Raw genomic sequence first — 136,849 nt, 5'->3', positions numbered from 1 at the left:
AGCCTGTCCCGAGAGCTGCACCAGTGCAAGGAATGACTTTCCCAAAGGTCATCCATGTCCTTCTGGCCAAACGCCTGGAAGGAGCTCCAGTCCCCCTGGATTTCAGCCAAGCGTTTGGCGCTCGGTCCCCTCCCCTCCCCCCGAATCTCCCACGGCTTCTTTCTGTTTCCTCTCCCTCCCGTGGCCTGTCTGCCACTCGCCTCACACTCAACTCCGGCCATTTCTCACTCTCTTTTCTGGAGACTTTATCCATTGTCTTGGCTTCAAGTCAGATTCCAACTCTAATTCCGTGTTCTGTCTATTCATACAACTTCTCCACAGATCAGGGTGACCTGAAGCAGACTTATCTCGTCTGCAAACTGCTACCCTCGGTCACCTCCCTGTTCCTGCCGACTCCTCTGCTTCCCGAAGCCTGAAACTCGGGGCGCCCTCCTCCTTCCGTCCTCCTTGCCCATCAGCCAGGAAGTTCTGCTGAGAATAGACCCCTTTCCTTCCACCTCCTCCGCACTAGTACCCGCAACGGCTCAGGACGAACTAACAGACCTGAGCTCCCCTCTGAGCCTCTCGAAACGTCCTGCACCTCAGCCCCAGCCTTGTCTCCCGAGCATCGGTCTCACCTATCGATCTCCTGGACCACGTCCTGCCTTTCTCCCCCGTCAGGTGGGGCTCAGGTGTCTCTGTCTGTGTCCGCTTAGCTCCACGTCAAGCACTGAGCTGCCCTCTCCCTGAATCGCCACCTCGCTGTGAATGGTGGACGCGTTCACTTCACGATCCCAGCCTCCTGGCCCATCCTTCATCTGTTATCGGCACCATTACGCTGGAGGAAGGTCCCTCCCCACTGTGTGTGATTCTGGTGGGGTGTCTGCCAGGGGCGGCAGTGGCCACGTCAATTACATGTGATACAGGACACTTCGTCTTCTAGTTTTCCTAGCAGAGTCCCTGGGTGTGCCTGTTGTCCCAGCGGAATCACCAACAGCGCCCCATTTTCACTCTTAAAAGCGTCTCAGCATCACGTGTTGCCACCTCACACGTGACCCACGAAAGCACGTCAGCGTGCACCCTAGGACTCTGGCACGGATGCTGGGAGACAGTGGCTCACCCTGCTGGCAGCTCCGTCCCCACCACACAGAGTGGAGGGGCTTTCGGAGGCGAGGGCGTCCAGGGCCCCATCTGAGTTCCTGGATCCGAGCACATCTCGAGGCCAGGAGCCTGTAGACTCCCCTTTGGGGAAAGTCTTTTGAGGGGGTTCCCGTCACCCGCAGTCAGGAGTCCTGCTGACACGGCTCTGGCTTGGGCAGCCCTCCCCTCCCCAGCCCACCACCCCACCTCCGAGGGCCGGCAGGAGCCCTTCCTAGACACCTGGCCTCACTCTTCCAGGCTCGCCCTGCGGCTGGTCACCCTGAGTCCCAGTGATGACTGCCTGTGGCCTGCAAGCTCGCAAACACGGTGTTTAGACTTAACGCCCCATTGTTTCAGGAGGGGCGTCTTCTTTTCCTCCAAGATTGAGACTGTAAGCTCATGGGAAGAGACAGGGACCCAGCTGAATCGTTCTTATATTTTCCTGAGGCCAAACAGGGTGCTGTGCACAGAGCAGGCACCCAATAAATATTTGTTGAGGATATGAATTATAAACGTAAGGGTAATATTGACTGTGTCCAGGCCGAGGAGAGAGAGTCCTGGGGGAAACGGGCAGCGGAGAGTCGCCTGTTTAAGCAGCTGGACACGCAGGCAGGCAGGGAACAGGTTTCATCCTTTCTTCAGTCACAATGGCTTCTCCTGCCTGTACCCCGCTTCCTTACCACAGACACCATTCTGTCCCCTCTGCTCCTCACCCCGCTTCACCCTGCCTCGTGCCCCTACCTCTGGGGCCGCTCTAAAGGCAACAGTGACCAACATGTGACCGACCTGTCACAAAACACAGACACGCAGGCTTCCCTCTGTCCCCCAGCAGCAGGAGGCATGCTCCCTCCCAGCCTCTCTCTCCTCCCTCGGCTTCCCCGAGGCCTTCCTCTCGTTCCCGGTCAGCTAGGCCTGCGCGTCTCTCTCCGATCTCTAAACGCTGCATTTTGCTAAGGCGGACCCTCTCCTCCTCCACGGGTGTCCTTTCCCAGGGCGATCTCGGCACTTATGGATTTAATTGCCATCTTTATGCTGTCGATTTCCAACGTTGTTTCTCCAGGCCAGACCTCTTCTCCGACTTCCACTCGTGTATCCATGTGCTTATTTGCCAACTCTCCCCTTTTGTCCCATAGCAGATACCGATATATCTTAAATTGAAACATTTTTTCCCAAGTGTCAGTAAGAATGCTTTGGCTACAAAAAAAAATTGTCTCAGGTTACAAGAAGCCCAGAGGCGGGGAAATTGATGGTCAGCGCAACGATGTAATCAACCGCCCAGGTTCTCTCCACTTTCTGCGCCGCTGTCTCTGTTTGACTAGATCCTTAAGCTTTGCCCTTCGTGTTAACGAGAGGCCACTATTTTCAAGCAACACAAAAGATTCTTCTAGAAGAGGCCTATGTCCTAATGGACGTCTCTCTTTTATTAGGAAGGAAATCTTTTCCCAGAAGCCCCTCTCCCTGGACCACACGCTGATCCCCTGCCTACAAGGGGAGCAGTGAAGGTGGGTAAGGCTTCTGTGTTTCCATGGTTTCCATGGTGACTGTCCTCTCTGTCCCCTGGACTGCAGCCACAGCCTCTTACCTGCTTGCCCAGCTTCTGCTCCGGCCTCTCCCCCATCTGCCTGTCTGCCACAAACTGTGGATGAACACGTTTTAAAGTATAGTGTGTGCAGCCAGTATAACGTCAATGTGTTTTCTCTTCTCCATCAAGACTAGGCCCTGGGACTTCCCTGGTGGCTCAGTGGTTAAGACTACATGCTCCCAATGCGGGGGGCTTGGGTTCAATCCCTGGTCAGGGAACTAGATACCACATGCATGCTGCAACTAAGAGTTCGCACGCCACAACTAAGGAGCCCACGAGCCGCAACTAAAGACCCAGTGCAACCAAATAAATAAATAAATTTAAAAAGCACAAAAAAGGCTAGGCCCTGCAGTGACACTCATGGCTGCACGGAAGGGTCCATCTAGACCCAAGAAGTCGTTGCTCAGACTTGAGTTTTAAACCTAAACTTTTAAGAGCTCATAGCAAGCCTTAGTCTTAGAAGCAAGGCTTTCAAGAGAGAGGAAAGGGAACCATGAACCAAAGTTTGTGAGATTCACCCTTAGAGCAAGAAACCCAAGGCGATGATGTGAGAGAAACGCCGCGCAGCATAAGGAGAACATTACTTGCAGGGCTGGGGAGAGATCTGACGGGCTTTGAAAGGGAGACGCCAAGCTTGTCGTGCTGCCTGGGTCCCTGGAAACGGACCCCGGCTCATCCTGCAGCCCTCAGATGTGGGACTTGCAATGATAAACAACCTGGGCTTGGACAGGGTGCTCTGAAGGCGTGGGGCTCCCACCTGTACCTCTGGGAGAGGCACACACCTTCTCTGTGCCAGCACAGGGAGGGTGCAGTGGGTGATGCCTGGGGTGCAGCCAGGCAGGGAGAGCACCTCAGCTGGTGCCCCAGAGCCACAGTCCCCACACGCAAGCTAGAGGAGTCCCCAGCCCCGCGTGCCCTGGCGTGGAGGGTGGACAGGGTCACTGGACCTGAGACCGGGGGTCAGGACCGTGCACGTGATGAGCTTGGGGTCAGAGGTCACGATGGAAGTCCTGACACCGGCAGCAGGTGCCAGCCCCTGACCAAAGGCTGTGGACAGGGCATCACCTGCAGAGGCCAGAGCCTCCACCCTTCACTGCCACGGGGTTATATGCGCACGTCCGAGCCCAGGCGCCACAGAAGGAGACGGGAACGAGGGATTGTAGGAGGAAGGCTTGAAATGACTGCGGTTTGAGCTGGACAGTGACCAAGGTCACCAAAGGAACCGGATCTGAACAGACTGGTGACGGGACAGGGCCCGTGTCTGCCGGCGGCAGGCGTCTGGGGCTCCAAAGGAAAGTGGAGCTCAATTTTAGAAAACTGAGAAAGTTGCAATTATTTTTCGTTCAGCTGTGTAGAGTATGTGTACTTCATACATATTGTCGCCTGCCCACCCCTCAAGGCCATGCTTCAAGCTTTTCGGCAATACCCCTTTGCACTCAAAGCCCCGAATCTTTTCATGACGCTCTGGGTCCTATGACCTGGCACCTGGCTGCGTCTCCGTCTCCACCCCTGGCTGGTGAAGGTAGCAGAGAGGAATGTGGACTTGGGGTGGGGTCTGAATCCTGGCTCCTCTTGGGCGTGTCCCTTGTCACCTCTGTGCCTCAGTCTCCTTGCAGGTAGAACAGGGACCACAACAGTGAGCTGTCGGCGAAGGGCATTGTGGTCTCCTGACAGAGGATCACGTGTCTGGACGCGCACTCTGGCCTCTTCTCTCAAGTAGAGCGTCCTGCGGTTTGCTAACTAAGGCTCCGAGGTCCGCCTCCCCTCCCACCCCCGGGTCACAGTGGTACAAGGTCCTTGCTCCCCTTCATCGTGATGTGGTAAATTACTTAGGCGGATGGTGGTCACCTAACTTAACGCTTTGGGCATCTCTCTTTGTATGAAGGCAGATGTTCAGTTAATGACAAAAACACTGCATTTAAAAATTCTGACTGATGGTCTTTTGCTCTCACGACAGTCTGGTGTCACCTTGGCTGCATCAGGAGCAGCAGAGGTGGGCCAAGTGCTCGCCTGTGACACCCCCGGGGTGTCCGCTCTCACACCTTCTGACCTTCCCTGATGCTGGGTGTGAATTCTGGTTCTTCGGGTTATAAAGTCAGGGTTAAAAAATAAATGGAGAAGGCAAATCATTCCCTTATAGCGGAACGCCAACTAATAAATGTAGAGGAAATGATGGGAATTTTCAAAAGCACTGTTTGGCAATGGTCATAGGGATCCAGGCAGAAGTGACTGACGGAGTCAAGGTTGTCAGAGGTTCACGAAGAATAACAATGGTGGAATCTCGGAATCGCTCCCTACGAGATACTAATTAATTCACAAATGAAAAAGTGGAGAAACGTAGCAAACAACGGGATGACGATGTCGTCAAGATTAACGTCACCCACGCTAGGAGCGGTTGCAATCCTGTGCCGGCGATGCGCGCAGGACCATTTCTGTGATGTAACCACCGAGAAAGTATGACCCGAGTCTGCTCCTGAGGAAACGTGGATGTACACTGCCTGAGGGTCACGTTATATGAATGAAAGTCTGTGATCTTTAATAAAAAACTGTCGGGGACAGGAAGACACTGAACGGGTAACTGGTGACGGGCTCCTGGAGCACAGAGGAAAGAGACATCGACGACACGGTTGGCAGAAACCTAAATGGGGTCTGCGGGTCGGACCTTAACATAGTGTCACCACCGATTTCCGTGCTGGGTGGCTGGAGTGGTCACGCAGGGAGTATTGGGGGCGGGGGGGGAGGTGATGGGGCATCATGTCCACACCACGCTCTCACGTGGTCCAGAACAAGGGTAAGGAAAATGCGCACATACACGTACACACACACGGTCGATCCTTCATGGCTGTGGTTTCCACATCTGTGAACTTGCCCACCCGCTAGAGTTCATCTGTAACTGCAAAATCAGTGCCTGTGTGCGTGAGCCGGCTGGACGCACTTCCAGCGGAGCCTCGCGCCGGGTACCGGCCGCCCGCGCCCCCAGCCTCCGTGGCGCCCAGCGCGGGGTATCCTCCCCCCGCACCCCGGCCCAGCCCGCCCTGACTCAGCGCCCCGCTCCGGGTGCCGGCGCAGTGCGCCTGCGCAGAGCTGCCTCACCCTGACTCCTCAGCCCGAGAAGCCGCCGGACTGTTCGAGAAGAGGCGAGGAGTGGGCGGGCCGACGGGGCCGCGGAGGGCGCGATTGGTCGGCCTAGCGGTGACGTCTGGGGCGCGCCGGGAACGCCTGGCCGCGGAGGGCGCGATTGGTCGGCCTAGCGGTGACGTCTAGGGGCGCGCCGGGAACGCCTGGCCGCGGAGGGCGCGGTTGGTCGGCTCGGCGGAGACGTCGTCGGGGGCGCGCCGGGGACGCCCGGAGGGCGGTGGCTCTCTGACCCGGCGGCTACGAATAAATGGCCGGGAGGTGCTGGCGGCGCGATGCTGGGCTCTCCCGCGGACTCGGACCGGCCTCGGCCGTCGCTCGGATCCTGTTTTCCTCGTCCCTTTGGCCTTGTCCCCCGCGGCTGACCGCGGACAGGGAGACAGCTCTTGGTCTCTGCCACCTTCCGCTCCCCTCTGCGGCTGCCCAGGCCTCAGGCGAGGGCCAGGTACGGGGTCGGCCTGGGGGTGCCGGGCGGGGGTCGGACGGGGCCGCGAACCTCGGACTGGCAGGGCGTCAGTGTCCTAGCAGAACGGGGCTCTCACACCGCGGCTGCGGCGCCGAGAGCGCGACCACGTCGGGGCTGAGTTCGGCTTCCCGTCGGTCCTCGATCGATTGATTCCCGAACGTCCGCTGGGTGTTGCTGATCCAGGATGGGCAGATCCGACCTGGGCCCTGCGCTTCGCGGAGCCGAGAGTAGGGAAGGAAGCTGCAGTGGGAAGCCGAGCGAGCGGGTCCTGGGAAAGGAATTACAGAGTAGAGGAAGCGCGATTTGGGTGGGGCCAGGTGAGGGTGTTAGGAAAGACCGCGAGTGACGCTTTAAACCGGGCCCTGAGGGCATGAGCGGGTGTCAGCTGTGGCCGGAGTATCCCAGGCCTCCCGGCAGCGGGAGAGCTGATGGGCAGGTCCGGAAGAGGCCCCGGGGACGTGAATTCTGGGAGGGACAAGAGTTTTGAGAGGTTTGGCGGGTGCCAGATCACGGAGGGGCCCCTGTGAGGCGTGCCGTGGACTTCAGTTTTCTCTCAGGTGCAGTGGCATCACCGTTTGTCCACCTGTGTTCCACTGGTGAGTTGACGACTTCCCCTTCCCCTGGTCAACTCCAGGTTGATTGTCATTAAGGAATAAATTCTGAGTAAAACTCAGTGCATAAGGGAGTTAAAGACAGCAACAGGGGACTGAGTCGAGTGTAGTTAAGTAACGTGACTTAGCACCTGGTAACGGAGTCGTGTTTGTCGAGTATATTCAGTAGATGGAGCTGCGATTTAAAGTTCACCGAGGCTGTAACTTTCCCTAGTAGCTGTGTAGTTGAATATGGGACGTCCCTGTCAATATGGGCCAAAATATGGATTAATGAAAACTTAAATTCGGGTCGAGCTTGATAAACTAGGAATTAAAAGAACTGAAAACAATCTGTCTGCGAAGGGGGTTGATTCTGAAGGAGCTTTTGTACTTACGCTAAAAGTCCCATTTTCTGTTAGCTGAAAGACAAGAATTTGTGACACTTAGGCCCCTGCAGGAACCCAGATGACTTTCGATGCTCCCTGCGTGTTTACTTATATCAGCTGTGCAATATTAACCCTGGTGACTGAAATTCGGACCATCCTTGCCTTCCTCCTAATTATTTCTAATTCTTGCAGGTTACATTTCACTCTGTCATCTGTGTTTTGGACATTTTCTCATAATGGAGTTCCCTGATTTGGGGAAGCATTGTTCAGAAGAAACCTGCAATCAGCTAGGTAAGCACTTCTAGGAGAACGTTAACAGGAAATGGGTGTCTTGTCATCTATGTGGGAGAAGAACTGGCCACTGTCTTCATTAGCTGTTGTTCTCTGGGCCTTGGCCTTTCCGGCTTTTCAGTAATGAGATGCTGGCCTGAGTTTTTGGTTCTGTACAGCTAGGTACAAGGCTGGCTGCCAGCACGGAGTGGATTTAAATGCTCTGCTTAAGTACGTGGTACCCCGTGAGGTGGGGTCTCTTTGGAAAGGATAGCTATGCCGGTTCTGCAGTGTTGCTGGCATTGTCAAATTCATGGCCCCCAATTTTTTTCTCATGTGGTACCTCGAGGATGTATTTGATAGGCATAATATGAACTCAGCAAAGGTAAATACCTGTTTAATACGATCTATGATTCTTCTGTTCTAGTCTTTCAAACACTTTACTGTTTTTTGTGTGTTTTTGTTCTTTTTTTTTTTAGATTTTCTTCCGTTAGAATGTGATGCATGTAAACAAGATTTCTGTAAAGATCACTTTACCTGTGCTGCACATAAATGTCCCTTTGCATTCAAGAAGGTAATTGGTCATACTCCATTCTGAAGATTCTCATCCTCACTCTCCAAAACTGCGCTGCCCGAGATAGTGGGCACTAGCCACGTGTAGAGAAAACTTAATTAAAATTAAATAAATCCTAAAAGTCCTGTTTCTCAGCGACGCCAGCCACGTTTCAGGTTTCCGGGAGCCGTGTGTGGACAGAGCAGCTGTGGAGCTTCTCCATCGTTGCAGAAAGCTCTGGACGGCACAGCTCTAAAGCAACAGATTATTTTCCTGGAATGAAATTGTTGTACCTAAACCTACAGAGCTTACTTTACATGTTAAAACGCTTAGTTCCTTTTATTCAACACACAAGGAGAAACAGCTCTGTCTTCATGGGGCACAAGAAGCGCAGCGCAGCGCTTGATGGGAGCTCTGGTCTGGGCAGAATTGTAAACGCTTGCTTGTCTGGGCAACTTTGCAGCCTTGGCATCCTCCCTGGGTGATTCAGACAGTTCATGGTGGAAGCTGGAGGGTGGCTGCAAGGAAACAGACTTGCCTAAGTCCAGAGGTTTAAGACATTGGTTACTGACTTTTCAGGTGGTCCCAGCCTGAACTCACTTTGTTTTGGGTGCTTCAGGGAGCATTTTCGTGAGCTCTTCAGTCAGCACTCTGCTGCTTCCCCAGGGTGGCAGTTAGAAGTGCGGGTGACAGTGCGACACCCTTTGACCAGTGTCGGCTGGGGTCTGGCCCTTTGCTGATTCATGGGGACGGGGGAGGGTGACTCATGTTCACCCGGCACCGATGACCAGGTCAAACTACCTGGTCTGTTGCCTTGACCTTCCTGTGTCCCTGGATAGGGAGAGTCTGCCTAGAGGTGACTGAATGATGCTTTATTTCTTAACTTGGCCAACTTGCCAGCTGCAGGAGCACCCCTGGGTGGCTTTCCAGCTCAGTTCCCAGACAGCTGGCATCGCGATTCTGTGATTACCTGTTACTCGTCCACATGTCACTTCAGTGTTCTTGAGCTAAATTAGCTCAGCTCCTGCCCTGGCCCAGAGGGATTTTAACCATGCTGGGCGTTCCCTCCAGAGCCCCCCAGTGCTGGGCTTGGTGGTGGTTCTGAGCCTGAGAGCTCAGCCTGGCCACGTGCGCCCTTGACTGATGAGCTAGTCTGCCTGCGTGGCCGCGGCGGAAGCTACAAGGAGCATCGGGGAGGCCGTTGGCAGGCGAAGGAGCTGAGGCTCTTCACGGCTGGTGTTTCTTCCTGGCAGCCCCACCCTCGAGGTGTTTGGGCAGCTTCACTGCTCACTACATGGTGCTGGACAGATAGCCCTGCCGCCCTGAGACTGTCCTTCTGGATCGGTTCACCAGCTGCCTTCCTGGGCTGCACTTGACCTCTGTCTCAGGGTCATTTCTGCGGGTGGTTAATAGTCTGTTTCTTCAGTTCTCCTGGGTTCCACTTCAGGCAACTGTCTGCAAGCCCTAGGGATGCCTTGCTGCCGATCCCCTGTGCCAACCACACTCTCCTCTCGTGGGGGGCAGATGTCAGTGTTTGTACTCTGTTTGCTTTTCAATGTGCTGTACCACTGTGCCTTTGTGTGTGTGTGTGAGGTTTGATTGTCTGAATCTGGAATATCATCTTGTATTTGTTATTTTTAGGATGTTCAGGTGCCAGTGTGCCCACTTTGTAACAGCCCCATCCCAGTAAAAACGGGAGAGGTCCCAGACGTGGTGGTCGGTGAGCACATGGATGGAGCTTGTAAGCACCACCCCGGGAAGAAGAAAGAGAAGGTGAGGACAGAGTCTGTGTCAGCCCTCTGGGGGCTGGTTTCTCCTCAGAGGAAGGAAGGTCAGTTACCCAGCGAGGCTAAGTAGTTTTAATAGTTTTTGTACAGAATAAAACCCTAACAGTTGATGGGCGTCTTCCTGGCTTGTGAACAGCGTGGGTTTTTACAGTCGTACGAGCGTATTTCCTAAATGTTAGGGCCTATGTTAGGATTTGCTTTCGTTACAGGAGTTCCTCCCAAGATGGAAAGTTAATGTGGTTTTCTAGAATCCTTCTGTTAGTGTGTGGTTTTTCCCAAGCTCCGCCTGGGAAATGTCAGCGATGTAAAATCAAACACGGGCGTTCCTGCTCTGGTCGTCTTGGTGCTCGTCCTGAAGTCCCGCGTCTGTCCGTTTGGAGTCGGCTGTGGTGGAAGGAGCGGCCACCTGCCTCTCCTTAAATACGTGGTACCATGTACTGAAGCAGAGCATTGAAATCCAGCTCGCGTTTGTCTCGTTCACCCTGTAGTGCTGGGTGACGCCCGGTCCCCGCGGTGCGCCGGCCGCTGGGCTCCGGCACCCTCGCTGCGGCGCCCTCGCTGCGGCTCGCCTGGGCGTTCGCTGGCGTCGGGGGTTTTCCCGCTTCTGCTGCTGCTCAGGGAGTTCCCGCAAGGGGCCGGCTGTCCTCCTTGTCCCCGGGTGTGGCAGCTTCCCCCTGGCTGACCCTGTCGCCGTCTCCTCTGGACTCCCGCTCTGTGGGGCTGGACCTCCCGGGCCGGCCTCCTTTTTCCCCTCAAGTTCCCTCTTCTCTGTGTGACCCACGTACAGGTGGTCTTTCCTACGTCGTGGTCAGTCGTCCCCACGCGCCAGGTCCGCAGCTGACCGCGCGCGCGCGCCGGGGACAGGGCGGCTCTGCCGTGTGGGCGGGGGTCCTCCCAGACGCGCGGCCTCCTCCCGGGCCCCGCGTCACCCGCGCTGCCTCTGCTGCTGTCGATTTCTGAGCCTTCGGGGATTCTGTGTCACACATACGCTGCTTCTTGACCCTCCCTGCCGGCTCATAGTTCAGCTTTTTCATGTCTGCTGAGTCCGTTACTGCTCGTCCACGTGCTTTTTCTAAAATCTTGTGGCTGTTTTGGGCTTCCCTGGCGGTCCAGTGGTTAAGACTCCGCATGTCCACTGCAGGGGGCTCTATCCCCTGGTCAGGGAACTAAGATCCCGCATGCCGCGTGGCACAGGCAAAAAAAAAAAAAAAAAAAAAAAATTAAAATCTTGTGGCTGTTTTCTTTTTATCTTTTGCCCTTTGGGGTTCATCCATCCTTTTTCAGAACATCTCTTTGTGGTCACTTTTATAGAACTTCAGGCGGAATCGGAGCCGCCACCTGTGGTCACTTCTCCATCCTCAACTAGAGTCTAAGGAGACTCGGGTTGGACATGGCCCGTGGCAGCTGGTCCACTCCTCGGACTGGAGACTCTCGGAGCCCTGCACGCGTCCCCAGGCCCAGCCCAGCGCTGCACGCTCCCTGGGGCCTCCGGGTTTATTTGGGTGGTTTCCCTAGGATGCGGGCTGCGCTGCCCCCTGCTGTCTTGGCCTTTAGAGCTTATCTCCAGGGCACTGGCTTCTGACCACCTTACCTCACGGTTTCTGTATGTTACACTAAATACAGAACAAATGCAATTATGACAAATAACCTGGAACAGGAGAGGGTGAAGTCTGTCCCTGAGCTTCCAGCCCAGACCCTCTGATTGGAGCCCCCCCCCCCGACCCCTTCCTGGCCCGTCTCCTCCAGCCCGTTGCTGCTGCTTGTGTTTGCCATGCCTCCGAGCCTTCCAGAAGCTTCGGTGACCAGGCCCTCCTCCCTCCTGGCTCCACCCTCACTTCCCCACCGCGCGCTGCCCCTCCTTGTCTTCCGGGCTCCACTGGCACCTGCACTGTTTCCACGCACCCGGGTCACTCGCCCTTCTTGGCCAGAGGGCTGCCCCCCGGCTGCCGGACCCCTCCTCCCTGACACCGTCACCCACACAGAGTCGGAAGTGCCCGGGAGTTTATATCACCGCAAAGACCCCGCAGTAACTAACGGCTGTGCCAGCTCCCCTGCCCCTGACGGGACACAGCCTGCGCCAGCTCCCCCTAGGGCTGTGCGCCACGCCTCGGGCCTGGCCTCCTTCCCTCCCGTGTCCCCGTCCCCTGCCCCCCGTCTTGTTCTTTTCCTGCAGTACCCCCCCAAGCATCTCACATGAGACCCCAACTTAAAATGCCGCTTTTGTATTTACCACTTGTTAAAACTTTTCTGTCTCCTAAACTAGTATTTCCTTGTTTACCTGACAGAAAGACATCTCAGTGAAACCCCGGTGCCTTCATTCTGTTTAGCTAAGGACCGTTTCTAGTTTAAATGCCGATGGTCTTATGGGGGGGCGGGGCTTGTCGAATGATTGCTCGGTGAGGCTGCTGGAACATTGAAGCAACTTGTACTTTCTCAGATTTTCACGTACCGCTGCTCAAAAGAGGGCTGCAGGCGGAAAGAGATGCTGCGGGTGGCTTGCGCCGAGTGTCGCGGCAGCTTCTGCATTCAGCACAGACACCCTCAGGACCACGGCTGCACCCGCGGACGCCCCGCTGCCAGCACGGCGGGGTGAGGAGAGGCCCGGCTCGGCCTGCATGGCGTTGGGACAACCTGGACCCGTGCTGCACGCTCAGCTCTTGGTGTTGACCATTCGCTGTAGGGGTTTGGGTGAATGTGATCTTAATTAAAAGCGGATTCCAAATCGAAGCCGGATTCTAGTCGTTGTTTGCTGGGACTGCAGTTCTGGAGCCAGAAATGCCTGCTCACCGCGCGGGGCCGTGGGGAGGGTCTCCCCCGGCCTCCCCCTCGCGAGGGTGCTTCCCGTAGGCTCGGGGTTCTCTGGCTTGTGGACGCGTCACCCTGGCCTTTCACCTTCCTGTGGCGTTCTCCCTGTGCACGGTGCTGTCCAAGCGTCCCCTTTGCATGAGGACACTGGTCTGTGGGGTCAGCGCACTGAGCTCACCCCCCCTAACCTCCAGCGACCCTCCCTCCAAATAGGTCCTGGGTGTCGGACTCCACCCCACCTTCTGATGGAGGCAGTTCTGCCCCTTCACTGGTTATTTACAGGGAGAACCTTCCTCGGGTCGGTGGAAAGGTCTGCCCCCACCTTCCGTGGGTAGAAATGGAAGCCCGAGTCACCTGTCACTTCCACTCTGCCGTTTCTCGTGGTGTCTGTGCCCGAGCAGGGCTGGGGGGTGACCTCGTCCCTGCATGCGTGGCTCTCGGCACCGGTGAGGGGTTGGCTGAGCTCTGACCTGACCCTTCCGCGCAGGTGCTCGGCAGCAAGGGACTCGGAACCTGGGCCGTCGGGGGCTTCACGCGAGGGGCCGGGCGGCTGGCTGACTCGGCGCTTCAGGTACTGGTCGGGGGCGCGCGGTGTTGCTGCCCTCGTGTCGGGCGGGGCGGTTCTCCGTCCCGCCGGTGAGTGCTCAGCGCTCATGACTGGCCGCCTGGAGCTCCGCGCTCCGTCACAGCTGGATGGGACGGAGGGGGACGCACGCCCGGCCTTGGGCTTTGTCAAACCCGGGTGCACACGCAGGTCCCGCCAGCACAGGGTGACGAGAGGAACACTTTGTAGCTGGTTTCTGAAGCACTGTGTTTGGCGAATGTCTTTTGTACGATCACCCGCTTCTAGTTAATCAAGACAAACCTAAGAACATAGCTGTTTTCTTCTCTTTCAGGTGGAGAGTAGAGCGTTGATGTGACTGTGTCTGTTCAAACTGGCCTCTTTCCGTCCGTGATTTGCACTTTGTGGATACTTTTATGCTCTAGCACTTCCATACGTCCCGCCGCGAGCAGCTCTGCCCTGAGCTGAGCTGGTCAGGGGCTTCTGTCACTTAAAGCACCGACAGTGCATCTCACTGTGTCTTCCTCACGTGGCATCTGAGCCCAGGCACGGGGGCAGGACTACACCTACCCTGTTAGGGGTCCTTGTCCAGAGGTGGCCCCCAGCCCACCGCTCCTGTTTGACTGAGAGAACAGCCTGTGACCCTCTGACTGCAAGCATTGGGGTGACACCGAGGGCTTTGGGGCCTGTCAGGAGCGCCGTCATCTCCTGGGACCTCAGGGAACCGGATGAAGAGAAATGCCATCCCAGGCATAGCCCCAGGGGCACCCAGCCATGCGCTCCAGACATCCCACTGCTTGCGGATTAACAAAAATCCAAGCAGTTTCTCTTCCTTGTTTGGTTTCATAGCCTCAAAATATAATGGTTGTGACCAGCTAGAGGGGTAGGATAGGGAGGGTGGGAGCGAGGTGCAAGAGGGAGGGGATATGGGGATATATGTATACACATAGCTGATTCACTTTGTTGTGTGGCAGCAGCTAACACACCATTGTAAAGCAGTCATACTCCAATAACAATGTTTTACATATATATATATATAGTGGTTGGGGGGTGTATTCAGTTCCCATCCCACGGGCGGGTTATCCAGCTCTTTCTACACTCTGTCCTGTTGGTGGCGTTAGATCTGGACCCGTGGTTGTCCAGGTGCACCAGAATCGTGCGGGGCCTGGTAGAGCAGTGCCACCGCCCCCCACCCCACCCCAGCGGAGTTCCTGACGCTGTGGGTCTGGGGACTACGTGGACAGAGCCCTTTCTGCGGTCCAGGGCCAGTGCAGCGGCCACTGGCCGCTGGGGAGCACGTGGGGCCGGCGTCCAGCGTAGCCGCAGAGCTGTCACCTGCATTCAGTCATTAGGAAGCCGTGTTGAGTATGTCAAGAACATGAATATGTGAATCTGGTTTTTCAGCTGTAAATTTTATAAAATCTAAGTACAGATCAGGTCTTTCTCAAGTGAGGTTAATGTCCAAATTCAGACACTGGGTTTGGAAGTCAATGCCAAAAAAAAAGTGAAATATCTCATTGTTAAAAATATTTACAGGTCGAAATAGTATTTTGGATATGATGGATTAAATAAAACATTAAAGTGAGTTTTACCTGGTTTTGTTTTGTTTTTTAATTGTGGGTACTAGAAATTTTAAAAGTAGGTAGACGGGGCCTTCCCTGGTGGCGCAGTGGTTGAGAGTCCGCCTGCCGATGCAGGGGACACGCGTTCGTGCCCCGGTCTGGGAAGATCCCACGTGCCCCGGAGCGGCTGGGCCCGTGAGCCATGGCCGCTGAGCCTGCGCGTCCGGAGCCTGTGCTCCGCAACGGGAGAGGCCACGGCAGTGAGAGGCCCGCGTACCGCAAAAAAAAAAAAAAAAAAAGGCGGGGCTCACGTCATACTTTTTAGCGCCATTCTTGATCATCCAAACTAAAGGACAAAAGACGTGCACGTTTTATCAGGAATTATCAACTTAGGAGTCCACTCGTGTTTCTTAACTGTGATTGGAGTATTTAAGTGTATTTAAGAGTTTCCTGAGAAGTTAGTATTTTCCTTAAGGACCTGTGTGAATAGACACTGAAGTGGCGCAGAGGGTGGAAGGTCAGGAAAGCGGGCACGGGCACGGGCATCCTTACGGCTGCGGCTGCTGCGTGGTCTCCCAGGGCCCGGGCGAGTCATCGCTCCTCTGCCCGGCTGCTCAGAGAGGGTTTCCTGGACGGCCTTGCTGTGCGGGAGGGGACATGTTTCAGAGTTTGGTGGAAGGTGCCAAGTTGCCATCCAGAAAGTCATGCCAGCTTCCTCTCCATCAGTTTCCCCACACCCTCATCAGGTGTTTCATTGGCTTAGTTTTTTCTTAATGTGATGAAAACATGGTGTCACCGTGCTTTAAATGGGTACGTCTTATATTAGTAAAGTTAAGCATTTTCTGAGAACTGCCCATTCGAGGAGTTTAAGGGCGTCAGTGGGCGTGGCCGAGGGACCGGGAAGCCACAAGTGTATTTTAAATTTTCGTAGAGAGTGCTAACATGAGAAAGTTCAGAGAATTCCTTTGAGTGTCACAAGTTTGCATGCATTTTTGAGAGAAGGCTTGGCAGGAAGTGTGTGGTTTGTGGTCACCCGTCGGGCGGGAAGGGCTCACTTCCTTAGCTGCTGGGCCGCTTCAGTGGAAATGTTTGCAAGACGTGGGATGATGAGGTCGTGGCGCGGCCACTTGTTGAGTGACCTTGAGCATGTCGTGTAGCATTGGCTGTAGTTTCTTCCCCTACAAATGGCAGCCTCAGGTGGGATGGGGCGAGGCTAACAGGCACTCTAACAGGTGCCCCGAGGCACAGGGCTCTCCAGGTGTGCAGGCTCTGTCTAGGCCTCGGTGCCCGGCGGTGGGCCCACCACTGCCCTACTGGACGAGTGGGCGTCAGGTCGGCCTTTTCAGGGAGTCCATCGTGTCTCTGGAGAGGGTCTGGCTCGTGGGGAGGGAGAGCCAGGGAGCAGCTGAGCGTTTTCTCCCACTGGCTGGGGTCTTCACCCACGTGCGGCCGCGCCCTCCCTGCCGAGGCTGCGGTCCTGCCTCTCAGTTCCGAGCAGGGCGAGAGGCCAGGCTGCCTGCCCAGTGTCCGGTGACTGGTCCCCCGGCCGAGGTGGTGCGTGGCTGCGGTATCAGAAGTGCCCACAAGGTGTCACTAGAGGGCCTCCCGAGAACTGAGAGCTGGTGGACTAGGTAGGACCTTAGTTCTTGCTGGAAACTGGGCCCAGGATCCTGGGAAGGACAGACACGATCAGCCCGTCAGCCCCAAGTCAGTGTTTGCAGGTCATTCATGTTAAAAGTGATCGGGGGTGTTTTTAAATGTATCTTTAATCCGGCTTCCCCATTCATTCTTGGCAGTAATGCTATGACCAAATCTGAAAGGTAGGTTCTGAAACGAGTTCCTGAAATGTTCGTAGTTTTCCAAGTTTTAAGCTTGAGAATGAGGACCGTGGACACTTACTCACCTTTGCAAATGAACATAAATAAATGTTCATTTGTTTGCTTTATTTCACTGAAAGGCTGTAAGAACAGCAGTCAGTTTGCTGTACGAGGTGAGTAGATGCCCTGGAAGAGCCGAGAGGAGAGCGTCGGTGCTGCAGGAGGGGTTAAATGTTGTGTGAAGAGCGTGTTTGCTGTTTGCCTCAGTTTCTTCTCCTTTGATTTCTCCCTCCCTGTCGTTAGGGCGTCTGGGGGCTCCCCTAAAACCCACGTTCGTAGAATTCACACACATCCCTATCTCCGTGACGAGCCGTCCTTAGAATGCGTTAAAAGCTAAGATCTTGCGACAAATGCTACACAAATTACCTTTACAAATGGTCTTTTTCAAATCCCATGCCGATGGCAGAGCAGCTGGTTACTTTCACGTTCTGGAGAGTTCTTCGTCGTTCTGAACTAAACTGAAGCTACTTGTACATTTATGCAGACATTGCCTGGAGAAAGAGCTATTAGCAAGGTCACTGTGCCCGTCACGGGCAAGGAGAAGCTTGTGGGACCCCAGGGAGAGGGAGAGCCGCCAGGCGTTGGCACACACCGTGCCCAGTTGTAAATCATTTGCTGGGTGGTGATTGGCTGCCGTTAGCTGAGTGTCTGCTTCCTCACGTCCGCCTAAGCTGTGCCACCTGCACTGCCCACCACAGACACGGGCCGGGCAGGCAGCCTGCTTCCCAGGAACCGATAGCCTTCATTCCCGCAAATGATAATCAGAAGATAGAATGGGGGGCTTCCCTGGTGGCGCAGTGGTTGAGAATCCGCCTGCCAATGCAGGAGACACGAGTTCAAGCCCTGGTCCCGGAAGTTCCCACGTGCCGCATCTACTGAAGCCCGTGCGCCTAGAGCCCTGCTCCGCAACAAGAGAAGCCACTGCAGTGAGAAGCCCGCGCACCACAACAGAGACCCAACACAGCCAAAAATAATAAATAAGTAAAAATAAAATAAATTTATTAAAAAATGATAGAATGGAAGAGAAAAATCCAATTTACAAGGGCAATAAAGATTAAATACTTAGGGGGCTTCCCTGGTGGCGCAGTGGTTGAGAATCTGCCTGCTAATGCAGGGGACACGGGTTCGAGCCCTGGTCTGGGAGGATCCCACATGCCGCGGAGCAACTAGGCCCGTGAGCCACAGCTACTGAGCCTGCGTGTCTGGAGCCCGTGCTCCGCAACAAGAGAGGCCGCAATAGTGAGAGGCCCGCGCACCGCGATGAAGAGCGGCCCCCGCTTGCCACAACTAGAGAAAGCCCTCGCACAGAAACGAAGACCCAACACAGCCAAAATAAATAAATAAACTAAAGAATTTCATTTCTTAACAACAGAAAAAAGATTAAATACTTAGGAATAAACAAGATATATGCAAGACCTAGATGAGATAGAACTTTAAGACACTCATGAAAGACACAAAAGTAGACACAAATCCGTGGGAAAAAAGTCCTTGTTCTTAGGAAGAGCCAACCTTGTAAGGTGTCTGTTTCGCCTGAACTAATTTTAAGTCTAAGATGATCCCAATAAAAATACCAACAGGCTGCTTTCTGGAACTAGACCAGTCAATACTCAAGTTTACAGGGAAAGTCAACGTGATGGGACAGCAAAGGCAGCCCTGGAAAGGGGGCCGTGAGGGCCCCTGCGGCCTCCGTGATCACGACAGTGTCCTGCTGGTGCAGGAGGCAGGAGGGAGCGCAGAGCCCGGCCGGGCGCGTCAGGACAGAGTGTGTGAGAGGAGGCCTGTCTCAGCGCACTGGAGCCAACATGGATCTTTTCAAAGTTGGTGTTGGTTCAACTGGACAGCCATTTAGAAGAAGGTAAAATTCGACATATACCTTACATCACCCACCAAAAAGGACTCGTATCAGAAATCTGAATGTAAAAAATGAAACCAAGCCAGCCCTAGAAGAAAACACGGGTGGTCTCTCCGAACCTGGGTGTGGGAGGGCTTTCTCACTCAGGTTCAGAAGTCAGGTGGGGGGAAGGGAGACCTTCACGGGACGCAGAACGCTCGCATCAGGAGGTGGTGTTTCCAGCGCACATCGCAGATAAAGGTGGATTTCTCTAACACATAAAGGACTGGAACATTGAGGGGGAAGGCTCAGAAGCCAGATAGAACGATGGGTGAAGGACGTGAACTGACCGGAAAGGGTGAATCCTTAAAGGGGTGTCTGACCTCACACGTGTTGGGAGATGTGAACGGAAACCACACCGGGTTCCTGTTCCTCAGGTTAGATTAGCAAACGTGCTGGCCAGGCTGGGAAGCGGCAGGCGCTTCCACACCCTGCTGGTGGGGATGCCAGATGGCACAACCGCTACAGAGGAAAAGTTGGCAAAATCTGGCAAAATGAATGTCTACGTAGTGGTCCCACTTCTAGGAACCCAACCTGGTTTACCACCAGCAATCTTCAGAGGCACGTGCACTGCAGCCTGGTTTACCGTTGCAGAATTGGAGACGATCTCCACGTTTGCCCTCACGTGGACAGTGGTTAAGTGATGGTGGCAGCCCCCCCCGCCCCACGGGGCACTGTGAGGCCGTAGGAAAGGACGGAGAGGATGTCGGTAAACCGACCAAGATTTCCATGATGTACTGGTGGTGTAAAGGAGTGCGTAACATGCTACTTTTCTGGGCAAGACAGAGGGATAAACACCCGAGTACCTGCTGACTTCTGCCGGGAGAAACACAGCACAACGCAGAAACGAATGAAACTGGGCCCCTGAGTCGGAGGCGGGGGGGGGGGGGCGGGGGGGAACGATACCCTCCGGTGAGCTTTTTCTGTATTCAACAAAGGCGCAGCGGGCCGGAGGCGCCTAGAACTGGAGACGAACAGAAACAGATGAACGCAGGTCTCTTTCACATGAACAACAAAACCACATTAAAGGAGGAACAAACCCTTTATTGTAAACACATGAAACTCACCACTCCAAACATCCTAAAGTGGGTCATTTAGCGCCATTTCGCACATTCACAATGTTGCAGCGCCACCATCTGGTTCCAGAACATTCTCAACCCCCAAAGGAGACACTGTACCCGTTAGCCTTCGCTCCGTTCTCCCCGTCCCCCCTGCCCCCTGCGGCCACCTCCGGTCTCCTTCTCGCCTCTGTGGATTCGCCTGTTCCGGACGCCTCCTAGGGACAGGATCATACTCTGTCTGGTCCTCAGGACTGGCTTTCTTGACGGTGTCACCCGTTCCTGGTTCATCCTCGGGGTGACGCGTAGCAGAAGGTCATGCCTTCCGTGGCCCAGTAACAGCCCGTCGGGTGGACGGGGCACGTTTCGTCCCTCCGTTCACCCGCTGGCGGGCGTCTGTGTGCACTCGCCCCTCCCCGCGGGCACCAACGCCCTGAGGCACCGCCGGGTGGAGCAGGGCGTGGCCCGGAGCTGCTGGCTGGTGGACACAGGGTTGGAGTTGACACTGGTTCCAGTGACCTGACAGGGTCCAGGTGGTAAGTAGGGTCCTGGCCCGAGCCTGTCTCACGGTAGGTCCTGTGGCCGCACAGACCCCCTCGGGTCACCCATCTCTAAATGCCGGTTGATGGGGGGAGTGCTTGCGTAATAGCCGACAGAAGCTTCCCGTCAGCGCTCCGGTCTGCGGAGCAAAGGCCGCATGGCAGCCACTCGGATCTGCCCTCCGGCCGGGTGCGTCCGTTAGACGCGGTACCTGGTCCTGGGTGGAGCTGAGAGGTTGGGCCCCTCAGGTACGAGTGATTTCCAGATGGGTCGTGGTGGGTGGCAGTCAGCTCTGTCAGGCGGCTAAGCGGCAGCCCCAAACCACAGCTGCCACGATTATAAGCTGTGCTGTGTCTGTCCAGACAGAGCACAGCACTGGGCACCCGGTTTGTCCCTGTCTGGGTTCCCGTGGGAGGGACGGAGCCCATGCTTGTGGGTCGGCTCAGGGCCATGGTAAGTCTCTGCTCCCTGTTGGGTCTAATGGACGGGACCTCACCTTCCTCTGGTCCCTGTGTTGATGGTGTCAGGCTGGGCGGAGCTGGTGGGGCATGAGTGGTGTGAGCTGTGGATGCCCTCTGAGACGTGTGCGTCTGCCACATCACTGAGGTTTTAGGGGACTGGTGGTCTGGGGGAGTTAGAACATCCCTACAAGGCCAGGCCGCTGCTACTGCACCTTCCACCCCCTAGCTAGGAAGCCTCTCGATACCTCCATGACCTGCCCACTCTTCTGCAACCTCCTCCCTGTGAGTGGGGCTGGCTGAGGGACTTGCTGCTAGTGAACCAAATGCAGCAAAATGATGGGGTGTCCCCTCTGAGGTTAGGTTACGAGACTGGGACTCCACCATCTCTGGGCCCCTCTTGCTCGCTTGCCCCGGGGGAAGCCCATGCCGTGCTCCAAGCCTCCCTGTGGGGAGGCCCACGGGGCAGGTGACTCAGGGAGGCCTCTGGCTGACGGCCAGCGAGGAGGTGACCCTCGGCCCCACGAGCTTCGAGGGGCAAATCCTCCCGGTAGCGACGTCCCCCAGGCCAGCCTGCCCAGGAGGCTGTAGGAAAGGATGGAGAGGATGGAAAAATCCCAGTTTTTTCCAATCACCTCTGCCCACAGACCTGGCGGCCGCCTTGACCCCACCTTTGTGGGAGCCCTTCTGGCCAAGGCACAGAGCTAAGTTGCGCCCGTATGCCTGCCCTGCGGAGACTGTGAGCTAATAAATGTTTGTAGTTTTCAGCTACTAAATTTTGTGAAGAAACAGAGAACAACGCAATCTTCCGTCACGAAGAAAGAGCCCTGCTGCCCATGCTTGGCCCCTTCGGGTCGCAGGCAGCATAGACCGCATTTAATATGACCACCACCCATTTATGGGCTGGTTTTGAGTGGGGCCCAAAGCAAGAGATCCAGTTCGTAGTACAAGTGGTCCCGCACTTGGGTCACATAACCTGGAAGATCCAACAGTGCTAGAGGCGCACGCGGTGAGTGAGACCCTGGCAGGGGGCGGGGTGGTGTCTGGCACAGGCCCCCAGAGTGTGGAGCAAAGCCAGGCCTCTGCTGCAGAGAATCACACGCCAGGCTAAGAAGCTCCAGGGCTTAGTAGAGACGGAGCCCCTGACCGGGGGCGTCATGTTAGCACGTGACTGTGAGGCCCTGGGTCAGGGCCCTGCTCCACTGGTCAAGGTCGTTTTAAGACTGCATGTCCTCCAAGCGGCATGGACCCTAAACGATGAGATGCTCGCCTGCGTGGTTTTTCAGGAACTTGGAGTCAGTTGTGTCTGGTTCCAGCTGAGCTGGTTAAGAACGGATGGGAGGACCACCGACCCTCCAATGGCCATGGTCCTCTCCGTGACCTTCTGACGTCAGAGAGCTGAACACTCCACCCTCCAGTCCGTGCTCCCATCTTTGAACGTGCAGAGGCCTGTGGCTCAGCTACACCTTTGCGGAACGAGATTATCCCAGGTTTTTCCAGTCGCCTCTGCCCACGCCCCCGCCCTTCCCAGGCCTCAGACCGCCCTGCTTCTTTATCCCGTAAATACCCTGAGCCCCTTGCCTTCAGGGAGGTGGAGCTGAGGCTTGTTCTCCCACCTCCTTGCTTGGCTGATTTCCTGCAAACCGCAGCATCTCAGCGTTTCGGCTTGCTGTGCTTCGGGCAAAATGCACCTGGTCCAGTAGTAACTGGGGCGGTCTGCCTTCGGATCCATGAAGCCACGTTGGGTGGGTGTGTCAGCGATCCCGTGCATGCTGACAGTGGTGGTTTTTCTTGGTTTTCTATCACGTTGTCTCCTCGTGTACATAGCTATTTTCTACTGAGCATGGGGCATGCTATATGAGCGATTATAATTTGGGGTATAGGACATTATGGTCTTCTACAAAGACTTTAACTTTTCTTCTTTCAGCGGGCTAGAGGCACCGACAGTAAACCCTGAATCACTTAAATACAGTTTCAGAAATGGAAATGAATTCAGAATGGATTTGATGAAGTTCCTGCAAGGGCTGGTCTCTGTTCATATTCACACCGACCTTGTAGCCTTTCAGGGTTTCGACCCAAAGATGGGACACTTACAAGAACCCTCCCCCTTGGCAGCCCTAAGCCCGCAAAGCTGACCAAATTTTGTTCAGGTTCTCAGCCTTTCAGCTGTTTCTTCCGGATTGACTGACCCTTGAGGGAAGAACGGCCCCAACTGGAAGGCTCACTTCTCTGGGCTCCTCTTTCTTCCCGTGTTATTGGCCCCATAATATTTCACTGTCAAATTAGCACTCTGATGTCATCAATATATATGTATTTGTTACATAGATTTTTTTTTTTTTTGCGGTACGCGGGCCTCTCACTGCTGTGGCCTCTCCCGTTGCGGAGCACAGGCTCCGGACGCGCAGGCCCATTTTTTGATTGGGTTGTATTTTTTGTTTGTTTGTTTTGCAGTACGCAGGCCTCTCACTGTTGTGGCCTCTCCCATTGCAGAGCACAGGCTCCGGACGCGCAGGCTCAGCGGCCGTGGCTCACGGGCCCAGTCGCTCCGCGGCATGTGGGATCTTCCCGGACCGGGGCACGAACCCGCGTCCCCTGCATTGGCAGGCGGACTCTCAACCACTGCGCCACCAGGGAAGCCCTGTTACATAGAGTTTTGAACATTTTTGTAAGCTGTTCTCAATGGAAGGCTGACCTGAGTCACCTCTCCCTTTTACTGAACCAAACTTGGGTCCTCTTGCCCCGGGGTGGGGTGGGGGGCAGCAAAGCCAGGCTACTGACACCGGGTCGTGGTGAAGGAAGAAGCAGGACTCGTTGCACCAAGCAAGGGGCCTGGGAGCTAGTGTTTAAAAGACCTGAACTCTCCAAGTTCTTTCAGGGAAAGGTTTTTCTTGTTTTTTCTTTAACATCTTTATTGGCGTATAATTGCTCTACAATGGTGTGTTAGTTTCTGCTTTATAACAAAGTGAATCAGTTATACATATACATATGTTCCCATATCTCTTCCCTCTTGCGTCTCCCTCCCTCCCACCCTCCCTATCCCACCCCTCTAGGTGGTCACAGAGCACCGAGCTGATCTCCCTGTGCTGTGCGGCTGCTTCCCACTAGCTATCTATTTTACATTCGGTATTGTGTATATGTCCATGCCACTCTCTCTTCGTCCCAGCTTACCCTTCCCCCTCCCCGTGTCCTCAAGTCCATTCTGTAGTAGGTCTGTGTCTTTATTCCCATTCTGCCCCTAGGTTCTTCCTGACTTTATTTTTTTCCCTTAGATTCCATATATATGTGTCAGCATATGGTATTTGCTTTTCTCTTTCTGACTTACTTCACTCTGTATGACAGACTCTAGGCCCATCCACCTCACTACAAATCAGGGAAAGGTATTTAAAAACAGGGTGAGGGAGAGGGTTGTGGGGTGCATGACCAGCTCGTGGACATTCTTCTTATTGGTTGGTGGTGAGGTCATCGGGAGTCAACATCATCAGCCTTCTGGTTCCAACCGGTCTGGGCTCTACGTGCTTGCGGGCAGCATGGAGTTACCTTCTTCCACCTGGTGGGGTTTCAGTATCGGCAAAACAGCTCAAAGGACGTGGCTCAGAATATTATCCATAGCCCTTGAGGAGGAACCAAAGGTCCTTGACTTTAATGGCTAAACTATTATTATTTTGTCTTGCTTGACTATTTTCCTTTCTGCCTTTTCTCACTTCTCAGATTAAACTTATTCTTCGACTAAAGCTTTTCTACAGACAAGAGGCAGGCAGAGGACATTGGGTGAGTGGGGTCTGTTCCCTTCCAGGAAGGCTCCATAGAGTTCTGCTTGGTTACATCCCTACGGTACCAGAGCTAAAAATAAAAGCAAAAGTAAACAATAGAAGGTAAACATTTTTATATTTTTATATTCTATATTAGTTAAGCTTAGGTATGGATGAGAACTTTCTATTTCAGTGGTCATGAAGCCAGTTGGAGCAGTTTGAAAACGGAATGGTTTTTCCTGGAGTTGGTGAAGTTGGACATGCTTATACCTGTGGCCCAGTCTCCATGTGCCTTTCAGAGACTCTCACGTATGTGCACAAGAGAAAAGCAGGGTGTCTGTTACTCGATTAGAAACAAGTTAGTTGTGCGTAGAGAGTGGAACTAGAGAATCCTGGCTTGCTGTCGTATCTCCCACCCCCAGAACCTCCCCTCTATGGTACAACCCCGTCCAGCTGTCCCCAGATTAAAAGTCCGCCGCACCCGCTCTCCCTTCTCTCCCGTTTTCGGTGTCGAGACTATAAAATATTTCTAAGAACCGAACAACGATTTAACTCGTGGTTACTTTCACCGGCGTGGCGTAGCCTCCGACCCCAGACACCCTCCGCGGTTGGGCCCGCGTCTGCCTTCATCCCCTCCCCAGGTGACCTAACCTGGGTCTACAGGAGTCTGCAGACACACCGCTGCACTGGCAAACTTGCGCGCAGGTGTAACGCTGGCGACCTCGCAACACTGCGCCCACTTTCTAAGTGACAGCAGTTATAATCTACATCCTGTTTGAGACCAATCCCCGTGGACGGACAGGCGTCGTCCGCTTTGAGTCCCGGGAACCTTGGGGAAAAACCCGCTTAGCCCGCGACCAGAGGGTTGCCTGGCAACCGGCGGCTCCCGGCGCCCAGCGGCACCCAGCGATGACGCCACAGGCCCGCGCCCGGCCCCGCCTCACCCCTCTCGTGGCTGCCGTTCGCCATTGGTCGGCGGGGAGACGGAGGCGGGCCCCGGCCAATAGGCGGTGCCGCTCCGGTGGGCGGGACCGCGTTACCTGGGCGCCGCGTCTGCCGGAAGCCGGCGTCGGCAGCCACGCGCAGGTGGGTGAGGGCGGCGGGTCTGGGGTGTCCTGCTTGGGTACGAGGCCTGCCGGGCAACCGGGGGCGCGCGGGGGGCTTGGCTGTCCTCCCGTCGGCGGCCTGAGGAGGACGCAGGGCCCCGAGCGCCGGCCGCGCCGGACCTCCCCACAGCCCCATGGGTGCCTCCCGCGTGTCCGCGCGACCGGCAGCCCCGAGCCAGTGAGCTCGCCTGGGGTTGGGGGGAGTGGTCCTGATGAGGAAAGGAGACGTTGCTGAGCATGGCGGAGAGAAGTGAAGCGGGGCGGGGCTCCGACCGGGGGAGGGGAGGAGAGCCCTGGGGGAGGGTCCCAGAACTGGTGGGACCTAACCTGGTTTAGGTATTTCACAAGCCCTTCAGGATGCTGAGTCGGAAAATGGCCTGGAGGGGCTAGGGGCGGGGCGGAGGCCAGAGACCAGTTGGAGACTTTCGAATGATCCAGGTGGGAGACGTGGTTGGACCAGGATGCTCGCGGTAGGGGCAGTGAAGATCCACGTCTGGATGTACTTTGGGGGTGGGGCCACCGGGGTTTACTGTGGGATGGACGGGTGTTTGAGAAAGAGGAGTTGTGGGTGACACTACGGTTTTTAACTTGAGCTGAAATACGCATTTCACCAGCTGGTCTTTTATTGAGGGGACAGACCCTGCAGGAAGATCAGGTTTGTGGAGGGTGATGGGGAGTGTCGACTTGACACGTTTTAGTTTGAGACGATGTGTGTGTAGGTGATACACATGAGTTGACAGTGTAGTTGTGCAGTTCAGGGAGAAATGGGGACGTCATCAGCCTATGGTTGGTGTTTAAAGCCACACGACTAGGTGAGATCTCGGGGGAGTGCTGAGCTCAGGGCCCTTCTGTGTCCAGGGGGCGGGGAGGTGAAGAGGTGGGAGGAAAGCGGGAGAGCGTGGCGTGTCTGGGAAGTGGAGCGGAAAGGGCAGAGTCAAGAGGAGGGACCAGCTGTGGCAGATGCTGCTGGGAGGTCAGTTATGTCCAGTCAGTGATGAACAAAGATGAGCAGAGCCGGACTGGAGGTGGTGTAAGTGGTGAGGTCGCATTTTAATCAGGGGTAACTACTGCAGCAGGGGCCTTGGACTTGTGCAGGGGAGAGGGCGTTTTAAAGGGAGGGTGAGGGAGTGGAGGGGGGTGGGAGTGGCACTCTGTAAAGTTGGGAACTGGATAATTACAGTGAGCAGAAGGGGGTCGGTGGTGTGAAACCCTTCGGGGCTTGCTGACCTGGGGGGGCGGTGCTTCGGGAAGTTAGGCTCCTGCCCTCCCACAGGGGTGGGGCTGAGGATGGGGCTGTGTCTTCAGGTGTTGGCTGGATCCTCTTGGTAGCCTTGAGTTTTCTCAGGCAGGAGCTTTTTAGGGGGGCTAGAGTCACTGTAAAGATGTGGCCTTGAGCTGCTAGAAACTTTTCAAGTCTGTACAGGCCCAGGTTGAGGCCTGTTGAAGGAGGGCTTAGAGGGGCCCCGACCAGGCTGTGATCAGAGAGTCTGTCGTTAGCAGACGGGTGTCCTTGGTGGTCGTTGGTGGTTTCAGTAAGAACCATCTGGCCAAGTCAGATGGCAGCCTAATGGGAGAGTGGCTGGAAAGGAGGTAGGGACCGTGCCAGTGGACAGCTCCTGAGGGTTTTCCTGCAGAAAGCACCAGAAACGGGGTGGAGAGCACGTGGAATCAGGGTTTTTATTTGTGGGACCTTGCAGTTGACTCTGTAGAAGGACAGCTGATGGGGAATGGGAATTGCTTAGAGCCATGCGTGCCCCTGGGACCAGAGCGCGGCAGAGGCTCAGCCCTGCACGGAGCAGGCACGGTTCTGCACTGTCGCACGAGGGAACGGTGGGAGGGTCTGAGGGGAGCTTCTGGAAGCTCAGTGATCAGGAATGAACGGAGGAGGCGAGGATGTGTTGGAGGTCGGAGAGCTTGAGAGGCAAGAGGAAGAGCTGGTCGTCTGGGCGAGTGGCCGGAGTCGGGCCGCGGGGCTTGCTGGGCACCCCTCGAGGCTGGGGCTGTGCCATGTACAGTGAGACCAACCGCATGGCCCTGGGGACTTCCCGGCCAGGCCGGAACCAGAGCTAGAGTTGGGGCTTTGCCAGGTGAGGGGCTGAGAGTGTTTGTAAAGGCACGATTGTAATGATGGGCCGTGGAAATGAAGTTGTGGGAACGGAAACATGAGAGGTGAGGGGCATTGAAACGTGTAGGGTCAGTGGACTGCGGGTCCTGGTGAGGCTGGAGGATCGCTGAGCCCCAGGGCACCGAGGGGGGCCAGCTGGCAAGATGGGAGGTGGGCTCAGTGGGTGGGATGCTTGGTGTTACGGGGTTTAGGCCACAGGAGGGAGGGTGTGGGGTCAGGTAGCAGAAGAGCAGAAGCTGGAGGCCGTTCATCCGAGTGGGAACTTTGAATAGTCCTGGGTCAGGGTGGACAGGAGCATGACCGTGTCCTGGGCGTCTGAGCTGGGGCTCCAGGCACTGATTCCTGTGGATTCCTTCAGGGGGCCTTCCCTGGACCTGCCGGCTCACATCAGAGGTGACTTAGATGCACCGGGTGAGAGGGGATGTTAGGGGCTACGAGTGATACTTTCAGATTTTAAAAAAGATGTTTTCCCTGAGGCTGATTTCTGTTTTAGGTCCTGTGGAGCCCGGGCAGCCTCAGCCTGTGGGTGCTCACTTGTCCTGATCAGTGACTCCAGCCCAGCCCGGCGCTTTGCTGTCTTCCTCCTGTCGGTCTGACCTGGGTTAGCACCTTTCTGCTGGTGAGCTTATTTTGCTTCACTGAACACTTCTGAGCTGATATCTTAAAATGGCTTTTCTTTCTTTCTTTTTTTTGGCTGTGCCACATGGCTTGCGGGATCTTAGTTCCCTGACCAGGGATTGAACCTGCGCTCTTGGCAGTAAGAGCGCGGAGTCCTAACCACTGGACCACCAAGGAATTCCCCAAAATGTCTTTTCTTTTATTGTAGAAATTGCTGGAAAGTATAAAGGAAAAAAAGAATACTTATAATTCTACCCCCTAAAATGTTGATGTTTAATGTATTACCTTCTAGTTTTCTCCTTTGTGCATATCTGCATATAATTGTTCTTAAAGACGAGGGTCGTGTTGCACGTACACAGGTTTATAGTCCATCCTTCCACTTTACGTTGTGTCGTGAGCGCCCACTCGAGTGATGGAACAGTTGAGATCACAGTTGTTGATGGGTGTATGGGCCCGTCCCCCGGCACGAAGGAGTCAGCCGTTCCTCAGCCTGCTGCTGGACAATTACAGTGTTTTCCACTTTTTAATATTAGAGGTAGTATCATCCTTTATATCATGTCATTATCATCCTTACATAAATCTCTGTCTGTGATTATTTCATTAGGGTAAGTTCCTTGACATGGAACCACTGGGCCAAAGCACTTGATTAAATGTTATCAAATTACCTTGAGAACGGCTGTACCAATTTATTCTCCATCAGCGGGGCATGATCATGTCCTTTTCATCATCCTCTGGCTAACGCTGAATAATGTAATTTTTAAAAATCTTTGTAAAAGACATTTGATCTGTCAAATTAACTAAGTGATGTGTGCATATGGCTAAGAAACTCAGTGGTCCTGGAACTTACCACAAACCAGCAGGCAGACTGCTCCTCAGAGGCGAGCACAGTTTCATCTTTCCACTGTTTCTACTGGAATTACTTCCATATTTCTGAATAATAGGGAAATTGGGTGACTTTTTTTGATTAACCAATTTTAGGCCCAATCTGTTGATTTCCCCTGAGACGTGTGCCTCCGTGACCTCACCTGTGTGCCCGCCTCGTCAGTCACAAGAAGTACACGAGCTAACACGTGGAAAGCACCAGGAACAGGGCCTGGCACACGGGAAGCTCTCAGTCAAGGCCAGTTTTAGTGATGGTTATGATGCCGACCAGCTCTAATTCCTGCCCCCCAGGTCCTCCTGACCACCAGGTACAGGGAAATCTTAAGTTGGTGTTGCTCATAGAAGTTAACCTGAGTCACTGGGATTTTTGCAGAAAGGCCGGTAAGGAAAGAAAACACAATAAAGGTCTTGATGCTGTGACACAGCAACGCCAGGCCACCCATGACGGCCAGTGGACAGAGTGAGGGCGGCGAGGTCCCAACAGGCCGGGGGACGCAAGGAACGCCTTTGACGGCGTGTGTACATTCGCTGAAGTGGTGGTGGTAGGAAACTGTATTTTTCGCTGTTTATTTTTACAAACAGTATTGGGGCATTATGTGTGTTAATTTACAGCAAATAATTTGGGATTAGAGGTTTTTTTTGTTTTGTTTTGTTTTGTTTTGCGGTACGCGGGCCTCTCACTGCCGTGGCCTCTCCCGTTGTGGAGCACAGGCTCTGGACGCGCAGGCTCAGCGGCCATGGCTCACGGGCCCAGCCGCTCCGCGGCACGTGGGATCCTCCTGGACCGGGGCACGAACCCGCGTCCCCTACCTCGGCAGGCGGACTCTCAACCACTGCGCCACTAGTGAAGCCCTAGAGGGGTTTTTTAAAAGTATATTCACAGGGTGTGCAACCATTACCACAAGCTAATTTTAGAACATGTTTCTTTTCCCAGAAGAAACCTGGTACCAACCAGTCACTGCCACTCCTCCCCTTGCCCAGCCCTAAGCAAACACTAATCTGCTTCTGCCTCTGTAATTTGCTTATTCTGAACATTTCATATAAATGAAATTATACAGTCTGTAATATTTTGTGACTGGCTTCTCTCTCTTAGCGTGTTTTCAAAACGGTTCATCCATGTTGTAGCAGGTGTCAGTGCTTCCTTCCTTTTTGGCTGAATAATCTGTTGTGTGGATAGAATTCCGTTGTTCATCAGTTGATAGACATTTAGATTGTTTCCCCCTTATGGGTGTTATGACTTACACTGCTGGGAACAACCAAGTTCAGAGTTTATGTGGATCTGTTCATTTCACTGATTATTTACATCTGTAGGTAGTACTGCGTCACATAACTGTTTGACTTCTTTTTTAAAAAATTATTTATTTATTTATTTGGTTGTGCTGGGTCTTAGTTGTGGCAGGTGGGCTCCTTAGTTGTGGCATGCAAACTCTTAGTTGCATCATGCACGTGGGATCTAGTTCTCTGACCGGGGATTGAACCCAGGCCCCCTGCATTGGGAGCGTGGAATGTTATCCACGGCGCCACCAGGGAAGTCCCAACTGTTTGACCTTTTGAGGAACTGCCAGACTGTTCTGCAAAGTGGCCGCACCGTATTCTGTCCCACCCGCAGTGATGAGCGCTCCAATTCCTCCACATTTTCACCAACGTTCCCTATTATGTGTCTGATTTCAGCCATCCTCGTGTGTGTGAAGTGTGTCATTTGACTTGCGTTTCCCTAATGAGGACCAATGTTGAGCTCCTTCATGGCTTCCTGGCCATTTGTATCTCTTCTTTGCGGAATTGTCTGTTCAAGTCCTTTGTCCATTTTTTGTAAATTTTTAATTTATTTTTAAAGATTTATTTGTTTTTATTTATTTATTTTTGGCTGTGTCGGGTCTTTAGTCCTGGCACATGGGATCTTCCTTGAGGCATGCGGGATCTTTTCTTGCAGTATGTGGGCTCTTCACTGCGGTGCATGGGCTTCTCTCTAGTTGTGGTGCTCTGGCTTCTCTCTAGTTGTGGCATGCGGATTTTCTCTCTCTAGTTGTGGCGCGCAGGCTCTAGGGCGCGTGGGCTCTGTAGCTGTGGCACGCGGGTTCCAGAGCGCATGGGCTCTGTACTTTGCGGCACACAGGCTCTCTAGTTGGGGCATGGGAGCTCAGTAGTTGTGGCACGCGGGCTTAGTTGCCCCACAGCATGTGGGATCTTAGTTCCCTGACCAGGGCTTGAACCCACGTCTCCTGTGTTGTAAGGCAGATTTTTTGCCACTGGGCCACCAGGGAAGTCCCTGTCCATTTTTAAAGTGAGTTGTTGGCCTTTTTTGTTGAGTTATGGGTTCCTCATACATTCTAGATACAAGTCTCATGTCAGATACGACTTGCAAACATTTTCTCCACTCCTGTTGATTGTCTTTTTACTTTCTTGCTGGCATCACTTATAGCACAAAATTTTCAATTTTCATAAATCCAATTTATCTTTTTTTCTTCTCCTTATGTTTTTGGTGTCGTAATGAAGAAACTGTTGCCTAATCCAAGGTCATAAAGATTTACTCCTATGTTTTCTAAGAGTTTTATAGCTTTAGCTCTACATTTAGGTTTTTGCTCCATTTTGAATAATTCTTCTGTGTAGTGTGAGGTAGGGGGTCCAGTTTCATTCTTCTGCATGTGGATATCCAATTGTCCTAGCACCACCTGTTAAAAAGACTGTTCTTCCCCATTGAATTGTTGTGGCCCCCTTGTTGAAGACCAGCTGACCGTAAATGTAAGGAAATGTCTTTCCTACAACAAACACTCCTTGTCTCAAAGGTATGAATCACTGTCTCTTGGGACTAAAAAAGAAAGCTTTTTTTTTTTTTTTTTTTTTTTTTTTAAGTATGTGGGCCTCTCACTGTTGTGGCCTCTCCCGTTGCAGGGTACAGGCTCCAGATGCACAGGCTCAGCGGCCGTGGCTCACGGGCCCAGCCGTTCCGCGGCATGTGGGATCTTCCCGGACCAGGGCACGAACCCGTGTCCCCTGCATCAGCAGGCAGACTGTCAACCACTGCGCCACCAGGGAAGCCCAAAAGCTTTTTATAATATGGAAAAGTTTCTCCTCCTTTTTAGCAAATAGACTTAGTGATTAAACTTTATTTATTTATTTATGGCTGCGTTGGGTCTTCGTTGCTGCGCGTGGGCTTTCTCTAGTTGCAGCGAGCGGGGGCTACTCTTCGTTGTGGTGCGTGGGCTTCTCACTGCGGTGGCTTCTCTTGCTGTGGAGCACGGGCTCTAGTTGCGCGGGCTTCAGCAGTTGTGGCACATGGGCTCAGTAGTTGTGGCTCGCGGTTCTAGAGCGCAGGCTCAGTAGTTGTGGTGCATGGGCTTAGTTGCTCCGCGGCATGTGGGATTTTCCCAGACCAGGGCTCGAACCCATGTCCCCTGCATTGGCGGGTGGATTCTTAAGTACTGCGCCACCAGGGAAGCCCCCTGATTAAACTTTTTAACGATAACTCTCAGAATGAATGTAGATTTAACTTTTATGGTAACCGGTGTGTAAATATTTGCTAAACTTTTCTTACTCTCCAACAAGGTAATTGGCTGGCAGAGCCCTTTGTCTTTTCAAAACCCTGTGTCAACAGTCTAATTCTTTCAAGATTTCTTATTACACTGCTAATTGAAGCTTGCAGCCTCTGGCTTGGGATACTTTCTTAAGATAAGGCTTAATTAAAGACCTTGGGCGCCTGGCAGTTTTCTGATTGCACAGTAGTGATATTCCTTTGGTGTGCTGTAATCAGTCATGTCCCCAAAGGGGGCAGAGCGGCCCTTCACCCTGGCTCCGTGTCCTTTCCGCCGTGGCCCTGTGATTGCCTGGCTTGGTTTGTGGTGCAGCTTGATACGCTGGTTCACCTTACACGTTCCTTGCTCCAGACGGGAATCTTAAGGCAGTCTGGCTCTTTTTTATAGAGAGTGGTATTTAGAACTCAAATCTGGGTTCTGGGCCCTTTCCGCTATGATCACCCTTTTCATAATCACCGTTTCCCATAGCCCTTTCCTTCATTCCTTTTTTTTTTGCCTAGCATCATTCTCATTTTCTGACATGTTTGTCTCCCCCATCAGAATGTGAGCTGCATGTGGGTGGGCACTCTGGACCGCGTGGTCCAGCCTGGAGCCGCTCCTGCACGTGGCCAGCACTCTGCGGTGGAGACGGTGACCGACAAGTGACGAAGTGCAGGGGCCTGTGGGGTGGGGCTGCTGGTGACTTGAGCGCGCTTCCCCTCCCCCCCATGTTGATGTCATTTGTCCGTCTGTCCCTGTGGAAAGTTTTGCTTTGGGGGAAGTTAAGGTCTCAGTAAGTGGTTCAGTGAGACTGATGCCTGGGTGAGAGACCTGAGGGCAGGCAGCTCTGCTCCGGACGCCCCTCCTCCACCTGCGGACCTTGCTCCTCGGGACGCTACCTGGCCCGGGGCCCCCTCCAGCTCTTCACACGCTGCCTCCTCTGTCTGCCTCTGGGCCCTCAGAGGCCCCTGAGCCGCCGCTCCCTGGCTGCCAGCCTCGGGGGCGCCTGCTCACTCAACCCGGTTCTCCCTTCTCGGCAGTGTTTATCTCTGTGTGAAAGCGCTGGCTCGTTCACTTAAATAGGTCTGGATCTCACGCCAGAAGGAGGCTTCCCGAGATCGAGGCTCTTCCTTCCCTTGCTGTTGGCTCTGTGTCCGGCGTGCAGCAGTGCCTGGCACGGAACTGGCTCTCGACAAACACGTGTGGAGTGAATGAGCTGCATTTTCGAGCATTTGTGGATGGAGTCCACAATGAACTCTGGTGTCAGAGGAAGAAGGTATTGGGTTTGTGTGTCCATTCCCGTGCAGACAGCCTGGGACAGCGTATCCGAAGTGAAAACACCTGTGTTATAGCGACATGAGCGTGAATGTTGTGGGTGCGTGTAACATCCATGTTACATGCTTGTGTCTGTATAATACATACAGTACACATACATGCAGATGCAGCCAGTGGAGTGACTTTAGGATAAATAAAACAAAATACATTCTTGTAACTTGTTAGAATAAAAGCTGATACTAGCAGCCCTTGTAGATAGAGTTTTAAAGGACTAGTATTAAAAAAATGAGACTGAGCTGTGGGTGTGGGGGAGTCCCTCGCAGTCCCGTCCCGAGACAGAAAAGGAGAGCTTTGGCTTATGTCCTTCAGACATTGCCTGTAAGTACGTGCATAGCTTTCTCTGTTGTTATTTTCTTAAACAAATACAAAAGTGTGATACTGCTCGTCGTGTTCTGTTCCATCCTGTACATGTAGCGCTGCCTCATTGATCTCAGTTATTGAGTGATATTCCTTTTCCAGTTTATGCTGACTTACTCACCCCCAGCTTGATTGACGTGTGACGAGAAGCGCGTGCGCGCGCGTATGTGTGTGTGTGTGTGTGTGGCTTGTACGAGCTGGCCATGGCCTCTGTGCCAAAGCGCCTTCTACCCTGCACCTCAGGGTGCTCACGCTGTAGCTGCTGGGACTCCGAAACTTTCCTGTGTTTTCAGCTCCTTTTGGGCTCCATCCAAAGGGGCGGGGTGGGGAGGATCCGGTCAGTTCCCATGTCCACCTCGGGGTGGGCCTGGGGCCCTGCGGGCGGCCTCCCCCCATCCCCAGCCCTCATGACGCCCCTCGGAGGTCCCCGCAGCCAGTGACCCTCGGGTGGAGGCCTCTCCCCCGACCCCTGCCTAGTTTCTGGTGCCGTGACCGTTTCCCTTGGCTCCCATCATCCGGCCCCACAGGGGAAGCTGGGTTTGCAGTTCATGTTCATGGGCGTTCTTCTGTCCTTGTGCGTGGAGTTCTAGATACTGCTGTGCTTGAGGAGGGAGATGTAATCAGAGCCTCTTGGACCTGTGTCACTCCTTCAATGCGGCCCCGGTTGGGGCTGCTTCCACAGTCCAAGGAGGCCACCCCAGAATCATCATGGCCACCTCCAGCCACAGGTGACCGAGGGCCTAGTGACTGCATGGTGGTCCCTGCCAGCCCGTGTGGGGCTGCAGCATCCCTAGTTGATGGGGAAGTGAGTTACTCCGTAATAGTAGAAAATGAAAATAATCCCAGATAGTCATCAATTAGGGAATAGACAAATGCTCGCAGTTTTCACTTTTGGAAAATTTGGATACTGTCACTAAAAATGCTATTTCTTTTCCTCTTTTTTTTGGTGAGGGGGCCTGCACTGCGTGGCATGCAGGGTCTTAGTTCCCCGACCAGGGATCAAACCCGTACCCCCTGCAGTGGAAGCGTGGAGTCCCAACCACTGGACCGCTATGGAAGTCCCTTCTTTTACTCTTAAAAGCTTATGTTCATGTTGAGTTAGAAACAGAGTATATAATCTGTGTGTGATGGCAGCTGTGTTAAATAAAACACTCAGAAGAAAGACAGGAAATCCACCACAATGGTTAAGTTGTCCACAGGTGATGAAACGAGAGCTGGAATTTGTAACAGTGACTGTATGTTTCCCACACTTTCTGAAATAGCTTTGTATCTTTTATAATGCCCTCCCCTCTCTGTTAATTGAGAATTTTTATTTCCTGTGTCTTTATAGTTGACTTTCTCTGTTGCAGGATGGCAAAACAGAAGAGAAAAGATAGCCAAGTGACAAAGAAAAAGAACAAAAAACTGAAGAAGGCGGTAGCAAGAGAGATGCCTCTGGCACCTGCGGCCCCGCCGGGCACTGAGGGGGCCCCAGCCGAGGTAGGTGACGTGGGCGCGCTGGCCTCGCCTTGTTTCTGGACCTGGAGGGGGACTCAGTGGTCACGTGGCAGGCGTCAGGGGGTGGACAGGCCCCCATGGACATGCCCAGTGCCTTTTAGAGGCAGTTGTAGGGCAAATAAGACTTGCAGTAAACTGTAGGTTGGAACCGCACAACGGCCATTCTTCAGCTACCAGACCTCAGGTTGCTGTTGGTGTCCCAGGTGTGACAGGGTTTCGATGGCATGGTGGCCCGGTGGAGGCCTCTGTTGGCCTGGCCGCAGCCGGGCCTTTGAGCCTGTCAGACAAGGGAGGGCCCTTCACATGGCGCTGCATGGGCCGTGGCCTGGGATCTGTATTTACGAGATCACAGCTAAAAGTGGTCAGGCTCCACCACAGAAACACGTGTCTACGTTTGAATTTGTTGGCTGTTACCTCTCAGGTTCTGAGTGTTCATGTTTTTCTTCTGTATTGAGCTGACTCTGCAATTCCTAGTGTGTAGTTGATCAAAACGGCATAAGATGTTACAAATCTTGACAAGTTATTCAACATGAAGTAAAAGCTGGTGGGCGACTCATGTCATGAGGGGCGGCTTTGCTGGGCCCTGAGCGGTGGGTGAAGGTGCCGACCGTGCATGAGGCTTGCCTGGTGTGGCCTCGAGCCCACATCCCACGTGAGCGCCCGGTGACCCTGTGCTCATCCTTGGTCCACGGGGAGGGAAGTGTCGTCGGAGCCGCGCCGCATAGCTTGTCGAGTGACTTGGGGCCCTTGTCAGACTTGCCTGTGAGTATCTACCATTAATGGGCGACTAGATCAGGTCCTCGTTTGGGTCTTTCTGAAAGGAAGCGATGGAAATCCCCTGACAGGATGGGTGGTGTGTGGCTGGTGGGTTTCATCACTCTTTTTTTGTTTTTTGGCTGCGTTTGGTCTCTGTTGCTGCACGCGGGCTTTCTCTAGTTGCGGCGAGCGGGGGCTGCTCTGTTGTGGTGCGCGGGCTTCTCATGGCAGTCGGTGGCTTCTCTTGCTATGGAGCACGGGCTCTAGGCACGTGGGCTTCAGTAGTTGTGGCTCACGGGCTCTAGGCGCGCGGGTTTCAGTAGTTGTGGCTCACGGGCTCTAGGTGCACGGGCTTCAGTAGTTGTGGCTCACGGGCTGTAGGTGCGCGGGCTTCAGTAGTTGTGGCTCATGGGCTCTAGGTTCACGGGCTTCAGTAGATGTGGCTCACAGGCTCAGTAGCTGTGGCTCACGGGCTTAGTTGCTCCTCAGCATGTGGGATCTTCCCAGACCAAGGCTCGAACCCATGTCCCCTGCACTGGCAGGTGGATTCTTAACCACTGCACCATCAGGGAAGTCCCGGTTTGGTCACTCCTACGCCCTAGTGTTTCCAGCTCTGCCTTTGTTTCAAGCCTGGGCCGTGCACGCTGCTGAGACTCGGGGCGCATGTACCCCCTTCATATAGCAGAGGGGCTGGGGCAGGAGGGCCTGCCCGTTGGCCAGCACCTCCTCGACTGCAGGCCCAGCCGGGCCCTGGGGTGGATCCCAGGCCACTGTGCTGCGGGCTCCGTGCAGGACTGCTGGTCCGACCCCCAGGACACCGGCTGGCTGGGCAGTTCTGTGCCAGGGGGACGCGTGACGGCACTTTTCCTCTGTGGTGGGTGGGCAGGTGCAGGGCCTGTGCCGACAGAGAGCGGCTCCACTGGGTCCGGGGTCGTCTCCCAGCTGCCACCTCTGGGTGTCGGGGAGGAAGCCAGGCCAGCACTCAGGCCCGTCCTGGGTGCCCCTTTCTCTGCCTTCTCTCCGGCTGAGAACCGCAGGTCTGGCGCCACCCGAGCCCGGGCGCCTCTCCCTGCACAGAAGGCCCGCGCTTACAGGACCCAGGTCAGCCAGCCGGGCTGCATCGCTGGCCCCCACGTCCTGCTCTCACCCGGGCTCGTAGCCAGTCCCATGTCCCCTGGGCCCCTTCTCGTCGTCCTCGCCTTCTGTGCCACTGGAGCCCCAGTTTTGTCAGGCCTTTTTGGTTTCTAGACCCTAGAGGGAAACTGTTTTTTTAGAGCTATTCCAGTTCCCATTCGGTGGTCTGGCCCCCAATCCCTGCAGAACCTCCAGTACATGTGAATTTCTTGGGCCTTTCCTGGACAGTTTCCTACTTTTTCTAGACTCCTCCAATTTCTTTAAAACGAACTCTAAGTGACTCCAAGTGACAAGTCCTGGTGACCTGTAATTTTGTTATAAATCTCTAGGCTTCTGAGTGGTCTCTGCTTGCCGGCTACTGGTCACTGGCAGGACCCCCCAGACTGTGTGGGTTTATGATAAGTAATGGCAGAGCTTAAAGGTTCTGCCTGAGATGGGTAATGATTCTTAAATTCAGGCAATTTTTTAAAAAGTGATTTTTTTTTTTGTTATTTGAGTACATGTTGATTAAAAGAAATTTGGAAAACAAAAGCAGGAAGAAGAATTTGGGTATGTTTCCTTCCAGTGTCTCTTGCTGCCTCGGTTTCTGGTTGGTTGGTTAGTAACTTGTGCACATGGTCCCCATGGGGTCTGTGCTCTGCTGCTTCGCCTTGGCCCCCAGGGGTGCTGGGGGAGCTCGGGTGGGTCCCTGCGCGGTCAGTGCTGGACTCGGGGCTGGTGTCCTGAGGAAATGGAGACTGTGCTTCCTCGAGACCACATCCTGGTCTCTGCTCATCAAAATCCTCTTCACCCGCTCTCTCTCCGGTTCTCGGTTCTCGTGGGAAGCTGGGGAGCTGCTGTGTTAGGCCTTTTTAAAGGAGGGACCCTTCCGTCTGCAGAGGGTGGGTGGCCAGAGCCTGGAGAGAGCGTTCCCGTCGCCGGGAGCCCATGGAAAAGTACTGCACCGTCCCCGCCCCAGCTCCTGCGCCAACCCCCGCAAGGAGCCCCAAGGAGCCTCTGCCCCCTCTTGGGCCATGGTGCTGTCCTCCCGGAAATGCCCGTCCAGGGACCCTCAGGTCCCTGTGCAGTCACTTCCCACAGCCCAGGCCCTGAGCCTGCGCCAGGAGGGCTGAAGGATCCCCCAGGGGGGATGCTTCACGCACTGGGAGCCCCACGGGGGTGGGGGGGCTCGGCGGGGGGGCCCCATCCCTCTCCTGTCCTGTCCAGTCCCCGCTGCCCTGGTGCCCTTGTCCACAGCGTGTGACATCTGTGTGGCTGAGCCCCCCGTCCACCTCTTGCCCCTGCCGTTGACCCGAGGCGCGTGGGCTGGGACGGTGGAGGAGGGGTGGCCTGTGGTGCCGCCGAGGCGGGGACAAGTCCTCCCGGCGCTGGTTCTGTGGTGCCGGCTGCTGCTCCCGGGAGGCCCTGCCCCGCGCCTGTCCTCTTCCCTGTCCTGCTGGAGGGGCTTGCGAGGTGGGGGGTTCGAGGGTCTTCCCTCTTCCGAGGGTGGTGCTCGAGCACAGGATTCTCGGAGTTGGCCCATGTCTGCCCGTCTGGTAGCTTCTTAACCCTCCCCGTGAGCTGGGCTTAGGGCTGGGCAGATGGGGTCCGGTTCTGTCTTCACGTCCCTGGACCCCTTCCAGAGGAGGCTCCGGCTTGACAAGGTCGGGCGGACTGGTCTAGCGAGCACGGCTGTGTGGTGGTGAGGGGTCTGCAGGCCTCAGCCCCCCCACCCTGCCCTCCCTGGGGAGGTACCGCCCCAGATGCTGAGCCGGTCCTGGGGGGTGGGGAGACACACCAGAGCAGCGGTCACCCTTGGAGCCAGTGACTGCCGCCTTGGACGGGCACCTAGGCTGAGCTGGCTGCCTCCTGCTGCTGTAAATACACTCAGACTGTCTGCAGATTGGGGGGGGCGGAGTGGGGGGATCTTGGGGGGTGTGAAGGGAGCTTGGGGGGAGTGGGGGGGAGTGGGGGAGCTGAGGGTGTGTGTGGGGAGCTGGGGGGAGTGGGGGGATCTGGGGGTGTGGGGGGAGCTGGGGGAGTGGGGAGCTGGGGTGTGTGTGTGGGAGCTGGGGGGAGTGGGGGGAGCTGGGGGGAGTGGGGGGAGCTGGGGGGAGTGGGGGAGCTGGGGGTGTGTGTGGGGAGCTGGGGGGAGTGGGGGAGCTGGGGGTGTGTGTGGGGAGCTGAGGGGAGTGGGGGGCTGGGGGTGTGTGTGGGGAGCTGGGGGGAGTGGGGATCTGGGGGTGTGGGGGGAGCTGGGGGTGGAGCGGGGGGGGGAGTGGGGGGAGCCAGGGGCTGGTTAGCTCAGCTCTTGGCTCCGGGTCTCGCTAAGAAGAACCTCTCATGTCTGCAAAGCACGCTTCCGTTCACAGAAGCACTTTGACCTTGGGTTCTGGCAGCCCTGAGATGCTAGGGGCGGAGGTGTGGGTGCGCTGCCGCTTCACAGGGGAGTTGGCCCCAGAGGCCGGGTCACGGGCATGGTCCCTGGGCAGCTGGTGGAGAGGAGAGGCCCTTGCTTGGGTTTCCTGACTGTGGTCGTATAAGGACACGGGCTGAGGTGTCACTGCCCTCCCCGGCCGCCTGGCCCAGACCGTGTGGGGAGTGCGTCCGGCTCGCCCTTGGCTGTAAGCGCTGACGTCCAGGGAGGAAGAGCTCGCACGTGTTGACCAGATGGCCCTCCGTTGGTTGGAGTGACCCTCTGGAGTGGGGAGTGACGCGTACTTTTGGAGGAATGGGCGCCACTTTGTGCCTTTGGAACACGATGTGTGCCACCCCCAAGCCCCGGGCTCCCGAGGGCCCAGCGCAGCCATGCGTGTCTTTCGTGTCCTCGTGGGTCCTGCTGACACGGGACAGGGGCTGCTGGGCTGTAGGAGGCCACGCCGTGTCCTTCGTGTGGAAAGGAGGCAAAGCTCAGCGTGGGGCATCTTTTCTCCTTCCTTTTCAACCTGGAAAGATCAGAGGAGTTACGTGGGCATTAAGCCCACAAGTGCTTCAAAACCATCAGCCGAGGTTGTGAACTTCATGGCCCTGAGAATTTGCTCAGCAAGATGACTGCATACCGATGGTATTTTGCCTCAAGAAACGTTTCTGGTCTGGCGGCAGACTCCTGGTCGTTAAACTAGCCGGGAGAGGGGGTGTGAGCTTTACAGACAGCCCCCTGGGAGCCTGACTTGTTTTCCTTTAGCAGAAATTCCCTTGTTCCACTGTTTTCCTTTCCTACTTTGTGAGCACTGAGTGCTCGGTGGTCAGCCCGTGGGAGCTGTAAGCTGTGGGCTTGCGGGGCTAAGAGGGGTTCCGAGACTGGGACCCTGAGACCAGAGAGGCTCTGTGATGCCCCGAGGCCCTGTTCCTGCCTGGGGGAGCCAGCCCGCTAGCCCGCCCCCTCCTGCCCCGCTCCCCGTGTCCCCCTTTCCTTTGGACTCATTACACTGCTCTCTCCATCACCTGGTCTAGACATTTGGGTTGTTGCCAGTGTGGGGCCGTTTTGAGTGTGCTGTGTACAAGGGCCTCTGTTTTCATTTTTCTTGGGTAGATTCCGAGGACTGGGAGGGATCGTATGGAAGTGTGTGTTTACCTTACAAAACTGCTAAGCTGTCCTCTAAGGAGGCTGCGCCACTGTGCACCCCGCCAGCCACGTGGAGGGTTCTCGGTGCTGCGCACGTTTGCCACCACTTGGTGTTGTCGGCCTCTCTTGTGGGTGTAGTTGTGTCTTACTGTGTGTGTGGTTTTTCAAAACAGCTTGATTGAGGTGTAATTGACAGAGAGTAGACTGTATATATTTATTTATTTCTCAGTTTTATTGAGTATAGTTGATTTACGATGTTGTATTAGTTTCTGCTGTATAGCAAAGTGCTTCAGTTACACATATACGTTCTTTTTCATATACTTTTCCATGCTGGTTCATCCCAGGATATTGAATATAGTTCCCTGTGCTCTACAGTAGGACCTTGTTGTTTATCCATTCTATTTATAATAGTTTGCATCTGCTCATCCCAAACTCCCACTCTATCCCTCCCCCACCTCCCCTCCCCCTTGGCAACCACAAGTCTGTTCTCTATGTCTGTGAGTCTGTTTCTGTTTTGTAGATAAGTACATTTGTGTCATATTTCAGATTCCACATAGAAGTGATATCATATGGTATTTGTCTTTCTCTGTCTGACTTACTTCGCTTAGTATGATCATCTCTAGGTCTTCATGTTGCTGCAAATGGCATTATTTCATTCTTTTTTATGGCTGAGTAGTATTCCACTGTATATATGCCCCACATTTTTATCCATTCATCTGTCGATGGACATTTAGGTTGTTTCCGTGTCTTGGCTATTGTGAATAGTGCTGCTGTGAACATAGGGGTGCATGTATCTTTTCGAATTAGTGTTTTTCCAGATATATGCCCAGGACTGGGATTGCTGGATCATAGGGCAACTCTATTTTTAGTTTTTTGAGGAACCTCCATACTGTTTTCCATAGTGGCTGCACCAATTTACATTCCCACCAACAGTGTAGGAGGGTTCTCTGTTCTCCACACCCTCTCCAGCATTTATTGTTTGTAGACTTTTTAATGATGGGCATTCTGACCGGTGTGAGGTGGTACCTCGTTGTGGTTTTGATTTGCGTTTCTCTAATAGTAGTGGTGTTGAGCACCTTTTCACGTGCCTGTCGGCCGTCTGTGTGTCTTCTTGGAGAGAGGCCCACTTAGGTCTGTTTGCCTGTGTGACGCTTCTCTTGGAGACGCAGCATTTGAAATCTGATACATGATGCCTCAGGGCCCCAGAATTCATGTCCTGGCATTATAGCGTGCACTGGGTACCTTCCATCTTTTATTCTTACCAATCTGGTGGGTGAAGAGTAGAATCTGTTCTTAATTTATATTTTCCTGATCCTTGGTGAGATGGACATTTTTTGATTAGTTATTAATCATTTGTCTTCTATGAATTTCCTCATCACATCTTTCGCTTTTTTTTCTGTTGAATTGATCACCTTTTGTAAAAAAGGACTTTTTGTGTGTCTAATACATGGACTTTCTCCCCATGTGTCTTTTGTCTCCGGAATTTGATGTTTCCGTGGGGCTTTCAGTAGTGCAGGCGAGTGTCTGTCAGTTTTGCTTTGTGGTGTCTGTTTTTGTTCCCTTAAAAAGCCCTCTCTTGCACAGTTACAAACGTTTTCTTATATTTTTCTCCACTTTTTGTAGTTTTTTTTTTTTTTTTTTTTTTTTTTTTTTTGCGGTACGCGGGCCTCTCACTGTTGTGGCCTCTCCCATTGCGGAGCACAGGCTCCGGACGCGCAGGCCCAGCGGCCATGGCTCACGGGCCCAGCTGCTCTGCGGCATGTGGGATCCTCCCGGACCGGGGCACGAACCCTTGTCCCCTGCATTGGCAGGCAGACTCTCAACCACTGTGCCACCAGGGAAGCCCTGTAGTTTTTTAAATGAATTGAAATTTGTGTTATGTGAGGCAGGGATCTGACATTTTTTTTCTTAAAGAAAGATTCAGTTGTCCCGTATCATTTACTGAATATTCTGTCCTTTTGATAGAACATGTTCGACCCTCCAAATTTTCTAGGGTCTACATTGTGTTCTACTAATCTGTTTTTCTTTTCTTGTTTTTTTCTATAGTGCTTTAAAAACAATATTTATGTTTTTATTAGGTAATGCAGGACATGATACAAAATTCAAAACATTCTCCCACTAGGCCAGACTTGCATCAGTTTCTTCTGTTTCCTCGCACTTTTATGGGTGTTAGTCTCTTTCCAGACATTTTTTTGTGCACAGCCATGTCTGTGCACGTGTTTACACAAATGGTAGCATGTTGTCTGTCCCGTCCTCTTTCTCACTTTATATGTTATGGGTGATGCTGCTATGAACACATGTTTTTGTGAGACGTATATTTTCTTTCTTTCTTTCTTTTTTTTTTAACATCTTTATTGGAGTATAACTGCTTTACAATGGTGTGTTAGTTGCTGCTGTATAACAGTGAATCAGCCATATGTATACATACATCCCCACATCTCCTCCCTCTTGAGCCTCCCTCCCACCCTCCCCATCCCACCCCTCTAGGTGGTCACAGAGCACCGAGCTGATCTCCCTGTGCTCTGCGGCTGCTTCCCACTAGCTAGCTGTTTTACATTGGGTAGTGTACGTATGTCAGTGCCACTCTCTCACTTCGTCCCAGCTTCCCCTTTCCACCCTGTGTCCTCAAGTCCGTTCTCTATATGAGACATGTATTTTCATATTTACATTTCCAGGAGTACAGTTTTTGTGTCGCATTTTCCCCACCTCTCTGCCAAGCCCTGCTGTCCATGGTTGATTTTGGCTATGGTCCCTCTGCTGGGCGTGGGGCGTGTCCCTGGGCTTTGATTGGCGTTTCCCTTGTGACTGATGTTGGGCATCTTTTAAGCTGCTCATTGGCTGTCATCTCTCTCTGGAGAAACGTCTGTTCAGACCCGTTGTCCATTTTTGAACTGGGTCCTTTGTCTTTTTACTGCTGATTTGTAAGATCAGAAGTGTCTTAGTTTCTTTTGAATCTCTCATCCGTCTGTTTATCCAGACTGACCCTGTGGAGGCTTTTTCTAAGCAGACAGTCACGCGTCCTTTTTAGGGCAGTTCTGTTTTATAAAGTGCTGGTTGCCAGGATATTCAATGCATATATTTAAGAATTGAAATGGGGATTGTTGGTGCACAGAGACGGACACAGCAACACTAACATAGGCGGAGCTCAGGAGGGTGTGGTGACTGAATTAAACGTCCAGGATTGTGATGGGAGCTGACAGGCCGGATATAAAGCTAACCATTTTACAGCAACACTTCAGTACACGAACGTGTTGTGTGACCGTCCCTCTGTCTAGCCACACAACATCGTCCTCACCTGGAGGGAGACCCTGAACTTGCGGGGCGCTCCCTCCCGACCCTGCGCCCAGCCCCGGTTCCCCCACGTTCTGTCTCCCTGGGTTACCTATTCCTGTACAGGGAGTGTACAGTATGTGACCTGTGTCACACATCGTGTCTGAGTCCCCTCACTTAGCATCAGGTTTTCGAGGTTCATCCATATGGTCGTGTGTGTCAGAGCTTCACTCTTGAATTTTCGTGGCTGGATAACATTCCTTTATGTGAATACGCTGCATTCTGCTTCGTTACTGGTCAGGCTGTGTCCACCTGTGGCTGCTGTGAACAGTGCTTCTGGGAACATTCATGTGCCCATTGTTGTTTAAATACCTGTTTTCAATTCCTGGGCTCTAGACCCAGGAGTGAAATTGCTGGACCGTATGGTAGTTCTGTACTTAACTCCTAACCACCAGACTTCTCTGCAGCATCTGCCCTGTTTTACGTCTCGTTCCACTACCAGCCTCGTGTAAGAATTCCACTTTCTCCACGTCCTTGCCAGCACTGTTCTCTATCTGATTCTCACCGTCCTGCTGGGTGTGAAGTGGTGTCTTCTTGTGGTTTTGACTTGCATTTCCTCAGTGGTCAATAGCGTTGGGCATCTTTTCATGTGCTGCTTGGCCATTTATATATTTTCTTGGGGCAAAGGGTTTGAATAGACATTTCTCCATTTAAAAAATTGTCACATTTTGGGGCTTCCCTGGTGGCTCAGTGGTTGAGAGTCTGCCTGCCGATGCAGGGGACACGGGTTCGTGCCCTGGTCCGGGAGGATCCCACGTGCCGCGGAGCGGCTGGGCCCGTGAGCCATGGCCACTGAGCCTGCGCGTCCAAAGCCTGTGCTCTGCAACGGGAGAGGCCACAACAGTGAGAGGCCCGCGTATCGCAAAAAAAAAAAAAACCTGTCTCATTTATTGAGTTGTAAGAGTTCTTTATGATTGCTAGGTACAATTCTTTTATCAGATATGTGGGTTGCAGACATTTTCTTCTGTCCGTTGCCTTTTTACTTTCTCTCTGTTTTGTTTTTTTGTTGTTGTTTCTTTTTTTTTTTTTTGGCTGCACGTCTTGGGGGATCTTAGTTCCCCGACCAGGGATCGAACCCAGGCCCCTGGCGGTGAAATCGCCAAGTCCTAACCACTGGACCCCCCAGGGAATTCCCATCTGTTTTACTTTCTTGTCCTTCGAAACACAGACATTTTAAATTTCGATGAGTCTAATTAATCTGTTTTTTCTTTTGTTGCCTGTGCTTTTGGTGTCATATATATCTAAGAAACCATTGCCAAATCCAGGATCGTGGAGATTTATAGGAGAAGATGTACCTTCTTCTGTGTTTTATAGTTTTAGCTCTTACATTTTAGTCTTTGATGCATTTTGAGTTATTTTTGTGTTTCGTGTGAAGTAAGGGTCCAGCTTCATTCTTTTGCATACGGGTGTCCGGTTGTCCCAACACCATTTGTTGAAAATACTATTCTTATTGAATTGTCTTAGAATTCTTGTTGGAATAGCCTATATCCTCTTAAAAAGTTGTATAATATTCTGTTATCTTGTTGTACCATAATTTAACTTGCTCCTTGCCACACTGTTTAATACTTTAGTTCTTAAAAATACGTTTTAATATCTAATACACTAAGTACTTATTGTTTTTTGGGACAGGGTTCTGGGCCTTTGTCATATTTTCTTTTTGGTTTGAATTTTGCAATCCACTTTCAGATTTCCTGAGAAATCTTTCATGCTTTATTGAGGTTGTTTTTTTATGTCATTCAGGAAAGTTTTATGGTTTTCTCTGGAGAGATCTAACTTGTTTCTCAGTGAGTACGTGACCTGGACAGTGTCCCTATAGCACACCTGGTGTTGACTTCGTTTGTCTGTTTTCTGTGTAACATACCATTAAAATGCACCATTGTGGTGAAGGCGGGTCTGTGCAGGACTGCACGCCTGTTGTGATCCAGGGTGGAAGACGTCCTGGGGTTCTCGGTACCCCCCCCTTCTTCCCGTCAGTCCTGACTGAGCCACGTGCTGTGCTCCTCCACCTTCCGGCACATTCCCTCTGCCCCAGTTCCTTTCTGGAAGATCCTCTTGGCCTGGCCAACCTTCTGATTTTTCTTCTTCTCCGTTTTCTCACATTCTCCATGTTGACCCTTAACCTAAGTTTTCTTTAACCGATAAAACTTAGCAGCAGCTCCCTGAGATCAAATTGGGACACGTGTTCAGCAAATACATATTAAAAATAGGGATTTTTGTGCTGCTAAAAACAGATTTTATTTAATGTTGCATTAATTTATATGTAATATAAATGTAATAGGTTGTGGGAGTGTTAATTATTACGTCTTTTTTTCAACGAATTCTGATAACCTGCTGAGAGTTTTCTAAAGGCAGGGAATAAGGTGAGGTGGGGAGTGGGGTAGAGGTTAGGGAGCTTCAGGGTGTCCTCCTAGTGATAGTGATTTGCAGTGGCTTTTTCAGCCTATACTTGTAAGCCAAAAAATAGCAGGTATGTCAGATTCTACTCGTTTTTAGATGGAGCTGTGGTTAACTTACCACGTCGCTTAATGTCGGGTTTACAAGCACGTTGGTTCCTGTTTGGGTGGGAAAATCTCACGCAACACAGAAAATCTGACAGCGAGCGGCTTCCGACCGCGGAAGTAGTGGCTGTTTTTCGCCAGTTGCCTCTGATTTGCACTAAGTAGCCGACAGCGGGTGGGTGGCTTTGGGAAGCTGAGCCTGGCCACCGGTAGCCCTTAGGTCGGACGTGTCCGCGAGGATGGTGGCAGGCTTTTCTGTCCCCACACACGCCTGGAGAGCACGGGGTAAGATTCAAGCTACCAATGCGATGGAAAACACACAACCCCTCCCCTCAATAAAAACCTCTCCCCAAAGAACCAGTTACGGCTTATAAAGTCAGATACATCTTTTCGAATCTTTTTTATCTCAAAAGGTGAGCATTTCTCAAGAAACCAGAGACTTCAATGTGATTCCGCCAGATCATTCACTCTGAAACGCTGACTGTTGACCGCAGCCCAGTGTGAGACACATGTCTTACACGTGCGCACAGTGACACAGGGGCGACACAGGAGCCCCGGTCCCTTGGCCAGAAGGCATAGCTGGGGGCTGGGTGCTTGCAGCCGGTCGGGAGGCATGAGGTGGATCAGTCCCGCCCTCTGACCCTCCACCCGGGGGCCCTGAGCTGCACTTCCGGCCCCTCACCGCTGCCGGAGGCCACCTGAGCCCAAGGGCAAACTCCCGGCCCTGCGAATCGCTCAGGCTGGAGCAGCCCCGTGGCGGCCCGTGGTTCCTGGGCTCCAGAAGCCGCCCCTCCTGCCGGCTCTTCGCTTCCCAGAAATGGTTGGTTTTGTACTTCTGTCGATGGTTTTGGTTGCCGTCCCCTCTCCCCCCTCGTCAGAGTCAGTCTAAGTCAGCTCAGGATCTGGGGAGCCCCTCCTGGGGGGCATCTGGGGCTCGGTGGCCCGGGGTCTCTGTCGCAGCCAAGCGCTGCCTCCGGGGCAGGAGCCCCCAGGGGCAGGCTGGCGGTGCCAGGCGTGGGGACGACGTTGACGCCCCCAGATTGGCGGTGGAGGGGCCCTGGTCTGGCTGGAGTACCCCCCACAGCCGGGAGGACACCCCCTCCCGGGCACCCCGAGTCTGAGCTGCTCCCCGGCTGCAGAGCAGCCCCTCCCCAGCCGAGGTTGCTCAGGCACTAGATCCTTCTGCCCCGAGTTCCGGGCTCTCCTGGTCTCCGACGGCAGGAAGCCCTTCCCTGGGCCCGTGGCTTCACCGACCTGCCGCCTCCCCGGGAAGGTCGGGGGCCTCTGGGCTCTTGGCTGCCGTTTGAAGGTTGCCGCGGGCACCGCCCCAACAGGGCTGATGACAGGAGGACCGCGGCACCGGGGAGCACTGAGGTGAGACGCCCGGTGGGCAGGGGGCTGCCGTGGTCCTTCCAGATCTTACTCCACCACGTGTGCCCTGGAGCGTAGCGCTGCATCACGGCGTCGGGTGGTGTTGGTGCGGACTCTTCTCGCTGTGACAGGAGCCGCGTTCTGAACGCCGGGCTGAGCCCCAGGCCTGCCTGGAGGGTACTGGACGGGTGGCCGAGGGGCTCAGCGTTCATGTCGAGGGCCTGGGGCTCTCGCTTTTGTTAAAGAGAATTTATTTTTGAAATAACTGTAGGTTACGTAGCAAGTTGCAGAAGCTATAGGGAGGCCCGTGTGCCCTGTGCCCGGTTTGCCCCATTGGTAACAGACTGTGGTGTTTCAGCCAGGAGGGACATCGATGCCGCCCACAGAGCTCACTCACATGCCATTAGTTTTGCGGGCGCGCGTGTGTTTCTGCGCAGTTTTACCGCAGGTGTCGTGACACAGAGCTGCTGTCACCACTGGCTCCTGGGCCACTGCTCTGCTGCCCTTCGCTGTTCAGTGAAGGACACTCGGGTGGTTTCCCGTCTTGGCTTTCCCACCAAAGTGCTGTGAACGTCCATGAACGTGTGTTCCTCTCTCTGGGGAAGTCGCCCGGGAGCATAACGGCTGGTCGTGTGGTCCGTGCTGTGTCGGTGCTCGGCAGCTACCCACCTTCGGGGCGGTCGCCCCGTACGTGCCCCTGTCGTGCGAGGGATCCGGCTTCTCTGCATCTCCACTGGTGTTTGGTGTCTCGCTGCTTTAATATTTCAGTCTTTCTGATCGCGGCGCTCACATTGATGAGGACAGCTGGAGTTGTCCTGGGAACTGGCAGGAGCAGAATTAAACTCTCTTTTTTCCAGAGTTTGGTGATATGTGCGCTGTTGGCCTTATCAATTCTGGGTGCTGCTGGGTGGGCCGTACGGGAGAGCCTTCCCGGCCTGCTGGCGGCGCCGTGCTGCTGCGTCCGTGCTCGATGTGGCCCTTGTCATCCCTGCTGTGTGACGTCCTTGTCCCCTTTTCCAGGAGCTCCTCGCGGCTGCGGCCCCAGGGCCCATGTTCTGTTAGGAGGCTGGCTGCGAGCTTGTGTACCTCTGTCTCTCAAATGGGTTTTGTCGGCTCATTTGTTGACTCTGAACCGTTAGGGAAGAGTTGGAAACTGCTCAGCGTCCTGCTGCCGTGGAGACCCATCGCCTTTGTCCCCTCCCCGCCCCCAAGTCCAGCTGTCCACACGTCGGTTTCTAATGCTTTAATTGCCGCTTGGTCAGCCAGGGCTGTGTTTGTGAGCTTTGCTTCCTCGTGGTCAGCAGAAAATAGCTCAGCAAAATGTACTTTTAAAAAAGGAATGTTTATTATTTTTCCTGAGTTATATATACATGGCCAAATGGAAAAAAGAAATAGAAACATACAGAAGAAACCAGACAGATGAATCCTGCCACCCCGAGAGAGCTCTGGTTTATGCTCTGGGCTGTGTCCTCCAGTGGATACAGTGTCTTCTCCGTGCGTGAGGGTGCCCACACCAGATCTGGGTGTCATAACGTCTTTCTCGTTTCCTAGTGTGACAGAGAGAGAAAGGTCACTCGTGGTTGTTGTAACTTTGGTTTCTTTGATTGCTACCGTGAACCGTCACTTGTTTTTCTCTTGTGAGCTGCCTGTGTGTTTTTACCAGTTCTGTCACAAAGTTCACCTTTTCTGTATAGATTTGAGAAAACCCTTGTGCTGAGAGCTCTGTCCTAATGGTTCAGATATTTTTCCAGCCAAGTTATTTTTATGGCTTTTGCCCTAGACAGACAGCCCCTTGGCCACTCCCAGGCTGCAGGGCCCCGCTGCCGGCCGCCAGGTTGGTGCCTGTGCCGGCCCTTCGGTTCCCTGGTCAGTGTAGGAAGGTGGGGGGCTCCCAGGAGCGCCAGCTGCTCCGTTTTCTGTAAGGTCTGGAGGAACGCCCCCCCCCCCGCCCCCTGTCAGAACGTGGCCTGTTCGTCCCCGCCAGTGACCTCTCTCTGCTGCCTGGGTGCCCTGTGGTCTGGCTCCTCTCCACCGGTCTCTCACTTGGTCCAGCTGCCCAAAGACCAGCGTGGGGGGCTGCCTGGAGGTGCTCACGGGGCGCGTGTCTGAGCGAGCAGCTAGGTCTCAGGGTCCCTGTCCCCCGGGTAGCATGTTCTCTGGCTGCTTTTGCACTGTCTTCTCTATGGTAAAGGACGTCCTAGATCTGACCGCTTCCCCCCAAGCCCTTCCACTCGGACTGCGCTCCTCCCGACTCTTCTCCCTCCACGCAGCCTGGCCCACGCTCCCTCCACGCGCCCTGGCCCACGCTCCCTCCACGCGCCCTGGCCCACGCTCCCTCCACGCGCCCTGGCCCACGCTCCCTCCGCGCGCCCTGGCCCACGCTCCCTCCGCGCGCCCTGGCCCACGCTCCCTCCCACGTGAGCAGAGGCCTCCAGCCTCCGCCTGCCTGTCGGCCTTCCCCTCTGGCCATGGGCAGCCAGGACAGATGGCCTCTGCTGTCCCCTCCCCCAGTGCAGACCTGGGACGAGGAGGCAGGTCCTCGTTCTGGCTGGTCCGGGTCTCCCGCTGGTGCCCACGTGCGCCCTGGAGTCCGGGAGGTCCTGTAACGTCCCCACGGGCCACTACCCCGGCATCTAAGATTGTGGGAATGAAAGCCCCTCATCCCAGTGAGGACTTCGTGCTGCGTGCCCTGCGCCGCTGTGCCTACTTCCTGAATAAAGAGCGTCGAAATCATAAAGGAAAGTTGAAAAAGGGAAGCTCCCCCCTCCTGCCCCCCAGTTCCGCCCTGAAAGCCCCGCTCTCTCCCTCTCTGGTCCCTCTGTGAAGGTCCCTCTCTGGTCCCTCTGTGAAGGCCCCTCTGTGAAGGTCCCTCTGTGAAGCGCACCTGCCACAGGGGCCTCTTGGTGCAGGCTCGGTTTATAGCGTCATTTCCAGCATCGTCCTTAATTGAATTTTCAAAACCACCTTATACAAGCAGAACACACCCACTGTGGGAAACACAGGGAACGTGAAGGAGCACAGAGCGGGGCCGGCCCACTGACTGAGCCGGGGCCTTCCTCCCGCCTGGCTTGCAGGCCTCCCCACCCCTCTTTAGCCCAGACGGTCCGTGACGTGAGTAACGATTAAACTCTCACTGCTGTGTGGTCCTTTGGCCATTTTGGGGTCGGAACCACACTCTGACCTGGGGTCAGGCAGCCCCATCCTTCTGCCGCATCCCTTGAAGCCCAGGGTTGCCCCCCATCGTCCCCGAGGGAAGCCGGGGCTGGAACCACCCCCTTCTGTGCGAGGAGGGCCCTCATGCGGCGATGGCAGGGCTGCCCGGAGCCTGGTCTCCCGGGGGGCTCTGCTGGGGGGTCTTCTGTGTCCTGGCGTTGGGAGGGGGCCGCAGTCACTCCCTGAACTTATACGTCACTGTGACCCCTTGGCCTGGGGTTCTGTCTCTGCTGAGATCACCTCCACTTCCCGCCGTTGACAGGAAGCCACTTGGTTTATCGTCCTCGGTTAAGTGAGTTGACACCACATTTAGTTCAGGAAGCTTATTTCGTTAGAAGGTTCACTCATGATTACAAGGAATGTTAGTCACTGGTTCATCAGACCACGTACTCAAGAAAGTTCTCCAGTTTGGGGTCTAAAATACCAGAATGGACAGATGAAGCCGAATATTTGTTCAGTCTTTTCAAAAGTATTTTTGCAGTGGAATGAAAAGCTTTCCCAGGATGGGGTGTTCACAGCTGGGAAAACAGTTGCTGCTTTGAAGATGGTTTTCCCAGGCACAGCGCTCATGTCTCCCGCTGTGAGGGGCAGAAGTGGCGTCTGGTGTAAACGTATGGCCCCTGGGGGGCTTCTGCTGGCCGAGGATGGCTGGTCTAAGGTGGGCCGACCCCAGGAACATACACTGACGGACGTTTGCCCAGATGCACACCTGAGCGCGGCTGTGGAGGTGTGGGTGTCAGGACACACCTGCATGTACCGGAGGCCCTGGCCTCTAGGTATGGATCAGCTCTGAGTGTGTGCTCAGAGGTGATGTCTTAAAAGGCAAAGGAAAGCGGCGGTTGAGGTCCTTGCTCACCACCAACGCCAGGTTTGGCCCGATGATGCTGTCTTTGCGTCCTGAGCCTCTGCTGGCCTGACAGAGCCCTGCCCGTGCTTGAGGGCTTAGCACGGTGGCCACCAAAGCCAGGCGCCTCCACGCAGCAGCTGCCTGGCCTGGAGGTGCGGGACGGCCGGAACCAGGCCCCACCTGGCACGGGGCAGGGGCTGAAGTGTGTGACTGAGGGACCTGGGTCTGGGGTGTGTGTAGTGGTTCCATGACCGGGAATGGGGCGGGTGCCAGCACAGGGCTCAGCATGCAGGAAGGACCAAGAACTGGACGCAGATGGAGGCTTACGGACAGACACGTGTCAGGGCACAGGCCAACTGCCGTGACGCGGAGACCCCAACATCCAGTGCCGTACATAGGATGGAAATTTCACAGCGCGGAGGCAAGCAGCCCGGGCTGGCGCGGCTGGTTCCTGGGGTCGTCCAGGGACCCGGCTCCTCTGGCCTCGCCGTCCTGACGCCCCTGGGCCGCTGCCCTGGTGTACGGTCAGTGGGAGCCCACCCCACGTGTGCGGTTAGTGCCGGGCGGAGGCAGACAATGAGGGTCAGCGGCCTCATCTCCCGGAGCCGACCAGGAAGCTGCGGGCAGCCTGGGCCTGTGACCTCCAGCTGGGCAGCAAGGAGCCCAGTCAGAACAGGCACCCGTTACTGGAAAGACAGGGGTGCCGGGGAAAGTGCCCGCCTTTGTCGCTGGCCAGGGCTCGCGCCCCACTTCCAAGGTCAGAGCAGGGCTGTGGGGTAGGACGTGGTACCACTTGGCTCAGGTGGACAGAGGCTTACACAGGGCGCCGGGTGGTCGTGACCTTGGGCACCACGCTTCTCTCTGACACCGTCAAGTGGAGACAGTACGGCCTGATCAACGGGGTCGCCTAGGCTGCCACGAGGTAACGTGCTAAATAGCTGACTCGGTGCCTGGAGGACACGCTTGTATGCAGCAGCTGTGTGTGTTCTGTGGTGATGAGAGCGGGAGACGTGTCAGCGTATGTCCTTTCTGGAGGGTGGAACTAATGTTTGTGTGGGGGCACAGAAATGATTGGAGCAAATTTCTACATTTGTTGGGGTTTAGCAGTTTTATGAACTAGTCCTGTTTACACTGAGTTCTGGCTGCGGGGTCAGAGCCCCAGGAGCCCCCGGCCCCCTTCTCGGCTCTGTGCTGCAGAGGAGTCACAGCCTGTGTCGGTGCCAGGAGTTCACGGGAGGGAGGGCAGGGGAGGGCGGTTTGTGTTTTAACATAAGTAATGAATGAAAGTGTGCGTCCTGGACTTCATACCAGGAAGTCAGCCTTGGGCAAGAGTCTCATCAGTAAATGCCTGACGATACAGCTGAGTGCTGGAAGCCAGCGGACAGATGAAGGGTGACTTGTGTGACAGTGACCTTTCGGGCACGGAGCCTCCAGGGGACCACAGCTCGTCTGCCGCCGTGGCAGCCTGGTGGCCGCTGGCGACCCTGGAGGCTGGGGCCTCCTGCTCAGGTAAAGCGCAGTGAGTTCTGTTGGCCCGCGTGCGGCAGACGGTGCTTCTCCACACGGGCAGCTCTTGCTCTTCCTTCGCCCGAAAGAAGGCTGCACCCCGAGCCCTCCAGCCAGGCCGGCCGCTGGCCTCGCCCTGAATGTCTGCCGTGTGGTCAGCACGGGGCCCTCCGCGGTGGGCTCTGTTCGGGAGAGGTTAGTGGAGCACCACGCCTGGGGGACCCGAGGGGGGTTTCGAAATGTGCCTCCTGATGGCGCGGAGGGTCCCCCAGGGCAGGCTCAGGGACCCTGCCAGCCAAAATGTGGACGGCGCACGGGGAGTGTGTGCGCGTGTGCACGTCTGCACGAGCGTGTGCTTGCGGGTCTTTGTCATGAGGGCATGTGTGTGTGGCTGTGTCTGTGTGCACGTGTGTGCAGGCACACTGGCGAGCGTGGGCTGGGCTCCGGCCCTGGCAGAGTCTGTGTTCCCTGGGCATGGACGTGCGTTCCGCCCCATCTGGCCGAGCAGGGCTCCTGGCCCTGGAGCCTGGGCTGTGTAGCTGGTGCCAGAGCCCTGCCAACCATCGGGGTCCCCGGGGTGGAGGCGGGTTTTCTGAGCAGCCGGGCTGCTGGCACGCTCGTCCTCTTCTCTCTGGTCGCCCAGGTGCCCCGTGTGTCTGCAGAGGGAGTGGGAATTTGTAACTGGCGGGGAGGTTCCAAGATTCCCGTGCATGTAAACTGCATTTCCCTGTAGTTTGTAAGAAAGACACTCATCCGTGTGCCATTTTCTGTGTGTCTTGCTGCCCCGTGTTCTCCCCTGGCTGGAGCCCTGGGGGGCCCCCGGGGACTTGGGTGGGGCTTGGGTTAAGTCAGTGTGGTGGGCTGCTACCCCCGCACCCCAGTCCATCTTCCTGCCCTGTCGCTCCTCTATTCATGTGCAGCTCTTTCTTCTCAAGCTTACCCATTTAGGGGAAATTCTTTCCTTCAGACTGTATTTTGAGGCAAAAAAGAATCGCTGTCCTTTTCTCATTGAAGTTTCTAATTCTGGGTCTGGTGTTACCAGCGTCGTATCTAATTTCTAGCCTTTACTTGACCTAACTTTCAGAAACAGGTGCAGGGAGTGTGGGTTAGTGAAGGTGACCACTTTACCTGGGAAATGGTAGTGACTTTCGGTATTAAATTCTGATTTGAGCCTGGAGTTTTAAACTGAGCAGCTGTGATTTACGTGGAAGAATTTCATTTATGGCCGCAGACAGGCATACTTTGTATGGTGGATTTCTTTCCTTCCTTTTTTATTGTAAAGTAAGCAAATAGGAGGTCCATACAGCTTAAAGGAAACCACAGCTGGGTCGAGAAACAAAACTCAGCGCCTCTTTCATCCCCCTGCTTTTCTTTAGGCTTGTATCAGTATTTCCTGTGATGCAGCCCTAAATAATAGTTTGGTTTTGCTTGTAGTTGAACTGTACATGGTTGGAATCGCATTCTACTTTTGTATTTTGCTGCTTTTTAAAAAAATTTTATTTTATCATTATTTTTTTATACCACAGGTTCTTATTAGTTGTCTGTTTTATACATGTTAGTGTATACATGTCAATCCCAACCTCCCAGTTCATCCCACCACCACCACCATCCCCGCTTTCCTGTATTTTGCTTTTTTTTTTTTTTTAATAAATGTATTCATTTATTTAGGCTGCGTTGGGTCTTCGTTGAAGTGCGCAGGGTTCTCATTGTGGTGGCTTCTCTTGATGTGGAGCACGGGCTCTAGGCGCGCGGGCTCAGTAGTTGTGGCTCACGGGCTCTAGAGCGCAGGCTAGTGGGATCCGCGGCTTGTGGGATCTTCCCGACCAGGGATCGAACCCGTGACCCCTGCATTGGCAGGAGGATTCCTAACCACTGCGCCCCCAGGGAAGCCCCTGTATTTTGCTTTTCTGGCTAACGTTTATTGTAAGCGTTCTCTATGCTGTTGTTATAGCTCTAGATTGTTACTTTTTATTGGCGCAGGAACATAGTTCATCCATTAGGTCCTCTGAGTTGTTGGCAGTTATGGGTGACGCCCTCATAGGTAGACACAGCTTCTCTGGGGTGTTGGCCTGGGGTGGAATTGCAAGGTCTTGGGATTTGCAGGTCTTCGCTTCTGCCGGATAAGCCCTATATGTTAGTCACCTCTTGCGGTGTAACAAATTACTGCACAATTCTGGGGCTTCAAAGAGCTGGGCGTGGCGGTCTGGGTGGGGCCTCTCTACACTGTCTGGTTCAGCCCTTGGGCTGCAGCCTCGCCTGAGGGATGGACGGGGACCATCTGCTTCCACACCCCACCCTCGCTCCCCATCAGCTCCTCGCCTGCCGTGGACCAAGGGCCTCGCCCACTGTCAGCCACAGGCTGCCCTCCGCTCCTCCCTGAGGGGTGCGCGCTCCATGGCGCCTGCTCCCTCCACATGAGGAGCCCTCTTCTCCCCCCACGCCGCCCCGCGCTCGCCTTGGCATCTTGGCTCCCGGGGCTGCTGCCACATGCCCGGCGTGTATGGCTCCCGCAGACTTGCCGCGTGCGCCACACCTGTAGCCTCGCCCCTCTGGCGGACGCCTGGGTGCCTAACCGTGACCTCAGACTTAGCTGCCCAAAATCCAGGTCTCCATCTCCCCGAGCGTTCCATCCAGCACCTTCCCCAGAGAAATAACGGCAACATCACTGCTCAGGCAAACACCCTTGTCTCTATTCTTCTGGATTTTATTCTGGTAAAACATGCATAACGTAATCAAATCAACCACTTTAGCCATTGCTCAGAGTCCAGTTCGGGGGCGTTAAGTACACTCTCGCTGTTGTGCAGCCGCCACCACTGTCCGCCTCCAGAACCTTCTCACCTTCCCGAACTGAGACTCTGCCCCCATGAAACACGGACACCCCTCCCCTCCCCCAGCCCTGGCCCCCACCCTCTACTTTGTGCCTCTGTGACCCTGACTCCCCCGGAGCCTCGTGAGTAGAACCACACAGTCTGTCCTTCTGTCTCTCATGTTCCACGTCTCTTCCATCCGGGCGTCCTGCCGAGCCCTGCTGACTTCAGAATGTACCCAGAGTCCAGCCGCCCTCACCACGCCAAGTGCCCCCCTCCTGGTCCAAGCCCCGCCCCACTCGCCGCAGCGGCCTCTCCCTGCTCTCTGCGTCCCCTCCTTGGACCCGCTGGACGCATTCATCCAGTTCCCCCTCCCCCACGCCCACCCGCAGCCGCTGCTTTCGAAAAACTGTTAATGGTGTTTCCCAGCTAGGCCTGTGGTGGCTTCACACTCCATCACTCACATCCCCTGTTTAAAGCTTTCTTCCAGAAATTGGTCTGGGAGACCCTGGCCTTTCCGATTTTCCATGTCTTTAAGGGGCCGACTTTTACACATGTTGCCCAGTGCAGAGGTTACCACGGTTGTCAGGGTGGGATGATGGGACTTCCGGGGGACCTCACTGGACTTGCTCAGCGGGACGTGCCCTGCAAGCCACTCTTCACGCCCAGGGAAGGTACGGCAGCCGCCCTGGGGAGAGTTCTGCGCTGTGGCTTCAGGGACAAAACCGTGCTGTTGACTCTGTGAAGGGTGAGACTAGCGACCTGAAACCGTGGCTGCTGTGATTTTCCTCATTTCTGGGCGGTTTACATTGTTGAGTCGGCAAAGAAAACTGTCCTATCTGCTGAAGACTGAATGTTCTGAGCAGGGGGTGGGGCCCACCTCCTGTCTGGTTGGCTGTGGGAGTTTATTGTGACCTCCCTGGAAGAGCCCGAGTCTCCTGGGGGCAGGGGACCCACATGTGTCCGGGGGGGGCGGCCCAGCATGGGACCGAGGCTCCCTCCATGTAGGGGCCCAGCCCGTACAGGAGGCCCGAGTCGTGCGGAGCCCTGTCCAGACCAGGGTATGACCCACCCTCTCCCGGAGCCCAGGCGGCAGGAGGTGGGAGAGTGCAGTAGTGGGGTCCAGGCAGAGGGAGCAGTGCGGGAACAGGGACTCTGCGTGAAGGGTCTGTTCCCTCTTCAGAGACCTCGTATCTGATGTCCACTGTACTCGGGGCCAGCCCCCTGGACAGACGGGGACGGCGCTCTTTCTAATAACTGGACTCTCCAGGACTCCCTACAGCTGATTTCTTGTGATAAGTTTTGGATCGATTCCACCCACTTATAAAGGCTTAGAATTACAGTCAGGTTTTCATCCACTTTTGTTCTCTGTTCCTTTGGCCTTTAAAACCCTTGTTCCCGGATGAGATCCCCACCCACTGGACATTGGCAAAAATCAGATGAACTCAGAGCAACTGACCTTTTCTGATGACACTGAACTGGGCGTTGAAGGCAAAGGCTCCAGCAGGTGCCCGTGGGGCGCGTGGAGCGTCCTTGGACGGAAGAGCCTTTCCCAGGCTCTCCAGGCCTCGTGGTGCTGTGTCGGCCCCAGCGCCTGCTGTTGAGGAGCCTGGGCGGGTCCTGCTCTGATGGCCACTGTCCCCACTTCCTGGGGACCCACAGCCGTTCCCTGAGGGCCTGCTGGTTGATGCAGGCTGTGCCAGCGGGCAAGGTGGGCTCAGAGGCTCAGACACCTTTGACCAGGAGGCTGGTGGGCACTCAGTGGGGAGCGGGGTTGGCGCAGGTGACTCTGCCCTCCTCCTCCCCCTTTCCACTGTCCCTGGAGTCCCCCCAGCTGCGAGGCTAAGTGCCAACATCATCTTCAGACAGGCCTCGGTGATGCCCCAGAAGGGTGCGTGGCAGGCAGGCCTCCGTGATAACGACTGATGCAGGAGGTGTTCAGACAGACACCGCACCTGGCCGGAGAGGAGGCGCTCTGTGCGGCCGCCGCGCCCCGGCTCAGGACGCGCTCTATCACAGATAGGAAGTCGCTGGCGAGGAAGTGGCACAGGAGTAGCTGGGACGTGCCTATTTGCCGGGGCTCTGAGCAGGCTGCCCCGGTGCCAGCGCCCCGGCGAGACGGCGGTCGATCGCACCCTTCTGCCCTCGCGCCCTTCCTTCGTGCCGCAGAGAGCTGGGGGTGCCTGGGGAGGCGGTGGGTGAGGGATGCCCCCCTGGCCCTGCCCGGGTGCTGGCCGCACTGCCAGCCCGCAGGTCCCTGGGTGCCCCATAGAGAGTCGTCACAGGGACAAAACCGGCCTTCGTGGCTTGATGAAGCGCCGGAGCGTGACCTAGTAAATTCAGCTGTAGTTTTTACTGAAGACTTTTTCCCTTTATTTTTGATTTAAAAACATATCAAAAGACACCCCAGATGCTTAGTTTCCCACTGTGGAAAAGAAAAGAAAACTTGAATTACTAGGCAGTAAGGAAGAAGAGAGAACTTTATTGAGAACACTTGCAGTACACGTTAGCGGAAGCTTCTCAGATTCCAGACGGCTTAAACCTTAACGTTTTCAGGCTGTCTCCCCTCTGTGGGCAGAAGCGGACGGTGGCATCGAGGCGTGTTGCAGGGCTGAACGTCCAGCGGGGCAGGCAGCGTGGGAGGGGACCCAGTACTGCGCCCGGTTCTTTCCAGGAGCAGCTTCCCTGAGGTGCAGCTTGCCTGCGGTCCCCGCACCCTTTGCACTTGGGTGCGACGGTGATTCTCAGGGGCTCCCAGCGGTGTGGCCGTCAGGGTCACTAACGAGAGACGCCTGCTTCACCCTGTGCCCGTTTGCAGCCCCTGCCCACCCGTCCCCCAGCGCCGGGCACCCACTTCCTGCTTCCTGTCTGCGGATTTGCCAGCTCTGGCGTTTCACGTCAGCGGACTCACCCGGTGCGGTCCTTTCCTGACTGGTTCTCACGGAGCACTGTGTGTTCAGGGCTCCCCCGTGTTGCAGCAGGTGTCAGTGCTTCATGCCCTCCTGGGGCCAAGGAGCCGTGTGGACGGACCAAGTTGTGTTCACCTGTGGATGAACAGCTGGGTTGTTTCTACCGCCAGCTACTGTGATGGGAGCTGCCGTGGACACTCGTGCACGAGTACTTGTTGGAGCGTCTGTTCCGACCCCTTTGAGTGTGCACCCCAGCATGGAATTGACACTGCACACGCTTGTCCCAGTTGCTTTGCCGCCTAAAGTGCTCATGCGTTCTCGCTCTGTGTGTGTCCCCTTAGCGTGAGGGCATCACCTCACTTCCCCCAGTGGCAGCGTGGCCCTCGGTCTCGGGGAGTCGAGCGTCGAGGTGATACTTTAGTCTCCTGGGGGGTCCACTTCCACCAGCTGACCCCCTGCTTGTAGCACTTTTTCTTCCTGGGACCGTCCTCCCCAGGACCACGTTCTGGTTGATGCTCGTCTCCCGACCGTCCCTTAATTTGGAGCAGCCCTCCGCCTCCTTTGTCTCTCGTGACGTGGTGTTGTGGGTGGAGGCTGCCTCCTGTCCCTGTTTCGGACCGGGTGGTGCTTCCCCCCCATTAGATTCTGGCTGTGATCCCAGATTCGGACGTGGGGATGCACTCCCTGCTCTGGGGTCTGCGTCTGGACTCCCGTCGGGTGGGCTCCTCGGAAGCCGCGAGTTGCGGGCCGTCCCATCTCTGTGCTGTTGGTCACTGTTCCCCGCGGTAAAGCGGTCGGGCATCCTGCTCCTGGTCCAGCGAGTGCCCCTGCTTTAGCCACGTCAGGGGTCTCGCCTGTCCCAGGCTGCGCGACAGTCGTGTGTGACGAGCCCTCCAGGACCCTCTGCCGGACCAGTCAGCCGGCCTCTGCTCTGAGCAGGGTCCTTCCCGTCTAGTCACTCGCTCCTCCCTTCAGTCCTTCCTTCGTTCCTGTGGGTTCTTGTATTTACTTCATTGCTTAGTTTATGTAGGTGATATTTATGTTTGTTACCGGATGGACTCGTGGATTCTCATTTTTCAATAGTTGAGGGTTACTTACCCGTCTAATGATCTCGATGCTCAAACTGCCCAGGTCGTCCAGTGGGAACCCTTGAGCTGGGTCCCTGTGTCCTGGTGATGTGACCCTGTCATTGTCCTGATGCTTCTCGCCTCCTGGCAGGACACCCTGTCCAGGACCCCGAGGCGCCTGCCTCCTGTGAGGGTATGGGTGCTGGAGGCCCAGGCCTGGGCAGGGTGGGCTGGAGAAGGTACAGGTGCCCGTGGCAGTGTGTCCGCACACACCCCGTCCGCGTCTGAGGTGCTCACGCCCAGCAGGCACACGCACACCACACGCCCCCGTGCACGTTCCCGCCACAGACACTGGGGCTGAAGCCCAAACTCCAGTTCCCACCCGCGCCCACGGGTGCTCGCCGCCTGCCCTTCCCCCTCCCGTCTCCGCGTCCGTCAGGGCAGCGCCCTCGCTAATGTGCTCGGTCATGGTGGTTTAGGGTCGTCTCAGAGGTGCCCCAACACCCCGGCCAAGAGGGAGGTTAGGGCCCAGCCTTCCTTCCGACGGGGTGGGTACACAGCCCTCCCGCCAGGGCCCTCCCAGGCTCGGGGGAGTGAGTTACTAAGCACAGAGGACGTTAGGAAGTCGCGTTCGGCGCTGACACCGTGCCTTCCGTGCTGGCTGCTCTCCACTTCTGTGCTCTTGGTGGGGTTCGGAGAGCGTTGCTGCCCAGGAGAGCGGGGTTACCAGGAAACAGCAAAGCTGTCGGACGCCTTGACTTTTACCTTGTGCTGCTCCAGCGAAAATCGTGAAACCAGCCTCCGCTCTCAGATAAACGCCCGGGAAGGATGTGTGCGCGCCGGCGGGCGGCTGTGCGTGCTCGGAGCCCGCTGGGGGCGCTGATCGTGGCTCTGCCCCCGGAGCCAGGGCTCTAGGGTCTCGAGTGAGAAGGGACTCCGGGAGCACCGGGTCCAGCCTCTGGTTCAGTAAGAACCCCTTTTGGTTAAGTCGGGGCCTCTGCCTTGTACCTGCCTTCCCCCCGCTGGGCCCTCGGAGCCGTTGTGCCGCTGGTTTTGCAGGTCAGGAAATGGGCTTCCAGAGCTGAGTGGCAGGTGCTGTGCGGGGGCCTGTGTGACTCATGTCTCTGCCCACAGAGCTCTCGAGGCCTCGGTGCTTGCTTGGGTGTGTGTCAGGTGTGAGGAGGACAGGTTTGCTCTGTGATCTCAGGTGAACCAGGGACTGCGGGATGGAAGCTGCCTCTGATTAGCCAGCGGGGGTGGGGGGTGGTTCTGTGAACACCCAGCCAGCCACGGAGTGAGGGCTGCCCCATCCCTGATCAACACTTTGGGCCCTCGATCGGATGCAGTTCCCACCCAGATATCCTGATGTCGGGCACCTCTGGGGAAGGACGGGGACTATGACCTCGGGTGGCTTTGCATGGCTTCCGCGTGGTTTGCGCCTACCTGTTGGAGACCAGGGGGAGCCGAGCACACAGGGAGGGGGCCTGGTTCCCGGCTGTGTCGTTACTGCTTAAGGTTTCCAGCGGTCAAGTCAGACTCTTGGGGCCGCGCGTGCACCTCCTGGGTTTGCTGGAGGGTCGGGGACAGGCCCCGTTCACTAACACATTGTCTGTCCCTGTCCTGGCCATCACCACCCTCCCAGCGGAGATGAGAGCAAGTGTGCACTTGATGGAGCCCTCAGTGCTGGGGCTCCTGCGATGGGGACTTGCGGGGGTCAGGGAACTTAATAACAGCTCTCACCTCGGAAGATGCGAGTCTGTGTGGAAAGCGAGGCTTCGGTGGGGCTTGAGCCGCTGGAGACGGCGCTTGTTGAACGCAGATATTTCCTTGGGACAGATACTCTGTCGGAGGTTTGCACTCATCGAGAACTGTTAAAACTAAAAACGGCTCGCTTCCTGTCACTTAAACATTGCTCACCGTCCTTCCGGCGAGGCCAGCCGCGCCCCGTCTTGGTGGTGCTTCTGGGGAGGAGGGGGCCCAGCCCTGCAGAACTGCTAGAAGAGCGAGGCTGTGTGATGCGTTCGCAGTAGAGATTATCCTGGCGCCCAGAGAGCGTGCGGCACCCGTGTCAGGCACCGTCCAGGTGCCAGGAGCATCCGGGGCGTGGGCTGGAGTCCCCGGAGTCCTCCGGGCAGTGAGGGCGCCTCCAGAGGCTGGGGAGCTTTTTCTTGGTGAGGAAGGGGTGGTCCTGCTGCTGGGGCTCTGAGTGCCCCCCCCCGGCCCCTTAGGGAGCTGCTCAGGTGGAGAATTCGGAAGAAGCAGCATGGCTGTACTTTATTGACAAAGACTGGACATTCCCAGACTCAGTTGGTTTTCTTTTTTACGTTTTGACGAGAGGGGTCTGCGTTGTCGTTGTTGTTACCGCTGCGTTCACTCTGCCCTTCAGGAGGCGCACAGCAGCGTCCCTCCCCAGGCTGGCAGGAGGTGCAGGGCACCCGGCGTCCTCCCACTTAGCACACACGCACACACACACACACGCAGGCGCGGAAAGTGTTCCGCCACCTCCAGTTCACGCTAGCTGCGTGAGTTCTGTTCCTCTAAAATGGCAAATTTATGGCACGTCCCAGTGTCCCCCTCCTTTTCGCTCTCGTTGGCGGTGTCAGAAACGTCTGCCACATGATCCAGTGTGTGCGGGGGTCCGTGCCCCGTGCTCATGACCCAGATGGATGGACAGCTCTGTGTGTGAGTGGCCAGTGGGAGGGTGCCTTAGGGCCGCGCGGGGCACAGTGTCCGGCCCTTCCCGCCCACCCCACCCCACCCCACCCCACCCCCCTACACGGCACTGCTGGACTTCACCTCGGCCTGCTCGGTGCTGTCCGGGACTGCCGCCTTGAGGGCCGCGTGGCAGAAGCGGTTCAGGGCGGACAGGCTGGTCTTCTGCTCCAGGTAGAGCCGCAGCTTGTCTCGGAAGGTCTCCCCGAGGAAGCTGTAGACCAGGGGGTTGAGGCAGCTGTTGGAGAAGGCGGCCAGGTTGACCACGTGGCCGGCCAGCGGGTGCGCGTGGCGGGGGGACCTCTGGCAGGGTCCGGCCCCGGGCGGCGCACGCTGCAGCAGGTGCACGCTGATGAAGACGTTCTCGGGCAGCCAGCACACAAAGAAGACCAGGACCACGGCCAGGATCATGCGCAGAGCCTTCTGCCTCCGCGGGCGAAGCCCATGGTGCCGGTGCGCCGTCACCAGGACCCTGACGATGAGCGAGTAGCAGAGGCCGATGATGGCGAAGGGGACCACGAAGCCCAGCGTGACCTCCAGCCACTGCACCTCCCTGACGTCCGCGAAGCAGAAGCAGACGTCCTCGCTGTGCTGCAGGTGCACGGCGGTGAAGGGCACCAGGGTGGCAGACACGGAGGCCATCCAGATGAGGCCGCAGCTCAGCCGTGCGCGGGGCTTAGTGCGGAACGGGCCGCAGCGCGTGGCCTTGGCCAGAGCCAGGTAGCGGTCGAAGCTCATCCAGGTGAGGAAGAAGACGCTGCTGTACATGTTGACCTGCAGGAAGAGCGACATGAAGGTGCAGAGCGCGGTGATGTCGTAGTACTGCTCGTCCAGGTTGAACACCTCGATCAGCGAGTCTGCCACCAGGACGAGGTCCGCGGCCGCCAGGTTGGTGAAGTACAGGTCGGGGATGGTCATCTTCTCCCGGAAGCGGATGTTCACCACCAGGATCAGGAGGTTGCCCGCGAAGCCGATGGGGAAGAGGAAGATGGTGTAGAGGCAGGACAGGAAGAGCCCGACGGCGCGCTGCTGCTGCTCCGAGAGCGCGGCCGAGCTGTTGGCCAGCGCGCGGGGCAGGCCGAGGCCGCTGGAGGAGCCGTTGGAGGCGCCCGGCGGCGTCTCCATGCTGGGCCGGGCGCCCGGAGGGACAGCCGGCCTCTCAGGATTTGCCGCAAGCCTCCCAGAAACCGTTTTTTAACAGGAAATCCCTCTTGAGAAGGAAAGGGGATGCTCTTGGAAGCGAGCCAGGCATCTGGAAAAGCGGAGCAGGCCCCAGCGGCACTTGTGCAACCGGAGGTGGAGGTCGGCGCCTGCGCTCTGGCCTGTGCTTCTGCCTGGCCTCTGGGTCTGCGGCTGTGTCCACGCCACACCTGAGCCCCTCACTCCCGGGCACCTGGGGAAGCAAGAGCAGAGGATTCAAGCCCGGCGGCTCCAGGGCTTGCTGCTGATGCGGGACGGTGCAGCACACGAGCGCGCGGGGCAGGCCTGGACGTGTCCCCTCCGCTTGGAGGGCCGGCCGGCCCTGTGCTGGAGCAGGGGAGTCAAGCGCAGAACACGGCCTGTGTCCTCTCCCCAGGGCTCCCAGGGCCAGTGGGTCTGAGTGCAGCTGGCGGTGACTCGTGCTCAGGCCCCCGCACGCAGCTCAGGAGGGCGCACGGCTGGATGTTCGCGTGGAAGCCTTAGGAGGGTTGTGGTCAGGAGACGAAATGGTTTTATTTCGGCGGCTGCTGGAAGAGAACCAAGACGGGAAGGGGAAAAGCGGCCTTTTCTGGAAGGGAGCGGGCCCAGCACGCTTGGTGAGAGGTGGAGCAGAGGTTTTTTTCTTGCAATAATACAGATCAAAGAAGTCTAGCATTTTCGGCTAACCCTAAGTTTGGGTGCCGAACACGGAACTGTTTTCAGAACATGGAATGAGAGAACATGAGAAATAAAGGTGGTCATTGTTTTAGCAAATAAGATTTGAATTTTTTTAACTGTTTTGACAAATTATTGTAAAACCGAATGTATTTCTCCACTGCTGTTTGCAACCTGGAAACGCTGTGACTTGGAGGCTGGGGAGAGCAACCCTCCAAGACCTCTGCTTCTGACCGTCTCGCCCTGGTGGCCGCTCACGCGCTCGGCCTGACACAGGCTCTGCTCAGCGCGCTCCCCAGAGGCTCTGCGGCGTTGACGGGCCACCCTGGGCAGGATCTGCGGTCTCGGGCATCACGGCTGGGGAGCGGCAAGGTGGCCCCAGCTTTGTGGGGTAGCCCCGTCGGCAGGGCCGGGGCGGAGGAGCCTTAGTGACCACCTTGGAGAGTTTCTGCCTCTCCTGGGAGGTGGCCAGGGAGCGTTTTCAAAGTTGCCAGAGCAGCAGGTGCTTACTGACCTATTGCTTGAAAATAGTTTCTAAAAAAAGAGGAGGAAAGAGATGGATCGGGACCTTGGTGTCAGTTATTTTAAAAGGGTTCAATAACCTCTGCTTCACTGGGGTTGATCAACTGGATTTTACTAGTTGTGTTGTGTTCTTTATTCATCTTTGGTAGGTATTCCCAATTTGAACCACATAAATGCCATTGTTCTCAGATTCCATCTGTAATGTTTAAAGCCACTGTTTTTAAATTTCTCTGTAAAAACCGCTTAGAGTATTTGTTTTGCTTTTTAAACGTGGGAATTTTGGCAAGTTTTGGACTGATTCTCAGGAAACTCCAAGGCGAGCAGAGCCCTTGAGACACACCTGCCCTCCCCTGTGCTCGTTAGGTGTTGGCCGTCACTTCTTTCCCGGGTAAATGGGTCTTTGATCCTTGACCAATGCTGTTTTCGTGGTGGTTTGATGAAAAGATAAGCATGAATCTTACTGCTGACACACTTTCCTCATGAAAGTTGGCCACGAATTTACAAATAGAAAGTTGAGTATAAAGCAGTCAGGTATCATTTTGTTTCAGATTGCCACTGCTTGTCCAGAGCTAGAAGAATGAACCACATTTTGGTCAGATCTACGAGGTATCTTTTGTGTATTAAATTAATCTCGGGTTGGCGGGCATCCTCATTGAGGGAGTAAGTGACGCGCCACCGTCAGAGCCCTGGCGATCTTCTTGGAGAAGATGCTCGTTTGAACAAAACAGGACGGAAAGCAGCTAGCGTTGTTTTCAGCCAGCGTCATGAAGACCCTTCCTGCTGAGCCGCCCTCACTGAACGTGCCCGGTCTGTGCACATCTGCTCTGGCTGTGCGCCGTCTTGTGCTGCGCCCAGCCGAGACATCCAGCCCTGTCTGTCCCGGTGCCGACCCGAACACAGACCCAGAGCCTGGGTCAGTCACGCTTACCTGCGCGGCTGCCGCTGGCCACCTGCGTGTGTCCTCTGAGCAGACCCGTCCCCCGTCCCTGGGAGGGCAGCTCAGCCAGCCTCCGGGATGCGCTCACGGCTGGGGGCGGCAGCGATTCTGGACTTGGGAATGGAATCGGGACCTTCGCGGGACGCCAGAGAGGAGCGTGGAGGCTCCGGAGGCCAGCCCGTTGTCCTCGGCAGGCAGCCCGGGCGGTTGTCGGCGGTTGTCGGATGGTTGGCCCCTGGCGGCCGCAGGCAGGCTTTATAGACCCGCGGCTGGCGGGCGGGCACCTCCCACAGGTCCGGATGTAACCCCTTTTTTGCTGGGCCTTTTTCTCCCCCTCTGGCACTGAGCTCAGTCCCACCAAAGAGTCTTCAGGGAAGTTTCCAGTTGAACAGCTTTTTTTTACCCACTGATACAAACCTCTTTTTAAGTTTGAAGGGATTGTAAATGGGTCTTATCTTTTAGATAAAAATCTATCATCCTTTGGTGAAGCTTACATATTGTTGCTTGTTTTAGCAATGGACTGCCTTTAAAACTAAAACTAGATTTCCTAAGTTCGGAGAGTAGTATGTGAATTATACATAGAGAATTTCACCTAGGAGTTTCACAAGACACTTGTAGAAAGAAATGTAAACCCAGCAAGTAGCAGGTATTTTCGGCAGGTGAGCTCAGAGTCGGGTAGATGAGTAGCCTCCGCTCCCCTTCCCTTTGCTCCCGAAGTCCCTGGAGGTGCCTGTCCTGCAGGTGTTGCCTAAGACCCCTCTTTTCGCCAGGGCTCCTGCCCTCCCGCTGTGCGCCTGCCCTGGTGCCGGCAGGACCGGCCTGACCCCACTTCCAGTGCCGACTGACCATGCACCCCACCTGCCGGCGGATGGATGTCACCATCGGCCTGGAGAGGCTGGGAAAACCGCCCCAAGCGTCCCCGGACACGCTCAGCTCGGGGCTGAGAGCGCTGCAGGCCCGCCGGGAGAGTTGCGTGGTTGTCATGAGCACTGCATTTTAATCCAGCTCCTACCTTCCTCTTGGGTGTCCCTGTTTTCACCTCGTTGGTTTTTGAAGCTGTGAGACTGAACTCCGAGTGGAGGAATGAAGCACACCGCTGCAGTGTGAGCCCCCGCCTGGTGGGACGGAGTGTGGGGCGAGGGCGGGGTCCCTGAGCCCCGGGGTCAGCGCGCTGCGAACCTTCTGCTCTGTTCCCAGCTGAGTGCGCGTGAGCTTGAAGGTGTTTTTTGAGCGATGCTGACTTAACATCCTTTGGGAAATGTACACGTTTCCACAGAAGACAGTGTTGAATTTTTTATGGAAAAGTACTAGTGTTCAGGGTTCTTTCCAGCTGTGCTTCTAATAGGTTCGCTTTTTAAAGAATGGCGCGATCACATAAATGGGGCTGATTTGATTTTAGACCTGTTTCTGGCCAGCTACACACGCAAGATGGCTTCAACACTAGAAATGCTGGAGACACCATTTTGAGAGCAGTGAGTCATGAGAAAGTACAGTTTCCCCTTGAGTTAAATAAACGACTAAAACACAAATTCAGACCCTGAAATAGCCGAGTCACGTCACTGAAGCACAGCCGCTCCCTCCTGGCGGGACACACGCCCTGCAGCCCCGCCTCTCGTCCGTGTGTTCCCGAACTCACCTGGGGCCGCTAGGCCGCGGGCCCCCTTTTCTCGTGGCCCCGGGTGGGTAAGTAATGGTCAACCCTCCTGCAGCTGGTCAGCGTGAGGGCCAGCCCACGGTGTTGGGGGGGCGTCAGGCCACTGAACCCCAGTTGATGTTCGCACGGGCAGGGCCCAAGAGGCCTCGTAGACGTTTTCGTGAGGCGAGAAGCCCGTCTGTACGTTTTAACATCCAGCCTTGAAAGAGCGCTTACTCCGCACTGGGCAGCGTGGCGCCCACCGTCTCGGAACCCTCCCTGAGCTCCCTGTCAGGTGAGGCGGTATCCCTGTGTACTGATGGGAAAACCGAGCTCAGAAGGAACGGTACCGGGGCCTCGGAGCTGGGGCTCGGCCCATCTGAGGGCCTCTGAGCCCGAGGTCTCCTCTCCTCGCCGGGAGCCTCCCACATTGACCGTTGGCCTGAAGGGTGCTCGTCTTGGGGCAGAACTGCAGTTCTTGGGATCTTCCTGTCCATCCCCGAACTGGGTCAGCAGCTGGGTGGTGCCCCTCGCCGCCCCTGCCCCGCCTCACACAGCTCTCTGCTCTGTGTGGGGCTGCGGGGCGGGGCGGCCGGAGCCGCGGCTGGCGCTCCCCTCACCGGGCTCCTCGCCTCTCGACACAGCCGTCATGCCCCTGTTGGTGTCGCGAGTCCCGGTCCTGCACGTGCGCAAGTGCGTGTGCCCAACAGCTGCCGGCGTATCTGCGGCCCGGCCGTTTCCCGGAGGGCAGCCCCGTGGGAAGGGTTTGCTGCTCCCCAGCCCCAGCACAGGCGCCCACTGCGCGCATGGCCCCACGGTATTTACGGTATTTACGACTCGAGGCAGCGGCCCGGGGCCCGGCTGGTGTTGACTCTCAGGCAGCTGGCTCCTCTGTGCCGTTGCCAGGAGCCTCCTGGACGTTTCCTTTTGGCCTTTGAGAAGGACCTGCCGGTGGCACGGGAACAGGGGTCTGCCCAGGGAGGGGCTGTCCCGTCCCTGGGGGCTCTGGGTGGAATGCTCTAGAAGGCCAGGCTGCAGGCCCAGGTCCTTGTCCCAGCCCCATGCTAGTGGCCCCAGCAGTGTCCTGGGAGGGGCGAGGAGCCCCAGGAGGTGGCTTCCCACCCCGTCAGCCCCGCTTTATCCCACACACCCTCTCCTGGAGTCAGGTGCCCCCCGCCGCCAGAGAGCCTGTGTGTTTGCTTAGCTCTCGGTTGGCTCTGGAGCTCTCTCTCCGGCTCTGTGTGTCCTCACGGGGTGCAGGATGTGGGCTGAGTGGGGCAGAGCCGCGGGGGCGGGGACAGGGTGGGGGGGCTGGGGGCCTCGACCTTCAAGCGGTCAGCCCCGCCCCCCCTCCAGCCAGAGCAGCCCTTTGTCGTCTCAGGCTTTGTTTAAAGAAAGGCTCCTGCTGCTAAAAAGAAAGTTTGGGAGCCACCAGTTTACATTCTTGTGGCGGGTCCTAAGATGGTTCCTTTAGCCGACATACTTAGAAACGCAGCGTGAGCAGCTCCTCCAGGCTTGGCCGCCGTTTCTTCGGGGAGCCCTGCGCCCTCGTGGACTTGCCGTCGCCTCGTCTGGTTCTAAGACTGGCAAGCCGTTGGCGTCTGTTACTGGGAACTGATTGATTGAGGTCCTTTCCCTTCTGGCCTGCACTCCTGCCACACACCGTAGAAAACTGGATGGACTCTAGGAAAGGGCTCTTCTCAGGTATTGGCACCACAGGCCGAGCAGCGGGTGGACCTGAAGGGAGGTGGGCTGGGGAGTCTGTGTGCCTGCCCCTGGGCCAGGAGGGGCTGTTCCCGGGCGCTGGGGGCACAGGGCTGGGCTTCTGGGAGGCTGAGCACGGTCCTGGCGGGGAGGGGCCGGGTCTGGGTAGCAGCCCCTGGACTCTGGCTGAATCTGCCTGCGGGGCACGAGCGTCCTTGGAGCCACAGGCTGAAGCCTCCTCTGCCGCCCCAGCCCCCAGAGGCGGCCTGTTCTAGCCCCGCACCGTCTGTGAGCAGTCATGACAGTGCGCGGAGACCCTAGGATGGACCCGCGTATGAGGCTGCTCTGCGCCCCGACTAACAGCCCGAGCACAGCTCTCCAGAGAGCCCTGCCCGCCCAGGCAGACAGAGCCAGTGCTCTGGAAGGACGGCTCAGCAAGGAAAATGTCACATCCAGCATCTGGTGGTAAGTGTGTCACACGAAGAAGCAGCCTTTTCCACGTCGGCGCCGACGCTGCGTGTCCTGCTGATGGTCTGGGTCGGGGGGCGGCTCACCCCTGACCCCCAGCTCTGTCCCTTGTGGGCGTGCTGCATGGGGTCCATGGTAGAGGTTTCACGAATATGTGAGTAAGTGACAGAGAGGTAGTAGATGTCATTATACACCCAGTGCGCCCCAGTGTAGAGGCTGTACCGGGGCCGTGGAGGTGTGTCAGTGCCGCTTCATCAGTCGTGACACCTGGAGAGGGACGGCTGTGCCTATTTGGGGGCAGGAGATAAATGCAAAATTTTAAAATTCTTCGTATTTTTGTTGTGAATCTAAAAACTAAAAAAGCAAGGCCTTAATAAAAAATTTAAAAACCGAAGCTGTTAAAGGTAGAGGTTTCATGAAGCCAGAAAGATGCCTTTCCTTGGCGTGTCCCTGTTCTCTGCTCAACCAAGAAAACCATGATGTAAACGCAGTGAGACTGATGGATGTAGCCTTGGAATGAGACTAATTACCTCCCTTGGATTTTTATGTTTCCTGTGTTACTAGCCTTTCTGCACGTACTGTCGAATAGAACAGATGAGGCTTTTGAAACGGCTTTTTGCCGGTCTATCCAGAGCTCCTGGTGACGGGCCCCCGCTGTCCGCCGGGTCACGGACAGCATGACAGGTGTGCGACGGTCACCACGGGCTCACACCCGTCGTCTTAGTGCTGGACACCTGTGCCTGTGGGTGATGTCCTCAGACCCCCAGTGATGCTGCATTAAAAAGACAAAACCAATGTTTGTTCTTGCTGAGATCTGTGCGGCCCCTGCTTCCTGGCAGAGCTGGAGGTCAACCAGCCATGACCGTTCAGGGCCAGGGTATGACAAGCCCATAAAGTTATTTGAGTAATGTTTTTATCTTCAAGATTCCTTCCTTGCCCTTTGGTTGGGGTAGGGGAGAGATGCTGGCCAGCAGACAGGCTAGAACCTTCCACCTGGTCAGGTGTCAGCCCGCACTCCCGCCCCACACCAGCCTCAGGTGTGAGTATTGGTTTGGGCTAAGGTGTCACGCTTTTGTATAAACGGAGTTGAAAGCCATAAAGCTCGTTTTCAGTAAGCACCTTCTGGACAGCCGCATCCCTGTTGGCTCTCAGCGCGCCGCTCTGGGTTTCTGCAGGGCTGGGAGAGCCCCCGCTGGCCTGTGTGGCTTATGTCCACGGGCAGGGGCTCCTACTTGAGCCCCTTCAGGGGGAAGCTGTTGCCGGCCTGCCCGGCTTGCACCTCTGCCAGAGATGCTCCGACACTCAGCAGGGCCCAGCCACACGGCTGTGGGGAGGAGGGTGGCCGGGAGCCTGCACAGCTCTCCCCAGGCAGGGCCAGCTCCGCGAGGTTCCCAAGCGGCTTGTCCCTGGGGGAGCCTCCGTCTCTCTGCAGCTCGAGCCTGGCCTGCTGGAGGAGAGCCTTGTGGTAGGGGAGGTGGAGGGCGATGGTGGTTAGGGCGACCAGGAACCACCAGCTGAGCGGAGGCCGCGCCCCCTGGGTAGGAGCTGCCTGCCTGGCCCGCTGGACGCCGAGCAGGACGCCGAACGCCGGCAGCGGGACGAAGGCCAGGCTGTCAGCTGGTCTGCCTGACACAGCCTGGTTTCGCAAAGCTCCCCAGACGTGCCCAGGCAGGGCCGCTGCCCCCGACGGCCACCAGGCCAGCCCCCGCGGACAGGACAGAGGGCGCCACGGCAGGAATGCGAATGGCATCGCCAGCTGCACGTCCTGCGTGTTGAGGTAGCAGATGTTGGACAGAAAGGAGAGGACGGCACAGCCCAGGTCGGCCGTGGCCAGGAAGTCTGGTCGGCCGACGGCCGCGAGTGACAGCATCGTCGCTAGCAGGCCGGGGCTGTGAGGTCCAGCAGGCAGGCTTCTGCCCCCCAGCCTGGCGAGGCCCCGGAGGAAGGTGGTCGGGGTTAAAGAGCCCACAGGGACAGAGCCACGTAGCCGCGTAGCCAACGCGACACCTTGCGCGGCCACGACGTCCTCGCTGGCTGTGGACACACGTCATGGGAGCCAGCTCTCACCAGGGGGACCTGGGCTGCCCTAAGTTAGGGACGCCCTGTGACCTCATTGAAAAGTTTTCTGGGTCCCACCCCGATTCCCGAGGAGGGTGGGCGGCCATGGGAAGTGGTGGATCCTGGGCAGGTTCAAGCTGGGTCGCACTGGAGCAGGGTGGGATACAAGGACCCCCCTCCACCTCCCTCGGTGCTGATGGAGCGCATTCTGAGAATCACTATAGCGTGTGCGCCGCAGAAGGGTTCAGTGCAAGGTTTCCAGGATGGGGTTCAAGGATCTCCATTTCCAGCCCGTCGGCGCGTCCTGCGGGTCTCGTGGGGCCTCTGCCCTCGTGACGGGAACGAGCAGCCAGAGTCCACGCTGCTTGAAGGCGGGGTGTCGCCGCCTTTGGAGCCAGAGAAGTTCTGACCAGTTCTGGCCTCTCCCTGGGGATGGGGGCTCTGCTCAGGCCTGAGTCCTGGAGAGGGAGGCCTTGAAGTGACAGTGCCCGCGGGCTCAGCCTTCCCGGCTTGGAAATCATCTTGTTTCCACGTAAATGTCTCCCCTCCGCAAACTTCACCTAAATTGATGAGGAGGGAGGGCGCTGCTGTTGCTCAGAGGAAACTGAAGGCAGTAAGCTGGAAACCATTTCCACAGACGCCGAAGGGGGGCCGGCTCCACCCACAGAAGGGCCGCGGCCGCGCTGCCGGTGCTGCGTGACTCGGCACAGGCCCTGCGTTTCGACGGCGTCCTCGGGCACACTGGCTGCCTGACTGCGGTCTCTGCATCCACGGGTTTGCTGTGGCCCTCCTCCTTGCTGTCTCTGGCACACGCGTGTGCTTGTACACACATGCCTGTACACGTGTGTGCAACGCCGATGCCCTGCCTGAGTGCTGCTTGGTGTGCTGGCTTTGTTTTGACCCGCAGAGAGCACTGCCCACGTCCTCACCCTGCTCTCCACCCCACGCGCGGGCAGGGGTGTCTGGACCCTGGAGCCGCTCGTTCCTAGGTATGTGCCTGGCTTTCTCCGTCCGAGAGACACAGTGCATAGTGATGTTTTCCATGTGCCAGTGCTTAAGGCCGTGAGCGACTGCCAGGATGCTGGGTGACGTCAGAATTAAGATTGGTGACCAGACTGAGAGGAAATGAGTTGGCCTGTCTCTTTAATTAAGGCAAATTGGAAAAAAGATCTCGTGAACATCGACCCCAGGTCGGAAGACGGCATCAGGCTGTCCTGGTGTCTGATCTCCACGGCGGCCGGCGTTTCAGGCCCCTTCGGGCATGCGCCTTGGTCCCTGCCGGTGGTGTGGGGTCAGGGCCACGCAGCTGTGGCTGTCAGCTGTCACCTGGTGGCCGGGCAGGGGGAGGGTGTGTGTCCGAACCTGGCCCCAGAGTGCCTCCCGGCCTTCCCTCCAAGGCCAGGGCCTTCCTTGGGTGAGGAGAACCCCAGTGTTTGTGTGTGTGTGTGTGTGTGTGTGTGTGTGTGTGTGTGTGTGTGTGTGTGTGTGTGTGTGTGTGTGTGTGCGTGCGTGTGCGTGCTAGAACCACTTTAATATAATTATACATACCTGCGAAATCCAGAAAGAAAGGTTCATTCGTGTATAACTTTTCCAGTTAACACCTGCAAGCATAAACAGCGAGGATCTCAGCTTGTAAATTCATCAGGGTCAGAGCATTGACCAACGTCTCTTTACTGCTGGGCTTACCAGCAGCAAAGTACAGATGAGTTAGTGTCCTTTTGTTTCTCTTCTCTCACTCTCCTTGTCCAGAGACATTTAGTTGTAAAGTTTCAGTGCGGCTCACCTCCGGCCAAAGGTAATCTTTCTAGATAAGTACTCAGTTGCTCTGAATTTGCTTGTAATCATAACCCATTTAACCACAGAAGAACCCCTGCAGAGGCGGAGTTCAAGGTTGCTCTACGATAACAGGAGATCCCCGTTTTGAAGCCTAGCACAGACTAAAAACCGCAGGCGCACCGTGTGTGTAAGACGCGCACTGACTGTCTCGTAAGCACATACTGACTCCTCGTGAACATTAAAAGCAGAGCGTCTAGGACAGTCGGTCGCACAACTCGCACAGCCTGAAAAGTTTTCAGTGCCAACTACCAGTTGGTCGTGAAGCGTGAGTGAGCTTGAGACCCTGTCCATTCCTAAGATCCACCCAAGGATTGGCTGAGACATTGGAACCTCTGCTTGAGAAGGCTATGTCCTTCCCGCCTTTCCCTCACAATTTCGTTTTGTTTGTTTACCTTTGGTGGTATTTGGTTGCACGTGGCTAGAATGCTTTCGATCACTTTGCGAATCAGCAAAACCAATGAACTATAGCTATGGTAGGATCTTAAGTATCGAATGGTTGGTCCATTTCAGGTAGCTGGTTGGCAGGCCCCCTAAGGCCTTTCATTTTTCCTTCTCTGCCTCCCGGGACATCGATCAGAAGATGAGCCTGAGCATCACACCATCTAACGTGTCTAACCAGTGCCTGGTAAAACCGGCTAAAACTGGAATGTCTAGCTCAGCACATTTAAAAATCACCCACAAAAAGAGGTTCTGCAGGTCCCCACAAAACCTGGAATTCCCACGAAGATGTCTATCTTTATAATCCAAGCAGTCAGCATTGAAGTTAAGCTTCCAGGAGGCAGTTTGGTCCTTATAATCCAAGCAATCGGTGGTTCAGTTAAAACCCAAGCTTGAAGCTCCATATCCCTGGGTGGAAAGAGAAGCTGGGGACGGATTGAGATGGCTGGTAGACTGCACTGGTGCCCGTGGGACTGAGTGTGGTCCCTCCACGGGAAGCTGGTGATCATAGGGGTCACATGAGATCCACAGTCCACGCCCCCAAAGCAGGAAGTTGAGCCAGCACATCCTCGACTGTAACCTGAAGCCTGAGTATAGGTCGTGGGACAGGACCTCTGCATGCGGGAAGAGGAGGTGGACGAGGGATCTGACAGTGGGGGGACGGAAGCTGGGCTCCAGATAGACACAGGAGCACTGCTGCTGGAAACGGCTGGGCCTGAGGTGCTAGAGGGGGCAGTGAACTGGCCACTTGTTCCACCCTCTGAGCTCACTTCCCGAGAGGAGACGTCCTCTCTCTGGCAGGCCTCACTGTTTTGACCTCCATTCTGCTGCTGCTGCTGCTGCTGCTGCTGCTGCTGGCGGCGGCACTTAGCGCTTCAGTTCTTCAACCGCACCTGTACCCTGGACTCGGGCAAGTTGATTTTCAGTGCCACCTCCTCCCACATGAAGACATCTGGGTGTCGGGTCTTAGCCAACAACGCTTCCAGCACATCTAGCTGCGCCCGGGTGAACGTCGTCCTCTCCCGCCGCTGTTCCCAAGGGGTGGCCGGGTAGCCCATCAAGGGGTGCAGCAAGTCCATGCCCGACGTGGTCAGACTCAGCCCACTGACTGCGTAAGGCGGTTGCTTAAGATAAGACATCGTGCTAAGGTTGTTTGGAGGGGCAAAGTCGGCCCAAATCCGGGGGACCCAGCCGGAAGGTCTCGCTTCGCCCGGGGTGGACAGATTCAGAGTCCTGGGGGGTGGGTTTGGAGTGGTGGAGCTAAGGCAAAGCAAACAAACAGAGGTGCTGGTTTACCGCTTTGGAGGACGCAGCTCTTCCACGTTCCACCGCTAACTTAAGAAGAGCGAACCCCAGCTTTACAGCAGCATCTTTCTTCCCCCACGCCGTGGGCTTTCTGGCGGGGGGCCGTGGACGTGGGGTCCACAGATGGGAGTTGGTGTCCTGGCGTGGCCACGGCTTGTTGCGCCTGGGCCACCTGAACTCTCGGGTCCTGGCCTCCCCATCTGCACAGCGGACACCAGAACAGCCTCTTCCTAGGCTTGGTAAGCTTCACGGACAGGAAGACCCTGCAGAGCCCCTTGCCAGGGGTGGGCACTGGGGCGCTGGTTTCCCCATCCGGCCAGCCCACCCGGCAGGGCTCCGTTCCCTCTCCTCCCCAGGCACGCGAGCAGAGGGTAGAGTTCGTGGCTTCAAGTACCTTGCAGACCCACGTGGATGCCCACGCCTTCCTTTGCTTTCAGAATCCGGCCCGGGGGCCAGGTGTCCTGGCGGGTGGGACCTGGGACCTGGCTCCCTGAGTCCCTGGTCTTGGAGGGCCCGCCTGGCGCAGCATGGTGGGTCTAGGGGCTCCGAGCCCTCCTCCCAGCGGGGCCCCGGCCACACACCTGACCGAGCGACAGCCTCCTCACCAGCCGGGCTGACCAGCTGTCCTCAGCTCCATTCCTGGGTGTATTTGGGAAGATAGCGTGAAACGCTGGAGACGTTTTCTCCGGAAATCGTCCACGATCCCGTCCCACCCCCCCCGTTCCCACCCCTCTGTAGCCTGGGATCCACTGTAGCCTTGAGGGTCTCCCCTCCCCTTCACCCCCAATGAGAAGCGGGGGGACAGGGCACAGAGAGGGGTGGATGAGCTCTCAGGAGTCGGGGCACCCACCACGGGCAGACACGGTGGTAGCACTTTCTGCACGGATTTGCTCCGAGCTGACGGTGGTCCACACGAGGCGGTGCAGGCGTGATCCCACCTTACAGCTGAGCTGTGAGTCAGAGCGATGACGCGGGGGTCGCTGGTGGCGTCCAGCCCTGCGCCTGGACTGCCGGACCCAGGAGCCGGAGGGTGTGTCAGCATGTGCCCACGTGAGGTCTGTCATCGGGGGGCATCTGGCCTGTGAGCGCAACCCACGCCAGGCGCCTGGCATCCTGGCGCCGGTCCTCGACGGTCGGCGTCTGGCCTGGCCAGGTGGGGCCTGTTCTCGGCAGCCGCGCGATGCGGCCCGAGCAGGATTCGCTGTGACGTTGGGTCGTTTCTGGGTTTGGGCTCTATGAGCAGAGGTACCATCAGAATTTGTGGGTGGGTTTTCACCTGAGCGTAAGTTTCCTTTCCCCGGTGAGCGCCTGAGGGTGTGCTCGTGGGTTCACAGGGGAAGCGTTTGAGGCACGTGAAGCAGCCAGCATTCTCCCACGTGGCCGGCCACCCGCCCTCCTGCCGGGAGCCTCCCTTGGAGGTTCTTATGTGAGGCTTGGAATTTCCCAGGAAGACGGACCCCCGGCTTGTTCTGGTGCCAATTTCAGACCAAGGGCCAGGGCTTCTGGGGCCCTTCCCTCAGCCTTGCAAAAGGGTCACCAAGGTCCAGCCCCGGGTTCCCCGGGAGTGCCCGCGGCCCGAGCCCAGAGGATGCTGTGCCCTCCGTGGCAGCTCTTGGCCGCCGCTCCCGACACAGTCCTGAGAGGGTCTACAAAGCGGGCCTCGCTCACCAGGATTGCCTGGGTCAGAGGGTGGGGAGACGAGCCCGTCCCAGTGGTGGGGGTTCTGTGTGGGGTTTGGGTGGTCCTGTGTCTACACGGAGCAGGCTCCACGTCCGGCGGGAGTGCGGCCAAGCCCCTCGGTGCTTTGTGTGCTCCTGCGCAGTTCTGCAGACATCTCATGGGTACGTAGCTCCGGTAGCGCGGTGACCGTCACTTACTAACCACGGCCTCTGTGGACGCGTGCTTCTGAATATTTGCCATCATGGGTGCTTTCGGGTCCTGAGTGTGAACCTGTGCAGTCAGGGTCGCCCCAGTGGTTCTGTGCGTCCTCAGCTGGCCAGGACAGGGCACGGCCTCTGCCAGGCTCTCCTGCGAGCACTTGTCACCACGCTGCCCTGTGGTCCCATCTGACTCGCATGCTGACCTCTTGGGAACTGTCTTGGGCTGCGTCTTCTGAAGGGTCTCAGCACGCTGACTTGTAACCCTGAAGGCGCATGAGACGTGGTGACCACCCCCACACCCTTCGTGTCAGCCTGCTGGTGGGAGGGGGCGGGCGGGCCACATGGCTCTCTAGCCCTTTCCACTCGGCCAGTCGCTGCCTGCCTCGTGCCCACCGGCAGGACTCGGCCTTTTAGGGCCTTCCTGGCTGCGTACATGTCCGCTCAAGTCCCCTGTGCTACACAGACCGGGGGCCGAGAGGCCAGGTGCGGCAGCGTGGTTGATGGTATGCACGCGGACCCCGGGTCTCTCACGGGTCCTGCCTGGGTTGGTGGCCCTGGGTCACAAGGTGGCGACTTCCTGCTGCTTCTTCTTCCTCCCTCCTTCCCTCTGAGTGTCTGCATAGACTTTTTTTTTTTTTTTTTTTTTTTTTTTTTTGCGGTACGCGGGCCTCTCACTGTTGTGGCCTCTCCTGTCGCGGAGCACAGGCTCCGGACGCGCAGGCTCAGCGACCATGGCTCACGTGCCTAGCCAGCCGCTCCGCGGCATGTGGGATCTTCCCGGACTGGGGCACGAACCCGTGTCCCCTGCATCGGCAGGCGGACTCTCAACCACTGCGCCACTGGGGAAGCCCTGCATAGACTTTTAATTCCACGCTCGCTGTTGTTTTTACGCTCAGATAGTCCCAAGCGAGGCTGAGGGGAGAGCTCCCGGTCCTGTTGACACGACCCATTCGTCTTCTAGCTCTTTCTTGCTTTCCGGTGAAGAGAGATGCCCGAGGCCAAATCTCTAAGGAATGCTGACCCTTCGTGTGACCCTCTGTAGATCTGGAAACTTCCTGTGTGCACAGGTGACGGGCAGTCCCCGCGGGGCTGGCAGCTGGCCAGCGTAAGCAGGCCCCTTCCCGTTGCACCAGTCGCTGTTGCCTCTTTCTCGATAAAAAGTTTTTCTACAAAAGCTCCAGCACTTCTTACACGTCCACGTCCCCTGACTGCTTTGCTCGCTCTTTACCTTCCTGCTGTGGCTCGGCCCCTGCGTGCAGTGCTCTGCCTTAGAGACCCGACTGCTGGAGGTCAGAGATTCGGCACGAAGTCCAGTGTCGGGCTGCCCCCGTGAAAGCCGGGCCCCATGGGCTCAGTGCCGCCGGGGGCTGTGTGTGTGCGTGTGCGTGCGCACGCGGAGCGGCACCCCATGGACTGAGCTCACCTCCACTGCTGTGAGGGCGTGTCTTGTAAAAGCAGGATTTGCTGTGAGTCCTGAGAGCCCCAAGGCTCCTGGGCCAGAGCATCTGCACAGCCCGACTTCTGAAGGAAACTCCGGGACGCGGATGGGGCCTCCTCGTCTGGGGTCAGCGCTTCACGCTGTTAGGAGCTGCCCGGGGCCAGTCCCGCAGGCCCGCCTGCGCAGAAAGTGAAGGGCCGCGGCGGCCACTGGAGGGCGCCCCGCGAACACGCCTGCTTGGAGGCTGGCAGTCGGTCACCCAGCCGCCTGTTGTCCTGCTTAGAACCTAAAAGCGCAGTCCATCAGTCCATCGGCGACCTGCCTCGTGGGCTCACGTGGTGGTGAGGGCGGGCGGTTTTGCAGTGGCCCTGCCCCCTCTCCCCATGGAACAGCTGAGAAACCCACAGGCGTGAAGGAAGCGCTGGGTTCTCAGTGTCCAGGGCAAGGAGTGCTGACAGATGGCACAGCCGTGTGAGCAGCCCTCCGAGGAGCCCTGGCCTCGCGGGAGCCCTGAGCGAGCCAGTGGGTGTCTGTCCCCTTTGGAGGCTTGTGTGCGTGACGTGCAGAGCGGGAGTGAGATGCTCTGTCACCGTCTGTACCGCGGCTTTGGCCCCGCAGTGACGCAGGCATGTGGGATCCGACCTCCGTTGGCCCCGTGGACGCACCGTGGGCCCTTGGACGGCTCGGCAGCTGACCCGCGTAGGACTTACGGGCCCCACGGCTGCGGGCGTCCAGACCCACGTGGTGCAGGGTCAGCTGGGAGGAGGACGGAGGAGCCACGGGGTAACTGAAGAGGCTGGGGTTTAAGTCACGACAGGAAAAACCTGTTTCTGTGATACCTTCTGCTGTTTGCCGACATGTCACACACCCCTGGAAATACACACAGAAGAATTCAGAAGTTGGCTGATAACGAGCAAATAATTTGATCTTCAAGCCTGTGAGTCGTCTTCAGCAGTTTCCTCTTTCTCAGGCACAGGCCATCTGGGTGGACGTAACACGTTAGAAATGACAAAGCCCCCAAATCTCCCAACTGACTTTAAATTCAGTAGCTTGATGTGTAGTTTAACTTCTTATTCCTGGTTTATCCTTTGTCAAGTGCCTTTTAAAAAAATATTTATTTATTTATTTATTTTTGGCTGCGTTGGGTCTTCGTTGCTGTGCGCGGCCTTCTCATTGCAGCGGCTTCTCTTGTTGCAGAGCACGTGCTCTAGGCGCGCGGGCTTCAGTAGTTGAGGGCATGCAGCCTCAGTAGTTGTGGCTCACGGGCTCAGTAGCTGTGGCTCACGGGCTTAGTTGCTCCACGGCATGTGGGATCTTCCCGGACCAGGTCTCAAACCCACGTCCCCTGCATTGGCAGGCGGATTCTTAACCACTGCGCCACCAGGGAAGCCCCTCAGGTGCTTTTTATAATGGAACAAATGTTTGATATCTTGATGTATCTGCTACAATTAGCAAAAGATCCAGTTTCCTACACTAAATTTTATAACCTTCATGAAATAAATTCAAGGTTAAACTCACCTTTGGGATCTTAAATAATGGAGCATGGCAAGCAAGGTAGGTGACCTTTTGTCTACTGACAAAAATAAGATCGTTAACTTTAAAATCATAGTCAAGAAGTGTCAGCAGCAGAATTAACGACCTTAGAACATAAGCTGGAAAACTTCTGGTATCTTGCAAATGCATTTGAAGAATATAGGACTGGTAAGTTAAGAAAACAGGATTGAGGGGACTTCCCTGGTGGTCCAGTGGTTAGGATTCTGCTTCCACTGCAGGGGGCATGGGTTCAATCCCTGGTCAGGGCACTAAGATCCCACATGCCGTGCGGCCAAAACAAATTAATTAATTAAAACACACAGAGAGATTAAAAAAAAAGGACTGAGTGTACCCTTCACCTTGGCTTTTTCCAAGTAGCTCCTCCTTCTCTTCTAAGTGGCTCGAGTCCACGGCCACACCACCCCGAGCCCCCAAATCAGAAGGGCTCCAAAGTTCACTGCAGTGTTTGGCAGCGTGGCAGGAGTACTGGGAATCAAACCAAACATACTGGGACGGCAGGAAGTGACCGAGGCGAATTCAGCATGAGATCGTCAAGCACATGTCCACAGAAAGTAGGTTCTGTGTTGTGGCACCAGCGGCCGAGGCAAAGGTGGGCTTGTGCCCTGAGGTGCGGGGGCCCTGGGGGGGGATCTGAGATGCAGCAGAGGGGCCTGCAGCTGAGACCCCACTATGTCCCTCTGTCACCAGTAGAGGTGGACGCCGGGACGGGGGAGGGACAGAAACGCGTGGCTGCTGCTGTCTGACACCTCCCCACCCAGGAGGCCCCCAGAGACTAGACAGCTTGCGACCAAAGCCACTGAGAAATTGATCAGAAATAAAGTGATTTCAGGCCCCCCGTCCTGTTTGGGGAAGACCAGCTGGGCTGAGCGGTGCAGGACTGCAGGCAGAGATCTGGGCGCTGGGGGTTTACCTTTTCCCAGGAGCCGTGGGAGCAAAGAGCAGAAAGGGAAGCGGGGGGTGGGGGGGGCTTTTATTCTCAGCTCCCACGGGGCTGCCGTACCTGCCGGGACGCCCGGTGGGGCGCCCTCAGCACAGCCCACTGCTGGGGCAGCTGCTGGAGGAGCCGAGGGGATGGGGAATTTGAAGACAAATCCCACCACAGCCCGGGGCCCTGGAGGCAGCTGTGCTCTTGTCACCGACCGGAGCCACCCAGACACCTCTTCAGTCCCTCCCTCCCCATCCCCGAGGTTTACTGTCCAGAACCATCCCCAGGGCCACGTCGGGCAGGGTGGGGACCATCCCCGGCATCCAGTGTGTGTCTGTGCTTTTCTGCACAGGCTCTTCAGCCGGGAGGGGAAACAGTCTGCACGTAGAAAAGCACTGCAGCTCACTCAGGGCTCAACTTCCCAAGAGACTGGGACCAAATGGGGCGATTTCCCCGGTAGATGCCACAGAAAAGAGCCAGCCTCCTCCTCGGGGCAGCTGGGTGGTCAGAAGTGAACATGCATGTATTTATGTGGCAGAAGCCCAGGGGCTGGGGCAGCGCCCACCATCACATTCATCTTTCCTCAGAAAGGTACCCTCGTACCTTTGCTGCGAACTTGAAAAACGAATCTTTGTTTCTAGGGAGTTTGGGGGTTTCAGAACTGAGGGTCAGAGGGTTGTGGGGCAGTAATTTCTTCGTGAAGACTTGGGGTGGGGGAAGGGAGGCTCCTCTGCGCCCCGCCCCGTCTGGTCAGGTCATCTGGTCTGTACCGTCTCGTCTGTCTGTCCCGGGAGCAGGCAGCACCCTTGTGGCCCCAGTGACGCCCGCCTGTCCAAATCCCTCTTTCCCGTCGGCAGTCCCATCGGCTTTCGGGTTAGGTTAGAAATCCTAACAGCACTTTTCTTCCTTCAGTTTATTTACTTTTGTGCGCTTTGGGGACTTGTTTAGGACAGACCCACGCAGGCCCAGCGACAGCAGACGTGACCCGGGGGCACACCTAGGGTCAGGAGAGGCCCCGTCCGGACTCTTCGCCCACCACGTCCACATGCACGCAAGTCGCCAGCAGCTCCGGCCCCGCGAGCCCACCACCCACCCATCCCCCGAGTGCGCTTCCGTGTGTCTCCTTCATTTTAATACCTTCTGACTTTCCTACCAAACGTCTCTTCATACACAACAGAACAAGAGGGAGGGGGGATGGAGTATTTTAACAATACAAAGTATAAATAGTGGCGTTAGATTTTCATCACTCATTTGAAAGCCAGACGTGAGGCTGAGGGAAGCAGGCTGCTGCAGGCGTGGACCAGAAAGGCGCCCGTAGGAGACAAGCACACACCCTGCGGGCGGCCAGGTACCCCGATGGCCCAGCTCATCCTCACGCCTGGCACCTGCTGCTCGGACATCACGGCCTCGGCCTGAGGGTGGCTTCTTGTGGGGGACTCGCCTGGCTCTGCCTGGTCTCCTGGGGAGAGGGAGGGAGGGAGGGAGCGGGTGATGCAGGGCCAGCAAGTCTCCTGGACGCGGGGGGGGGGGGAGCAAGCAGCGGGCGCGGGGGACCCGGTCCCTGCGGGCTGTGCCTTCTGCCACGCGCCGTCTGCCCCTCGGTTGGCCGAGGCCCGTGGAGCAGCGTCTACGCCATCGCCGGCTGTGCCCCCGCTTCGTCCAAGGAGCAGCTCTGGGGCCCACGTTGCAGCTTCTTCATCAGCCGCCGGAGTTTGCCGGGGAAGTTTCTGTCCATGTGGCGGTAAAGAAGCGGCACCACAGCGCTGCTGGCGAAGGCCAGGAACCTGGACAGGTCCTTGGCGAGGAGCAGCGCCCCCAGGTGGTGCCCGTCCGCTGGCCTCCCCCGCGCAGCCAGGACCGTGCGCCCCAGGAGCGTCAGGTAGTGGGGCGTCCAGAGCCCGAACTGCACACACACGGTGGCCACCAGCAGCCTGTGCGCCGAGGGGTCCGGCTGGCCCGCGTCCCGGTCGAGTGGCGTGTCCTCCTTCCGGATCCGCGTGAGGAGCACGAGCGCGTACAGCACGGCCAGGACGGGCACCAGGTACCCGCTGAGCAGCATGATGGCGTCGGCCGCCTCCGTGTGCCGCACCTGGGAGCACTCGGCCAGCCTGGCAGCCACATGGCCGCAGATATAGAAGAGCAGGGAGGAGAAGCCGGTGAGCAGGGCACCGCCCCACACGAAGCCGCACACGTGCCTGGTGTTGTAGACGCTCGACATGTAGGTGCGCGGCAGCGCCCGCTCGATGTAGCAGTCGAGGGCCAGCAGCGCCGTGGAGTACAGGGTCACCAGCGCCGCCACGTTGAACAGCACCAGCAGCGTGACGTGGACCTCGCTGCCCGCGTCCCACACGGCCCAGCCGGCGGCGCCGGGGCCCAGCAGGTGCGCAGGCGCCAGGGCGCCGAGGACCAGGCCGGCCGCGGCCATGTTGGCGAAGTAGACGTCGGGCATGGTCATACCGCCCGGGTCGTGCAGGTTGACCAGCAGCAGCAGGGCATTGTAGCCGAGGCCGAGGGGGACGCCGACAAGCAGGTAGAGCAGCGAGAGGGCAGACAGGGCCCGCTGGACGTGCTGGCAGGGGAGCTGGTCCTCGCCGCCCGTGCCGTTGAGTGGGCAGCTCCACATGGCGGGCTGTGGGGAGAGCAGCGCGTGAGTCCTGCCCTCCACCGGACCTGGGCCCCTCCCTGCCCCCTGAACCAGCTGGGACGGCCAGAAACTGCCGCATGCGTGTTTTCTGTGGCCGCAAGGTGGCGTGGCTGGAAGCTGTGAGGACCCTACTGGCCGCGGGAGCCTCCCTGGCCCCGTTTGCCAGGGAAACGTACAGCTCTTGGAGCCATAACGTGCCTGCTGTCACCTTTTGGTGATGGGTGGTGACTGGGTGGGCCATGGTGACAAAAGCCTGGAGAGGAGGGGGTGGACCCGAGGCCTGGCCTCCCGCGGCCCCGTCAGCCCCCTCGGTGGGAGCTGCAGCCCTGCCGGCGCATCCCTGGTTTCCCACATCAGTCGCGGAATCCTGCGATCACCCTGCTCCACCCTCCCCGCCGTCCTGTGTCTGGGCCGAGGCGTGCCGGGTCGGGGTGACGCAGGTCCCGAGCTGCTGCCCTCCTGCCGGCTCCGTCACATCTGGGAGGGGCACGGCCGCTGCAGGGACACGGGTCCTCCCTCCAGAGTCCTGGGGTCAGGGGAGCCGGCGGGCGCTCCAGGCAGGTGACACGCCCTCGTGGGGTCCTCGGAGCCCTCTGCGTCCTCTTCTTGCCGACTCAGTGCTGGCTCGCTCTCTCCCATCTCTGTCCCAAATGCCTGCAGGCTCCCGCCTGCTGAGCCACGGCCTGGAAAGTGGCTGGGGGCCGGGGAGCCGGTCCACCAGAGCGGCCTGTGCATGCTGTGACCAGCCTGCGGCCTGGTCCCCGTCCACTCTGGCCTCACATGGCTCGCAGGGCATCCAGCGGCCCCTGGGCCTCAGTCCCTACCCTCGTGCCGTCCACACACTCTCACTCTCCTGCCATGCCTGCCCTGCCTCACTCCGGGCCCCACGTCTCCTGGTGCCTGGGCCACATCTCTGCACGCGTGGGCGTCCATCTGTGGGTTCTCGTGACGCCCCTCCTCCCGGGGCGGTGCAACGGCTCTTCCCTCTCTGTTTCCAGCCAGTTTGAGGCGCGAGGGTTGTGTCTGGAAGGACCAGCGTGTGGGATGGGCAGCCCTGCCCTCTGGCTCCCCCCATGGCCCCACGGCGGGTCCGCTGGCGCCCCCGCCCCTCCTGGGGGGTCCCCATCCATGTGGAGGGCGGGCTCAGCCAGGGGAAGTCAACTGAGCAGAGGTTCTCGGAAACCAAGGACAGAAGGGGGGCCCTGTGGGCTCGTGGGCCACGGCCAAGGAGGGCAGGGGGAGCACTGTCGGAGGAGGGGCAGAGCTGCTGCCAGGGGCCCTGCCCTGGCTGAAAAATGGTTCCGTTCTTGGGAGGTGGTCACGTGGAGTCAGCCTACTGAGAATTTCCTTCACACACTCATGTGCTCGTACGGCCGGCTCTCTCGGCCCGAGAGGGGCTGTGAGTGTCTCAGGAGTCAGTGCCGGGTTTTAGATTAAGAACCTGCCCAAGTTTGTGTTCCGGCAGTTCATAAACACAGAACTTAGAAACCCTGCCCCATGAGCTACAAGCAGCTCTGCGTGCGTCCTCTTAGTTATGAACCGTGAGGACACTTCTGATTTCAGGTGCAGATCGCGAGCTCAAAGTACCAGTTTGCACTTGCTTTCCGTCCATTTTTGCTTCTTGTTCCTACGTTCTTCCTGGAGGCCCCTGGTCTCCAGGTGTCATTCAGAGGGCCCAGGGCAGGGACACCTGCTGGGGGGGCCGCCTCATGCACAGAGGAAGGTGCCTGGCGTTTTCTGAAGTGGGGAGGCCCATCCTCACCTGCGTGGGCACGCAGAGTGAGAAGAAGGGAAGGAAGCAGACGGGTGACACCGCTGGCACCGAGGGGACGTGTCACTGGGACACTTGCAGGCCGTGGGTGGGGGGCCACCTGGCTCAAGACTGCGCGGGCGGTGCCTGTGGGCTTGCAGGGGAGCTGGGGGATCTCATTTGGGGACGCTTGGCACGTGGCACTGTGACACCCCCAGACCTGCCGAGCGGCAGTGAGCCTGGCGGGAGAGCAGCGGTCATGTCGGGAAGTGACTGCCCGCCCCGGCGGCAGGGCAGCCGGTCAGGCCCGCTCGAAGCCCAGCCGGGTATCCCGAGGACGGTGGTGGGGGCGGCCATCCTGCCCTGTCCAGGTCCCGGTGCTACTCCTGCAGGGTGCCCTGCCCTGCTGGCCGCAGACTGGCCCTGCCTCCTCCCCTCGCCGCCTGCGGTCCCCCCACTTCCCTTTGTGCTCTGGTTTTGCAAGTGCAGGAATCTGGGAACAAGACCCTCCTCCCCACCCCCGCACCCCCGGGCCCTGTGAGGAGGGGGCCTGAGAACAATGGCTTGGCTCACCCCCTCCACAGGGCTGGGCTGGGCTGGGCTGTCTTTCCAGTTACCAGCTCTGTTCACTTCCTTCCCGAGAAAGAGGAACTGGAACGGCTGCCAGCGCAGAGACCAGGATTCCAGGAAGGGCCCTCTCTGTGGTCCTGCCCCTCCCAGAGGCAGGAGAGAAGAGGCCAGGTAGGCCCTGAGTGGCTGGGCTCCTTCTCCCCGGTGCCTCGGTGGGCTGTCCCTGGTGGTGCCGAATGTGGAGCGTTTGGCGCTTTTCATTCTGAAAGCTGCCACATTCTCCCCAAGTGGCAGAATTAATAATCCATTTTCTGACGGCCCCGTCACCTGCTGCAGTCCTCTCAGCTCCAGGGGTCAGCGCAAGCAAGGACCCCAGTGGCCTCTTGTCCAGGCTGGCCTTAGGAACAGGCTGGTCCTGTCGCCCTGTCCTTGGGGCCTACCTGACACCTCCTGGTAAGAGCTGCCCGCGCTGCTGCCCGCTGGGCCCCTCGATGCTCCCAGGCCTGCCCTCTTCTGTGCCCTCACTCCCTCCCCCCTCCCCCCCCCGGCCCCCGCCAGCTCTGCCCTGTCCTCCCGGCTCTGCCCCGTCCTCCCAGCTCTGTCCTGTCCTCCCGGCTGTCCTGTCCTCCCGGCTCTGTCCTGTCCGGCTGCCCTCCCGCCTCGCCTCCTCCGGGCCCGCCTCCAGACTCGCTGGCCGGGGTGGCCACCTTCCTCTCATGCTTTCGCTGTGTCTCCACTCTCCAAATCTCCCCCATGCCTCCTCCGGCACCAGCACCCAGTTGCAGCGCCCACACCAGGTCTCGTCCACAGCCCCTTCGTCAGACGAGACACCAGGAGTGGCCCCGACCTCCTGTCCTCCCACGGGACTGCACCCAGGGGCCCTCCGTGGACTCCCACTCCTGCCAGGCCAGCTGGGTCCCGGTTCCATGCCCGAACCTCTCTTTTGCCTGGTTGGGATCCTGGCCTCCTCCCAGGGACCCTGCCTGACTTCCCTCCGCTGGGCCCAGGGAACATACAGGTGTGTGCGCGGTCGCCTCTCTTCTGCGGCAGGCGTGCCGAGCGAGGGCTGCAACCAGCCTCGGTCCACAGAGCAGGGCTGCGCCTGACGCGTGCAGGCGTGTTGCCTCGGGGATCACAGCGATGCCAGTGGGAGGACCGCCGAGCCCTGATCATCTGCTCGGCCGGCGTGTGGCCCTGGGCCAGGGGAGCGGGCTGGTCGGCACCAGTGTCCTGGCCCGGCAGAGAAGCGGGAAGCAGCTCCGCAGGCTGGGCCTGGCATGCGCCTCGGGCTGTCCGCGGTGGTCCCGTTACAGCTTTATCCTGTTCCTCCTATAAGGGGATTGATCACTGATCTAAAGGTGACTTGCATCCCCGCTGTCTTGTTTCTGATTATGCTCCTGAAGCAGCAGCCTCGGCCCTGCCAGCACGGCGGCTTTCACCGCGTCCGCTCCCCTGCCTAGTCCCGGCGTGGCTGCTGTGCGGCGGGCGTCTGGCCAGTCTTGTTCGAGGGGATGGAGAGGTCCTTAGCTTCGGGCCAGGGTGGTTCCAGGCTTGGGGCCAGCAGTGGAGAGGAGAGAGGAGGGTGGCCAGCCTGGCAGAGCAGAGAGTACCTCGCCCGCGGGAGGGCACCGCCGGCCTGAGACTCCAGGGTGGAGGTCATCTCTGTGGGCGGGGGGCTCAGCTGGCTCAGAACGTTGCCCCTGACACTGAAGCACCTGCTCAGGGTCTTTCTCTGCAGGCTTGGCTGCATGCATGGCACAAGAGGGTAGCCTCGGGAGAGGCTGGAGCTCAAAAATCATGCTTTTTTCAGAGAATCTGAGAGGACCAGGAAGTCGGGCGGCGTTGGGCCTGATCAACGAGCTGGCCTGCGCGTGGCCTGCTGGGGCTGCTGCTTTCTGAGTGTGATGGGGACGCTCTCAGGCCTCCCTGCCCACCTGCTGCGTGTGCGGCACCGGGGGCTGAGGGAAGCCTTCAAGGGAACACAGCCAAGGTCACCACTGCCACAGCACAGAGGGTCCCCTCTCGGGCCCCAGTGGCCTTGCCCTCTGGAGTGAACCAGGCTGAGGCCCCAAGGCCAGAGGTTCACGGTCAGACAAGCTGGCATCCACCTGTGGTACCTGGGCAGCGGCACTGCCACTGACCTCAAGCTAGCCCATCGGAAGGGCATGGTGATAGGGCGGCCACCTCCAACGGGGCAGGCAGGGCGAGCCCTGCTCGGGGCTGCCGGACGTGGAAGTAGTGGTTTTGTCTCCACGGGAGGCCCAGGGCACGGAGCCGTTTCGGGGTTCTGTCCCACCGCACCCGTTTCTGAGGACTCAGCTGTCTCTAGAGCCCCCTCTCTTCCTTGACCCTCAACTGGAGTGAGTGTCATTCATCACAGATGTTCCCGTGCACAGAAGTACTGATAGTTTTCTTCCAAGACCCTCTCTGGGTTCCAATAATTATCTTTCAAGAAGACGTTCTCCCAGACTCTCCAACTTCCAGCCCCGGGAAGGCTCAGCCACCCCGTGGTCACGCTGTGTGCCCCTCGGGTGGGAGCTCCCCCGGCTGTGCTGGGCGGGAGGCTCTTTGGCGGGGTCGTCGGCATGGCACTGAAGAGCTGTCTGCTCCAGGCTCGGGCGGGGAGGAGCGGAGACACTACGAGAGGAAAACCCACGGCCGCCGGGCTCCAAGGTGCATGCTGACATGAGCGCAGAGTGTGCGGCGCTGGCCGAGCACCCCAGGGCAGCTCTCCTGCTGTCTTCAATTCTGGAGAAGATGGTCCCTGCTCTGCTCTGGGCCCTGAGCAGGCACTTCCAGGATGTCTGCCGCTCTCTCTGGCACCCAGGAGGCCGTCGGATGGCCCTGTGGCCTGGGTGGGTACTGGAGTCACATGTGGGCCGAGAGGGTCTTGCGGGCTTAGTGTGGAGGCCCGCTCTAGGTGGGCGTGGCTGGGCCTCAGGGAAAGTGAGCTGACAGGCCAGCCTCTGCTCAGCGGCCCAGGAAGCCCTGAAGCCCAGGAGGGGCCGCGGTGTCCAGGGCGTGGGGGCAGCGCAGTGAGGCAGCAGCTCCCCCCCAAGGATCGGTGACTGCGGGGCCCTGGCGGGGGACTGGCCACAGGCCTGGTCAATGGAGCGGAACAGCTGGGGCAGCTGTGAAGCGGTGCCCACCTGGGGACCTGGGGCCACGGGGCGCACGTCCAAGCCCTGCTGCACCGAGGTCCCTGCTTTTATACTTAGAGAAGGCAGCTCGGGTGCACCCCCTGCCTGACTCAGTCCTCCCCTCGGAGGGACCCACACTGCCTGCTGAGAGCTCTTGCCCGAGGGCTGCGAGGGAACCAAGCAGTGGCCTGTGAACTGGGCCGAGGGGCCGAGACCGGGACTCCACATGGCTGAGGACCGGGCTCCCTGGGCACCCTGCTCACAGCTGCCTGGCTTTGGTCCCTGGGTCAGGAGGTTGTCGCGAGGGTGGAGTACGTGCGGTCAGCGGATGAGCCTGGCCAGCCCCTGGCGTGCGCAGTGGGCTGCAGTTCCTCATCCTCCTCCACGGTCCGTTACTGCAGAGGAAGCTGCTGCGTGAACTCTCACTCAGACTCTCTGCCAACTGACACGTGGGGAGAGGAAGCTGGCGGAGAGAGGACAGAGAGCTTGAGCGCGGGCACAGGCTGAGTGCGAGTTCTCACGGGGAGAGGCTGCGGGCCCCATCAGACCCCACATCACAGCTCAGAGTCCCTGGGACCCCACTAGGGCCTCGGTAACAACACAGGCGGCGAGTCTCTGGGGCTGCGCTCGCTGAGCTGGGGTCCCAGCCCCATGGGGCTGGTCTCCACCCCAGTGGCACCCCTGCTTACAGATGCTCCGCCGTCCCTTCTTTCATTCTCTGCTGGCAAGGACTGCACGTCAGTTGGGCTAGCTGCTGGAAGTGTTTTGAGGCCCGATGTCAGCGTCTTTCTTCCATGATTTTTTTTTTTTTAAAAAAAGAACCCAGAACGGTATAAACCAACCCTTGAAAAGTGAATGTCCACAGGTAACTAAAAACCTTGCTCAAATTCAGGGCTACAGTGCACAATGATCTCTGTGGAAATTGGAGGATGCCAGGAGCACGTCAGAGCAGCAACCTGGCAGGGGGCGGGGAGCGGGCGGCTGTGGTGGGCAGGGGGTCCTGAGTGAGCGTGTGCGCATGCACGAGTGTGAGCGTGTGCACGCACACAGCCCGCAGAACCAGCTAACTCCCGTCCGAGGTCGCTGAACTTGTCCCACTGCACTCGTCTGTTCCCACCTGCCGAGAGCTCCCTGAAGGGGGAGCATTCCTTGATCCGTGCCCTGCAGCCTGGCTGGCTGTGTCCGGGAAGAGGAGGCCTGAGATGGTGTCACAGGCTTTTCCCCAAAGTGCCTGGGCAGTGCGGCTCGGCCTGGCTTTAGTCCTGGAGACCCGCGCGCACGGTAATACCTGGACTTCAGCTGAATGCTCTGGAGCCCTCAAAATGCTTTGAAAATGACTCCTGAATGTTTATTTCCTTTTGTAACAGTGGATAGAGGCTCTAGCTACAATTAACATGCAGCTGGTAGGAGCCAGACGCTCCGGAAAGGCTGATGTTTTCATAGGTCTTCAATGTAGAGAGCTTACGTCTCTGATTCCTGTCACAGACGCTGCGCCTTCCTGGCTGTGATAAGAAACGGTCCATTATGTAGATGGGGTGTCCTGATTTTTGTAGCCTGTTGCTTTTTAAGGTTCTGAACCGAAGAGTGGTGAGTGTGAACCAGGCAGCCTGCCTCAGGCATAAACCGAGCTGCCTCTGGCTCTCCGTGGGAGAGAACGGCACATCCGCCGCTCGGGAAGGGCTGCAGGAACGGGGACCAACGGCCCGGGACGCCCGCCCGGGCTCCCAGGCTCTTCACCCTGGGAGAATATGGGACACGTGTTCTCTTGTTTGTGGAGCTCTGGTTTCTTGCCTTTTTCTTGTCCACTGACTACCTTGGTTTGAGGCTAGTGCTCCTTCCAGGTAATCTCAACCAGGGGAAAACAGAACCAGGAAGACTCGCTCAGAAATTCAATGGCCACACGGAGAACAGACCGGGCCTCCGCTCAGGCTCCGCAGCCCGGCACCCTGCTGGGCTCCCCCACCCCGCCCTGCCTCTCCCTGGTGTGCTCTTACCTGGGGGGTGCTCGGAGCCACAGATCTTATCGCTACCCGTGGTTCTTTCCAAGGGAGGAATGCCCATTACACTTGGTGTAATAGCCTTCCTCGGTTCTCATTAAAACTGGGAACCTCCTAGGTGCGCTCCGCCCTCCCACCACGTGTGTGGGAGGAAGGGGACCCGCGGGGTCGCATGGGACAGGCGGCCCGTGCCCCCCTGTCCCTCCCCTACTCAAGGGGTGTTCTGTTGGCAGGTCTTGGGGGCCGAACTCGGCCCCTTGGCAGCATCACGTTCTAGCTTCTCAAATTAGAAAGTTTGCTTTTACTCCCTACACTGAGTCCCTTCTGCTCTTTGATGCCTGGCTGGTGTTCTGGGGTCCCGGGCCTGTGAGACCCCGTGGACAGACGCAGCCTGGTGTGGCCCAGTCGTGCAAGAGGCTTGAGCCATAGAGCGCTGAGGAGCCGGCGGCGAGCAGGGGGAGGTAGCTGGGCGCTCTGCCGAAGGAGGGAGCAGCCTGGGTGTGTCCTGCGCAGAGCACAGCAGCCCTCACCCCAGACAAGCCCTGGGGTGCAACCTGCCGGCGGCAGGTTGTATTTTCAGGGTCCAGATGACATGCTAGGGCCTGGAGGATGGATGCAGCTTGCCCAAGGAGCACCTTCCCCTCCCCGCCCTGGAAAGCGGCCGGTCCGTCTTCCCACCGGCAATCATGCACGCGTGCTTCCTGGCAGGGATCTTTGCAAGCATGTCACTTTTTCGTTATATAATAGGTATAAGCAGCTCTCCGTTCTAACCTAAAACCCCACACGCCCACATCCGGCGGCTCTGCGTGCCTTTCTCCCGTCACCTGCCTGCCAGGGGCTTCTGAGTTCCAGGGACCCCAAGTCAGTGCAGAACTAATGCTGTGCTCGTCTCAGGGTGTTTCCCTACCCCCCAGGGAGGCAGGACAGCAGTGGTCAAGGGCAGGGCCCCCCCAGCTTCCTCTCCGTGACTCGGCACAGTACGCACTCACCAGATGAAGCTATGGTTTTTCAAAGCCTGTTATCTTAGAGAGGACTTCTTCATTTAGGAAGATACTAGAGGTTCCGGTGTGGGGAGCTGGACCCTGCAGCGGGTCATGGAGTGTGTGGCTGTCCCCTCAGCATAATTTTCAATAGGGCCTCTTTTCCCTCTCAGTGGCGCCCTGGTGGGGAGCCAGTTGCGACGGTAGTGTTAGTGTCTGGTCCCCCTTACGCGTGGGCGGCCTGGAGCATGGTCAGAGTCTTCGTGTTCACACTCTCGCGTCTGCAGAGGCCTGGAAAGCAGGCTGCTCGCCCCCGGGTGACTGAAGGCCAGCCCCGCTAGATGCTGCAAACAGAGCGGGGAGGAGGGGGCCGCTGCTCGCAGAGGCACGGAGCTGGTTGTCGGCAGGTGGCCTGGAGCTGCCAAGTGAGCGCACATCCAGCGATGGGGGAACAGTCCGTCAGGTCCAGACGCACCCTCTGTCTCCCCAAAGCCCGGACAGACTGCGACACTGAGACCAGGGCCCCACTGAGACCATGAACCCGGCTACCGTGTTCATGTCATTAACTTGGTGTTGGGTTTCTGGTCCTGGGTAGATGGGCGCTCAGAGGCTGGGGCACTGCCTTCTTCTCAAGTTTTGAAGGAGCCTTATGCCCAGGGGTTTTTATCTTTTTATCAAGTGTCCTAGACCATTAACGACACTTGATATTTCCATTTAGACGTTGCTCCAGAAGTTCCTAAGATTTTGTAGTCATAAAAGGGGACGAAAGTTACAACCACGGTGACCCAGGAGCAGGCGGTCGGTCCCCGGCAGGACATGTGAGGAGCCGGCGGTGTTGCTGAGCCTCCTACGCGGCCAGCAGCTCTCAGCTGCCCCGGACAGGTGAATGACCGCAGGGCAGCGGCCCCGGCCGGCTGGGCTCTGCACGGCTGGAGGGCAGCCACAGGCGGGGACAGCGCTCCCACCTGCCGGGGGACAGTGCCCGGGCGGGGCCGAGGGGACCCGAAAGTCAGAGCTCAGAGCGGAGCACCGGCCCCGGACCGCTGCGTCCCGTGCTACTGCCGCGCGGGCCGAGACCCCGAGTGTGCCCATCCGCCCCCGCCCCGCGTTCGGCGCCCACTCACCGGCTCGCTGGGCCGCGGACCGCGCAGTCGCCGCGAGGGGGGCAGCTCGGGGCTCCGAGAGAGGCGGCGGGGCTGACGGCGCGCACGCCGCGCGGGCCTGTGTACACACGTGACCGCGCCGCTCCCGCCCCGCCCCGCCCCGCCCCGGGAGTCCGCCCCGCCCCCGGGGGCGCGCCGGTGGCCGGCCGAGGTCCTGGGCGGGCCAGATTGCTGAGTCAGAACGCGCTCTAATCCGCAGGGGACAGACACCCCGCCCTCGGAGGTTGTAATCGGGGCCTGCCAGGCGCACCTGCTCCTCTTCCCCAAGTGTGGTTGCTGGCTCCAGGTTCACCTCCTACTTCCTGGCCTGAGGAATTTCTTTGTAAACAACTGGCCGCAGGAAAACCATTTAAAGAGACAGTGCACTGTTTGCAGCCTCATTAATTCCGTAGCTGCTGTTCTAATTGGGTGTTGGGAAAGTTACAGAACAAGGTCGTTTTCTCTGCTCTAAGGCTTGTGCTGTAATAGTGCTCCTGGCAACGCGATCTGGCTCCAGAGCTAAGAACATTTCTGAAAATCCACGTGTGCTGTGTGACCAGGGGTGGACGGAACAGGAATGATGGGAATAGTAACCAAGGCTGGCCCTGGGTGTCATGGTCCTGCCGGCTGGGCTCAGGGCTCCACCTTGGGCCATCCTGCTTGACAGGACAGCTTCCTGACCAAGGGATCGGAGAGGGAAGTTGGGGGTCAGCTGGGGGACCAGACTGCCTCTCGCTCTCTGTCAGGGTCATGTACAGACCCCTGGGGCCCCCACCCTCCCCTTGGCCCCGTTGTCATTACCGTAACTAGCTCGCCATGCCAACACCAGGTCTTTGTGGCAGCAGGCAGGCATCCAGCCGTGGGAAGGCTAATCCCGTCAGCCGGCACTGACATCCAGCAGCGAGGGACTACGGGCTGTGTGCCAGCTTCTGTTCTGGGCCCTCAGAGCAGCCTTTCAAGGTATATGCGCCACGTTTCATCAAGTCGGAGACTCCGTGCGCGCTGCGCACGCCAAAACGTTATGGACCGCTACAAGAAAACAGTCGGACGCTGTCTGCTGTAAGAAGCGTGCTGCTCTTAGGGTCGTCAAAGTGAGGAAATGCGCCTTACCATCAACGGAGTGCGGCGCCCTGCTCACTTTAAATTGTACTGAGGTTCAGAAAACTTCAGCAGCGCGCCGGGGTCATGCAGCAGAGTGGAGCCGGAATTTGCACTCAGGTGGCCTCTGCTTTCTCCATCAGGGCTTGGGACTTTGCGTCGTCCTAGCGATCTGCCTAAGACGTGTTGTTGTCTACTTTTTTGAAAGGCCTAGGACCCCAGAATTCCTGGTCAGAGTCCCTGGAATGCCAGGCTCAACAAGGTCTGCCCACGGGTGCCCACGCCTGGTGAGCTGCTGATCGTAACTGGGAAAAGCAGGCGTTCAGCCCCGTCCCAGCCCCTCAGCCCTCGGGTCACCCCATTGCCTTATCTGCAGAGAAAGACTTCCTCCACCAAGCAGGCCCCGGCCAGGGAGAATGGCAGAGTCTGTGTGTGTCGGGGGATCTTCAAAGAGGACCCACCCTCCAGCTGAGCCCAGATCAGCGTTCCCTAGCTGCGGAATGTAAACACGCTCCGTGGGGCCCCAGCTCTGTGGCCTGCTGCTAGCTGCTCCCAGAGTTCAGGCCAACTCCTGGGCAAGACCCAGGTGTCTGCAGGGACAGCTGTACCGTCCTGGGGGTGAGAGGTGTGGGAAGCTGGTCCTGGTTCCTGGGTTTCCAACTGCATCGTCTGGTGTTGACTTTTGAAAACCGCGAGGAGTCGGCCTCCCCTGCTCTCTGGTTGAGGCCCCCAAGGAGCAGTGAAGTGCTCCCAGGCCCCAGGCCTCTACCTTTGTAGCTGCACGCGCCGTGTTCACAAGGCTGGTGCCCTAACTGCGCCACACTGTGCAGCAGAGACTCCGGCCAGTGCTCTGCTGGGGTCATGGACATGACTCTCCGTGGATGGAGACTGCTCACCAGTCTTGAGACTCGTCTTCCCCGGTTGTCCTCGAGCGGCAGTCGATCCCACGCGGGGGGCTCTGGACTGCTGGTCAGGGACTCGAGGGTCACCTGCTGCGGGGGCCGCACTTGGTCCTTCCCTCAGGGGCGGGGAGGGTGACGGCTGCCCTCACCGACAAGGCAGGTGGGTCTTTCTTTTTAGGAGTTCTGCACGTTTAGGAGATGCACCTTTTTAGGAGTTTCACACCTACGAGGAAATGTGATTCTATGTGAAACGTGGGTCAAGGGCAAGGAACGTTTAAAGTTCCCTTATTAGTTCTTGTAGTGAGGTTATGTGTTTTGATGTCTCTGTGGCTCTGTTACTGTAAGTCGTGTTGCTCAGGCCCCGGTAGTTGACTTTGGTAAGGAAGCGTGAGGGTCTGGCGAGAACCTGAGTCCCACCCTGGAGGGGCCGGGGGTGGACGTCAGTTGACAGCTGGGCCCGTGGTTTCTGTGTGGTCGTCCTGGGTCGTCACCCTTGTCAGCGCAGTTGCCTCACTGCCTCCCCCTCCTTTCTAAATCCCACCCTACTCGGCCTCCGCGGGACCTCTTCTGTCCTCCGTGGAAGCAGATCCTCCCCATTATTAATGTGAGAGGTGCCCCGGGTGGGTGTGTGACAGGGCCCCTGCCCTCAGCGTGCAGCCTGGCGCGGGGACCACCCAGACTCCAGGAGGGCAGTGGAGCGGCACCCGGTGTCAGCCCTGCCCGAGCTGCGCCTTTCCTGGCCTGGGGGAGACCAGTGGCTCTGAGAGGTCAGCACGCTGACGGGGCCCGCCCTCCAGGAGCCCCAGGCCGGCGCGAGGCAGGCCGTGAGCCGGGGCTCTGGTCCCCGACGGCGAGCACCAGGGACGCCGGCAGTCGGCAGGGGTGCGGCTGGGCCAACCTGGAGGAGGGCCACCGAGGCTGAGGCCTGGTCCCGGTGCTCCGTCTAGCCTGAGGCCGACGAGCGCCCCGCACACCTAGCAGCCCTGGCACGGCCTTCGTGGTGCTTCTTAGGTCTGGAAAATGTGGCCCCTCCCGAGAGCCCCTGGGCGGCTGCCTGACAGCAGCCGGCTAGGCAATAGGGCGGCCCCTCCGGCTCTCAGGTGTCCCGACGCTCGCCCGACAGCGGCCTGCCCTCCCCTGCCCCGTGGCCGTCTTCTCATCCTGGCTTCCATGTGCGAGGGACCACCGACCCACGGTCGTGGGCCACGAGCCTGGCTGTGTCTCTTCCGTGTCCGAGCCGGCGGCTGTGGCGAGGATGCCGCCCTACGGACGCGCCGCACGGGCCCCGCTGCCCACTCCGATTCCGGCGCCGCACTGCCCCGCGCTGCCGCTGCTCTGCAGCCCTCGCCAGCTCAGCTGCCCCGGCTCTCGCACGGCCGCTCCAGCCGCGGGTGGGGAGACGAGGGCACGCCCCCACCCCCGCTACGGGGCACGCGCATGCAGGGGGAGCACGGGCACGTGGGGGCTCCGCACCTGGGCGCCTCCCCCAGCAGCAGCAGCGCGGATCGTTGCGGGGATTGTAGGTTAACCCACGATGTGCTTAACTGAGGTTCGTCGCGGCCCCGGCTGTTCAGCACGTCGGCTCTTGTGTCCAAGAGAAACAGGCGCTGAGCCTGCTTATTCTCTGCACCACACGAGGGTGCAGGGCGAGCGGGTAGTCGTGGGCGAGGTCGCCCGCGGTGCCCGCGGGACCTGGGAAGGGGCCCCGATGGCTGGCCTTGTGCCACAGTCTTTACGGAGTGATTTCCTGCACTTGAGTGGGATTCCCGGTGGCCACCAGGCCCGGTTTAGAGAGGCCGGGGTCCAGGGGATAACAGACCCCTGACCAGAGCAGACAGCTGGGGCTCCGTGCGGCCCGGCAGCCTCATCAGAGCGCCTCCCAGCTCCCGGGGATGCTTCGGCAGCTCCGCTTTGCAGGTGGGAAGACCAAGGCCCCGAGAGGAACTGACCTACACAGGGTCCTGCCACGCTCGTGGGCTGGAGCCCAGGTCAGTACCAGGTCGGTGGGCTTTGGTGGCCCCTCGTGCTCCCTGTCCGTCGTCTGCGGTGGGCGCAGCGCCTCAGCCTTTGTGCAGCCCCGCCCGTGGGCCCCAGGCTGCTCCCCCGCTTGGATAGGGCGGGTTTCCCCGTGGCCGTCTGAGCGGTCCTGGAGGGGAAGAGCCAGCGTGGCTACAGGGCCACGTCCGCTCGGTGGTTTTCTCGAAGCTGGATCTTCCCTCGGAGCCGAGGACGTGGAGGAAGTTGATGGTGGGAGCCCGTGCGACGCCCAGTCGTCGTCTGACTTTGGGAGGCCGGCCTCCGCGGTGCAGCCTCAGAGGCTCCTTCCCAAGGAGTCAAGTCAGCGCTCCCCAGAGTCAGGGGAGCACGTCACCCAGCTCTGCTGACGAAACTTTTCTGCCACACTTTTAGCCAAGAAGAGCTCACGGTCCGGCTTCCAAATAACGCAATCAATCACGATATTCCGTTACTTAGAAAAAGCTGCTCCGCTGTAGTCATGTGTGCTTTTATTTGTGTGAACTGCGTGTGTGTATGTGTGTGTGTGGTATAAAACACACGGATCACATCAGAGCCGTACACTGAAGTGTTCCAGGTGCGTGTGAAGAAATGATGAGATGTCTGGGAGTGAGGGGCGGACGGGGAGATGGGCCACACCATTGGACACAGGGGGTCACCACACTTCCCTTAATAACAGAAAGAGGAGAAAAGAGGGAGGGTGGTGGGCCTGAGCACGTCCCGGGGCCGCCTGCTGGGACCTGCGTCCTGCCCCATGTGCGCTCACCCCTCCACTCCTCCTGCAGGAGGGGGTTCACAAAGCAGGACTCGCTGTCTTGCTGACGGTTGGCGGGGAGCCTCTGTCATGCCCTGTCCCTCGAGGGAGCCCGTCGATCGCTGCCAGACTGAGCGCTGCTGCTGCTGCTGCTGCCGGGTAGGACCTCGCAGGCACGCACCTCGAATCTGGGGTTAGGAGGGGAAAGAACCAGAGTTTTTATTCTGGGAGTTTATTTTTTCTTTTCGCAAACCTTTAATCGACATTAAAAATAGTGCACGTGGGGCTTCCCTGGTGGCACCGTGGTTAAGAATCCGCCTGCTGATGCAGGGGACACGGGTTCGAGCCCTGGTCCGGGAAGATCCCACATGCCGCGGAGCAGCTAAGCCCGGGCGCCACAACTACTGACGCCCACGCGTCTAGAGCCCGTGCTCTGCAACAAGAGAAGCCACCGCAATGAGAAGCCCGCGCACCGCAATGAAGAGTAGCCCCTGCTCGCGGCAACTAGAGAAAGCCCCCGTGCAGCAACGAAGACCCAACGCAGCCAAAAAAAATTAAACTAATTAATTACTTAATTTAAAAACATAGTGCACGTGACACAGTGCTTCCTGGAGAGCAGGAGCAGGGTCGCTGGAGGGTGCATGGCCCGGGGTTTCCTCTCAGCAGCCCGCGCTGGGGGCATCCCGGAGTCTGCTGGCCACCTGCCATTCAGGCGTGGCCCCAGAAGCCAGGGCACCATCCCCACCACAGTGAAGGGTCCCAGGCCCAGGTCTGGCCGAGCCACGTGGGGAAGGCAGCCTGCCCCGTGCCAGGATCCTGCCCGAGGACTCAGAGGAGGGTGGGTGGGGGTGGGGGGTTTTACCCCACGTGACCTGTGGAAATGATGGGGGCTGGGTCTGGCAGGCTCCCCTATACAGAAAAGCGCGGGCTCAGGGCCGAGGCTAGACGCTGGACATTCGTGCAGGCTGGTTCCCCACCCATGGCCTTGCTCCCTCTGCCTTGGATGGATGGCCATCACTGAGACGTGCAGTAGATTTCAGGACGCAAGATCAACATACAGAAGTCAACCGTATTTCTGTGCGTTCGCTATGAATGCTGAAACTGAATTTAACATGGCAGTGTGGTACCATTCCTACCAGCCCAGCCTTGCTGCTGGTTTTCCGTACCCTTTGGGCATTTGCACTCTTCGTGGAGCAGGTTTTTCCACGCAGGAGCTTTTGTTCAGGGGTAAGTTAGGGTTTTTCAGGTGCCTCCTTCCTTATTCTCTTTCCTAACCCTATGCAAGCACCTCTGGCCGCCATCATCTCCTGGGATGCCGGAGGGCTGCCACCCAGGCTCTTGGGCCCAGGGGTAATGCCTCCTAGAGGGAGACCGCACTCTAGTTCTCTGCCGTGGCCTGAGGTGTGGGTGGGCGTGCTTGGTGGAAGGCAGGGGGAGGTGAAGGGGAGAGGGGGGAAGGACTGTTGCTCCTCGGAGCTTGGTAAGGAGGGTGGGCCTAGGGCTTGGCAAGCGCCACTTATGGCAGGTTTAGAAATTTCCAAATAAATCTGTTTATTAATGGTAAGCAAAAACAGACAGTGTGGTATTAATGGAGGGAGAGACACGGATCTGAATAGAGACCCCAGAAGCTGTCCCACGTCCGCACCTTGATTTTCAGCAGAGGTGTAAAAGTAATTCAGTGGAGAGTCTTTTCAACAAACCGTGCTGCAGTAATAAGACGTACACAGCGGAAAAGTGTGTTGATTCCTTGGGCTCTTCTATGTTGACCGTCATGCCATCTGTAAATATAGACAGTTTATTTCTTCCTTTCCAATCCGAGTGCCTTCGCTTGCACTTTTTGCCTTCTTGCCCTGGCTGGAACAGGTAGTGCTGTGTTGAATAGCGGTGGTGAGGGTGGGTCTCCTCACCTTGTTCCCAAGCTGGTGGGGGCAGGGGCAGTTTTACATGTTACACACCAAGTTGAGGAAGCTCTCCTCTGTTATTAGTTTTCTGAGAATGTATATCATAAATGAGTTTTGAGTTTTGTCACATGCTTTTTCTGCATCAGTTAATATGATCATGTGATATTTATTCTTCAGCCCGTTGATATGATGGGTTTATTAGATTGACTCTTGAAAACTGACCCAGCCTTGCGTCTGTGGAATAAACTCTGCTTGGTCATGGTGTATAATTTTTTTAATGTGTTGCTGAGTAGGATTTTTGCATTTACATCTATGAGAGATTTTGGTCTATATTTTACTTTCTCTTTCATTCTTTTTCCTTTGGTACTATTTTTGTCTGGCTTTGGTGGCAAGGTAACACTGGCCTCCCAGAGCAAACTGGGAAATGGTTCCTTTGCTTCCGTTTTCTGGAAGAGCTTATATAAAATTGGTGTTAATTCCTCTTTAAGTGTTTGATAGAATTCCAGCGAAACCATCTGGGCTTGGACACAAGGTTCTGGAGTCAGGCCTGCGATAGCTTTAGTGACAGCCAGGCCCTGCGATGGCCGTCCCTGGAGGGGCTGGCGGGCCGGCTGCACCAAGACCTTGAGCAGCACTTTGCTTCCTCTTGTTGTGGCCGACGGCGGACCCTGCTCCCCTGGGGCGGGGGCTCCCCCCATACTCACACGCGCACTCACGATTTCCACCCGCCAAATGCTTCCAAGCAGGGCCTGACCCGCTGGCGGGGCCACGTGTGAGGGAAGGGGTGTGTGCGGGAGCTCTGGGGGCTGCGAGCAGATGCGGGCATCCAGGCGGGTGTTCCAAACCCCCTGCAGCATTTCCTGTGATTTCACCAGTGGTTGGTTCTCGGGAGGTGCCAAGCCCGGGAACACTGTGCTTGCTGATGGGCCGGACGCTCCGGCTAATGATGTCTGCGTGGGACATATTTGTTCTTTGCTGAATGACTCCGAATGATCCCCGTGATCTTGGGGTGCTGGTTTCGAGAGCTTGTTCTTCCTGCCTTGGGGGAGGCTTTGGTGGCAACTTCATGCTTCTGGAACACCAGCTCAGCAGAGGTGTTCCACTCTGCCCCCCACACCTCCAGCCATCCTGGCTTCTCCTCTGCTTCACGTGGGCCTCTGTGCCCCCTCCCCGGGATGTGGCTGCCTGCTCCCTTTGCCTGGACCACCTCTCTCCCAAATATCCACGGCCGTGCCCTCACCTCTGGGTCTCAGGTGTCACTGTCCTGACGCTGTCTCCTTGACCTCCGTCCTCCTCCAGCCATTTAAAATGACAAAATGTAAGTCAACCGACTCTCTGTCTGTTGTCCCTATTTCCTCCTTAGTATTATAGCCTTTCAGGGCAGTCTAACTATGGCAGGGGGGTCTTAGTTCAGGCTGCTATCACAAAATGCCGTGGGCTGGGTGGCTTATAAGAAACCGATGCCTTTCTCACGGTTCTGGAGGCTGGAAGCCCAAGACCAAGGCACTGGCCGTTTTGGTGTCCGGTGGGTTCTCTTCCCTGATCTCCTTGCTGTGTCCTCACGTGGTGGAGGGGTGAGGAGCTAGCTCTCTTAGTGACAGCCAGTGCCCTCCCTTATGAAGGTACTGATCCCCTTCACGAGGCCCCCATCCTCGGGATCTACTTACCTCCCAAAGGCCCCACCTCCTAGTGCCATCGCGGGGTGGGCGGTAGCATTATGATATAGGAGTTGTGGGGGCACTGGAACATGGTTTGTGGTAGCAGGCGTTCCCCACAGTAAGCTTAGCACTTAGAAGAACATCTCATGTGAAGGTGTTGCTTAACGAACGTATGTGGAATGCAGCCAGGTCTGTTATGTACCCATGCTTCCTGGCCGGGAGCTGCTGGGCCAAGTTGCATGGGGTTCTAGGGCCTCGGTGGCCCCTCAGAGGTAGACCCAGTGTGCTGCTGCCGGGGCCACACGGCAGGCAGGCCTCTCAGCCACACTGTCCCGCTCCACCAGCTGGACTCTGGCCACGAAGGCCCTCGGGGCTGGACCAAGCGCCCTTTCTCTTGGGGTCCCTACACGTAGCCCCAGGGTGCACGGAGTGGCCCTGTGCCTGCTGCTGTCTGACACAGGCCAGAAACAGACAACCAGGGGGTAGCACAGCCCAGCAGCACCTTCTGGGGGTGAGCCCCACCTGCCTCTGTGTGAGGGCTTGCGGGGACAGAGTGTGTCCTGCAGGCAGGTCCCTGGGCAGAGAAGGGCCTGGGAAGGAGCTGGGTCGGGAGCGGCAGACCCGGCCCGTTTCACACCCTTTACGTCGTCTGCACAGCGTAGGTAACAGGGCAGCTGGGAGTGTGAGACGAGCGGGCACGAAGCTCCCTCTGCGCTGCGTGTCCCTGTGTGCGGTGTCCGCCCCTCGCCCTGCCCCAGGCCAGCTCTTCCCCTCCGGCTCTCTCCTTTGTCCAGCCTCCCACGGTGGCCCATTAGAGTCACCAGAATAGTACCGTGAAGAAACCAGATTGGGGGTTCTTGGGTTGCAGGGCTGACACAGGAAATGCACTGGGAAATCAGCACGCAGATCCTCTATGACTCTGGGACCTTGGGAGGTCCTCATCGGGCTGGGAAGCTGGGACACCCACATCCGCCAGCCAGCGCACGGCCTCAGCACCCAGGGGACAGCGTGTCCTCACGCCAGGGTGCCGGAGCAGCCCCCCGAAACCAGCCCCGCCTCCAGAGCCTGCTGCAGGCCTTGGGCGGGTTCAGCAGGCTCCGGCCGCGGGAGCGTGGTTTTCCTCGGACTATAAAAATTGATTTGCAGTATTGTCTTAGGAGAAGGACACCTTCATTCATTTACTCCGTGAGCCTTTATTGAGCACCTGCTTTTTGCTGGGTGGGTCTGCGGTGGGCAGACCCGGCCTTACGCTTGTGGAGCTCAGTTTGGGGGGGGTGGAGCTCTAGGGGCTCTACACAGCGGGTTCAGCGGGTGAGGCAGAGAAGGCTTCCCCGAAGCTGAGGGTTGACAGGCGCTGGAAGTGAGCGCTCCAGTCAGGGGAAGCGCATGCGCAGACGCCCTGGGAGGAGACAGCAGGCCAGGTTACCCGGCTGCAGGGGGTGGAGATGGGGGGTGGGGACCGAGCCTGTGGTCGGCAGACGCGTCCGTGTTAACTGCACCGCGTGGTTTTCCTGCCTCCCCTGTGGGGACCTGCCAGGGAGCCGGGGCCACCGCGCCGTGAGGAGAGCCACAGGCAGACCCCTGGGCGGGGGCTCAGCGTCTGCCACTCGGCGGCCGAGCTGTGGGCCGGGAAGTGCCCGGAGCCCTGGGCTGGGCCTTCCCCTGGCCCGGAGGGCCCTCCTCCTCCTCCCCTCCCCCTCCCCCGCCCGGGGCCGCGCAGCAGCCGCCGCCCACTCGGCCTGGAGGGGAGGGGTGGTCCTCGCCCCCCAACCCCCGTGCAGGGCCGACCCCGCCCACCTCCTGACCCCGCCCCGCCAGGAGTCCCGCCCACACGCCCAGCCGCGTGCTTGCGTCACCGCCCAGCCGGCTGGATCTGGTTCCAGCCGAGCCTAGCCGGCCTGACATGCGCAGTGCGCGGGGGCTGCGGGGGCTGCGGCGGCCGGGAGGTGCCGCGCTCCCGGGCACACCTGGCGGCCTGGGACGCGGAGGTCAGTGCGCCGGGCCGGGAGCGGGCCGTGGGGGCTGGGGGGCGCGGGGGTCCGTGCTGCAGGGCGGGGCGGGGTCTCGGCGGCGCCCTGGAGAGCCGAAACCGGGGTGGGGGCGGGGAGGAGGAGGGGCCCGGCCCGCCTAGTCCCGCTTCCAGACGAGAGGGTCCGGAGCGCCCCGCCTTCCGGGCCCGGGGTCCTGAACCGCGGACAGGCTGCGTGGGGCCGGGGCTCTGAGACGCGACTCGACGCGCCTCCCTCTCCCCGGTCGAGGCCTTGGGTGCCCGCCGACCGTGGGCGGCTGCTTCCATCCCGGGACCCACGCCAGTCCCCTGGGCTCTGCCGGCCCCACCTTCTCTCTGTAAGAACGGGGAGTGGTCTGGACCACGTCGGTGCCCCCTCCCCCAGGCTGGGCTGTCATCACCGTTGGCGACCCGCCTTCGGGGCCTTTATAGCCGGAGGCCGTAGCCCTGCGAGGTCCACCGCCACGGAGCGCATTGAGTGTCAGGGCTTGGGGGCGGAACCCACCAGGGCATCTACCATTTTGCTTGTGAAGTTACCTGGGTATGCGTAGCTCTTTGCTTGGCAATGTGAGTGTTTAGTTTTTTAATTCATTGTTACACTCAGGAATTCTTACAAAGTGTGGGGGGTATTTTCCTAGTGTGATGAAATGACTTTGGAAGTTACACTTAACAGCGGATGGAGCACAGCGGATGGAGCTGACATCGTGAGGTGTTACATGCACGTTTAACGAAGCCTTTGGATGTTCCTGTTTCCTTCTTTTGGAGCCACTAACATGTTTTGTTTTGTTTTGTTGCCTGAAGAGCCTGCAGCCTGGTGCCTGTGGGGCTGGAGGGCACCTGGGCCCCTGTAAGGCCCGCGGTGGAGGTGGGTTAGGACGCGGCCCCAAACGGGTATATCCACTCTGTGCCCGGCCGTGCAGTTTTCTCTCCCAAGGACGCAAGGCGCAGAAGCCGCTGGGGAAGACAGTCCAGAGTCTGCTGGGTTGACACGGGGTGAAAACGTAATTGAAAATCTTGAGCAAAAGTGGGATTGTTTTTGCTTTGAGGGAAGCAGCGTCGGACGCTGTGGGAAGCCTGGCGCCCCAGGCCCACCTCGAGTGTGGGGGAGAGAGAGGTCTTTGTGGTCTTGTGGTATGCTTTTCATTAAAATGGCAAGATCAGTACTGTCAGATTAGGAACGACTGTCTGCTAGTCTTTCAGAAGTTGCTAGAAGTTACGCTCTCTGTGTGTTAAATGTTATGTCTAGACTCGCAGCTCATTCGCTTGATGTTCCGCTCAGCTCTGCCCACGCTGGCTGTCCATCTCCCGGAACTGCATTTCCAGGTTACACACAAAATGCAGCCTGAACTCCTGGTCGGTCACACGTTTCCAAAGATGGAAGGAAAGCAGCTTCTTGCAGGGAGGAGGTGGGCGTGGCCGGGGCCTGCAGAGCCGGGGGCAGCTTCTCTGAATACACGAAGCAGACCCTGTGTGATCTTTGCCTTCCGATAACGGGACAGTCCACATTAGGCTGTTGACCGTGCAGAGCGCAGCTGGGCCCCAAGCCTGTGTTGGCCTCTCAGCAGCGAAAGCGATGGGGAGGGTTGTACATCATCCTCCTGCCTAGAACCAAGGAGGGCCCATGGGCTGGTCCTGCTGCGCGTGGACATCAGAGCTCCTGCAGAGGCCAACCAGCCAGGGCCTGTTTGCTCCCTGCATATGGGCGAGATCAACCCAAAAGCTTAGCCGAGATTCTGGGAAGCAGTGAGAGCAGGTGGCCCTTGGGATCTGGGGGCCACGAAGGCCTGTGCCGTCTGCAGCTAGGAGGGGGTGTGGGGTCCTGGCCCTGGGCCACTGTCCTGGGCCTGCTGGTGGGAGACCTTGGGGCTGTGAATGAAGGTCTCCAGTGGGCAGTGGGGGTGGGTGACAGTCCCTTCCTGTCCTCAGGAGGCCTTAAAGGCTGGGTGTGTAGGAGCCAGGTTCCTGCTAAAAGTCAGCCGACGAAAGCCACCCCCCATAAATGCCTGGTAAGAAGACTCGGTGGGCCTCCTCAGCCCACCCCCGCCCCGGGGCTCATGGGGAAGCAGGGTAGCTGCTCTGGAAACGGAAGTGCTGCCAGGGGAGGGGTAGGTCGTGTGGCCCTCCTACCCGCTTCGTTCCTGCTGGGCTGGAGCTCTCCCTGATGGAACGTGCTGCATCTTCTCTGTTCTCCTGCCCCCTCTGCCGTGGGGTCTGCGGTCTCAGCTAAGACCCCAGTGGCCCTGAGGTCCCCGTGCCGCACCTCAGCAGCACGTGACCACCCCGCCCCCAGCCTGTGGGGCCCATGTTACACCTGAGCCGGGTGCTCCTCACCCTTCCCCCACAGGCCTGCGGCAGCTCGGCCACAGCTCAGCCTGTGTCCCCCGAGGCCCCAGGCCCGGGCTTGTGGGACACGGTGCTTGGTGGGGGAGGTGCTGGGTGCACCAGGTTCCCGCGTCCAGGCCCTGGGCCTCGCGTGCTGGTGCTGACCTGCCCGTGCACCTACTGGCTTTGGCTCTCCTTTGACCACGTGTCCCTGCGGCCTCTCCCCCCGGCTCCTCCCTAGACCGCAGCCTCTGAAGGGAGCCGAGGGATCTGCCCCATCCTGGCTCTCCCCCGAAGCTGTAGCCTGGCTTTGCTCCATTGTCCATCCAAGGGCAGGAACGGATGGACAGCCTGTGAAAAGGTAAAATGAGTAAATATCTCAGGACTTTCTGCTTCCAGAAACGAATTTGATCTCTGTAAACACGGTTCCTGTCGCAGGGCAGTTAAACCAGGCCTCCTGCTGTCTACAGGCCAGAGGGGGTCCTGCCCGCCCCCCCTCCTCTTTCAGGTGTGGGCCTTGCAGAGAGGCTGTCCTTGCTGGCCGTGACCCCCGTCCAGAGGAGATGAGAAGTTGATCACAGCACGGCCTCGGGAGAGCCAGGAGTCCTGCCGTCATCCAGGCTGAGGTTCTGGGGGACCTTGAGAGGGTTTTATAGGCTGGTCATCACAGCACGGCCTCGGGAGAGCCAGGAGTCCTGCCGTCATCCAGGCTGAAGCGCTGGGTGGTCATCTTCTCCCTGGCTTTGGCACCCCAATCTGTGTTTCGTGTGTCTTTTGGCTTTTCAAGTGCACGGTGGTACGTAACACACGTTCGTTTGAATCCTTGGGTTACGAGAGAAGCAGAATAGAAGTTAAGTCTTCTGGTCACCGATGCCCCCGGCCCGCTGAGCGTGCAGCCGTGCTCAGAGTTTTTTGTTCTGAAGCTGGTCTCTGACAAGGGCCAGTGTCTCCAGCCCAGGTGGGGAGCAGGTCCTGCCGGCAGCCAAGGCCACAGGCTTTGAAACGGTTGATGTGGAAGACCTTTCCCAGAGCCCTGGCCTGTCCGCAAGGGCCACCGTCCCTCGGTGGCACAGCCCCCCGCCTGGGCCGTGGCCGTGGCGACCCCCCCACCCCTCGAAACCCTCACCTCTTCCTCTGTAACCCAGGAGCTGGGCTCCAGCGGGGTCCGCGTGTGTTTCTGGCCAAGAGCGTCTGACGGTTTCGTCATAATGTCCAAGACCCACGTGGAAGGGGACCAGGGGGTGATGGGCTGGGAAGGGGAGAGACGTGGGCCAGGGAAAGGACGCCCTTCCTCCCAGGTGCTGTGTGGTGGTAGAGCCCAGGGCTGCAGGCGGGGCGGCGCTGGGCAGGATTCTTGGGGGCTCCATCTCACTGATTCTGGGACCCACTGGGGTTGAGCGTTTCCTTGTGCTGTGCGTGTTGACAGCAGACCACGGTGGCCCTGGCGGGCGGGGGCGGGGCCAGGCTCTCAAGTACTGTACGGGGACCTCTCACAGCGTCACCTCACGTGGATCTGCCCTGGGGGCGGTAATGAAGCGCGGAGGCTGCGTTTTGTGATCTGGTGTCTGCTTCAGCGTGGGCCCCTGTGCTTGTGTATCCTGGTTCAGGCACTTGGAAACGTCTGGTGTCTGCAGCATCTGGATGGAGGAGCTGTGCCCTGCTCTGAACGGCCGCTCAGCCCGGGGCAGCCGCTGTCCCTGTCCTCCAGGAGCTCACTTACCTCCGGCCGTGCGCTCCTTGAGGCCAGAGCCCGTGTCTGCCTCAGCACCGGCACCGGCAGCAGCAGCGGCAGCTCTGCAGGGCACTGGGCCCGTCACCCACGGCCCACAGCGCTCGCAGCGTCCCTGCTTGCCCAGCCCAGCCGCTCGCTGGGTTGATCAGAGCAGCGTCCTGCGTTGTGTGCATGCTTTCTGAAGTTGTTTGGAATTGGGTTGGTTTTTTTTGGCGGAGCTGCGAGGCTTGTGGGATCTCAGTCCCCTGACCGGGGATTGAACCCGGGCCGCAGCAATGAAAGCCCGGAATCCTAACCGCTAGGCCACCAGGGAACTCCCTGGAATTGGTCTAGTTTTAATCAGAGTACTGCAAATAAAATGAGGAGGGTACGTATCACTGTTTCTATTTCTGAATTAGCAGAGGAAACTCAGCATCGCTCACAGGTTGGGGGAATGAGCGTTTAAAGAATCTAACAATTTGTAACTGAAATCTTAGTGTCTCCTGTGTGTTTCTGCTCTTGTTCTGCAGGGAAGCTGTGGGGGGGAAGGCTCATGGCGTCTGTGTTGTCCTTCAAGTTGCGTCTAGTTATTTCAAAACACAAAGTTTTACTTAAATATTATAGGAAACACTCTCTCTTTTGTTCTTCATCGTTTTCAGGAAAGGAAAAAGGAATTGATTGGCTACCATGAGTTTCCCTTTTGACTTTTAATAATTGCAGTAATGCTCCTGATTAAGGTTCAGTTTTCAAGCTGAAGCAGTGTCTCAAAGGAGCTGCAGGCGGGGACTGGGCGTCCTGCCCGCGGATGCCTGGCTTCAGAAGCGGAAGGAAGAGGGGGCTGTGTGGCCTGGGGAGGCGCCAAGTCTGGGACCAGTTTCCTCTTAGGTGCCCTCCCTTCCACCCCTGAGCTCCCGTCGCTTCAAGGTTCAGCCGGCTCCATGGGACTTCCGGGAGAGGAGCCGGTGCTTCTGGCCTCAGCGGTGTTTGGACGGAGACCTGTGGTTAAGGGTCACTCTGGGGGGGGCGCCTGGCGGGGACCTGCGCTCTGACCACCTCTGGAGAGTCGCCGTGCCCTTGGGGACGCTGTCTGGCCTGTGGACAGACAGCTGAGCCGAGTGGCTGGACTGCTTGTGCTGCCCGGGCCCCTGCCCCCGCCACCTCAGGGTCACTTTGACCCCTAAACCCAGCCCTCGCACTGGGGTCAGGTCACGCCTTACAGCTCGTCCCTGGTTCAGGCTTATGTTTCATTGGCAAGGATTTTTAACGCACACCTTTCTAGTCCCCTAATTCTGCGGTTGACGGGTTTCGCCTGGACGGAGTGGGTGGGTTAGGGGCCCCACCCCGGCCTCTGCTGTCAGCAGGCTGGCCGATGACCCTGTCCCCGTGTGTCAGTGGTCAGCAAGGAGCAGCCCCCCCCGACCCCGGCCGGGAAGTCCCACCGGGGGGTGGTCCCTGCACTGCTGGCTCCAGCCAAGTGCAGCCTCCTCCTCAAGCACGTCCGCGGCCACCACTGCCCAGTGGTACTTGCCGGGTGATAGAAGGGAAGCTGGGCCCCGACGCTGAGTCTGATGCTCTTTGAAGTAGGAGGCTTCTGAGGAACACGTGGGTGACGGGCACTGCCTTCTCCCCACCGTGTTGGCCCCTCTGAGCCCACGCCCCTGGGGCTCCCCCAGCTCTGCTGGCATCAGGATCAGAGATCCCGTTGTCAGTCGTACCCTCCCCCCCCGCCGCCTCCCAGCTGAGCAGGACCTGGCTCTGGGCCTGAGCTCGGAGGCGGAGAGAACGGCCCCTGCACGGAGCCCCGGCAGCACGGGGCTCAGAACTGCTTGGCTCCCCGCGCTTCTCCTCCTGAGCTGGTGGGGGACCAGAGGGTCTGCAGGCAGGAGACCCCCTCCCGGGCTACACTGTCCCCCGCAGCTGTGTAGTGTAACCTGTGAGCACGAGGCAGCAGGGGCCCCCCAAACATGGCCCGTCTCAGGCCACCCCAGCTGACCTTTCCTTCCTTGGCTCCCCCACAGACCCGTGACCCCCAGTGTGGAGAGCCAGACCCCCACCCCTTCCTGTGTGTTGGGGCCTCCGGGAGAATCCAGTTCAGAACCCTGGGCAGGAGCTGATTAGAGGGTCCGAGCCAGGCCAGTGGGAGCCCACGCGGGAGGTCGGGGAGGTCGTGGTGGTCTAGGCGCCCCTCCCAGAGTGGGGCCTGAAAGGCCCTGGGGGGAACCACAGTGGGACAGAAGGGTCCCCAGGGCCGCCCGCCTCCAAATGCACACACAACTCGAGAAAGCCTGACACGTGGTCGGGGTGCAGGAGGACCCCAGAGAAGGAGAACCGACCCATCTAGTAGACGGGCTCCTCTGTGCCCTCCCGGGCCTGTGCCGGGCCTGCCCCACCCTCCTGGGTCAGCCTTGGTTCATAGAGGAAGACTTTGCTCCCTGAGACTGGAGGGAAGGAAAAAGGTGGCTGGAAGAGAGGCCCGTTTGTAACCTGGGACACCCTCACAAGGCAGTGGGGACGGGGGGCCACTTGTGCCCGGTCGATGGAGCGTTGCAGGACGCCTGCCCTGTCAGTGTCTCCTGATGGCCCCGCGCCCACAGGCCAGGGACCGAGGCTGTGGTGCTACTCCCTGAATCTTGGCCTCAGCCCCCCACCCCCGTAGTGTCACCGGCAGGGGCAGGGCAGGCCTGTCCCCATCACGGAAGTGGCTAGGGAGGTGCGAGGCAAGGGGTCCTCCCGTGGTGGCAGCGGTCCCACGGTGACCGTCCTTCCAGAGTGTCCCGTTTTCATCTGCATTCCTGGCCAGTCCTCAACGAAGGAACTGGAGACTGAAGTCCAGTCTGTGGCGCCAGTGGTCGGTGCCAGCCTCGCTTCGAGGGATCACGGAGGGAGAGGGGTTCCCCCTGCACATTCTGCTGGTGCTTCCAGTGCCTTGAAGTTGCAGGACCCCCTGGGCTCCCCGGGGTCCTCCTATAGGGGCAGGGTTGTGGGTTTTCACTTTCTGGTTCTGGCTGGGGTGTGACCGGCGACACTGCCTGTCTCGGGGGCAGGGCAGGGCCGGTGGCCAGAGCACGAGGCCCGCCAGGGGTCCAGGCGCCCTGCTTGTGGACGAGGGCTGATGGGCCTCCTGGCCTGAAGGACCCGAGCCTGTCCTTCTTCAAAGCAGAGGGCTCTCTGCCTGAAGTGAGCCTGTGGAAACCTTCCAGATCGAGGTCATGCCGTTTCTGCTCTGTGTCTCTTGCCCAGAGTCACGGGGCTGGATGCTTCCTTCATGTAGTTGTGTTTTAGGCCGGTGAGGATTTAAGTGCTAAATGCACCTTTGATCACCCGTGTGCTGCGTTACTTAATACGGTGCGTGCAGACATTCACGCGTGGATGCAATTTGTGCCTGGACTCCAGGGCCCTCCAGGCTCCACCGCGGTCCTCCAGGGTCCCTCGGGGCCCTCCAGGGTCCCTCGGGGCCCTCCAGGGTGGCCGTGGCTCACCAGCTTGGGTGCACATCTGCCAGAGGCCTTCCACACGGGCTGACTTGTTTTTGTGCCCTTTGAAACATAGCCTGAAGAGCTCTAATTGGAGACGGGACTATGTGCTGAGGCTTAAGCTTTCACCTCACTTCGTGGGGGGGCCTGTGTTTTGTCTGGAGCAGCAGCGCGGTGTGGTGCTTCCGAGGAGACCCCAGCGGTCAGTTCCCCATGGTTGTGCTAAGTTGGGGAGATGGGGTCTGTGTTCCAGAGAGCAGTCGTGTTAACAGCACTGACCCTGCTGCCCCCAGGCCTTCCCCAGGAGTGGGCCTGGCCTGTGGGGAGTCCCGGGGTGGCTGTGGTCCGCAGGGCTTTCTGGGGGTGAGGCTTCTCCTTTCCCTGAAACTTGGTCCCCAGAAGGGCCCTCACAGGCTGCGGTTGTGGACTCCTGCGTTCCTTCCAGATGGTCTTGGTGTTTTCGTGGGCTGTCCCCCCGCCAGCAGTACCAGCGGGAGGGGCGGGGGCCCCCAGGCCTGAGTGGGTTTAGGAAAAGGACACAGGTCCCACAGGGGGACCGTCCCTGGGGCTTGGGCAGGTGTGCAGAGCCCAGGGGCTCAGAGGTGCTGGCTTCCTCACGTGGTCCACACCAGGGTTTGGCCCGGTAGCCTACGTTGTTTACTTGGAATAGCCAGCATTTAAAGTTTAGGAGATTCACCTGTAAACATGTGTTTCTAGCTTTTCTTGAGAGTCCAGTTAGCTCAACGTTTGCCCCGGGCCCCCAGCTCCCCTGGCTGCTGCGCCCCTGTGTCTTGCCTGGCCCCTGGGCCTCATGGCTCTGAACAGCTCCTCTCGGGGGCCACGGAGTGTGGGCTCCCCCCACTGCCACGTCAGGGGCACCACCGGCCAAAGCGAGAGTGACTGAAAGAAGCTCTTTTCGTAGTTGCCAGAGTCCGTGCCTAACACAAGACCTAGATCCTTAACGCTGGACGTGCCAGCAGCCCCAGGAGAGGCAGTTGGACCCTTCAGGTGCCCCCCTCCATGGGACTGCCGGGGTCCACGTCCCCTCCCTCCCAGGCCCACACTAGAGCCCTGGCCATGTCCCCCTCCAGCCTCCCTCCTGTGCCCTTCCGTGGGGACAGTGGCACCTCGGGCCATCACTGGGCCTGCAGAGTACCCCAAGAGCCCTCAGGGAGTGGGACCTGGCTCCCGTCTCTTGTGTGACCAGGCTTAGCCTCGGGGAAGCAGCCAGCACCCCATAGGGTCAGAGGGGCTTGGGCAGCAGGGGCCTGGACCTGGATTTGGAGGACACCACCGTGTCCTAGTGACAGTGGGAGCCATGGGGGGAGTTGCATCCACCCTGGGGGCAGATGCCTCTGACCCTTCCATTCCCTTCCCAGACCTGCCCAACCTGCTGGCCTCCCTCGGGAGTCAGTGTTGGCCAGTCCCCAGCCCTGACCCTTCCCTGGGACTTAGGGCCTCTTGGCCGGTGCAGTGCCCCCCTGTGTGGCTCAGAGGGGCAGGGCTGGCCTGCTGCTTTTAGTGCCAGCTTCTCTGTGAGCCAGCGGGTGTGTCTCCTAGACCCCAGTGCACCCCACTTCGAATTTGTGACAACGTGGAAGGGCCTGGAGGGTGTAGTAGTGCTGGAATAAGTCAGACAGTGTGATTTCACTCACGTGGAATCTAAAACACAAGGAGGCAAACCAAAGATGCAGAGATCAGTGTGGCGGCTACCAGAGGGGAGGGACGGGGGAGGGCGGGGCAAGTTAGAGGCTCAACCCCAGGGTGACAGATGGAAACTAAAGGTTTGGTTGTGAGCACACTGTTGCCTCCGCAGAAGTAGAAATTTACATAACGTTATGAGCCAGTGTTACTCCAGTGAAGAATACCTTGTTTTAAAAATCTGATTTTATTCCCTGTCAGCGGAAGTCTGGCTGATACTGGCGTTGGTGTTTCAGGCATGGTTGTGATTTTTAAAGCAAACACACACCCTTCGGGCAGCTGTGTGGTCAGAGCCCCTGCTGCCCTGTCCTCCAGGGTGTTCCAGCCTCCTGCCTCTCCCCCTCCCTCTCCCCCTCACTGTCTCCCTGCTTCTCCCCCCTCCCTCTCCCTCTCCTCACTGGCCCTTCCCTCCCCCTCCCAGTCCCCCTGCCTCTCCCTGCTCCCTCTCCCCCTCACTGCCCCCCTGCCTCTCCCCCTCCCCTCCCTCTCCCCTCCCCTCCCCTCCCTCTCCCCTCCCCTCCCCTCCCTGTCCCCTCCCCTCCCTCTCCCCTCCCCTCCCCCTCCCCTCCCCTCCCTCTCCCCTCCCTCTCCCCTCCCTCTCCCCTCCCCCTCCCTCTCCCCTCCCCCTCCCTCTCCCCCTCCCCTCCCTCTCCCCTCCCCTCCCTCTCCCCTCCCCTCCCTCTCCCCTCCCCTCCCTCTCCCCTCCCCCTCCCCCTCCCCCTCCCCTCCCCTCCCCCTCCCCCCGCCCGGCTGCAGTGCAGTGTGGGTCGGGTCTGCGTGGAGCATCCATGCGAGGTGGCGGGTCGCCACTCCTCCCCGGGAGAGGAGCCCTGAGCCCCATACGGAGGCGCCTCCTGGGCAGGTGGGCTGTGCGTCCCGTGTCAGGGCTGCCAGGAGTCACCCGGTGCAGCCCTGAAGCTCCACGGCAGGTAAATCCCAGATGGTTTACAGAGGAGGAGGAGCTGGGGAAAGCAGCTCTTTTGTTTGAGAAGATTCCGGAAGGAGCGGGAGTGGAGTGGGAACACAAAGGTGGTCAGGGATTGGCATTTGTGACGGCCTGCCTGCCGGGGCATGAGAGGGTCCCCGCTGGGCCTTGCTCTCCGGGATGGGGGCTGTGGACGCTGGGTGTGCGGGGCCAGTGCCAGAGGCCTCCCTGGAAGTGCTGGAGCCGTGGCCGGGTCCCCAGGGCTTCCGGCCTGCATCACAGTGAACTCGCTGGGTCTGGCCTCCGGGGTGATCAGGAGACCTTGGACTCTGCTCTTGTTTGGTTTGTGGGGTAGGGGATCGCATCACAGGTCCCAGCGCCTCCTTCCTGCTCAGCCCCAGAGAGACTCTCCCAGGCACCTCCTGCCGCCCTTGGAGCCTGGGGGGGGGGGTCCTCGGCGGGTGCGTGCAGCACCTGCCCCACCCTGCAGGACTTCCCCCGGGATCCCGGGACGAGCGGCCCAGCGTGGGCCACGGGGTCCAGGGATCCGCGGTGGCACCTGCTCCCGAAGCCCTGATGGTGGTGCCCTTGCTTCCAGGGAGCCGCGTCCCCGGAGGAGCAGAGGGTCCTGGAGAGGAAGCTGAAGAAGGAGAGGAAGAAAGAGGCCCGGAGGCGGCTGCAGGAAGCGGGCATCTCCGTGGCCCAGAGCCCAGCAGCCAGGCGCTCGGGGGCCGCGCTGGCCTTGGACTACCTGTGCAGGTGCGCGACCCCGGAGGGATGCAGGCAGACCGACACGGGCTGCGGGCTCAGGGCCCCCGGGGGGGCGGGTGGTCGCAGCCTCCGCGGCTGTGTCTGGGGCCAGGGGAGCCACCTGCTCCCCGCCTGGGCGTCTGGCGCCCGGAAACGCAGCTTCAGCCGTCGGGGTCAGCGGTGACAGGTCAGTAGTTGCGGGCGCTTGGGCAAGGCTACCCCTCAGCCTCCACCTCAAATTAACCAAATGCAGGTGAAGAGTCTCACTCACCTGCCCCTCATAGTGTTGTGACAACCTGACAAAATAATGGCCTTGGAGCTACCATGAAAGACTCATGGGCCATGTGCTGAGGATGGCATCTCACCACCACTGTCAACCTTGTCACCCCACCTACATCACCACCCGCACCCACGTCACCACTGTCACCATTCACGTCACCACCACCACGTCACGTCACCCCCCCTGACATCACCATCCACGTCACCACCCCATCGTCATTGCCGCCATCAGCATTGTTGCTGTCTCCACCATCACTCTCGTCACAGGTCGCACACACCCTACATCTCCCTCCAGGAACCTGTGTTCTTTCGTGGAGTCCTCGAGATCCAGCCAAGGGTTGGGGTTGGTGGCTTGGAGCCGGTTCAAGAACAGAGTTCCTGGGGGCCCTGCAGAGGATTCTGGAAGGGCAGGGGGGCCTGAGGATGTGTGTGAACCCAGCGATAGTCTGGGAGGGGGCGTTTCAGAGCCCTGTCTTCCAAGAAGGAGGAGCTGCCCGGCTGCCCTGGCTCTGTATGAAGCGGAATCTTCCTGATTTCTGGACCGGGCTGAGCACCGATGAGTCAGCTGCACAGGCAGCCCAGGGTCCAGGCCTCCCCCTCCTCCTTGCCCCCGTCCCCCTCCCGCTCCCCCGGCTGTCTCTGAAGCCCGTGAGGTTGTGGCAGAGCATTAGACGCTACCCTGCGTCTCTCGCAAGCCTGGGGCCCAGCTGGGCCCGGGCAGGGCTCCCACCTGCTGGATGGATTGGGGCTTGCCATTCCCCCAGCCCCAGCTGGAGCCTGCTCTGGCGCAAAGGGGGCACAGGCCGTAACCGGGACGGGTGCCCTAGGGAGCCTCGGGCCTTGTGCTGGGCCTGCCTGAGCCCCCAGGAGCAGCCCTTCTTCGGCTCTGCTGGAATCTCCGAGCGCGCTGTCCCTTCCTCGTGGGGGCCTGCTCCCGTTAAGATCTGCCCGCCTCCCTGTAGGAAACACGCCTTCGATTCAGTGCCTCCCTCCCCGCCCAGGGAAGGCCGGGTGCCTTCCTCGCACTGCAGGGGCCACCATTGGCTGGCCGGTGGGGGCCACGTGGAGCCCAGCGGGAGGGGAGGCCCAGCCTGCGCACCGGCGGAGGGAGCTGCCCGGCAGCCTCCCCTGACCCTGGGCCTGACCCTGGGCTGTGTTAAGGGGGTGGGGGGTACGGGGATGGCCAGCAGGCCCCTCGTTGACACCTGGTCCCGTCCCGGCACCTTTCACCTGCAGCTTAGGTGATATTTTCCGTGGTGAGCACGGCCGTACAAGGCAGCCAAGAGAGGCACCTGCAGGCTCCGCTGTCACTCGGGGGACTGCTCTGAAGACGGTGGTCCTGGGGAGGGGACAGCAGACCCACTCAGCAGCTCAGACGGCCCTGCCCAGCGCTCCCCAGGGGACCAGAAGCTGTGGGGTGCTGTGGCTTCAGAGCAGCCGTCACATCTGGGTCCTGCACCGCAGGCAGCGCACGTACCTGCCTCTCACCCCTCTGGGTCGTAAGAACATCCTTCGGCCCTGACCTCACGGTGCTGAGAGCCGCGTCCTCATGGGAGCTGCTGGCGGTGCAGCACCCCCTTGAGAGGGTCGGGCTCGGCCCTCACCCCCGGGGCCCGCGCTCCCTCCCTGCTGACCTCTGACCTCTCACTTCCCCTGCTCACCAAAGTCACGCAGATGCTCCATCTGTGGGTCCCTGCCTTCTGGGGAGGTATTTTTGGGCGGGGCTGGGGGCCCCCGTGGTCACTCGGTCATCATTCACATGGTCCTGGTGTGTCTGGGAGCCTCCTCTGTCCGTTGTGGATTTCCGTGGGGCCGCACCACCCCCAGGCCTCCAGCCGGGTGCCCTTTGCTCCCCGTGGGCCCGGACAGCCCATCTGAAGCCAGTCCGATGCTCCAGACACCCGAGCCGCTTCTGGGGCCCGGCGGACCACAGGGTTGAGGTGACCCTGGTCAGAGCCCTGGGGTCAGGGAGGAGGGAGTGCTTCGGGCCGATGCCCAGCTCGTCTGCGTCACCAATGCAGCAGTGAGGGAGCCAGGCCTGAGGTGGTCCTTCCCTCCCAAACCCTCTGGCAGCTCAGGAGGGACCTTGAGATCCTGGGAAGAGCGAGGTCTTCCAGGGCAGATGAGTTGGCCAGGGCGCGATGCAGGTGGAACGACACAGTAGCTGAACTGGGGCTAGTGCGGGGGCATTCTTTATTATAAAGACTGCTTAACTGGAGCGAGAGTGAGAGCCCTGTGGAGACTGCAGAGGAGCAGATGTGAGGGGCCGGGCCGAGCCCAGGGAGCGTAGGGGCTCACGGGCAGCAGGGAGGTCACGGGAGCTGCGCCAGCACACTTGCGGGGAAGCGGTGCACTGCAGAACCACGGGGGGCCCCGTGGACGTGGACACCAGAGAGGGCTGCTTGCCCACGCTTGGAAGGAAGCTCCCTCCTCCCCACCCCGTGTGTCCAGCATCTTCTGTGTAACTTCGTTCCGTCTGGGAAGGAAGCATCTTGAAGGACCCATCTCCACTTTCGCAGGCAGAGGATGAGCGGGGGGTTTGGAGCCGAGAGACAGTTACGTCATTACTGGCAGCAGGGAGCGGTCCCACTGGTGGCGGCGGCCCACACAGAGCGTGCCCTCCCAGTCGGGCCAGCAGAGGAGCCTGAGGAGATGGCCAGGGGCCGCTGACTCCCCAGCCTGGTGGCCCTTCCTCTCTCCCTTTCTTCCTCCCCTCCCTCGAGTCGCCCACCTCCCTCCCTTCCCCCTCCTCTTGGTGGGGCGCCCCTGCGGGTGCAGAAGACTGAGCCGGGCCCTGTCGTGGGCACACACATTGCCCCGGCCTCGCCACTAAGCGCTGGAGGCGGGACTCCAGGCACAGGCGGGGTGTTGGTCCCCCAGGAGCTGTGGCCAGGTCCGGCTCGTCAGTGGCTGCCACGCGAAGTGCCCATGGTCCCCGGGCAGATGTGGGGCGGGGCCTGGGTGGTCGTGCCATCACGTGACACGGCATGTGGGAAACTCCACATGCGTGAAGCGAGTGCTTCTGCCTCAGCCCCGCCAGCCACGGGGCTGCTTGTCCTGAGAGAGTGAACCGGCTGGGCGATTAGGGAGGCCGACCCTCCTGCCGTCCTGCAGCCCCAGAGCCCGCACTCTGCCCACTCCACGCCGCCAGCGCCCGGGTCCCAGACACAGACCTCTGTCCGTCTCGGGGCCTCCGCCCCAGCGTTCGGGTCTCCCCTGGGCACTAGCTCCCGACGTGGCCTGCTTCCTCCACCTCGGGCCCCTTCAGCCTGGGCTTCACGGGACCAGCCGCGCTTTGCCGCAGCGTCCTCATCATCTGGGGGCCCGGTGCGTCTGAGGCCCTTGGGTGGTAACGTGCAGGCTGAGCCAATGGGACCCCTGCGTGGCCCTTGGGGTCAGGGCTCCTGGCTCCTCCCTGATGCCCAGCTCATGGCGTGAAGGCCACGCCTGCTCCAGTCGGCGGTCCTGCCGTCCTGCACGATAAACGTTTCTGGAAGAAGGACTGAGTTTGTGAAATTCAGAGTGTTCACGTTAGGGTCGTGGAACGATGGCCGTGCAGGGCTGAAAGAAAGTGTCCTTGTGCCCCCTGGTCCTGCCGTCCTGGCCGAGGGCCCCCGGCAGGCGTGCGGGGGCGACGGTCCTCCTGGTGCAGAACCCTGAGAGCCCCCTCCCGCCCTCGCGCTGGGAGGGTCCTCTGCAGATGTCCCGCGCCCCCAGCCAAGGAAAGGCCACCCAGGCCAGTGGGTGCAGGCCTTCCGGCTCCTCCTGTGCAGTACCTGAGACATCGTGTCTTTGCCTCCCCAGCTGGGCCCAGCAGCACGAGAACTGGAGGTTTCAGAAGACGAGGCAGACCTGGCTGCTGCTGCATATGTACGACCGTGACCAGGTGGGTGCACACTCGGTGCGGGGGGGGTGCCCTGTGGGAGCACCCGTCCAGCCCTTCGTTTTACAGAGATGAAACCCGGGCTCAGGGAGGGACCCACTCAGTGTCAGGGAGCCAGAACCCCTGCCAGGTTTGCCCAGCGGCCGGACTCATCGTGGAGCTCCAGGCTCCCAGCTGCAGGAGGCGGCTGCGGTTCCAGGAGAGCCACCGTCCGCGTGCTTGGAAGTTCCACCCTCCCCTGTGGATCCTCGTGGGGTGTGGCTATCAGGCTGAGGCTGGGAGCTGCCGTCACCCCCAGACACTCCAGTGTACGCCTGCTACACGTCAGGGCGTCCTGCGGGACAACATCCCAGCCTGAGTCAGGGCTCCACGTCACGTCACTACTACACGTTCTTGGTGGCATCCTTGGGCGGGGGCCTGTCGAGAACCGCGCTCACCCGGTGTCTGGCACGTCCCTCATCTTACCCTCGTGACCCTGACGTGCTTGCAAGGGCAGTCGTGTGGCAGGGCGTGGCCGGCGTGGTTGGTTAGGTCCCCACCCGGACTCGGGGAAATAAACGTATGTGTTCGTCCTCCTCGTAGCTGGTCCGTGGTGGCTTGGTGTCGATGTTGATCACGTGACGCAGGTGGTGGCTGTCGGGTTTGTTCCTACAGAGTTACTGATTCTTTCAGTAACAGGCACGTGTCTTTGGGGGCTGCCCGCCTCTCGTCACTCTCACTAGCCCGCTGTGGCCCTGTCTGGGGCTCTTCTGTTCCCTTCATCCCGTCTCCGATAAGGAGGAGCTTCGCCACCCCTGCTCCAGTGGACTGTGGCTTCCCGCTTCAGCGTGGACTGTGCTGTTTTATTCAGTGGCTTGTAATCCATTTATCTGGGGCCGCTGTCACCATCTGTGACGATTGTGTAGCTCTCATTATGATGGTTAAGTGGCTCCCCGGCGGGGAAGTTGAGGGCGGACTCGGCCCTGTGTGCACTTGATGGGGGGTGGGGGACCCTCCGTGGAGGAGGCACCTGTGAGCTGAGTTCTGAAGTCAGGCCGTGGCTGTTGGGCGGGTGGGGGACAGCGGGGTGCAAAGCCTGGGCCGGGCCAAGCCAGCGATGCCGCAGGAATCGGAGCCCCAGGCTGGGGGATGCTGCCTGGGCCTCCTTCCCCAGGACCACCCCCCACTCCTGCACAGCCCCACGCCCACTCCCCACTGGGCCAGCTCAGGGCACCTGCCCCTCCTCCCTGTGGCCCTCAGGTTTTGAAGTCAGTGTGAGTCACTTGCTGCTTTCGAAGTGGACTTGCAGTCGCCCCTGTTTTTAGCCCCATCCTTTAACTCTCGCTTCCAGCAGCACCCACACAGCCAGTTGTGGAGTCCCGGGCTTGGGGGCGGGGATGGTCTGCAGCGCGATCGGCGTTTCTCAGCTTGAGCTTCACCTTCGTCAGATCTGCTGAGTCACCGTCATTCATCTCCAACCCCAGAACGTTGTCACTCTTATCTTTCCTCTGCTCTCTCTGTTCTAAGAGATTTATCTGTTATTTTTTATTATTTTTTAAATAAATTTATTTATATTTTTTTATTTTTGGCTGCATTGGGTCTTTGTTGCTGCACACGGGCTTTCTCTAGTTGTGGCAAGCGGGGGCTACCGTTCGTTGCGGTGCGAGGGCTTCTCATTGCGGTGGCTTCTCTTGTTGTGGAGCACAGGCTCTAGGCACGTGGGCTTCAGTAGTTGTGGCACACGGGCTCAGTAGTTGTGGCTCACGGGCTCAGGAGTTGTGGCCCACGGGCTCTAGAGCGCAGGCTCAGTAGTTGTGGTGCATGGGCTTAGTTGCTCCACGGCATGTGGGATCTTCCCGGACCAGGGCTCGAACCCGTGTCCCCTGCATTGGCAGGCGGATTCTTAACCACTGCACCACCAGGGAAGCCTGATTTATCTCTTTAAAAATGTATCTGCTTACTGTTGATTTAGTGGCATTTCAGGAGGGCGTGAAAACTGACGTCTGCCAGCCTCTGGAACGCAAGCCGGAGTCTGTGGGGAGAAGAGCGGGGGCCAGCAGAGGACAGCGGGCTGGCCGCCCTTTCCACCTCCCCCAGCCCGTTGTCCTGGAGCAACTCCTCGGGGCCCGGCCTGAGGGTGCTGAGGGCTGGACGGTCCCCTCGCAGGCCCGGGGCCCGCAGTGTGGACATCCTGCATCTCCACGCGCCACCCGCCCAGCCCTGACGAGTGTTCTCTGCCCCGTCCAGGTCCCCGACGAGCACTTCTCCACCTTGCTGGCCTACCTGGAGGGGCTCAGGGGCCAGGCCCGCGAGCTGACGGTGCGGAAGGCAGAGGTGCTGATGCGGGAGCTGGACGAAGCGGGTGCAAGCGCCGACGCCCCACTGCCGGGGAGGATCCAGCGCGTCCGGCAGGTGCTGCAGCTGCTCTCCTAGCAGGTGGCGCGGGGGTGCGGGGGTGGGGTCCCTGGCCCTCCTGGCCCCTGACCCTTGCAGGGACCACTGCTCTCTCCTGATTCCTTGGCCAGAAATTGTTTATAGGGGATGACAGTTTTAACCCCTTCACAGCAGAACGCAGTCACTGAAATAAGCTGCCCTCCCAGTGGCCCTCAGGCCCCCAAGGAAGTTGCTTATTAAGGGAAATGCCCGTTTTTGTCCCAGGGGTGTCTTAGAGATCACCAGAGCTGGCCCTCCCCGCCCGCTGTGGTCCATCCGTGTGGGGGCTTGGGCCCCCCCATGGGTCTGGCGGCCCCTCGGTGCCGGCCGCCTGGCCACCTGCCTGCGTTCACCTAGGGGCCTGCGCTGTGGCTCATCCATGTCGCCTCCCTCCTCAGGCAGCCACGGCTCCGCTGGCCACTTACAGGGAAAACCTGGGTGTATTTTCAATAAAAACCGGCCTCTGGAGGCTGTGGCTCTTGTCGCGTGACTCGTTCCCTGCCTGTGGGGCGTGGGCTCCGTGGCCTCCCAGGACGGCGTCCCGGCGAGCCCCTCGTGTAGTCTTCTGGCTGCAGGCTGACCCCTGCTCTTCAGGCCATGTTTCCAGGTGTCGGCAGGGGACACGCGCTGCCCTCCCGCACCTGCCCAGCCGGGAAGCACCTGCTCTGTCCCCCATCCCCGGAGGAGCGCGTGCGGCCAGGCCGTCTCCACAGACAGTCAGACGTGGTGGCGGGTGACTGTGCAGTTTTGAAACTCTCCACCGAGTCTGTGATGCTCTGCCCCTCGGGCGTGGTCAGCTTCCAGCCTGGGAGACGCATGGGCACCACGTGGCTTCGAGGCTCCTGTGATGGGGTGGGGGGAGCCGCCCCAGGTGACCCCGAGTGAAGCAGAGGGGCCCGAGCCCGGAGTCCTGCTCCGGTTGCAGGTTTGTGAGCCACGTAACCAGGGGGCAGTAGGAAAGCAGAGTCCGAGAGATTGCGTCACGTGGGCAGCTCTGTCGTGAATTCCATGCTGACAGCCCGTGAGTAACAGGGGCCCTTTATTCCATAATGAGGTCCCGGGCCTTCCTGTGGCCACTCCTGGCTTGGCTGGGCCCCGACCGTGGCCCTCGGGGATCTCGCCTCAGAGCAGCATCCCCAGTTCAGTTCAGTTCAATTCAGTGTCTGAATGGCGGAGGTGGGGGTGGTGGCCCGAGGGGGGGTGACCCGAGCCCAGGAGGGCCACACGTCTCGAGGGCCCGGGCAGGTCCCTCGCTGACCACTTGGGGCCTTTCCCTCTTCTCACCTGTGACCCCGGACTCAGGGTCACGCCACCCCACGTGGCGAGCCTCGTCCACGCTGGAGTCTCGTCTGCTCTCCCCCATGAGGGGCTGCTGTGCTGCTCCCTGAGGGGCCTCTGGCCTGCCCCCGCCCGCTGGGCACACACGCGCACACGTCCAGTTCTGGGTGGGAGCCACTGGCCAGGCACCTCCTTTGGCCTTGCAGACCTTGGAGACGGAGTGAGGAGGCCCAGCCCTCCTGGAGGCCCTCAGGTGAGGTGAGGTCCCCGACGGGAAAGCACCCTGTGACGACGAGCCATCGCGGTTCTGCAGGTAATCTGTGGATGATGCCGCCGCCCGGGTGCCAGCCTCACTGTCCCTAAGCTTTGAGGCATTTTAAAAACACGAGAAATAGACGTACAATAAAGGAAGGTCCACAGGACACAGGGAAGGGGCAGGTTCTCTTTAAGGAATCCGGGCTGAGACATAGACGTACAGTAAAGGAAGGTCCACAGGACACAGGGAAGGGGCAGGTTCTCTTTAAGAGATCCGGGCTGAGAAATAGACGTACAGTAAAGGAAGGTCCACAGGACACAGGGAAGGGGCAGGTTCTCCTTAAGGGATCCGGGTTGACTGATCAAGAACATAGCTCTGGGTTTCCTGGCAGCCAAATCGAAAAGGGAAACGTGGTGGTACCGGGTCCTCATCTGCTGTTAATGGGAAACGGCCCAGGAGAGCCAGGCGCTCCCCTTGTGCACAGAGGCTCTTGGACACCGACTTAGGCGGCTCCCGTAGGGTGTGCAGTGCCGTCCTCTGCGGCGTCCCCCCGGCAGAAGGCGCAGGGGAGGTGATGCATCGCTTGGTGTGGGACCAAGCTCAGGGTGCAGGCGGTTCCTGGGGTCCCTGTGTGGTCATAGGTGGCACTCTGATGGCCCCAGGGGTCAATTGATGTGGAGGGACTGAGCCTGGTGGCTGCACAAGGGTAGTAGGCTCGCCGGCCGCCTTGTCCGTCCGTGGGCTGAGGAGCATCTCCCTGAGGGGGCAGGTGGAGCTCCCCCACCTGTTGTGGGGGGCGTCCCAGGCGTCCGTCAGGTCAGCGGCCACGGCACCCCGAGGGATCAGGATGGAGCTGGCGGGGCTTTTTCTGAGGTGCGGCCAGGCTCACTGGCCTGTCAAAGCCTCAGCCCCCCGCACCCTGGCCCTCCGAGGAAGCCACCGCCACGGAGCCAGTAGTTGTAAGGTTATGGCTGAGAAGCAGATGTTTCCTGTTGGCCTCGCCTGTGGGATGTGGGGACTCAGCTGCTTCTGCACCCCAGGAGGTTCGCGTCCACTTTGGGTAAACTGGTGTTGAGTGTGTCCCGTCGGTCCTGTAAGGATACAGTGACCAGCCAGAGTGTCCCTGCACGGCGGGAAGGAAGCTGGAATGGAGGGGCCTCGGAAAGTTAGACGCCCGAGCCGGGACCCCTGCCCCCAGTGTGCTCTCCCCCACCACGGGTTTGCCCTGCGAGGTGGGTGGCGGCCACGCAACACTGTTGGGTTCTGGACTCACAGAAGAACGTCTCCAGTCAAAGCCCCCGCAGGCCCGGGAGCTGAGACCGCAGCCTGTATGTCTGTTCTGGAGGGTTCGCTTGTGCTTTAGGGCTGATGCGGTGTGGCCAGGGGCCAACCCTGGAACCAAAGGCAGATCTGGACCAAGAGCCACCCGCCGGCCCCCAGAGGTTCCCCCTCAAGAGGCTGGGGCACTGCAGCCTTAGGAACAGACTGTCCAGGGACTGACCAACCCACGTGAGCCCAGTCCTCACGTCCAGCCCACCTGCCCCCTCCTGACCCACGATGCCCGGGGGCCCTTGATGGACGTCTGCCCGCGGACGCTTCTCCCAAAAGCCGCACAGCCAGCGAGAAACAGGATCTAAAGCTTGGCGTGTCCGACGAAGGGTGAGCAGTTAAGAGGTGCTTCATCCGTAAGATGGGCCGTGGCTGAGCCTTTAGAAGGGAGGGAACGGGCGCATCGCGACGGGCCTTGAGGACATGATGCTCAGTGAAGTAAACCCTTACAGAAGGACAAACACTGTGTGATTCCACTCTGCGGGTCCCTGGAGAGACAGAACGTAGGCGGTGGGGCCCAGGGCTGGGGGAGGGGGAGGGGAGCTGGTGTTTAATGGGACAGAGTCTCAGTTTGGAAAGACGAGAACGTTCTGTGTGTGGGTGGTGGTGACGGTTGCTCAACAGCGTGAACGAGCGAGATGTTCCTGAACTGGACACTGAGAAGCGGGTAGGATGGTAAATTGTATGTTCTCTCTGTTTTACCACAGTAAGAAAAATACTTTAAAAAATGAAACAGGGCTTCCCTGGTGGCACAGTGGTTGAGAGTCCGCCTGCCGATGCAGGGAACGCGGGTTCGTGCCCCGGTCTGGGAAGATCCCACGTGCCGCGGAGCGGCTGGGCCCATGAGCTATGGCCGCTGAGCCTGCGCGTCCGGAGCCTGTGCTCCGCAGCGGGAGAGGCCGCAACAGTGAGAGGCCCGCATACCGCAAAAAAAAAGAAAGAAACAAAACCAACAAAACCAACTAGAATGTGAGATGACTGACCTGTCAGCTCCCACCCAGGGGTCGATCTGCACACTGGGTAGGGGGGAGGGCTTCTGCCTTTCGGCAGGGGTCGGGGGCAGCCCCAGGGGCCAGGCAGATGTCCACTGTCCCCAGTTCCTAGTCCCACCTCCCTCGCTGAGGAGCTGAAGAAGCTTTCAGACTGTCTGAGTCCGGCAGGCGGGTCCAGGGGTTGGTTTCGTGGGTCAGACGACAGACGTCAAACTTGGCAAAACGTGCTGCGTTCGTGTCGACATAAAGCAGGGGGAAGGGATCGGTTTCCCCAGAGGCCAGGTGCTCTCGGCTCTCCTGGGCCCCAGCCAGCTGATCCGGCTCTGGCCATTTCAAGGCGGGGGCAAGGGGAGCCTGAGAATGGAGGCCTGGGTCCCCTGCCGAGAGAGGGTGGGGCCCAAGCCCTGGACTGGGGGGGACGAGGGTCTTGCTCACACCAGCCCTCTGCCCAGTGCCCCACAGATGTGCATCTGGACTGGGGTGACTGCCCCCTGGGGTGGGAGGCGGAGATGCTCTGGGGCAGGTGACGAGCAGCCCACCGCCTGAGGGCGCCGAGCCCCCGCCTGACGTCCCAGGCGCGTCCCCCCAGTGAAGCCCCATCCTCGCCAGAGCCTCGGCCCAGAAACAGGGTTCCCCAACTCCCAACGCCATGCACGGACACCCCGGGGTCACCGTTGTTCGCAGCTGTGTCTCTGCCGCCGGCGCCCCGCCCCCTCAGCTGCGTTCGAGCCGCCGAGGCCACCTGTGGGCCCGGGCTGCCCCGAGCAGCAGCGCGTTTGTATTTTTATTTATTTATTTTTTAAAAGTTTATTTTATTTATTTTTGGCTGTGTTGGGTCTCCGTTGCTGCGCGCAGGCTGTCTCTAGTTGCGGCGAGCGGGGGCTACTCTTCGTCGCGGTGCGCGGGCTTCTCATTGGGTGGCTTCTCTTGTTGGGGAGCACGGGCTCTAGAGCGCAGGCTCAGTAGCTGTGGCGCATGGGCCTAGTTGCTCTCTGGCGTGTGGGGTCTTCCCGGACCAGGGCTCGAACCTGCGTGCCCTGCCTTGGCAGGCGGACTCTCAACCACTGCGCCAGCAGGGAAGTCCGAGCGGCACATTTTTAAATCCTTTTCTGCCAGGATCTACCCCTTCCAACCCAGCAGGACGGCTTTTCAAATTTGTTTTTGGCAAATTAAAATAACTGCCGTAAACCGTCAACCAACCAACCAGGTTCTTTTGAGAAAACTTAACATCACCTTTGAAAGTGGTTCATCTTGTCACCTATTCTTGTAAGTTAGAAAATAAGCGCCTTAGCTTCTGGGTCCCGCACCTGGGCCCAGTGGGATGTCCCGGGAGGTGCCGCGGCCACGGTTCCTGCTCTGGGTCCACGGCAGGGAGCAGGGGTCTTGCGATGGCGATGCTAGCATTTTCCCTCCTTACAGCCGTACCCACCTCATCCCACCAGGGCCCGCTGCCAGGAAGCTGAGTCTCTTCCCACAGCAGCTTTGGGCCAGTTCTGTGGCCTCCGGAACATTCTGCCCCCACCCTGCAGAATGAAGCTTGGTACCTCGGCTGTGCCCTGGGTGAGGCGGGCTCCCTGCGCCCCGCTTTCAACGCCAGGTGTTCCAAACCGACAAGAAGAGAAGGACAGTGAACCCTCGCTGCCCTGCCCCCAGCCCCCTCCAGGGATGTGGGGACCACCCTCCCCTTCCCGGGCCCACTGTGACGTATCGTGGCCACAGCCCTGCCCTTCACTATTAGGAAGCTTCCCCTCCCCACACCCCACCCCCTGCCCCAAGATCTGCGTGCTGACTGGTGCGTCCTGGGTCGTTCCATGTGAAGCCCCTGGAGGGTCATAGGGTGGCTGGCACTGGAAGCCCTGGGCCTCGCTCTCCCAGCCCACCCTGCTCACCAGTTCACATCCCAAGGGTAGCCTCCCCACGTGGTCACTGCGACTTAGCGCGGTCCCAGGCTTTTCAATTTGCACTCATCTGACACTCCCCAGTGTCGGCTCTCCTCCAGGAAGGCCCTCTGGTGCCCAGCTGGGAACAGAGGCTTTTCCTGTGTGCCCCGAGCCCTGTGCCTCCCTCTGGTCCAGGCGGCAAGCTCCGAGCTCCAGGAGGGTGGAAGCCACGGCTTGTTTGCCCCCGTCCAGCTCACGGACAAGGTGTTGGGAAGGCATCGGTGTGATCTCAGCACCTTGTGCAGAATCCGCCAGCATCGCTAGCCTCCTGCCACGTCCCGGGCCCGGCCCTCCACCCACCGCCAGCTGGCCCCTCTGTGCTCTTCCTCGGAGAGGTGACCTCCACGCAGACACAAGGAGCCGGTTCATGGGGAGGGTCTGGGGGCAGATGTGGAAGAGGAGTGGGGGGTCAGAGTGGACCAGAGAAGAGGCTTGTGGAGGCGGCCTCCCTGCAAACTCCTACTCATCCTTCCCACCTGAGCCCCGCCGTCGCCCTCTGGGTGGCTGCTGCCCCTCAACTAGCTTGTCTTCTGCTAAGGGCGTCTCTGTGGCGGCCCCAGGGCTCAGGGACCTGGCTCCAGGGGCAGAGTGCTGCCTGAGCACGGTGCCCAGGACCCCTGAGAACGGGGTGGGGTCTGCAGGAAACCCGCTGGACCTGGGGCAGGGCCGGGCACGGCACAGAGCAAGCGGGAACGCTGGTCTGAGGCTGGCCTCTGGGTGGACGTCATCCCGGGGCCCAGCAGCCCCTGCCATCTGCCTGCATCCCCAGCTGCAGGTGGGTGGCACCTCTGTGCCTGGCAGGTGTTATCTGGCGACACTGGCCCTGCTGGGGAACCAGATGGGGACCGTGTGGAGGGGGATGCAGGAGGGAGCAGCGGGGAGCTGCGGGGAGGCCTGTGAGGATCTGCTGCACCCGTGGGGGGGCGCCCTGGAGGGTCTGCAGGGGGCCCAGGTGCAGACAGGCAGCAGCGATGTCCTAGGGTGTAGGGATGGAGGGAGGAGGGAACCCAGCTCTGCCCTGTGGTGTAGGGCCTGGGAGAGGCAGAACGGGGTCAGGCCTGGGTGGGGCTCTCAGGCCGGGGTTGGGATACGCAGCCTGTGGTGGCCACAGCAGAGAGCCCAGTGGGGGGAGCCATCCGTCCTTCCGTCCTGTCTCCATCACCTGCCAAGCACCCCAAGCTGGGAGTGACTCAGACCCTCCCCGGCCATGGGACTTTGTCCCATAGTCAGGCCAGGCCTCTCGTGATCAGCGCCCCTGCAGCCTGGGCACCGCACACAGGGCCTGGGCCTGCGGCCGCGTGGTGAAGGCCAGGGCAGGCATGGTGCCCAGGGTGGCGGCGCTGAGGCCGGGTGGGGGCAGCAGGCGGTACCTCTGCAGGAGACCTGAGAACAGCAGGAAGAGCTGCGACCTGGCTAGGCTCTCCCCGATGCAGACGCGGCAGCCTGCAGGGGACGCAGGGTGCGGGGTGGGTGCCGGAGGCCGTGGCGGGGCGGGGGGAGCCCTGCGGGCTTGGGACCCTGAGCTCTCGAGGCCCCGGGGACCAGGCCGCCGCCCGCGGGGCTGTGGTACCTGCAGAAAAAGGCAGGAAAGCCGCCCGCTTCACGAAGCGCCCGTCGGCGTCCAGAAGTGGCCCGGGTTGAACTGGCGGGGGGGTCTCCCACTGCGTCTTGTCCAGGAGCACGGAGCTCAGGAGGGGCACCACAGGCGTTCCCTGTGAGGGGCGGCAGGTGGGCAGATGGACGCCCCGTCCACCCAGGCGGCCCCAGGCGGGGAGCACAGGGAGGGGGCCCTGAGGGGGGTGGGAAGGCGGGGCGGGGCCTGGCAGGGATCTGCTGGGGGTTCGTGCTTAGCCCCAGGGGACCCCCGTGGTGTGGCCCCGGGTCTGCTGTGAGGGGCTGTGCGGCCGAGGGCTGCCCCCCGATGAACCACCCGTCTCCTGCCTCCTATGGGGAGCCCTGGCATCAGGCACCTGAGTCCCTGAGACCCCCAGCCCCGTCTGCCATGAACGAGAGGAACAGGTCCGGGGTGGGGGGCCTGGCCCTCCCACCTTGGGGAGCAGGTAGCCGCCCAGCTGGGTGTCGGAGGCTGTGCACCGCGGCACGTGGGGCAGGAGGGTGATGAAGCACTGGGCCTCATGCAGCACGGCGTTGGTGTAGGGCAGGGAGCGCTGGTCCTCCAGCCGGGGGGACCGCCCGGGCCCCAGCACTCGGTCCGGATCCTCCTGCACCCGGCCTGCGGGCAAGAGGGTGGGCGCCAGCGTCCCGGGGAGCCTCTGCCCCTTGGTCCTGGGCCCTGCGGGAACGGGCTCACGGGCTCACCCTGCACGCTCGGGTGCTTGCCCATCAGGAGGGCGGCCCACTGCAGCGTGGCGGACGTGGTCTCCGTGCCAGCCATGTCCATGTCCAGGGCACAGGCCACCACGTTGGCCTCGGCAAACAGGCCCTCGGGGTCTTTCCCCTGCAGAGGTGGGTGGGGCTGGGCTCAGCTGGAGGCCGGCTCCATGGACGCCCCCCCAGCCCCAGGCTCAAAAAAGGCATAGAAGACAGAGGCCTGGCGGGAAGGATAGCGCCAGGATCCGCCGAGCACTACGGCATTCTGGGTTCACCGCGGCCTTACGACCGCCCCATTTCACAGATGGGGAGACTGAGGCTTAGAGAGGCTCTGCACCAGGAGGTGGAACAGTATGGCATGGGGCCAGCATGGCTCCCTACCCAGCCCCTCTCCTCCTGGGGGGGGGCCCCAGCAGGCCCCCCACCAGGAGGTGGAGCAGTATGGCGTGGGGCCAGCATGGCTGCCTCCCCAGCCCCTCTCCTCCTGGGTGGGGCCCCGGCAGGCCCCCCAGGTCTCCTGGGTGGTGGGGTGGGTCTTGCCCACACCTGGCCCTGCTGGATCAGGGCGTCCAGGTAGCTCCGCACGGGCCCTCGCCCAGGCGCGGGGGGCCGCCGTGCCTCCAGGAGGTTCCTCAGGATGGCCCGCACCACCGCCACCTTCCGCAGGACGGGCCGGTGCAGCTGGAGGAGGGCCCCGAGCCAAGGGTAGATGTTGAACAGCTGGGGGCAGGGGGCAAGACGGCGTGGTTGGGGGGTGAGGGCACAGGCGCCACAGCCCCACCTGGTGAGGGGCGGATCCGTACTCCAGCAGCTGTGCTCACCTGTCCGGGGTCCCCTGGCGCAGCCCCAGACCCCAGGTAGAGGTGCCACAAGGGGGCACCTGCTCCCTGCTCACGGGGCCCCTCTCTCATCCTCCCAGTGGGACCAGCAGCCACAGGGGCTCTGATGAAGTCGTCTACCTGAGTGCAGGAAGGAGGGGCCGCTCGACAGGTAACACCCCTGGGGGTCCGTGCAAGTCACAGCAGGAGCCTGCCATCACGGCCCCCCCGTTCCCCCACCCACCAAAGCGGGGAAGACGGAGAAGGGCGAGGGCTGCCGCTGTGGAAGTAACTTTGAATGTGCTGGGTCATTAGAAAAACGGGGACTTGCAAACTTCAGAGTTTCAGCTCACGACGTCGTGAAACGGGGCTCACGGCACAGCCTGTCTGACACGGTTGTCAGCCGCCCTCTGACTACACTCACACCACCGTGTCCCCCAGAATGCGAGCCATCACACGGGGCACAGGCACGGGAGGCCACGGAACATTCTGTCTCCCTGGAGCCCCCGACCCTCTGGCCTCCATCCTCCTGGGGCTCCCTGGCGGGACTCGGCCAGGCTACTCTCGGGCGGAGGCCACATCTTCCTGCCCGTCCGAGCCTCCTCCAGCCGCAAGGGATGACTTAGAATCAGGACCCAAGCCATGAGTGCCCGCCCCACACTCACGGGCTCGGGTCCTGGAGAGACGGGGCTGAAAAGTACATGTGAGCCACGTGCCAGCATACGTGCGTACCCTGCCTCAACGTGCGTGCCTGAGCACGTTATGGTTAAAACTGGTAACGGGGGCTACAGATGACAACAGTTACCTTCTGGAAAATGAAATGGCGTAGCCCTGGGGGTTCTGAGAGCCAGGATGGATCCCTGTGATTCCTGAGGCTGAGGGAGGACCCCCGGTTCAAGGGCTGGGGGCCTGGGGGACATCGAGCCCCATATCCGGGGAAGAAATGCCCGGGTCCCACCCGCACCTCTGAGCAGATGCCTCTATTGCTGACGGAAGGTGTGGAGGAGGCGGCGAGGACCCCTGCCCCTCGTTTCCCAGGAGCACGGGGGACTGGCCTGGGGTCGTGTGGCCGGTGGAAGCGCGCCTGGGGCCTGCTGTGCTGCTTCCCGAGGCGGCAGCTCGGCTCTCCCTGCCCCCACCCAGCAAGCGGGGAGCAGCGACCTCTCACCTGCAGGCCGGGCGTCCCCAAGAGGACCATGACCTCGTCGATGAGGCCCAGCAGGGACACGAACACGGGATCCCGGTAGTCGAACCGCTGGCCAAAGAGGAGCATGAAGGTGATGTTGGAGGGAGCCCAGCCGAGCAGGGCCAGTGGGAAGGGCCGGCCTGGGGGCGGAGAGAGGCCTCAGAGCTGAGGGGCCCCTGGGAAGGGGGCGCGCTGGCCCCCACTCACCTCCGTAGCTGTCTAGCTGCGCCGTGAGGCACCTCAGCTCCTGCAGGACCTTGTCGGCCATGGGCGCCCTCCCCACGCCCAGGCCGCGGAGGGTGCGCACGGTGAGCTGGCGGGCGGCCCTCCAGCACTACCCGGAGGAGAAGACGCCTGCGGGCCGGACACCCCCGTGAGCGGCCCGGGTGATGCAGGAGGGAGCAACGGGGGACTGACAGACGGGGTGGGGGCCTGGCTGGGGCCTCACTCCCTCCCCCAAGTCTGGCCCCTGGAGCTGGCCTCGGCTGGCCCAGCCCTTTCTGGTGTTCCCTGGTCCCCGGGGGGCCCAGCTTGCCGCGTGGACACCCTGGCGCTCCCCCTGGGCCACGCTGGGAGCGCTCCCTCAGCTGCCGCAGGTAGGGGGACCGACCCTTCTCCTTGGCCCCTCTCTGCCTGGCAGAAGCCCCCTCACCCCGCCACACACCTACCCCCACCTCCCTGGATGAGCTGGAAGATGGCGATGGGGGGCCGGCCGGCCAGCTCCTGTCCAGTGCCCACCAGGGCCTCCCTCACCACCTCGTAGCCGGTCAGCACCGTCGTCTTCTGGCGCCCCAGATGGACAGCGAACACCGGCCCGTACTGTTCCGCGAGCTGTGGGGACAGGCAGGGATCAGCCTGCGGCCCCACCCCCAGCTCCCCTGGGAGCCCATCAGGCCCCGCCCACCATATGTGGAGGACTCAGGGAGGCCCCTGGGCCTCTGTGTGGGCCCCTCCCTTCTGTCCTCCCGGCACCCCTGCCTGGGACGGGAGGGCTGTTGTCTCCCCACTTTACAGATGGGGAAACAGGCCTGGGGGTCGGAAGTGAGTTGCCGTGGATCACACGGAGGCAGCAGGGCCCGCCACTCCTGGCCACTGCCCACTCTGCCACCGCCGTGCAGACAGTGGCCTCCAGGGCCCGGCACTGGGCACAGGGCCTGAGAACCCTGGTGCCTGCAGGCTGACTTCACGGGTCATCGCGGCTCCCCACCCGCCTGCAGGGCCTGGGGGCCACGAGGCAGCCTCGTGGTTGGGTCCTGGAGGCACCCCAGCCAAGTGATCATGGGAGCTGGAGCTCAGTGGAGGGGGCAGTGGGCTGGGTGATCCCCGAGGGCGGGGCCAGGCCTGTGCCTCTGCTTCAGCGGGTCAGCCAGCTCGAGGTGGGCGAGGGTGTTCAGCCTCCAGCCCCGGTGGGAGGAGCCACACCCAGCAGGCGTCCCATGAGGCCCCCCCAAACCTGGTCCTCCTGCAGGCACTCATCAGAAGCTGCCTTCTCCAGTGAGCCCTCCGGGCCTGCCACTTCTGGCCCCCTGCTCCTTGGTCCGCCCATCCGTTTCCCTGTGGGGTGAAATGTCTTTCTCTTCCCCGAGGCGACGCGGGCACTTGGGCCTCCTGTGTCCCCTGGGCACGGACCTCCCACCCCACGGGGGTCCTGGAAATTGGGGCTGGGGTGCCTTCAGGGCCGGCAGGGGCCCAGGCGCAGAGCCCAGCCGAGCACGTGCCTGCCCTGACCCACCTCCATCAGCGACTGGTCCTGCTGTGCCACACACAGCAAATGTAGGCCTGACGAGGGGCAGCAGGCACGGCCCCGGGGGCCAGCGGGGGGCCGGGGGGGGCTGTGTGGGTGCGGGTGCGGAGGAGCCCCCAGAGCCCCAGGAGCAGCAGGGCCATGAGGACGGCGGTGGCGAGGCCCCAGCTCCCCTCCCGGCCGCCCTGTGCCTTATATGCGTCCCGGGAGCCCCACCCACCCTGGGAGCCCCACCCACCCCACCACCCCACCACCCCAAGAATGTGGAATGAGCAGTTTGCAGGGGACAGCCAGGCGGCTTAAAGCCACAGGCGTGCGTGGTATGTTAGGTCGAGTCTGTGGCGGGGGCTGGTGGGGCCGGGGCCGTCTGGGGGCTCCGCCTTGCTGGGGAGCGCACAGCATGGCGGCCAGTCTGCTCCCCACAGGTCTCGGCCCCTGCCCGGTCTCCCCGTCAGAACCAGGGCTCAGGGGCCTTGGGCCCCGTCCTCCCCAGGCTCTGAGCCTCCCCTGAAGGGCTCCTTGGCCTCTTCCAAACCCACCACCACCTGTGTTCGCCCAGCTCCTCTCTGCCTGGAGCCGGGGGGGACACCAGGAGTGGAGCGGCCCACGAGGTCTGCGCAGCAAACGCCTCGAATCCTGGGACTTCAGAGGCCCCGGCGGAGAGCTCGCCCGAGTGGCGGTCTGCTCCTTGGTGGCTTTTCGAGCACTGTCACCCAGGCAGGAGGCCCTGGCCGCGCCGGGACGAGGCAGTGGGTCGCTCAGAGGGGCCCACCCCTCAGGCAGGGCTGGGCGAGCCCCCGCCCGTCTGGGCTGCACTGTGGCCTGCTAAACCCTGGTGGCCCAGCTGGGAGGGGAGGAGGTGCTGTTTGGGAAACGAGCTCTGAGGGGTGGGAGGGCTGTTGGCACCTGAAATGGCTGGGCCTGCTCTGGGCCTCCCCCAACACGAGGCTGCGGGAACCACATCCACGCCCCTGGGCCCCTCACCCCGGGGCCTGTCTCCTGGGGCACCATGCGTACCCCTACACAAACCCCAGAGCCAAGGCAGCCTGAGGGCCCTTACCCGCTCTGAGCCCCGATTTGCACACCTCCCGTGACCGGGTGCTCACTACCTCACAGGCAGACCGTCCAGATACACAGCCGTGGAGCTGCAGTGAGGGAGGACCCCTCTCTGACTGCTAGGTCTCCGGATCATTTGGGCTGAGCGGCTGGTACCAAGGCCCCTACTGGGTGCATAGGCTGGGGCTCCTGTACGCCCAGGACAGTTCACTTAATTAGTCCTGTGTGCATTTACTGAGTGCCTGCGCGTACCAGGCTCGGCCAGGAGCTAGGGCTACAGAAACGGGTGGCGCAGGGATCCTAAAAGGGCCCTCCCCGTGTGGCAGCGACTTTGCCACGGGAAGTGCCTTGGGTGTCGGAGCTGGAGAGGTGGGTCACAGGAGGAAGGGCATTCTCGCAGAAGAACAGCCTGTGCAGAGCCTGGAGGTCTGAGCTGGAAGGGGCTCTGGGAAGGCCCGGGTCATGGCCACGGGAGCCCCGCCCGGGTGACCGAGCGGGAAGGACACTCGTGATGGGAGGGCAGTGTGGCCGAGGCGCTGGAGATGGACGCAGGGTCCCTGTGGGGGGCCTCGAGGAGCAGGCGGCCCCCACAGTCGGATGGTGCCGCTGGGGAGGACGTGTCCAGCCCCCGACAGGCTGGCGGGGTCACCCAGAAGCAGGCTCAGCTGGGAGGCATCCCATCCAGCGCGGGGTGCGCAGCGGGGGAAGGTCACGGGCGGGGCGGAGCAGGGGGGTCGGCAGTGAGGCCCCAGGATGTGAGTGCGTCGGGTCCCAGGGAAGTGATTCGGTGGAAGATGGACTGGGGCTGCTGGTGTCGTCCTCCAACTACAGGGCAGGAGATTATCCTGGGGGAACCACAGGGGCCCCGGGGAGGAGGGAGGCCGGCGGGGCGGGGAGCTGGCTCGAGCCTCTGGAACCCGGTGGGGGGCTGGAGGAGGATTTGTGTTTTTAGGCTTCAAGAGTGAGTATCCGAGAGACAGAGACCACAGCCGATATCTATGACCTGTGATCTAGCCTTGGGGTCACCCTTGGAGGAGGGGAGCCAAGGTAAGGGGGAATGGATGGGGGAGGAGCAAGGTTCTAGAAGAGTCTGGGACAGGGGAGGTGGACGGTTCTCAAAGGGTCCAGTCCGAGCTTTCCGGGGCCCGTCCCCTGGGGCGCCCGCGCTGCTCTGTCTGCAGCGTCCCGGGGCCCCGAGCCTGGCAGTCCCCACAGGCGGGGGGTGGCGCCGGCAGGGCCTGCGGGCATCTCTCAGGCACCGCCAGCCTCCTGCCGCCTTTCCTCAGCTCACCTAGTGCCTTCTCCCCGCCCCACACCCTGAAATAACAACAATGACAATAATAAAATCCCTCCCTCACGCTCCACTCCTTTCGCAGACAAACTCCTAGAGAGAGCTGCTGCGCCCACCCGCCCCCCTCGCCCCCGCCCAGCCCTCGGAAAGGGTCCTGCCAGCCTCCCAGCGACCTGTGTCACAGGCTCCGCCTGCGTGAGGTCCAGGGGCCGCAGCAAACTGGGCGTTTGGACAGCAGGAAAGTGTCCTCAGCTGCGTGGTGGGTGTGGGCAGGGCTGGTTCCTCGGGGCGAGGCGGGGTGCTCGTCTCCCAGCTCCAGAGGGCTGCTGGCGCCCCTCGGCCGGCCCTGATCCAGGATGGCCTCATCTGGAGACCCTTCCCTTTGTGACACCGGCCCAGGCCAGGCGGGTACATCTCTTGTGGGGCCACCAGTGAAGCCACTACAACCTCCCACACAGACTCTGATGAATGTAGGTATTAGTTGGGATATTTGTCTATTCCAGTAGGCGATAGACACCAGCAAAGAATCCGGAAGTCCAGCAAGTCCCTC

The 136,849-nt window shown here is 59.0% G+C and overlaps 5 protein-coding genes across 10 annotated transcripts; 2 read left to right on the top strand and 3 right to left on the bottom strand.

The window, feature by feature from the left end:
* Positions 1–5,978: 5,978 nt before the first annotated feature.
* Positions 5,979–14,831, top strand: ZFAND2A (zinc finger AN1-type containing 2A). Of its 3 annotated transcripts, XM_082670915.1 has the most exons (8): positions 5,979–6,281; positions 6,860–6,898; positions 7,471–7,569; positions 8,028–8,122; positions 9,743–9,874; positions 12,326–12,477; positions 13,181–13,264; positions 13,590–14,831. In XM_082670915.1, the coding sequence occupies exons 3-8, from the start codon at positions 7,515–7,517 to the stop codon at positions 13,606–13,608; spliced, it is 537 nt and encodes a 178-aa protein (XP_082527041.1). In that variant the 5' UTR covers positions 5,979–6,281; positions 6,860–6,898; positions 7,471–7,514; the 3' UTR covers positions 13,609–14,831. The 3 variants fall into 3 exon arrangements, with proteins under 3 accessions (XP_082527041.1, XP_082527040.1, XP_082527042.1); XM_082670914.1 differs by lacking the exon at positions 6,860–6,898; XM_082670916.1 differs by lacking the exons at positions 6,860–6,898; positions 13,181–13,264; positions 13,590–14,831 and having other exon boundaries at positions 12,326–12,615.
* Positions 14,832–25,425: 10,594 nt separating this feature from the next.
* CHLSN (cholesin) lies at positions 25,426–122,541 on the top strand. 4 transcript variants are annotated; one of them, XM_082671101.1, is made up of 7 exons: positions 25,426–25,476; positions 28,115–28,240; positions 33,714–33,906; positions 35,672–35,801; positions 115,353–115,513; positions 119,588–119,669; positions 121,893–122,541. In XM_082671101.1, the coding sequence occupies exons 3-7, from the start codon at positions 33,842–33,844 to the stop codon at positions 122,076–122,078; spliced, it is 624 nt and encodes a 207-aa protein (XP_082527227.1). In that variant the 5' UTR covers positions 25,426–25,476; positions 28,115–28,240; positions 33,714–33,841; the 3' UTR covers positions 122,079–122,541. The 4 variants fall into 4 exon arrangements, with proteins under 4 accessions (XP_082527227.1, XP_082527229.1, XP_082527230.1 ...); XM_082671103.1 differs by lacking the exon at positions 33,714–33,906; XM_082671104.1 differs by lacking the exons at positions 28,115–28,240; positions 33,714–33,906 and having other exon boundaries at positions 25,461–25,476.
* GPER1 (G protein-coupled estrogen receptor 1) lies at positions 63,574–64,638 on the bottom strand (the record flags this gene model as incomplete). The annotated part of the gene is made up of 1 exon (XM_082671099.1): positions 63,574–64,638. The coding sequence occupies one exon, from the start codon at positions 64,636–64,638 to the stop codon at positions 63,574–63,576; it is 1,065 nt and encodes a 354-aa protein (XP_082527225.1).
* On the bottom strand, positions 82,978–94,341 carry GPR146 (G protein-coupled receptor 146). Its single transcript, XM_082671100.1, has 2 exons — positions 94,271–94,341; positions 82,978–84,694 (listed from the first exon to the last, which is right to left on the bottom strand). Exon 2 carries the CDS (start codon positions 84,686–84,688, stop codon positions 83,693–83,695), a length of 996 nt encoding a protein of 331 aa, XP_082527226.1. The 5' UTR covers positions 84,689–84,694; positions 94,271–94,341; the 3' UTR covers positions 82,978–83,692.
* A 6,578-nt stretch (positions 122,542–129,119) lies between the features above and the next one.
* CYP2W1 (cytochrome P450 family 2 subfamily W member 1) lies at positions 129,120–134,185 on the bottom strand (the record flags this gene model as incomplete). The annotated part of the gene is given in 12 exon segments (XM_082669853.1): positions 129,120–129,316; positions 129,444–129,585; positions 129,922–130,106; positions 130,193–130,331; positions 130,751–130,924; positions 132,191–132,348; positions 132,416–132,542; positions 132,546–132,562; positions 132,877–133,039; positions 133,941–133,989; positions 133,991–134,040; positions 134,042–134,185. Coding segments are annotated over 12 exon segments (1,455 nt in total). The 5' UTR covers positions 134,096–134,185.
* Between the last annotated feature and the right edge of the window lie 2,664 nt (positions 134,186–136,849).

This window comes from Grampus griseus (genome assembly GCF_964374135.1).
Source record: "Grampus griseus genome assembly, chromosome: 14".
Classification (NCBI taxonomy): Eukaryota; Metazoa; Chordata; class Mammalia; order Artiodactyla; family Delphinidae; genus Grampus; species Grampus griseus.
Note: the sequence above shows the minus strand (reverse complement) of the source record. Positions and strands in the feature narration are given on the sequence as shown.

What these genes read in the sequence shown, in the direction of transcription:
- ZFAND2A (XM_082670914.1), top strand. Translation starts at nt 7,515, where the DNA reads ATGGAGTTCCCTGATTTGGGGAAGCATTGTTCAGAAGAAACCTGCAAT. An exon ending in GTCCCTTTGCATTCAAGAAG is followed by an intron (nt 8,123 to 9,742) that starts GTAATTGGTCAT and finishes TGTTATTTTTAG; the next exon opens with GATGTTCAGGTGCCAGTGTG. An exon ending in CCCGCTGCCAGCACGGCGGG is followed by an intron (nt 12,478 to 13,180) that starts GTGAGGAGAGGC and finishes CCTTCCGCGCAG; the next exon opens with GTGCTCGGCAGCAAGGGACT.
- CHLSN (XM_082671101.1), top strand. Translation starts at nt 33,842, where the DNA reads ATGAGCTGCATTTTCGAGCATTTGTGGATGGAGTCCACAATGAACTCT. An exon ending in CTGAGGGGGCCCCAGCCGAG is followed by an intron (nt 35,802 to 115,352) that starts GTAGGTGACGTG and finishes CCTTGCTTCCAG; the next exon opens with GGAGCCGCGTCCCCGGAGGA. An exon ending in GCCTTGGACTACCTGTGCAG is followed by an intron (nt 115,514 to 119,587) that starts GTGCGCGACCCC and finishes TTGCCTCCCCAG; the next exon opens with CTGGGCCCAGCAGCACGAGA.
- GPR146 (XM_082671100.1), bottom strand. Translation starts at nt 84,688, where the DNA reads ATGTGGAGCTGCCCACTCAACGGCACGGGCGGCGAGGACCAGCTCCCC.